The 133926-nt window shown below is 35.2% G+C and overlaps 4 protein-coding genes, 2 long non-coding RNA genes and 1 pseudogene across 7 annotated transcripts; 4 read left to right on the top strand and 3 right to left on the bottom strand.

Annotated features, from left to right (window-relative positions):
- The first annotated feature begins 13841 nt into the window (after nt 1–13841).
- On the top strand, nt 13842–16253 carry LOC123545323 (uncharacterized). Of its 2 annotated transcripts, none has more exons than XR_008369173.1 (3): nt 13842–14248; nt 15568–15704; nt 16031–16253. It is a non-coding gene; the product is annotated as an uncharacterized LOC123545323 (long non-coding RNA). The 2 variants fall into 2 exon arrangements; XR_008369164.1 differs by having other exon boundaries at nt 13844–14290.
- A 12071-nt stretch (nt 16254–28324) lies between these two features.
- LOC128546002 (guanylate-binding protein 4-like) lies at nt 28325–34673 on the bottom strand. The gene is made up of 5 exons (XM_053537672.1): nt 34185–34673; nt 32830–33113; nt 31606–31821; nt 31290–31374; nt 28325–30432 (listed from the first exon to the last, which is right to left on the bottom strand). Exons 1-5 carry the CDS (start codon nt 34303–34305, stop codon nt 29945–29947), a joined length of 1194 nt encoding a protein of 397 aa, XP_053393647.1. The 5' UTR covers nt 34306–34673; the 3' UTR covers nt 28325–29944.
- A 589-nt stretch (nt 34674–35262) lies between these two features.
- Nucleotides 35263–45276, bottom strand: LOC128545956 (guanylate-binding protein 1-like). Its single transcript, XM_053533755.1, has 5 exons — nt 45146–45276; nt 42670–42711; nt 42333–42541; nt 41553–41680; nt 35263–35710 (listed from the first exon to the last, which is right to left on the bottom strand). The coding sequence occupies exons 1-5, from the start codon at nt 45223–45225 to the stop codon at nt 35576–35578; spliced, it is 594 nt and encodes a 197-aa protein (XP_053389730.1). The 5' UTR covers nt 45226–45276; the 3' UTR covers nt 35263–35575.
- Nucleotides 45277–49938: 4662 nt separating this feature from the next.
- On the top strand, nt 49939–59700 carry LOC128555399 (uncharacterized). The gene is made up of 5 exons (XR_008370034.1): nt 49939–50134; nt 51169–51270; nt 53487–53537; nt 59336–59392; nt 59677–59700. It is a non-coding gene; the product is annotated as an uncharacterized LOC128555399 (long non-coding RNA).
- A 5-nt stretch (nt 59701–59705) lies between these two features.
- Nucleotides 59706–69552, top strand: LOC128547982 (guanylate-binding protein 5-like). The gene is made up of 4 exons (XM_053522105.1): nt 59706–59712; nt 59802–59861; nt 60156–60298; nt 69469–69552. The coding sequence occupies exons 1-4, from the start codon at nt 59706–59708 to the stop codon at nt 69550–69552; spliced, it is 294 nt and encodes a 97-aa protein (XP_053378080.1).
- Nucleotides 69553–77937: 8385 nt separating this feature from the next.
- Nucleotides 77938–96114, bottom strand: LOC123524539 (uncharacterized). The gene is made up of 6 exons (XM_053537648.1): nt 96034–96114; nt 90970–91207; nt 90014–90233; nt 89151–89285; nt 83227–83318; nt 77938–82919 (listed from the first exon to the last, which is right to left on the bottom strand). The coding sequence occupies exons 2-6, from the start codon at nt 91201–91203 to the stop codon at nt 82371–82373; spliced, it is 1230 nt and encodes a 409-aa protein (XP_053393623.1). The 5' UTR covers nt 91204–91207; nt 96034–96114; the 3' UTR covers nt 77938–82370.
- Nucleotides 96096–130828, top strand: LOC128555394 (DNA replication licensing factor mcm5-A-like; annotated as a pseudogene).
- Nucleotides 130829–133926: the final 3098 nt, after the last annotated feature.

Below are 133926 nucleotides of genomic sequence, written 5' to 3'. Positions count from 1 at the left end.
AACAACTTCACACTGGCTTGAAAAAAAAGGTTATCCAAGTTAGTTTGGAAGAAAAATAGTCTTATTTGAAGTGTTGCATAATCTTGTCACAAAAATACTTAGTTTTTCATGTTTCTTCATATTAATAGATGTTGATAAATTTAAACATACATTGTCTATACCTTCAGAAATTATCTATATACTTTCTCCTCTCGGTTTGAAATGTTGGACAAACAAAAATATAATGAACTATCTTTATCTCTACTATAAATATACGGTCATGTGCCGGTATATTTTGCCATCGCCCCAGTTCAATCGGAAAGCGATGATTTCTTTTTAAAAATAGACAAAACTTTTTAAATGAATAAAGAGGTAGTTTATCTATATATGGACTTCTTGGGAAGTTACTTTTAATATGTTTGTAGACATATGATTCTGACGTACTGTTGATTTCAGATCTCCAGTTTTGTATGTGTATATCTCTTCGCTCGCTTTTGGTACGTTGCTTTTATAAGCCATTTACTTCACTTAAAACTTTGTATATACCAGACTCCAGAGAAACCAGTCCAAAATAGACATTGCTTTACATTTTCTAACCATAGTGACTTCACTATATTTTCGGATTTTAATTCTCTTAAAACAATATATACTTTTGATGAAAGTTTTGTTGCGTCAATAAGTCTGGCCCAGTATATATATAGCGGAAAAAAAGATGAATCAAGATGCCTTGAACTTTTTTACATATTTAATTATACTAATCCAAGTAAATTGTATGAAATAATGTAACTCAACCGGTTTCACCCGTTTACGGGATCTTCAGGAGTAATACTGTACTGTTGACGTTAGCAACGTCGCTTGGTAACGACGTCGTTTTATTGTAAAAAGGGGGACGTTACTCTTTGAAGTTTTTCAAGGGACGTCACTTTGTAATTATTAATGTGTTATTTTGCATTTAGTTCTGGACAAAAAGTATTAATTAATATTGGTTCTTTTCTCCTTCTTTTAAATCTGTCTGTTTCTTGTAATTTATAAATTGGCATTATTTTAAATTTTTGAAGTAAATCTTTTGAGCATTCTGCAATGTGGCGACTGAGTGGTAGAAGAGCGTTTTCCGGATTCTTTATATGTTGATTATGAAGAGTTACTCGATTTCGTAAATTAGACGTTTCTCCAATATAGTCTTTTGAACATCCGGAACATTTCATTGCATATATGATATTTTGTATTTCGCACGTACCGGAAAATTTTATATGAAAATGTCGGCCATTTCTGAAGTGGTATTTATCTCCTTCTATCAGAAATTTACACAGCCCACATTTTTTCTTTCCACCTTGCTTTATTTCTGATTTCCTTGCCGATTCTGTAAATGATGCTCTTGTTAATAGTTTCTTCAAGTTGGCTTGTTGTCTCTTGCTTTTAATGATTTTATTTTGCGAAATAATTTCTTTCATTGTAGTATCGTTATATAATATTGGTAGATTTTCTCTTATTATGTTAAAAAATTCCAAATTTTCGGATTGTGTGTTGATACATAAGGTATTATATTTTCATCTTGTTTTTCTTTGGTCTTTCTCAATTCTTCTTGATCAATTGATAATGCCCTCTGTATTCCATTTTCAATTAGTTTTAGAGGATATCTTTGAGATGTCAGGAATTCTTTCAATTCCATTAATCATAAATGTAAAGTGTCCTTCTTTGAAATAATTGTACATAAGCGTCTTGCGAGAGAAAATGAAATATTCTGCTTTGTATGTTTAGGATGATACGAATTGAACAATAAATACTGTTTACTGTCTGTTGGTTTATAATATATATCTGTTTCAATTTCCGTTCCTTTTAGTTTGACTAAAATATCTAGAAAAGGCAGTTCATATGTACTGATTTGCATGGTGAACTTTAAATCTTCATGGAGTTTATTTAGTATTATGTTGAAGATATGTGATGGAATATGCAGTACATTATCCTTTTTAGAAAATATGCTTATTATACTTTTTGACAGCTTTCCGGGCTCGCGCGGCTCTCATCGCTCATCTTTCTTTTGTCTGTAATTCTAAACAATGACTATTCCATTATACAAACATGCAACATTTGTTTTGTCATACTTTTCAGCATGAATTCCATTTCAATGACAGTATTTATTAATTCAACATTAATTTATTTGTGCGCCATGCAGCAAAATAATATCTCTGATCGCTGACAGAAATCACTCTTGAGTAGAATAAAGAAACTTTAGCTTATTTTTTTGTAAAAAAGAGGTGAACCGTTTTTTTTCTTTTTCCATAGTAATGCTTAATCATTCATTCGACGAACATTAATGGGTAAATATACTTGACTGTTACGGTTAGGATAATTTTGTACGAGGCTATTGGTACTGCAATTACGAAATTAGCGAGACGAATATTTTCCTAAATCGTGTACAGATCCGTAAAAGAATTAAACTACATAGCGAATGATCTCATTTTGCATACTCTTATGTCAGCTAAAACGCTTATATTATTTTTGCAAAAAAAATATTTTGCTTCAGGGACTTTCTAAAGTTGGTTTAAGGAGGTAGGTTACCTTGTTACCAGGGTAAATTCAAATTAGTTGAACCGCAGCATTTTTTTGTATTTCGTGTAATATGAAGTTTTAACTGCTACAATCTCAATTTCGTTTGTCTCTGTCTCTTCAAGTTCAGTTTTTATCCAGGTTTGAAGAACATGACCCTCCGAAGGTATTTCATAATGAAAGAGGAAGGAAAATACGGATATTTAACACTTTTCGGTGTATTTTAGTTTCATTGATATCCGTAAAAGTCTGCATAATTGATAATTGTACTAGTATGCACGTTAGCTTTCTAATATAAGCTTAAAATGTATATGTCGCGGGGCTCGTGTTTCCATGGTAACGCATTTTCTCTCGTTTTTAAACAACTTTGTATAAAAATACGGGTTTTCGACGGCTTCAGTGCCATTCTGTTAATGATTAACATGGAATATTTTGGTAATATTATCAGCAAAATACCAAGCACTTTACATGGTGCCCTATTTTTCTCAAAGTTTAAAGTAACCATGGCAACAGAGATGTTTAAAATAGCTTATATCTTGCTTTTTGTAGTAATTTCTTATAATAAAATATTGAATAAGATTATCTTTCTAGTTAATGTAGCTTTAAAACATCTTATTTCTAACGTAAGTTATATTTTCGTGTTATTTGCATTTATTCAAACAAATTTCACAGCTTAGAATACTTATAGCAGTACCCCTCGTCTGGCATTTTTCATGGAAAAATCGTTCAGCATGTTGTTATTATTCTCATGGATATTATTGAAATGAAAATAAAAAGCCGAAGCTGTGTTTCTTAAATAGACCAGTGTAAACGCTATTGAATTTCACATTTAGATATATAGGTCACGGGCTTCGTTCCCATGGTAACATCAATTTAATTAAAGAAACCACAATTTTCTACTGAAATTTGAACAATTTTAGATCTTAATTTGAGTATATAAGTAACAAATTATCAACGGAACCTGAAAAATAGGTGTTACAAATCAAACTGCTAGATTTTTTATTTGAAAATGGCCGTAACAAGTAACCTTTCACCCAACTATATTCCAAATAACATTGGTTACCATCGTCCATTTTCTTACATTCCTCATAACATTTCAATATAACTACACAAAAGAAGCAAAATATTGATTATTATTCAGAGCAATAGACTCATAAAAATATTTCAGCAAATAATGGTTATTTGAAAATAGATGAAATAAAGTAAATGCACAGAATTACGTACTTTCAAGATAAATGCTATTAATTTTGCGCGGTAACAGACACGTAACGTCATGACGTCAATGACGTCATTTTAAAGCAACATTGTTTTGAAGCGTTTCTGCGGCAATTTATTCATTATTTCTGCATTATTAAGCCATAAAGCATCAGATCGAAGACAGGTTCATGATTTGTTTTCAGAAGAATGGATATACAAACACATTTAGTTTGTCGTAAACGTCGTCGTAATTCGTCACTTTAGCTTCCGGTTGGACATGCGCACATACAAATATGAAGGTAACCTACCTCCTTAAGTGGTAATTCATATTACAACGTCTGTGTGAAATAAATTATTTTGAGTCCTTTAGGTTTTGGATATCCTTAATTGTTGGGACCTTTGTCCCCTATTTTGTGAGCCCATCGAATTTCTAATCCTATCGGGTTTGTCCGTTGTATGGTCGGTCGTTTTCGGCTTTTGTCTTTATCAAACTGAATTTTTCGAAATACATTTCCCTTATTAACATAATTATATTATTTAAAATCATAATGTTTGTGAACAGCAATTGTTAAAAAATGTAGTTTACGGTTGATGAATTTACAAAAATCAACTTACTTACTTTTCCTATAATGAAATTATAAAAAGAAAAAAACTTCTTCTAGGAATTTAAACTAAATATAGTGTTGTACATGTTTAATATTTATGGCGTACTTTATCAGTTTCAACAGGTTCAAAATAAACGTTTTAACATGCCTCTTCAAAACTTTCAATAACAGTACAAACAGATTATACTAGATTAGGATAAAACAATAATTTAAACTGTTATATATTAGATTTTAGGAAATAAGTTAGATTTTAGGAAAGAGTAACGCTGAAAATTCATTTCTTTCTGGCATAGAATGCAACTAATCGAAAAAGTAGCAGAATCGGTTTGACTGAGTCTGTTATGAGAGATAATGAAATGATCAACGCCCCCTAGCACTCGCTTTTTCAGAATTCTATAATAGCAAACTAGAATGGACTCTGCGGAACCAAAGGGCCAGAAAATATAAGCACAGTTTCAGCGATGATTTAGGTATTTAAGGTATTAGATCACAAATAGAGAACCTCCTTTTTGAAGAGTATTCAATTCCTACCATAAAAACAAAGAAAAATATCATAAACCTACTTTTAATGCAATTCTTAGGGGTGCGTAGGTTCAAGCCCTAGTGGGACCAAATTTTTTTCTTATTTTCCTTTTTTTCTAGTAAGTTTTTACTTCTTTCAAGACTTATTATTGACTTCTTGTACAAAAAATGGAAATAGATGAATCTTATAAGCGATTTCTTGGTGTTAAAAGTGAAATTACTACTCAATCAGAAGGGTTAGAGTTACACATCTTAAAAAATATTGAGTTACATGCGGTGAAAGTTCTCTGTTTTGCTTTCACTCTTAGATTATATATTGTGGAAGAAATTTAGGTAGGTTTTACGTCTACCCTAAGGTTATTTTTAAATGCAGTAAGCAAAATTCAAAACAGAAACACAGCATTCGACTTTATTTTTTCAATGCTGTATGCATTCTGTCTCATTAAATCCGTTTACTTGAGGCACCATAGAAAAAATGATATTGACATTTTTATTTTGTGTTTTATAATTGTTTACCAACAGTTTGATGTTTCTTTTATTAAATTTAATTTTAAAATGAGTTCTCTGCAAACGTTTTGGATAGTGGCCACCACTTTGAAATTTGTCTCTACTTGACCTTGAGGAGATACCATAAGTTATACAAAATTTATAAAAAACAGCACGGTAAAAGTTGTTTAAAAATTGCAAAATAGTGCAAAATACAGTTACCTTTCAGAATATACCAAGCAAAGGCCATTTTGAAAACATTACTACTATTGATCTAATACCTTAACTAACATTTTGCAAAATGTATGCCTATCTATATACGTGGTAACATATATCTTCTTGACCCCTTTCGAGAAAATATTACAGCAGAAAAATTTCTAGTGTACCTTGGTGTTGCATGATATGTTTGCTACCAACTAAATACGTTCTGAAACGGCCCCTTCTTCAATGGCAGGGTAAAACTTAGCCAATATTAAGCGAAATATCGGATGGTAATTCTACTAATCATGACAAAGTATTATTTACCCTGTTCGGCGTGAAAATGTAAAACAAACCAATTTCAATACAAAAATGGTATGTCAAAAGCAGCATATACTCTCATGTTTTACATATCATGTACAAACATTCCCTTGCTATTTTGAATTACACCCTGTTTATACGAATTGGCATGATAGATTCAAATGTACATATAATGTAAACTATTATTTTTTAAACGTACCCGGCCTGTTGATGTATTGCCGCAAAACCTCGCTTTACTTGAAGTTTATCAACATTTATAATTACGTTACATCAAGTTGAGATATTATTTATTGTTGCTATGAAACATTGGAACTGTTGCCCAGTAACATTAGAAAACAAAAGCAGATAAGAGATAAGGAGATTGAGCTAGTAGCATTATTATTTCCTGAAAACTAACGTTTACGTTTATACCAGTATGTTTTATGGTTCAACATAAAAATTAAATGTACTTGTTGGATTTTTGAAGCTACCCGTGTATAATATTTTTTCCTTTACAGCTTTGTTTTTGTTGTGGGCCTACTTTGTAAATGCGTGGTTCTTTGGCTGTTTGTGGTTCCGAAAAATCTACCTTTACCTTTTATCTTATGTGTATTGTCTTAATTTGAGCTTTTGAAAGCAATATCCATTCATAGCTTATAGCATACGATTGTCGAAAGCGTTATATCTCGGACAGCGGCACAAATAATGGATATAAACTCGAACATTCTTTAAATCTTTTTCATTTTAATTGTTCATGGGCTATCATTGGTAGAACGTGGAGAAAGCAATTTAAGTTGGGGTAAAAAGAGGTCATCATTATGTTATTGTAATTTTACTGATACAAACATAACTATATATTGAAATTTAATGGAATAAAAATGTAAGTGTCATACTAAGACACTATAAATGCATGTAAATGAAGTACAAAATTTACTGCATTTACAAATAAAAGCTAGTCAACTAAATTAGCCTGTCCGCTTAGATCAACAAGGAGAGTGTATATTGTGTTCATTCTCGGTTTCATTCTTGTAAAGAAATTGGATGTTACTTGCGGGAAACAGGTTTGTACTGGTACAAAATTCAGTAACAATGGATAGGTACACTGCCAGACAATACTTAACTGAAATACTGTTGAAAAACGGTAAACCAAAACACAAACAAACAAAGCCAGCAAATCAAGTAAACATTACCTTGTTTTATTCCAGTTATATCTCTGTATATTGCCACTTATGATCAGCATGCACACGACAAGGTCTATACGACAGGGTTTATATTGTCGCGGCGAAAATGATTGTCAGCTGCTTCTAGGAAACGCCAACACTACCTGTTTAAGTTGAAAATCATTTGCATTATAAGGCTAACGATCGATTTTACTCAGACAGTAAGAAAATGATTTACTTGTGAGTTTTCAACTTCTCGTATCAGTACTAACGTGTTTTGAAAATAATCTTTTTTGATTGTTTATAGGGCAAAACCTGTTTGCGTACAAATGAAGGTTTATCACGTTTTAGTGTTTGCACAAAATAAAATACCGTTTACCATTTATTGTAAATTTATACTGATGGTTTTAAAAACGCTTTCTTTTTTGTTTGATTAAAAAATTTCCTATCTTTGATTACACAAGAAATATGTTTACCAATGTTACTCAGCTTTGGTTGGCAAGTTGATTACATAAGAAATACATTTTTCCTTGATAAAATTATCAACTTTACAAAATAGTTCGAATATTGCTGTGTAAGTCTAAATTTGTATTGCATTTCTGGCACTTTTCGGTAGATATGCCAGAAAATAGACTGCATTTAGTGATTCAAAGTCATATCAAACACTTACATTATTATGCCGCTCCGCTTTCGAAGAAGGAGGGGCATATTGTTTTTCTGATATCGGTCAATCTGTCGGTCGGTCCGTCGGTTGGTCAGTAGACCAGTCGGTTTCCAGGGAGGTTGGTCATGACCAGCAGATGAACCCTATTGATCTTGAGATTAGTAGGTCAAAGGTCAAGGTCGTAATTCCATACTTTAGTATGCACTTGCTTAGGTAAAACAACTAGCGATATTTTAAACCAGACATAGTTACTATTTTGATTTAGTACTGCTTAAAATGAAAGTATGAAAAACTAATCTAAGATTATTACTTGATAATTGCTACATACTCATCTCACAACTTTTCAAATTTTCTTGTTCACCATTTTCTACAACTTCAAAGTTTAGTAAAAGAGCTTACTTCAATGTAATGTATTTAAGATCGTATATTCAATGCCTGCTATTATTGTATTTGATTCATCTGTAAGGAGAGGAACTATTTTAGTTATTTTTATCATTCCAATCCTTTTTCTTTTGGGTGTAGTCTTGTCAATTGTCACGCATAAAGGTACATTACGAAATAAATATGTTTAAACTAAAGGTCAAGGTCACAGTTAACCGGAACAGTTAAACGGTTTCCGGATGATAACTTGAGAACGCTTGGGCATAGGATCACACCACTTAATAGGGAGGTTGATGAAGGGGGTTTATTGTTTTGCAGATGAAGGTCGTCCGATCAGTGTGACTGTCAGTCGGTTCCAAATGATAACTCAAGAACGCTTGGGCCTAGGGTCATAAAAATTTATAGGGAGACTGGTAAACCCCAGCAGATAACTCCTATTGATTTTGAGATCAGAACGTCAAAGGTCGAGGAGTGACTCGTAACCGTTAAACGGTTTCCGGACGATAACTTGAAAACGCTTGGACCTAGGATCACGAAACTTAATGGGAAGGTTGATGAAGGGGGTATTTTGTTTTACTGATGTCGATCTGTCTGTCTTTGGTGGGTCGGTCATAAACCAATCGGTTTCCGGATGATAACTTTGGAACGCTTAGGCCTAGGAAGGAAGTTGGTCATGACCACCAAATGACTCCTACTGATTTTAAAATTTGTATGTCAAAGGTCGAGGTCACAGTGACCCGGAACAGCTAAACAGTTTCCGGACGATGACTTGAAAAATAAAACAGATTCCAGATAATAACTCAAGAATGCTTTGGCCCAGAATATCCAATATCGATCATTGTACTATCAATAACTTCTATGCAAAATGCTAATTCGTTAGGACAGATAGAAAATATACATAGTGTATCATTGGTATTTTTCGATAAAATATGAGTTTTATTTTTGATCCACATGCCAAAAATGCCGACATGTCAACTCGTGGTGCGAGATGATCAGGGGAAATTATTTCTTGACCTCAACAAAACATCTCTTGTACACACAAATGTAAAATTAACTCACGGATATTCCCAACAGGTCTTCTTAAGACCATTTCCAAATTACTCCACATATGGGTTGGTGCACTAACAGCTTTTGTTGTTCTGGGTACAATTCAAAAGAGAGAAACTAGGGAAAAGTATAAACTTCACAGGTCGCTCAACACGACAAAAACGAAAATGTTGCAGGCTCGGTTTGATTGAGCCTGTTCATGGATGGTACTGGAAATGTATGCTACCGTCCACGCCCTCTAGCCCCGGGTTGAGCAGAACTCATCATTTACACATGCTTAAAGTACAAAAAGCAATTTAGAGACATCCGCAGATGTATTCAAACGGCGGTGAACATGAAACCTTCAATGATACACGTGTTGAGGCGTGTAATTCCAAGAAGAGCGGCTTTTGATCCCCAGATAAAGTAAAGGTTTTGCCCTAAACGAGAGACAATGGGCAGAACTAAACAAACTGGAATTTAGGAAGGGGATCTGAGGTTATGGAGCCTGCATATCACAGGGACTGTCAATTGACAAAATTAAAAAGCAGGCAATATATCCAAGGGGTGATTAAACAATACCCAAGGCAATAAAAGCGGGAGTATTGGAACCACCCAGGCCGAAATGAGAAACTAAACAATACCAATAACACGACATAAAAGTCTTGCTGAACGATCTGAGAAGATCGAAATATAACAGCCCTGATGTTAAGTTTTATTACTGAAGCTAATTCACAGTTGCTGCCATCCAATTTCCTTAAAATATCTACAAGATGAAAATGTCGTCCTAATAATAAGGTTAGAAAACACTAAACACTTTGCAATAAAACAAATTCCAGACAATAACTCATTTGGCCTAGGATTATCTAATTTGATAGGCATGTTTGACATCACCAACAGATATGAGCCATATTGATTTTGAGGTAAGTAGGTCAAAGTGCAAGTGACCCAGAACAGTTTAACTTTTCTTGCCAAAAAACTAGAAAATGCTTTGGTCTAAAATCACATTTGGTACAGAGGTCACTAATGACTGGTAAATGACCAAAAATTATTGATATGAGGTCAGGACGTCAAATATCCATTGCACAGTGACGAAATAATTTCTGTTCCTTGTGCAGTTACTGAATGCATCATGGAGGCATTTAGTGATCGAAGAGCTCTTGTTATTATAAGTTTAATCAAACGATGAAAATCAATCCGCAAGTGCATTACAGAGTTCTAACATTTTAGGTAGCCATGTCGTCTGCTTAGATATTCTCCTCACATTCGAGCAATCTACGGAAGTTTCCGATCTTGCTCGAATCTCCATTTTAAAAGTTATAGTGATTGTATAAAAGACAAAAAAAGTAAGCAAACTCATAACAAGGTATTTCTTTTGATTTTTGCACAGTTGAGTCGAGCAATAATTTTTCTTTGAAACATCACCAGAGCAGCAAAAACGATTATTTCTTCCGTTTCACGTATTTTGTACAATAATGCAACGAAGATGATATTTTTCCCAAATTTAGACTCAATGGAAAACATGGGATGCAATCTGAATAGTCACAAGAGAAAATGAAAGCAAAAACTTAAAGTTATATCATTTAGAGGAAAAATTTAAACAACTATTGCCACCGATGCGAAACCGATATTTCGAACCATGAAACAGATATAACAAATAAATCGAATTTATCCTTCTTTAATTAATGTGTCAAAAACAAACTCTGAAAATACCTACTAGTATTTTGTGGAAAAATAAAAGTTGGATATGTTGATTCAGTTAGACATTATGCAAGAATGCTCCGTGGCATCGCTTTCATTTATGTCAACATGTACTGAATTGAGTATTTAGTTGGTCTCTGGTACTTTTTTAAGAAATTGCTTTTACTCTAACCTGTGCTGTCTATATGTGAAGTGGCGAGACGTTCGTATGAATTTATACATTGGATAGTCGGGATCGAGGGTTCTGTTCTTCTTAAGTGCAAATGAGTTAGAGAACCATATAGTCATGAGGGGCACAGTTGCTTTTTCATCTGTAATGATTTGAATTGGACTGCTGATGTTCGCACTGGTCGTCATTTACCTGAAAATACGCCAAATTACAGTAACACATCTAGGTGACATGTATACGGAAAGTATGGCATTATTCGGACGGAGGATGCGAAAGGAAACAATGTCTAAACTAAGTAAATGTTGTTATTTATAACGCATGTAATATGCTCATCTATTTGCATAGACAATAAGACAGTTGTTACGTTATTTAGAGATATTGGCGAACAGCGACTGAAATAAACTAATGACGCAGACACAACAACAGTGTTCGCTCATCTGTGTCTTGGTCTTCTAGTGGTACAAACGATTCGCAAATATTGCCAGAAGGCAGCGAAGGTCGAGGGTGAAAATTCGATAACGCCAATCTATGACGTTCTCGATAGATAAAGACAACTAATCACGGTGCGCACCCTGTATGAAATGCTTGGCATAAGAGTTCATACTTATCCAGTATTCTAACATAACAACTTATTAGTACTAAGTTATTGTTGATCAGAATTAATAAAACAGATTTACATATATAGATTAATGTAACAGAGATGAAAGAATCTCAAGAAAATCACTATTAAAACAAGCTAGGGAGAGGAGAAAGTCTACGTTATTTTTGAACAGCCCTCGTACCAGAATATTTTAGTAATGTCTTCTTCATACTGTTTTTGTACCATTCTGTCTCGGCTATTCCGGATATTCTGAAAATACGGGCTAGCTTAAAACTGATCAGGTTTTTCTAAAGTAACGGAACATATTTATTTTTCTTTTATTAGAAAATACCTAGCGGAAAGAATTTCCGGATGGAAAAGAAAAACACTTACATCAGCATTCTTGTCAGAAGGTGCCTGCCATATTTAAAAATAATTCAGTATAAATCTTACAAATTGTTTAAATTATTCTGATTCATAAAGGAACATGGCCGCCAAAGGACATAATCATGTGTCTCCCATATGTCTAGAATGTCTCATAATATGTCCTAATAATTTGTTTTTCTATACTGCCTATATATTATGATTGTATTTTTTTTTTTGTCAATATTGAAGATATGCAATGGTTCCTCAACGTCGTGCTTCTAAATGACATCCCTTTTTCACTAACTGCAACGTTAACTGATTTGATCTGGCTACAAAAGATGTTGCTGTAGAGGGTCTTTTGAAGTACAGAGTATACAAGCATCATTTACCTTCAATAACACTTCATTAAAAATGTATAAAGTGAGAAATACAACAGAAGAATGCACAAATGGAAAAGGAAAGTTCAGGTAGTATTTAGTGAAAAGGACATCGTTATAAGTATATTCGATAGAGTAGAAGTACACTTGTTGGAACTATTGAATATCTTCAAAATTGGAAGTTGAATATAAACATGCTACATATCAAGTGAAACGTAATGCTGTTCTGCTTAAGCCGGTACTAGGGGGCGTGAGGGGTAATACTCTTTGAATTTCCCCTCACGAACAGGCTCAGTCAAACTGAATATGCTATATTTTTGCTCGACGACTGCATTCTTTGATTCTATGTGTAGTATCTATACTTGATAACCCTAAATGATTTCATATTAGATATAAATTTGTAACAGGAAATATAGGCAAACAAAATTGCATCACATAGTATTGAACAATCTGTATATAGTGGGCAACTGTCATCTGAAACAATTTAAAGAAATACTAAAGTGGCCAGGAAAGTCTAATTTTCATATTAATACATGATGAGTTTGTATTTGTATGTTTTAGATTGATATTCAAATATTGTCTTTTGGCTAGATTCTGAGGTATCTGTAGTTGATAAAACTGAAGACTTTTTAATATTAGAATTAGGACTCGTACTTAACATGTATGTTAAACATATTATCTCCCCAGTCTATTGCCGCTGACTGTTCAAATCAATGCCTCACTCACTATAAGTGTCTGCTTTGCTTCAGTTTGTTCGTTTTATTTCTATATATTTTGTTTTATATCTATCTGGCATACATATAAACATGCACTGTTTTAGGAGCTACGTTTCTTTGAGTTTCTTTTAGATTTTGATTTTATTTCTGTAGTTGAAATATATTGCTTGATCAGCAATATAATCATGCTCTCTTAAATCTTTTGAAGTTCCTCATAAACCTTCTGAAGAAAGTTTTGGTTACTGAAGCCCATGCAAGTTTATGATAAGCAAATACTTTCGACACTTTTATTGGCTAATACAACTTTTAACTACTGGGGTTTTATAGTACTAATCAATATCAGTGTAAATAAGGGCATGCCTTAAAACAAAAACATTTCTCACTAATAATTTGGGCATAGCTATTGAATGCGTATGCTAGATTTAGCACGTTCACGCTACCTGCTACCTGTGTGTACCAGCTGACGTTACGATTGATGCTACATTTAGACGTTAATGTCACGACGTTATCACTACCGTAGTCAATGTATTACCTTTTATACGCATTACATGTTCTCGACCAATTGAGCAAAAATGTATTCTTGTTTCCACAAAAGACCTTACAGTCCTTGGCAGTTCACTGAATTTCTCATATTCAATATAGGGGTCTCCACAGCCGAGCGGGTAGGGTTAATGACTTCAAAGTATTAAACTCTCACCGATGAGGGTTCGGGTTTACACCGGTGCATTAAATTCTTCATGTGAGGAAGCTATCCAGCTGGCTTACGGCAAGTCGGTGGTTCTGCGCAGGTACCCGCCCATGATGACATAATGCACGGAGGGGGTCAGCCGGGGTTTCCTCCTCCATCAAAGCTGGAAAATCGCCATATGACATAACATTGATCAGTTGTGACGTTAAAACCAACAAAAACAAACAACTCGTACTCATTACCTTGGAGCCGTCCGCAACTAGTAACCTATTCAACGCTTCCCCAACCTTACACCAAATAATCAAGTCTTCATTTAAAATTTACTATGCTTGATTTAGCGCCTAAATGTACGCAAAGTAAACTTATTTTCTGACCGAAATGTTTCATTCCTATATATTGTGCGTCGCAGAAAATTCTTTGGTAATCTTGTCCGTTTGTTAGTCTGTTTTCAGTTTTAATAACGTTTTCTTTGACCTGGGATATTTACTCTTCTTTTAAAGGTTATCTGAGGAAGGCATAAGTTTGATGGCCAAAGAAAAGAAAATATGTTGGAGACAAAGGAACACAGAAAGTTAACAGATAGCCGGTATGCAACCTTCCACAATTCTGAACTACAGTTACCGGAAAAGTATGATTATTTTTCAAAAGGTGTTCACATGGAAAATAATCCTTTATTAGTATCTTGTTGTTTTATTTTACATATGTCACATGTATTTTACAAGTTTGATTGATCTTAATGAAATGCACTACAGTTTCACAGTTACAGCTTTAATATTTAAGACCAGTATCTCTGATTTTATAATCACCAATGAGACTGATTGTCGACATTAACGGCAAGACAACTTGTAGTCATGACACTCTAGCGGAATTCAGCAACATCGAGAAAACTCTATATATCTTGTCGGAAATTTGAGAACAGGAGAGTTTTTTTTTGTTGAATAAACTTCAAAGCAGAAGCAGGTTGTGTATTCCGAGAAACTTCAAAATGTCCGATTGATGCTAATATCTAAAAACAGTTAAAGTATTAAAGTAATATTCAAACTAATATTATTAGATTATTTTGAAAAAAGAAAACTTACTGATCATGTAGTCTATTGGATGGATATAAACGCGTTTATTATTTTATATTAGAGAAATAATTAGTAATTAAGAATTTGTATTAATTTTATTACTGACAGTTTATTTCAGACCGATAGGGATGTTCAACAATATAAAATAAAGTTGATACTGGTTTGCTAAAAATAAGAAATTATAAAATACAAAGCGTCGACAGCAATGTCTGTAAATCATTTAAATGATAAACTCTGTAAAAAAATCGTCTTGAAGCATACAACGCAACCAAGCAGAAACTAACTAAATCAGTTTGAAATGAGTCCGTCTATTAGCAGAAATGAAAGGTGAAGCATTATTCATGCCCACTAACACTGGCTTTAGTGGAATTTTATTATAATAAAATGGATGTCCTCTATGATAAGGACTGAAAAATGTAATAAATCAGAGTGCAAGTACGAGGAGACAAATTTCAGCCACCACACGGCGCTCAGAGATTGCTGCTGGATAGTCATAAATAAATGTCACTTTATTTCATTTTGGAGTAGGATGTAAAGATAAGCTGAATTCCAAGTATTTTACAGCACACTTTCACTTCGCGACAAACGCGATGATGACTTTTAAAATTATACCAACAACTTGAGTATATTTAGGACTATAAGGAAAGAAAACTTGAGAGGTTTGAAAGTAGTGATCAACTTGTGCGGTGTTTTTATAATGAACCTCAAAACAACAAAAGTTTCGACCTGTTCAACGCAATTTCTTAATTTCTTAATCTAAAGTTGTATGTGCGAATATTTTTCATTCATCCAAAGCTCAACAAATGTTTACATTTCTGTTTAATTTGTCTTTCAGACTGAGATATCAGACGACCATCGGCTTTTTATTTTATCTACCCAACTTAGCAGCACAATGGTTTACAGCACAATTGGACATTTCGACAGGCCGGCTATTGAAAACTTTAGGAATCCTTTTGATATCATTTATTATGGGTATAAAACATGACATTTTTTCTCTATAACTTTGATATAAAAATATGTATATTACATTCATAATAAACTCTGACGTTCTGCAAGCTTTTAGCTTCATCACATTTATGAATTCTGCCCATTCAGGACCCTTTAGTACACGGTCACTGCGTTTGCCATACTCCCTGAATGGGAAGATATGCTCACACTTGTACTTTATAAGTTTAAATGCATCCTTAACATACTTAAAGATTTCAAAGCGACATTAAGACATCAATTAGTGTAATAGGTGAGACAACAGATGATTCAGTATTAGATTTTTTATTTCTAAATTTCGTTTTTGCTTTTAGAGATTTCACTCTGACCATTGAGGAAAACACTGCAGGTTTTCACACAGAAGGCAAGCTAATGCTGACGCGTGGCAAGACGGGCACCATCCTCAATTTCAGTGAGCCAAGACAACTTATAAGAATATATTTCAAGAGAAGGCGATGTTTTATCTTCAGGAAACCTGCAAAACAAAACCGTATTTTCAAGCTGATGAAAGTACCAAGAGACTGATTTGAAACCAGAGTTCCTATTTGAGCCAGCCAAAACAATTGAAGTAAACATTGATTGTAAATATGTGTGTTCATTATTAATAAATAATAAATTGATATTCACAAGTGTATCAATATTTTTTAAGTTTGAGCTATCACAACTAAACAACTAAAGATGAGTCAGTCTTCTGGTCTATGTGTCTGTCTTGCAACAACTGGGATTAAAAATTGTACCGGATTTATGGCTTTTTCTCCAGATACGCAGGCAGATATTATAACTGCATTTAATAATACATCACGCTATCTGGATGATATTCTTAATATGGATAATCCGTTGTTTGGTCAATTGGTGGGTACTATTTATCCTAGGGAGCTTCAGTTAATTAAAACTAACAATTCAGATACTGATGCTTCGTTTTTAGATTTACATCTCTCTATTTATGACAATATTATACATACCAAAATTGATGACAAGAGGGATGATTTTAACTTTAGTATTGTAAAGTTTCCCCATTTGGATGGGGATGTACCTCAGGCTACATCTTATGGGGTATATATTTCTCAATTAATTCGGTTTGCCAGAGCGTGTAGTCATGTCAAGCATTTCAATGAACGTAATCTATATATTACAAGTAAACTTCTTCAGCAAGGCTACCGTTATTACAAATTGCGTAAATATTTTGCTAAATTTTACTATCGTAATTCTGATTTAGTTTTAAAATTCAATAGTAATTTAAAGACACTTCTGCGAGAAGGTATTTCTAAACCCGTTTTTATGGGCATGTGGTTTACAAACTTCGTAAGATCTTGGGTCATGGTAATTTTCCAAATGTATTTGGTAAAATTATAAAACGTTTTATTAAAAGAGGTTACGACCCAACTGTTTTGAGACATACCGTATGTTTAGTGTTCAACCCGTTTACAGTTGGACACTACGCTTCCCTCTTTAATTGTGTCTGATGGAAGATTTGGAGGACTCTATGATAAGCAGTTTTTAAATCCTACCAGGACTGAACTGTTTTGATATCTGTCTTCTGGCCTGTTTCGTCGGGCCCTTAAGGGTGTTTCTCTTGTTCCTCTTTCTTCTGAGCATTTTTGTGTTTTACATGCCATGCCTTTTTGTTTCTGTTACGTGTGTTAGAGATTCACCTGGAGGGGATTACTTTTATTTACACTGTCCCGTGTCTTTGGAACATGGTAGGGGTAAGAGTGAGGTTGTGTGCGCACCATAAACCGGTTTAAGCTCCCAAATGGTATTTTTGCCACAGACCGTTCCAAGGCGGTGCCCCACTGTGTTCCTTTGTTCGTTTTGTCCTCTTGTGTAGGCTTTGTGTATGTGTGTGTGTTTCTTTGTTTGTTCGTTTTGTCCTCGTGTGTTGGCTTTGTGTATAGCACGTGTATGTGTGTGTGTGTTTGTGGTGTGCACGTCTGCGTGCTGTAGGTTTCGTTTTGGGGAGGCTGCAATTTTGGTATGTGGCATTCCCTGTTTGATATTTGTCTTTGTTTTTATATAAACAGAATGTGATGCATCAGTTAAAAATGGTTTTGAAGAAATAAAATAGGTAAGGGATTTAATTTTAGCACCTTCTGTTTAAATATTATTATTGCAACTCATCTTACAGAAAATGTATTAATAATAAAGAGCAAAATACAGTTGCTGGATAAGCATGCAATTGAAACTTCAATAAATGAATTGTGTCGTTTCCATATTCATTGAATATCCGCAGTGTTCATTATTACATAGATGTCTTTTGTCGAATGATTTTGTCAGACCGCATATCAAATACTTACTACAGACGGAGTATTTACTGTGAAATTATAAATATTCGTGGGGGACTAATTTTCGTGGATTTCGTGGCTGAGTCAATCCACGAAATTTAATCCCAACGAACAAGTAAAATTCCCATACATTTTATGTTCAGAAGTTGAAATCCACGGATTTATATCCCTACGAAATTGCTGTTTTGACCAAAACAACGAAATTTAAAATCAATTTTAAAAATGGAGGGAAAAATGTCTTGAAAAAAAAAATGTTTTCCTTTAAATTGAAATTTATCTATATAGTAATGTTTCATCTGAACTAAAAATGGATAAAATATCACTAATATGGACAGATAACCATTTGGTATTGACAAATATGCAACGTTTACCCCTAAAATACACATTTCTCAAGATACATACTAAAAAGGGACGTAATCAGATATTTACTGTATGTTTAATTTTAAAACTGAGTGTGAAAACATGTTTCTTATGAAGAAAGCATGAAAGTTTGTAATCAATTACTATAAAGTATACTGAATCAGATATGGATTACATATACAATTAGTTAGCTTGAATTAACCAAACAAGAGGTCCCGTCTATTATACCTTTTATCTATTTCAATTAAATATCTAGAGCAATTTCCAAAATGTTAATTCATGACCTTAATCAGTTCAGACCATCGACACATAATTTACTCAATTTAATATATCTTGTACACATTCAATATATATGGCTCAGGCAAAATGATATGAGGTCATTAAAGGGGAAATTGTTAAAAAAAATTCATTTAGAGGGCAAATTGATTTATTTCAATCGTTAAAATCATATTACTGATTTAACATAAATAAAGAAAGTGAATTTATGTATATTATGTATAAGATATCAAAAAGCCAAAAAATATTCACGTTTTGAGGTCCAGGAGTCAACCTTAATAGCTGTATTTATTAGGGCAATAGATTACTATTAAAAAGAGAGGCCCACTCAATTTTTGTATGTTTTTATAGGGAACATCAAAATTAACCCTTTAATCTTGTCTGTTACATAACAGTTTATGATATAATCATGTTTTCAAATCAAATCACTCACCCAAAGACCCATAGAATAAAAGAAATTGATATTTGCATCCTTTCAATAGATAGCTAAGAACTGTAATAGGTTTTCCAATATTTCTAGCTTGACAAATTTACATTCCCTATACACGACTGTGTTAATTCACTGGCATTTAATTGCTTCTATGAAGTGTACATAGTAATGAAACTCGAGTGTCACTGCGGGTCCATCCAACAGAATTAAGCAATGGAAGGGGCACAAATAAGGTGTACAGACGACCAGCAAATAACCTACATACATGTAGAGCGAAATCTATCTCGGGGTATTCTGCAATAAACCACTCGCGTGCAATGACGTCATCCGAACAAGGTGCGTAGCACGGTCATACAAAGTAGTCACCATTTTTTTAACACTACTAGTATGTTGTGTTAGAATCGAAATAATTAGTTCCCAAGTGATCGTAGAATAACCCGATTTTTCGTTCTTATGCGTAACATTATATCACTCAGGCCTACGGCCTTCGTGATATATTCTTATGCATGAGAACTCAAAACTCGGGTTATTCTATGATAAACCACGTTTGGGAACTTATTGTTCTTAATTGATAGGAAACTGGCGCGAAAAAAGTCATGGTAGTCGCAAAATGGCGGATCCAAAGATCCAAAGACTCCTCCTTTTTTGCTCTGTATAACTATTTACCTGAAATCACATAACAGATCTATCCTTGACATTAAGGAAGCATTTTTGTAATGATATGATAGAAAGATAGATTCATCATTGAAACTTAGGTCATACACCTCCAATACAATTTTGGGTGTCATTTATAGCCGATTTTGCAATTTGTGTGTTTGCCTGAAATATGTGACCCTCAATTTTCTTTTGATTTTTTTTCAGCACTGACAATTTTCTCAACGACCCTTACTGTTACCTATTACTGTGTGCTGTAGCCATTTGAAATGTGTCAATTCTGTCTAGAATAAAAAAGGCCAGCTGTTGCCAGCTGTTTAGTATAAACAGCTTATACCTTAATGTCTCTCCCCAAACATGGACCTTATAAATAAATTGTTCTGTGGATATATTAGAAATGTGAACATCAGATAGTTTAGATGTTTCCAAGTTGTCTATTTCCTTACGGAACTAGAATTTTACCTGGCTCCATTCACTGACTTACAGCTTGATGCTTTTATTTATAACACGACCATGTATTGTTCCAAAAGTGTTAAGTCACACCATGTGGTGCACTAAATGGTATGCGATGAAGCAGTGTAATAAATAAAGGTACTATTCATGCTTATGCCTGCAAACGCAAATAATACATGCAAGAATATAATGCTCAACGATACATCCAGCACTTTATATGCATTTACGAGAAAGCTGTACATAGCATGCATTTGTTTGCAGCAGGTGCTTCAAAACAAATCCAAAAAGGGATAATGTTACGAACACAGACAAGGAGGCACTCTGGTATTTTCTATAGTAAAACAGTTTGCTAGTTGTAAGCTGTAGGTCAAACAGTTTTTGTACATGCTGACTAATTCCGTAGTAAGCCATCTTTTTGGCATAAAACCAAGGACATAAATTCAATAGGAAAAGACCCACCAAAAAACGTAGCCACCTATACAACACTTTAAGCTAACATTCTTTATAATGCATTATCTGGTTGTGTACTGTCTCAATACGTTTGCAGGCATAGGATATCTTTATTTACAGTTATTCCTCGTTAAAAAATTTGAGAAGCGCACATGACATGAAGCAAAACATCAGAAACGAAAATTAGAACGGAAATGGCGTGAAAGTAAGCTCACAATCGATCACCAAATTTACCGAACACAGTGTGCTGAAGTGAATAAGATGCTAAAACAAGCTCGTGTTGAATACTATACAGGCAAAATTGACTCATGTGGCAGTGATCATAAGAGTTTATCAAAGATTACCAAAAATCTTCTTGGCGATACAAATCAGGTGATTTTACCATCACAATCATCTCCACAGCATCTCGCACAAGATTTCAGTGACTTCTTTATTGGAAAGATCGAAACAATCAGAAACGATATAGCATCGCAAACACAATCTGTATCTGATTTAGATGACATAGAAACTGAATACACAGGTGTCAATTATGTAGAGTTTACTCAAGCCTCAGAAGACGAAGTGAAATCAATTATCAAAAAGTCAGCGAACAAATCATGCGAACTAGATCCTATCCCAACATGGTTATTAAAAGAATGTCTTGACGAACTAACACCAGTGATAACAACAATTATGAATGCATCTCTAGATGCTGCGTATGTGCCCAAAGCGTTCAAACATTCACGAATAAGACCTCTTCTAAAAAAGCCAAGCCTAGATTCTAATGTCCTAAAAAACTATAGACCTGTGTCAAACTTGCCGTTTCTGTCTAAAATCTTAGAAAAAGTGGTAGATGTTCGAATTGAAAATCATCTGAGAACAACGAACTTCATGAAGTTAATCAATCTGCTTATAAAAAATCCACTCAACCGAAACCGCCCTATTAAAAGTTCAAAATGACATTCTTCAATCGTTGGATAAGAACAATGTGACTATTCTTGTGATGCTTGATCTCTCTGCAGCATTTGACACTATTGACCACGGGAAGTTGATTCATCGCCTTGAACGTCACTTTGGTGTTACAGGCAAGCCACTCGCATGGATGATGTCATACCTTAGTGACCGCTACCAGACCGTATGCATAGATGGCGAGCTATCACAACCAGTGCTAATGAAGTACAGTGTACCCCAAGGGTCTGTCCTGGGGCCAAAGAACTACACAATGTACACAAAACCAGTCGGAGCTATCTGCAGAAAGCACGGACTGAACAATCATTTCTATGCGGACGATTCGCAGTTATATCAATCCTTCAAACCAATAAATAAAATGTCTATTGAAGAGACCATCATCGCGTTGAAAGTTGTTTAAAGGATATAGTAAGTTGGATGAATACTAACATGTTGAAACTCAATGCTGAAAAACAGAATTAATCATATTTTCATCTGAACACAAGACACAATCTGTTTCTAACATATCTGTGAAAGTGGACGGCTCTGAAATCAAACAATCAGGCAGTGTCAGGAACCTCGGTGCTTTCCTGGATTCGAACATGAGGATGGAGCAACATGTGAATAGTGTGTGTAGAAATTCCTATGCACAGTTGCGGCAAATTAGTCACATCAGACAATATATAACCGCAAACGCAACCAAATCTCTAATCAACTCTCTTGTTACATCACGTTTGGATTATTGCAACTCTCTTCTATATGGAATTCCAAAACGGTCAATGAACAAACTGCAATATGTCCAAAACACGGCAGCTAGAATCGTAACCAGAACATCCAGATACGACCATATAACGCCTGTTCTGCGTGAACTCCATTGGCTTCCTGTGCAATGTAGGGTAGAATACAAAATTATAACACATACATATAAGGCACTCAAAGATCAATCACCAGCTTATGTAGCGAACATGCTAGAATATATATACACCATCCAGAAATCTGAGATCGCAGAATAATGCATTAAAACTAGTGGTGCCCAAATGTCGAACAATACGATTTGGTGACAGGAGCTTTCAGACAGCTGCTGCGAGGTTATGGAATGCCCTCCCAATCTGGCATAAGAGAGTGCAAGACCGTGCAAAGTTTCAAAAAAGCGCTAAAGACGCATTATTTCATACAATTCTTTGGCAACTAACATCTCACTGATTACCTGATTTATAATGAAGGTACTTTGCCGGCCAATTAATTACTTTAATTAAGAACTCCAGTGTGACAGAATAATATTGGCGGTGTTTTTTTTTTTTTTTTTTTTTTTTTTTTTTTTTCTGTGGGATGTATCGTGGATGTTCTCCGGACCGTTTAGGTAGGGATTGGCCCAATCATCCGGGACGGTTTGCATGCTGTGATGCATTTCGCAGACATCATACCGTTTAATTCTGTCTGTTCAAAATGTAAGATATCTTCTGTTCTATTCTGCTCTGACCTGTGTCTTTGATAGGTCAGTTAATGTTTTATGATATTGTATTTTGTTTTATGTTTTGATCTGCCTACCTTCCAATTTAAAATGCTTGGTATCTTATTACCGTAATGTAATTTTAATTTCTTCTATAATAGTTCAATTCCCATTTTTTATTGAACATTATATAAATGTTTTTATGTAAAGCACTTTTGAACGTATTTTTATATGAAAAGAGTGCTATATAAATGTGGTATATAATAATAATAATGACAACTGTTTGTTTGTTTGTTTTGGGTTTAACGCCGTTCTTCAACAGTATTTCAGTCATGTAACGGCGGGCAGTTAACCTAACCAGTGTTCCTGGATTCTGTACCAGTACAAACCTGTTCTCCGCAAGTAACTGCCAACTTCCCCACATGAAACAGAGGTGGAGGACTAATGATTGCAGACACAATGTCGTTTATCAAATAGTCACGGAGAACATACGCCCCGCCTGAGGATCGAACTTACGACCCCGTGATCCGTAGACCAACGCTCTTACCTACTGAGCTAAGCGGGCGGGCACATGACAACTGGAATGATAGAATGTTCTATCATGCAAGGAAATATCGAAATGAAGCCAGACAAAAAAATTTTTTAGCAATTAGACGTATTAAAAACAACCCCCTAAGAGATGTTCACGCATGTAACAAAGAACATTGTATCAAGCAGGTTGTAGACAGGCATTTATAGCATACATTCACATTGCTAATAATGTCGACTGGAAATGGAAAATATATGGTACTTGGTTTTAATTATGTTATACATTTCATAATTAGCTGCTGTAAGTTGGAGGAAGCTCATCAATGTAACTAGAAAAATACATACAAAAGCAGTTATAAATGTATCAAACAAATGCTTTTTTGAAGACCTTTGTGCTAGAGAAATAAAACCTGGCAAACCTATTACAATTTTAGTCAAATTTTTAAAAGGTTGTCACGCCTAAAATTAAACGTTGTTTGTTAAGGGTAACCTGATCATAACCTTACCTGTCAGCTTTTGTAAATTCACGACAAATTCTTGAGTCATTATCCTAAAAAGCATTTATTCTATTGCGCTGCTGAATGGTACTGCTATCATTATTTTGAACAACGAGCAGATATCAGCTATAATTTTAACTAGGACGGCCTGCAACAGTTATTTTACCCGTGGTTAATGAGCTCCATCGGCTATACAGAGATGCAAAGTATTATGCTCAACTCTTACCCACACATTCAATGGTCTGCATTATCATTTCTTTATTAGATATATGCTATTGTATAGGTCGATATGGAACTTAAGATGAAGTATAAAAATACACTGTTTCATTATTTGTCCAAAAGGCTTATGTAAGATAACTGTAGCTCAGTTATTTTACGAAGACATTGTTTATAAACTTTCTTTAGGTCTGTATTATATTTTGATCTTTAGCAAATTTTTACATGTAACTATTTGAGTATTTTGGGTGTCTGCAGTAAATCACTGCACTTGAGAAACGTTAATTTCTGATGTTGACGAGCACGTGGAATCATTAAACAACAGTTTGATATCACTCGTTGACCAGCACGCCCCTTGACTTACTAAAACAAATGTGCTTAGACCGACTTGCCCATGGTATAATGAAGAACTACACGAAGCCAAACATTTGAAACGAAAACTTGAACGCAAATGGAGAAAATCAAATCTGACAGTGGATTGTGGGATATACAGAAATCACTGTGCTTCTGTGAATAAACAGCTGAAACAGACACGTGTAAATTCTATTCTGAAAAAAAATAGAGTCCTGCGGACAAGATCAGAAAACTTTATTCAAAGTGACAAAGAATCATCTTGGTAGAGACAAGGAGGCCGTGCTGCCACATTTTCTTCTCCAAGAACTACGCAACATTAGCGATTTCTTCTCGATAGATAGATGGAATAAGAAGTAAAATTAGGTTCAGAAACGATTAAACTGGTGTTACCACCGAGGGAAATTCGAACACGCAAATAGATAACTTTGTTGAATTCACTTAGCTCACAGGATGAATGAAAAAGTTTTTTCAAAATCTGCAAGTAAATGGGTGTGGCTAGGTCCATTTTCCAACATGGCTTTGAAACGATGCTTGAAGAACTGCTATCATCTCTCCTATTAAAAAATTTATTTGTGGAGAAAGCATATGTACCAAAATCCTTCAAAAGTTCGTTGATCAGACCATCATCAAAAAGTCAGATCTAGATGCAAAGGGTTCTGAAGAACTACAGACCTTATTCTAATTTACCGTACGTGTCTAAGATACTTAAAAAGGTAGTTGATGCTCGTTTGGAAAGCACTTGCCCTTGAACAGTCCTCCACGAAACACCAGTCTGCAAACAGAAAATTCCACTCCACTGAGACTGCTTACTGAAAGTTCAAAATGACATTCTCAATTTCCCTTGACCAAAATGATGTAACAATGCTAGTGATGCTTGACCTTTCGATACCATCGACCACAAGACACTATTGCATCGCCTCCATGACCACTTTGGTACCGCAGGGAAACCACTTGAATGGATAACTTCATATCTGAGCGACCGCTGCCAACAGTGACCATAGATAGTGAATTGTCAAAAACCAGTGCAAATGACATACAGTGCCCCACAGGGGTCCGTTCTCGAACTAAATTTTTCACAATGTACACTAAACCAGTTGGTACAATATTGCAAGAAACATGGACTAAAACATCATTTTACGCCGACGATGGGCAACTTTATTTCTTTCAAACCAACAAACCGGTCTCTCAAAAGGATGCTTTACGCTGTGTTAAAAAACTGTCTCGTAAGAAATGGGTATCTTGGAATAACAGCAACATTTGAAAATCATGCCGATAAAACTGAATGCATTGTATTATAACCCCAAAGAAACGAAAAACATATTGAATGGGTTACTGTGAAAATTGGAGAAGAGAACATTAAACCATCAAATGTGTAAGGAAATTTTTGGTGCTTTTCTGGACTCAAAATGAGCATGGAAAAACTATTTACTCAGTTTGAAGATTAGGGTACGGACAGCTACGTCAAATAGGCCACATCAGGAAATATCTAAAAACAATTTTGCTACAAAATCTCTAGTAAATTCACCGTCACTTCACGCCTTGAATATTGCAATGCGCTCTTGTATGGTGTTCCGAAGGTGTTGCTGAATAGACTTTAAAGTCTTTAGAACACTGCAGCTCGAATTATAACGAGAATATCGCGTTATGATCACATTACCCCGTATTAAAAGAACTGCATTGGATCCCAGTTACTTATAGATTTGGGACTTTAAGATTCTAGTTCAAAACATACAAAACATTGTATGACCTCACCGTCTAAGTTAAGACTTGCTTGATTCTATCAGCCAGCAAGAAATTTGAGATCCAAGAACAACTCAGAACAACTAGTTGTTCCAAAAAGCAAACTGTGAGGAAATGGGATCGTAGTTTTTCATCAGCTGCACCGAAGTTATGGAATGCTCTTCCGGCTACTATTGGAGACGCTAAAATTTTGGGATGCTTTCAAAGATTCCTTGAAAACCACTTTTTTTTAAAGGGTCTATTGAAACTGACTTTGCACTGCAAAACAAGTTTTGGGCAAGGGAAAATTTATTTCCTACTGTTTATTGTTCTTTAAAATATCTAGTACAATTTAAAATGTAGAGTAAAACCTGATTCAGGCTAAATACCTTTTATTGTTGATATATTTTTTGTGTTGTATTGTATGTCCATATCATTCTGTGTTTGTACAGCGCTTTTGAAAGTTTATTTTATAGATGAAAAGAGCGCTATAAAAATCTAGTAAATAATAATAATAATAATAATAAACATAAACCTATGGCTCTGTGGAAGGGTTCAGTGGGAGAGGCCGTCTAGTGTTAAAGGTGTTGCCAGATCAATAGGAAGCCCCTCGTCCTGGTTGAGCGATGGCCGCCTTTGCTTGATGTTGATAGCCTCTTTGACACTCCTTTTGATGTGATGGTCCTCAAATGTTATGACCTGCGTGTTCTCTGGTTTGAAATGGTGTCCAGTCTATTGACAGTGTCCATATATGGCCGAGTTTGATCTAGCCATATGCTCTTTCATGCGAATGTCTAATGCTCTGCAAGTTTCGCCCGCATAGGCTTGTTCACAATTTTCACATTTTGAGTAGTACGAGGGGCGTTCAATATGTAATGTTACCCCGTATGTAGTTCCGTAACCGCTGGTTATTTTTAGATGCGGTTTTCGGCACATTATAGATCTATTTATTGGGAACACAGTGCTATATAAATAATAAAAATCGGCAGGTTCAAAGTAAAAATATAATCATTTGAGTGAGGTGTACTCAGGTATACTTGACCACAATTATAATTTAGGTTTCCCTGGGCATCCAGAGTCTCAAAAAAAAGAATAACTTGTAAAATCACAAAATTCTATCATTTTTCTACGAGATACTGCAATTTGTGACGAGACTGCATTTGTTTTAAACTATTTATTGCATTTTTAATTTTACAACACAACTAAAAAATCTTAACTCGAGGATTATTCCATCTGGAATGGGTGTTGAGAGCGATTAATCGAAGTTGTAAGAACTAGTTTTGCAATCGAGAATTAAGATACTAGTATCAACTTAAGATGCAAGAATTTTTTAAATGATGATTATCACCCCTGGCAAAATTACAGAGGGTTATTGTACTCAACTTACCATTTTTCGAGTAAAAATATACACACTCAATTTAATGGTGTTATAAACTTTTTATTTTAGTTTTCAAATGTTTTTTTGAGAAGATCATGATTTGTTTTATCTCTTTAAACTGAAAATTGAACTATTGTTCTAGTTGTTGAATAGTAGAATCAAGGAATTGCATATCGCAATCTCAATATTTTGGATATAAAATTGTCCAGTATACCCAAGTAAACCTCACTCAAATGATTATATTTTTAGTTGAATCTACCGATTTTAATGTGCCGAAAACCGCATCTAAAAATAACAAGCGGTTACGGAACTACATACGGAGTAACATTACATATTGAACGCCCCTCGTATATAACACAACATTGTTTCATTTTACCTCCGGTTTACAGCTCCCTCCTCCGGTCACGTGACCTTCTATCGCCACGTGATGCAAATTAGTACGCTATCGCTGAGGGAGGAAGGAAGTGAGAGATAATGCCGAAATATACGATTAAAAAAAGTTAGTTTTCTTCTGTGTTTATGGATCATTATTCTAAAAATGTCAATTCAGAAGAAGAGATCAACATTCATACTTGAATTTATTATGTTTGATAGCAGACCCCAATTGATCAAATGTTTTACAAATTCGATTAACATAACTGTTGATGATCACAATTAGATATTTTGGTGGATCTCTTGATGAAACATAGAACTTTAAAGATCATGTTAATCACAAATGTTTGAGAATATTTCACATTAATGATAAAACCCTTGTTTACTTCTTCACTATGTTGGCATACATCTTTACGCTGTTAGCATAGTTGAAAATAACCGTACGGTAAATCTTTTTATTAAATAAAAATCAAATGTAGAAAAAATTTGTCAAAACGTTAGTATAATAAATTACTGAAAACGCAGTAAAAAGTTCAATTTTTCAAATCAAATTCATTTCTTGTTATTTTTTATATTACTGACCAATCAGAACTAACTAAACGTTACCTTTTTGCAAGTACACGAGTACCTTTTTCCGGTTATTTAAATCAGTGGTCTCTGATCAAGAATATCAGCACCATCGTATAGTGAAACGACGTCACAAACATGGTGTTACGTGTTTGTCTCTACAGTATTACTTTGAAATAATAAATCAGTCCATTGGATGTGATGAGATATTCAGTATACATGATTGCTTGCAAAATAATCAAAAGTAGTACATATCCCGATATCGCCTCCAGATTATGTACACATGTTTAAATTGATTTAATAACTTTATTTACATTTCTTGTATGAACACTGCATTAAAAGCAATACAATGCAATGATTATTTGACACGAACTGTTCCATACATATACCTAGAAAATTATATAAAATTCACACAGGACAATATGTCATTTAATAATGTTACAATGTATTATAAATTCAAAAGAAATATGCTAAGAATATGCTCATTTGAAATAACAATTTCGGCCAAACCCCCAAAAAAGTATAACAGTAACTACCAGCATGCACACATTCACATGATTCTTTCATACAACTTATTCTTAAGTCGTTTTTATTATATGTGCATTGTCACTGTTTTTACATGTTTTAAGCATATTTTAAAATAATCAAATAGAAATATGTCTTGTTTTCTTACAGTGAAAACTACTGTATGTAGTAAGACTTTTGCTGGAAACTACGCTAGAATGCGGAAGAATATAAATTGTGATAAATTTGAAACTGCTATAGTAAGAACAAAAACTTAAGAATGCACATGTCTTCATATTCAAATGTTATAGAACATTTACATTGTAAATGAGTAAAGAACTCACTGAATGAAGAAGAAGTAAATCGTTGATTTTTGGTAACAATTTAAAACTTAAAGTCAGAAAACACGATACAAGCATAGCAGGTGAAGAGTTTCACATATATTTTGTCTAATTCATTTGGTAATATTCTGACTAGTGTTATAAATGAGGTTGAGAAATTAACTGATAATCACTTAAACATTAACGATTTTACATTTGATGAGCTTATTAGGTATGTTATGCAAACTTGTGTGTTTGACCTAACTTCAATGTAGAACTTCCAGGTTCCAGCGATCATATTGCATCTGGTGTTCACCATTCACGGAAAGATAGTTCGAAATTATATTGTACGTTATCAAAAGTCGCGGACATGTTTACAACAGGTGTCAAATATTGAATACCGTTCCGCGTAAAATTTTCCAATTATATTGCTGTCAAATTATCATGTTTATTATAATACTGTTTCTGCACATTGTCATAGTTTTACCCAATCACTGGATTTTACAAGGCTTCTTTCCGTCTGGTTTCCTTGCCGTCTTTCCCCCGGGTTGATCAGTGGTACTCTTTTTATCGACAGACCTCTGATCCTGTTGCCTCTCATATTCCTGGTCCTCATCGTCAGGTGGATGTCTTTCTTGCAATGGCGATTTGTCGTTTTCAGCAGCTTCCAAATCTATGGATGCTTTTTCCAACAATTTTCTCCAATATTCTGTCTCTTGTTTAAGTTTATTATAATATGGATCATTGGGCGATAGTTCCTGTGCGATGCGCTCCGACTCTTGTATTTTTAGTGTCAACATTTCCCGATACTGTTCCCCGATGCTTTTAAGACCGTTGGCTTGGACCACCATAAGACTGTCTTTTACGTCTTTCATAAGTGTTTCGTCTTCTTTTAGATTTCGTTCCGTTTCTTTTTGGGTGTAATCTTCATTAATAACACTTCCACGCCTGAACCTTTGGGGTATGCTTGATTGATTTCCTGTGCAAAAAGTATATGCGTCAGATAGATGAAATCAAGTGTCATTAATATTATATGCAAGTTACTCGGATATTTCATTAAAGTTATTTTCGTACATTATCGAAAGACTCTTGTAAATCTATGTACAGAAATGACTGAAAAATTGTTACTATGCTAAAAAGACTTTATCTATTTAACTGCTCTAACCCAATTTTTAAAATTCACAACAAACACATAAATGCCTAGAATTGAAATACGAGCGGAGTTTTTACAAGGCAAGGAAACACAAAGTATCTTCTTTATTTTATCATACCTCGAGAAGAATTTTTAAATTTGGTTTGATATTTGCCCATAAATCTGTAAATGGTAATTATATCCACCTTTGCATCCTTGTATAAATGTTTTTTGCTCATTTTATAAAAACACTTATTTCATGTGTGTATTTTGTGACTTTTTAAAAACAGGTACTGGCTTTATGATTCAATTAATAAGCTGCGTTGACTTTTAGGATGATCTTTTTTTAAAACACAGTTACAGGCAATTATACCACATCCCGAGAAATTCACAGGTACGCAATTACAGCTCTGTTGACTGATGTGATCGTGATAAGGTTCCTTGCTCAAGGACACACCTCAACAGGAGTGACCAGGACTTGAACCCAGGTCCTTTATCTCCATAGGAAAGTGTCTTACCCCTCTTGGATAATATTTCCATGCAATGTTTAAGAACTAAACATCAATTTTATTGACCACTTTGTGAAAACAAACTGAAGTTTGGAAAACTTTAATTCTGTACTGACAAAGAATCTGCAGTTAAAGGAGTGATATTTCCATTTAACATAAATAAACTGAGTAGTTCTTAAAAACAAAGACAAAAACCTTCTTGAGATTTCAAGACCATCTGATAAACACTTTCCTCTTCTTCTTCTTTGTTGTCAAGATAGTTTTGAAGGGTTTCTCGTGCCTGAAATCAATTTTAGCGACAAATTGAAATATGTAGGTTTTATATTAATGAGAAGTTAAATATAATGGTATTTCTAAAATATCTTTTACTATAGCTGTTTATTTAAGAAGTATAACACTTTGCAAATAGACATATATATGCCGTCGTGTAAAACAAGGGCAAAACTGTTAAACATTAAAGCGATAATAAACCTCTTATTTTACGTGGTTAATGTACTTCAAGGACTTTCACCTTGGAGCCAAGGTATTGCTCATTTTTCTTGTACTGCTTGATTATCCAATCAATATCAGCTATATATTCATCATATCCAGAGGGATGGCAGTATGTAAGATTATTGATCTTTTTACGAATCCTTAAGTCCAGGGATCTCAGTTTCTCTTGGCAAAGTGATTTTGAGTTCTTGTCAACAGTTGCTTTAAAACTGTTGAGATTTTGCTCGAAAACAGTCTGAAAGGAAACAAAAAAAAAATGACAACGAAACATCTTTCGATCGGGCATCTATGACTTGGGCACCCAGACTCACTCGTGCATTTAAGTTTCCTCGAGCACCTGGGCTTACTGGAGAACTCAGGTTCTATCGAACACTCAAGTTCACTAGAGCACCCATGCTCACCGGCACACCCAGGTTCACTCTAGCATCTAGTTTCACTCGAGCACCCATGTTCACTCGAGCATTCAGACTCACTCGAGCACCCAGGTTCACTAAAGCACCCAGGTTCACTCGAACATCAAGACTCACTCGAGCACCAAGACTAAGTCGAGCACCATGGCTTAAATTTTTCTGAAGTTTTTGATAACTTTGGGATTGAATGATCATTTATGATTTTTTTTTCTCCAGTTGTATGAGCACTTCTTCTTAGATTTTGTCAACTAAAGAATGCCTGTAATTCATGTGTTCAAGGTCACCTGCAAAAAATATATTTAAGATCTGCTGTTATTTTTTATATCCCTTTATCCATTTATTAGGGATGATCTGTATTCAGTTTTAAACAAATGTTACAGATGTCGTCTCGTTGCGGTATGTACCGTAATACGAGGATGATTCAATAAATTCTGCCACTGATGGTCTTCAATGGTACGTAACAGCACGTGAGTTCCAGGTTCTTGATAAGGGATGTTTACTCAACATACCTGTCAAATATTGATCTATTGAATCATCCTCGTACGAACCGGTATATCTTCGTCTGTTATCTTAAGTATAAGGCAATGTAAGGAAATATTTAATTTGAAATATCATTGGAACCATAATCTGCAAATCATATTTCTTTTATGATAATCTGTGCAGGTGGCGGTATGTAACTGAAAACCTTTAGACATGACGTCATTTTCTAGACAGAAACAACTGATATTTCTGTGCTTTTAACCGTGTATACCGAAAAACCAAACCAAAACCAGTATGCCTAAAATTTTTAAGACATATATTTTATAATGACAAAGATGTTTTCTAAATCCTACCAGAACTTGCTTTTCGAAAATGCTTATATCATCAAACACTGCTTCCTTTTGAAGTATGACCATAGCACTTTTCATACTTTCTTTGTGAAATGTTGCAAGCCCTGTATCATCTGGTGTGCTGTGCTGAGATATCATTTTCTTCATCTTTTCCTCATATTCTTTACTTGCATTTTTAATGGCCCGCATGTTTTCCGCTTCTGCCATGTGTTCAATTGCTTGAAGGATGCAGGGCGAATCATGGTCGTTAATTGAGTTGACGTATGTCACCAGAAGGCTAACCAACACTTTAAAAGCAAAACAATGATGTAAGATTTTCAACATGACGAGTTTTATTATAATTCACGCACATTTGTTGTCTTTCCGTTATTTTCTGCCGATACCTCTCAAAAATACAGTCATATTAAAACAGAAATTAACACGTTTTTAATATGTACAGGTGAATTTGGATCGCTGTGTCATTATTTGATTAGGATATATCTTCTCTTATCAACAGTATTACCATGATAATTAGTCGGTCGTCTATCGAACCAACTGTTCAAGTAAACATTTATTTCTAACAAGTAACTTAAAATTTCTCCACATGAATTAGAGGCAGAGAACAACTGATTTTGGCCACTTTATCTATTGCAGCTGCATCTGCTTGTGACATTAAAGCTAGTGGTGCTTTGTCCGTGACATTAAAACTAGTCGTGCTTTCTCATGACATTAAAACTACCGGTGATTTGCTCGTGACATACAAATAGTGGTACTTGACTTCTGACATAGACACTACTGGTACTTTTATACTGACCTTAAAACTACTGATTCGTTGCTCGTGATATTTAAACTAATAATGCCTTGTTAGTGGCAATAAACTACTGGTGCTTTGCTCCTGATACTACAACTAGTAGCTTTGCTCCGGCCATTGAAACTAGTGATCGTTTGCTCCTGACATTAAAACAAGTGGTGATTTTGCTCGCGGCATTAAAACTAGGGGCACATTGCTCCTGACGTTAAAACTACTAGTGCTTTGCTCGTGTCATTAAAACTAGGTTGCTTTGTTCGTGACTTTCAAACTGGCAGAGCGTTCCTTGTGACTTTAAAACTAATAGTACTTTGCTCCTCGCATAAAATCTAGTGATGCTGTGCTTCTGACATTAAAAGTAGAAGAGCATTTCTCTTCTCATGACATTAAAACCAGTAAATCTTTTCTTGTAACATCAATATCCTTAGAGATTTGCTCGCAACATTCAAATCACTTCACGGGACATTGAAACTACAGGTCAATTGCTCGTTTAACTAGACAAGTTATTATGTTTTTATCCGTTGTAGTAGAGAACGGAAATGGCAAAAATATCTTTGGAAGTTTCACTTACTTCGTCCATTGATTCCTTTTCCAGATTTCAAAGCTTTTGGCTCTCGGGTGTAAACATAATCTCGAAATTGGTTTAGGGTGACTTGAAATGCATCTTTTAGCTTTTCTTCAGGAATTGACATAAGGTTTGACAGTTGGTCTCTTTTTACCGGTTTTCTGAAAACAAAGCATCGCCTTGTCTTGAAATATCTTCTTATAAGCCTCCTTGGTGTATTGAAGTTTCGAATACTGTCGGTAGTTCCGTTTTCAAGGTTGAGATTATTCTCAAGAAAAACGTCCGGTGTTGTCTTTAGTTCGAGAGTAAAGTCCCTCAGTGTAAGTATGAATGTTGGGAAGAAGAAATCAAGAATAGAATCGTCCTCTTCTGTTCCTGCGACCTTCACTGATTCCTTTATCTTTGTTAGAAATCTTGTATATAGTTAAGGAAGTGAAATCTATCAGTTTAATAGCACATTAAGTGAACATTTTAACGCGACACAATTTATTTTTCCTTTCAAACAAAAAGGACAAAAGCTGTGTTATTTATATCAAATTCACTGGTATTACGTTACATTACAATTTTCACAGTGTTGGATGTCGTCAAGGATATAGATTATAATCCTTATATATCGTGTTAAATCGAAATGGTATTTCCAAAACAGTAATTATGGAGAGGACTTCAATAAGCCTACTGGCTTCCAGTCCAATCCAGAATTTATGTATGTAAATAATCATTTGAAATGTACATATTGGGAAATAAAATATGTTTAAACCAAAACAGTAATTTACTCGTTAATAAAATCATTGTTTGATATTCATATGCATACAATTCCAGGCGGACGAAATCCCCACTCTGATTTTGTTGAATGAAAACTTTACAAATAAACCATGGTCAGAAATGAAATAATACCACATCTAGGAGGAAAATTATCAACTCTAACCCGAAGAAAGTGAAAATGTTGATACGATAGCTGTGTCTGTGTAGGAAGGGGAGGGGTGCAGGAAGTGTCCGCATGAGTCATATTAAACAGGAAGTATTTATTCTGTACTGGGTGATTTTTTTTCCGTATTCCAAATTATTCCTTTGCATCTGAACTCTAAACAATGATTTTATTGAACTACAAATCACATTTTGGGATACGTGATATCTTAAATGTAATACAACAATCGAATAAAATGATAATTGTACGGGAGACAAAAGAAAACTCATATTCGTTAAAGGACGTATAAATATATTAGCATTGATATTCAAGCTAGTAAACAAAAACTAATATTATAATAACAGCTTCTAATTATCATTATCATAATTTTATATGAATAATAATCATATTATTAGTAAAATGTTTTAAATATATGCATCTTATGTAGATTATAAACATGTACATTTAGAAGTCAAAGCATGCGTTTTTATATTCATCTACCTAACATGAAAGGATTCTTGAACTTATCAATCGCCATTCTGTCAAAGTTCCCTCCTGTATTGTAAACCATTGTACTGCTTAAGAGGGTTGCTAATATAAACAATGACTGGTCATCCGATATGTCTACCTATAATAAAATTAAGAAAAATATAAACAATGACCGGCCATCTTATATTTATTTATTTTGATGGGTTTTACGTCGCACCGACACAATTTTAGGTCATATGGCAACTTTCCAGCTTTGATGGTGGAGGAAGACCTAAGGTGCCCCTCCGTGCATTATTTCATCACGAGCAGGCACCTGGGTAGAACCACCGACTTTCCGTAAGCCACGTAGTTTTCTCACATGAAGAATTCAACGCCCAGAGTGAGGCTCGAACCCACATCAATGACGGGCAAATGATTTAAAGACAGCGACCTTAACCACTCGGCCACGGAGGCCACTTTTATATGTCTACCTTTGATATACACAATGACCGGCCATCCGATATGTTTACATTTGATATAAACAATAATCGGTCATCTGATACGTATACCTGTAATATAAACAACTACAGGCTATAAAGTATGTCTACCATTGATATTAACAATGACCTGACATCCGATGAGTCTTCCTTTGATATAAACAATGACCTGTCATCTGAGATCTACCTTTGATAATTAACAATGATCACTGATATAAACAATGACTGGCAATTCAAAATGTCTACATTTGATATAAACAAATACCGGCAATGCAATATGTCTACCTATGATAAAAACAATGACTGGCCATCTGATATGTCCACCTTTGATATAAACAATGACCTGCCTTCCGATATTGCAACCTTTGATACAAACACGGACCTGCCAACTGATATGTTTACCATTGATAGAAACAATGACCGGCCACGACCGGATATACCTCTCTTTGAACAAACACTGGCAATCCGAAATGTTTATCTTTGATATAAACAAAGACCTGCAATCCGATATGTATGTCTTTGATTAAAACAATGACCGGCCGCATATATATATATATTTGATATAAACAATGACCGGCCATATGAAATATCTACCTTTGATACAAACACTGACCGGTCATCTGGTCTACCTTTGATAGAAGCAATGACCGGCCATGAACGGTCATCTGATATGACTACCTTTGAACAATCGACGACAATCCGAAATGTTTAGTGTTGATATAAACAATGACCTGCCATCCGAAATGTCTACCTTTAATATAAGCATCATCAACGATCTGAAATGTACATCTTTGATATAAACAATGACCAGCCATCCGAAATTTCTACCTTGATACAAACACTGACTGGACATTTGATATGTTTACCATTGATACAAACACTGACCGGCCATCTGATACGTCTACCTTTGATATAAACAATGATCTGCTTTCCGAAATGTTTACCTTTGATATAAACAATAACCGGCCATTTGATATGTTTCAATTAACATGTGTTAAACAACTACAGGCCATGATGTATATCTACATTTGATATAAACAGAGACCGGCCATCTGTCATGTCTACCTTTGACATAAAAATCGACCTGCCTTCCGATACGTATACTTTTGATATAAACAATGACCGATCATCAAAAATGTCTACCTTTGATATAAACAATCACCGGGCTTTTGATTTGTCTATCTTTGATATAAAAAATGACCTGACCTGACTTTCAATATGTCTACCTTTGATATATAAAATGACCATCCACCTAAAATGCCTACCTTAGATTTAAACAATAAACGGCCATCTGAAATGTCTACCTTTGATATAAACAATGACCGGCCATCCGATATGTGTACCTTTGATTTAAATAATGACCGACCATCCGATATGTCTACTTGTGATAAAAACAATGACCGAGCATCCAATATGTCTACCTTTAATATTAACAATGACCGGTCATCCGATATGTCTACCTTTGGTATAAACAATGACCGGCCATCCGATATGTCTACTTGTGACAAAAACAGTTACCGGCCATCCAATATGTCTACCTTTAATATAATCAATGACCGGCCATCCGATATGTCTACCTTTGGTATAAACAATGACTTATGATAACCTTCGATATAAATATTGACTGGAATTTCATATAGCTACCTCTAATATAAACAATGACTTGCCATCCGAGAATGACCGGCCATTCGATATGTCTACCTGTAATCAAAACAATTACCGGCCATCCAGTATGTCTATCTTTAACATAAACAATGACAAGCCATCCGAAATTTCTACCTTTGATATATACAATGACAATCCACCTAAAATGCCTACCTTATATTTAAACAATTTGGCCATCTAATATGTCTAACTTTGATAAAACATTGTCAGGCCATCCGATATGACTACATTTGATGTAATAATGGCCGGCTATCCGATATGTCTACTTGTGATAAAAACAATTACCGGCCATCCGATATGTCTACCTTTGATATAAACAATGACCTGCCATCCGACAGTGATCAGTCATCCGATATGTCTATCAGTGATCAAAACAATTTCCGGCCATCCAGTATGTCTATCTTTAACATGAACAGTGGTCGATCATCCGATAAGTCTACCTTTGATATAAACAATGACAAGCCATCCGAAATTTCTACCTTTGATATATTCAATGACAATCCACCTAAAATGCCTACATTAGATTTAAACAATGAACGGCCATTTGATATGTCTACCTTTGATAAACACAATGACCGACCATCCGATATGTCTACCTTTGATATAAACAACGACCAAACTTCCAATTCGTCTACCTTTGATATAAAAAATTACCGGCCTTCCGATATGTCTACCTTTGATGTAAATAATGACCGGCCATCTGATGTCTACCTATGATATAAACAATGACCGGCCATCTGAAATGTCTTCTTTTGAAGTATACAATGACCGTCCATCTCAATCGTCTACCTTTGATACAGTCAACGACCTGCCATCCGAAATGTCTGTCTTTGATATATACAATGACTAGCCACCTATAATGCATATCTTAGATTTAAAGAATGAACGGCTTTCTGATATGTCTACCTTTGATAAAAAGAATGACCGGCCATCCGATATCTCTACCTTTGATATAAACAACAACCAGCCTTCCAATTCGTCTGCCTTTGATGTAAACAATGACCGGCCTTCCGATATGTCTACCTTTGATATAAACAATGACAGGCCAGCCGAAATGTCTACCTTTGATATGAACAATCACCAGCCATCTGAGGTGTATGCATTTGATATTAACAATGATCTACCATCTGATATCTCTACCTTTGATATAAACAATGAGCTACGAACTGATATGTCTGCCTTTGATGTAACCAATAGCCGCCCATAACCAGTCATCTTATATATCTGCCTTTGATATAAACTATCACCGGCAATCCGAAATGTCACCTTTGATATAAACAATGACCTGCCATTCGATATGTCTACCTTTGATATAAGCAATGACCGACCATCTTAAATGTCTACCTTTGATATAAATAATGACCGGCCATCCGATATGTCTCCTTTTGATATAAAAATTGACCGGCCATCCGATATGTCTACTTTTGATATAAACAATGACCTGCTATCTAATATGTCTACCTTTGATGTAAACTATGACCTGTCTTCCGACCGGCCATCACCTGCCATCTGGTATGTCATCCTTAGATATAAACAATGACGGGCAATCCGAAATGTCTACCTTTGATATGAGCAATCACCGGCCATCCGAAATATCTACCTTTCATATAAACAATGACCGGCAATCCGATATAGCTGCCATGAATATGAACAATGACATGCCTACTGATACTTCTACCTTTGATATAAACAATGACCGGCCGTCCGAAATGTCTATCTTTGATTTAATCAATGAACAGCCACCCGAAATATCTACCTTTGATATAAACAATGAACGGCTACCCGAAATGGCTACATTTGATATAGACAATGACCTGCCATCTGCTATGTCTACCTGACGTCCTTTCAATATGTCTACCTTTGATAGAACAATAACCGGTCATCCGAAATGTCTACCTTTGATATAAACAAAGACCGGCCTTCCGATATATCTACCTTTGATATAAACAATGACCACCCTTCCGATATGTCTACCTTTGATATAATTATGACCGGTCATCATCGGCCATCTGATATGTCTACCTTTGTTATAAACAATGACCAGCCATCCGATTTTTCTACCTTTGACAAAAACAGTGACCGGCCATCCGATATGTCTGCTTTGATATAAACAATGACCGGCCATCACCGGGCATCTGATATGTCTATCTGTGATATAAACAGTGATCGGTTATCCAAAATGTCTATCTTTCATATATACAATGACCTGCCCTCTAATATGTCTATGTTTGAAATAAACAATGACCGCCATCTGATATGTCTACCTGTGATATAACAAGGACCGGTCATCCAATATGTCTGCCTTTGATATAAACAATAACCTGCCGTCACCGGCCATCTGATATATCTACCTGTGATATAAAGAATGACCGCTTATCCGAAACGTCTATCTTTGATCTAAACAATCGCAAGCCATTTGATATGTCTAGAGTTGATATAAACAATGACCGGTCATCCGAACTGTCTACCTTTGATATAAACAATGACTGGCCATTTGATATGTCCACCTTTGAAATAAACAGTGACCTGCCATCCGATATGTCTACCTTTTATATAAAAGTGTTCTGAATTTTAATATGCCATAGAGGCTATAATACAGTTTTTCATTTTACTGAATACAAAGGACTAGCCGTTTTGCGCTTGATCGTGTAAGCCACGTTGTAAACAGATTATAGGATAGTATTAGTTGCCATATCAGGCGAGACCAAAAAGCATTGTAAAGATTTTGTCTTGCTGACTACCCTTTACTCTCATATTTTGTAAATTAACAAAGCTACTTACAGTGCAGACTAGAATCCTGCAATCACAATTTGTTTGGTTTAAGACAGCATGATTATTTTCATAGTTGATTAAAACCAGCCATAAAATGCACCATGAACTGTATTTTGACTTAATAACAACACACAGAAGCTCATTTATACAGGTTATGAAATGGATTTGATCAGAAACACAAAAAAAATAATTATTGTTCCATCCTTATGAAAATCATCAGATTTCACGATGCAACTGAAATGTCTTGAATCTTCGGCTTTCATCCTATTTCCTGTTAATTCCTTTATCATGCATGTAGAATAAATGATCCTACAACAGTACGTTGAATAACAACTATATTATTTCCTTTGCTTGACCATGTATCCCATAAAGCTATTAGCTATTATTCTTCTATTTCTGCTTCTAAGGGCTATCTTCAGGAGCCTAAACTAGGTCCGAGAATATAACCGGCAAGAAAACACTAAAATCATTCTCGGAAACGGTTTCTACAGCTGGATCTAATAATATGACTTGATTCAATTACGCCAGCGGTGCGGCAGCCATTTTGTTTTCATCAAAATTCATATAAAAATATTACTAGCATAATATGGAATATATTTTGTCTGGATGTGAAGTCTATTAATTATTTACTAAATCATTGAGCTTCGGATGTGGTCTAAGCAAAAATTTGATTGTATTTACAATCTACTCTACTTTTCGGAATAAACCCGCCCGCCCGCCTTGCTCAATAGGGAGATCGAAGAGTCGTGAGTTCGATCCGTGGGCGAGGCATTGTCTCAGTGTCGGTTTGATAAAAAACATTGTGTCTGAAATCATTCGTCATCCATTTCTGATTTATGTGGGGAAGTTGGCAGTTACTTGCGAAGAACAATTTCGACTGGTAGAGAATCCAAGAACACTGGTCAGCTTAACTGTCCACCGTTACATGAAATACTATTTAAAACGGTGATAAACCAAAAACAAAAAAGGAAGGTTTGCAGGAATTAACCATTGGAATAAAGACAAACGAGTTTTGTGGTCCGATGGTCAAGTGGTGTCACGCTTGACGGTGAATCCAGAATGTGGTACCTTCTTTGGGTCGTCGATGCCTTCTGTGTCAAGGAGAACAAGAACCTGGTCTTCTTGTGTAGGATGTTGTCGACACATTACCCAGATACCTTTGGTTACTGCTGTTGGAGAATGACCCATTTCGAAACCTGAATCAGTAAATCGGCTACGTATATTTTCAATTTGATCCAAAGAAACCATTTAATGGAGAATGCGGTAGCAAAGGAAATACAGTATCAAGTCTTAAATATAGTCAGTATGACGTTATTGGCCTAAGTTTTTGTCATCACCTGCCTAAACGTATTGTACATGTATGACACCCTGACTAGTATTATGCCACTATAGACACGAGATTTTATAGTTATCTGTTTACACGTATTGTAAATTCATGATGTTCAAACTAGTAATGTTGTTTAAAGTTCAGTTTACATCTAGTTTATTCTATGAGTATAATTGTATCTGAACGGGTTTACATTAAAGATCTGCCTAACTGGTATATGATAAAATTATTAAATGAATCTAGGCATTACATACTTGATTGTAAAAGTCTTTTGGATCAAAGAAAATAAACCCATATATTGAAACTGTATTTTTATTCATAATTCACCAATTAGAATAGAGTTTATGTCATCTTGTGACGTATATCTCTAAAATACCGAGGCGAACGAAATCCATTATATAGTGTTTGGTATCACAATTAGATATTAACGAATCATAACTACATTTTAAGCAATCTGTTTTTTCTTATTTTCATTGTCATACCAATATTACTTTGATTATTTTATTGTGTTAGTGCCGTACCTGGTTCGCCCGGTTTGATTCCTGCCAGTTTATTCAAGAGGAAAGATTTCCCAGTTCTAAGCGTTCCAACAACAGACACAATGTTGAGAGTTTTTCCAATTTTGTTTATTTCTTTCAGAGTTTCAGGGAAGCTCTGTACCTTTCCATTAGTTGTTTCCGTAAGCCTCATGGGTTTTTGAAATACTGGAGAATCTAAAATATCATCTTGTCTGAAAGATCATAATCAAAAACAGTTACATGTAAATCTTTTTTCATAAAGACATATTTAGCACTAAAGTGAAGTAAAAATGCTAACGTATTTTAATACATATGTAGACTTGAAAGATGTTGGCCTTACCTTCCTGTTCCTGGTGAGGTTGGAGGGTTGTCTATCTTCTTCCTGAAAATATAAAATGAATACAACTTTATTTTTCATTTGCGTTTTAGCACACATACAGTCATCGTTCGCTTTATGGATATAATCCGTGTTCAGTACGTGGTAATTCCTGGGAATCCATTTCTTTTTCTGTCCGTCCATCACCCGTCCATAAATGGTTCGAATACTCCTTATCTTCTACATTTCTGAATCAATCTAAATCAATATCTCACAGTTTATATAGCCTTAAAGACAATGTAAAATGTATGGTACTTTATTTATCAAAAATACTATATTGAATTATGTTTTCATCTGTAACCAGCCAACAGTATTTGGACAGAATGTGTTTGCCAGTATGATTTTGTTTAAATTCGATTACTGGCAAAAATGTACGAGTAAACTAGACGTTTTGTGCCCTTGTCTTTTCATGCCCCTTGCTAATTTCATTTCTTAAAACGTTCTTGTAATGTATTTTTATACAAGCCGTGCAAACCTAAAAGATATCGGAACACTTATAGTAATGTACATTTCCTATTTACATCCATTCTTATTGTGTATAGAGAGAGGGATTGCATGTACCTATAAGATCTCGTTTAGTTGTAAATTTTAGTTAAATTTGAAAAAGCATGGCAGTCCACCTGATGTTAGAAAAGGTTTCAACTGGAAATGATTCAGGTGACAAATAAGTTTTTCAAGGGTAGCGAAGGAACAGGAGCTTGTCGTCGTATATAACTGTAAGTTAAAAGAAATTGTTTCGCCATCAACGAGAAGATAGATATACAATCTAAATTATAAATGATTTGCTTTTCAATAACAGAAATATTCCTAGCGCATTCCCGGCCACAAAAGAGAGTAGTTACCAGTCTCAGTTCTTAATAAGAGTAAATAACAACATTCTGACGTGTCTGTCTGAACATAGTACTAAAGCAATGATTTAAATGTAACAAGGATGGATAGGATATATTATTACATACTCGTTTCTATTTTTCGTTAAGTTACACTGGTACCGGAAACGTCAATATTATTCCATACACTGACGCCTGAATTTCATATCGGGTGCGTGACGTAATTCAGTGTGTGTTGTTGCACTATTTGTCTACTTAGTTCAGTATTGTCAATTCTATTCAAGCTATTGAACATATTTATGATATTTACATTATATTTTGACGTGTAGATGTGTATGTAATAAAAAGGTTATTATCTTTGCATCGGGAAATATACACTCGTTCTTCAGCGGAAGAATATTGCGCTCCTTTAAGTCGCGCAATATTTTCGCTGACGAACTCGTGCATATTTCCCGATACAAAGCTAAAAACCTATAATTATTACATACTCGTTTCTATTCCCCGTTAAGTTACACTGGTACCGGAAACGACAATATTTTTCCATACACTGACGCCTGAATTTCATATCGGGTGCGTGACGTAATTCAGTGTGTGTTGTTGCACTATTTTTTTTCTATTTAGTTCAGTATTGTCAATACTATTCAGAATATTGAACATATTTATGATATTTACATTATATTTATAAGTGTAGATGCGTATGTAATAAAAAGTTTATTATCTTTGCATCGGGAAATATGCACTTGTTCTTCAGCGGAAGAATATTACGCTCCTAAAGTCGCGCAATATTTCCGCTGAAGAACTCGTGCATATTTCCCGATACAAAGCTAATAACCAATAAGTATACATCAATATCAATTTACCTCTTAAACGTTTTACAAATATAATACAATACTAAGCTATATTCATCAACATTAAATACTTAGACTCAGACCGGTCAATAATCCGTTTGCAGAAACCTTTTATTTCAAAACAAATTTGTACCATTTAAAGAGGGGGTCCCAGTTAGGTGTCTGCGAAAAATGTTTTTTGAATTTCTATATATTTTATAACAATATACCTACATGTATTAAGTTTCATTCACAAGTGTTACTGTTATCAGTTTTGACTTACTTTTATAGAAATACACATTTAAAGTGGGTGGGGTAATTTGACATGTAACCAGCCAGGAACACAATGCCAGCCAGGAACACAAAGACAATTTAAAACGCAACATGTTGTGTAAATGTCCATTGCATAGTTATTTTATCACGTAAGTTCCAGGTAAAAAGTTTGAACCATTTTTAAAAACGCGGCGGAAATTGTGTTCCTGGCTGGTTACATGTCAAATTACCCCACCCACTTTAAATGTAAATTTCTATAAAAGTAAGTCAAAACTGATAATAGTAACACTAGTGAATGAAACTTTATACATGTAGGTATATTGCCATAAAAAATAAAGAAAATCAAAACACATTTTGCGCATACACCTAAATGGGACCCCCGCCCCCTTTGCTTAACTGATCTTAGATGCTGGATAAGATTCATTTTAATAGTAAACTTTAAAATTAAATCTAAAAGCTGGTAGCTTGAGCCGTTTACAGTATCTCAAATCAAGCTACTACTATGATATTTACTTCATTTTTGGAGAGCATTGTCCTGGATGGTTGAACATCAAAAGTCGTTCTGGCGATAATTTCTTCGGTTCGTTTTCCATGCTGTCATGTACGTATAACACTTCAGTATTTAAACTGCAAGACAATGAATGGCAGATATAGTTACATGTAATTACAAAGGAATGTGGTATCACCTATTATAGTATAAATATTTCAAAAAAAACGTGCATCATAAAATGTGATCAAAGTTCAATATCCTTAACAGATATGAAAACATTTGACAGAAATTAAGAGATAAGCTTGCTTACACAAACTTGCTACTAAAGTGTGCCACAATTTTTACAGTTGTTTAATAATAAGCGCTCTTAAATTGTGAATTATGTAAAAATGTCCCTTGCAAACAAGCAAAATAATATATTTTGAAAACTCGGTTTGATTAAGAACACACTAAAAGCGTGAATTCTTGGCATCTTTCTTTTTATCTTAAATAAACTCATCATCGTCTATTAAAGTACATAAATGACTTTAAAGGTACAAATATAAAACCTTTATATGATGAAACTTACAAGTTTTAACAGTCTATATTTGACATGTGTTTACAAAAAGCATAGGCAAGCTATAAATTAAGTAACATTGTTTCTCGATAGTTTGCATTTGATTTCCTCAGTTTGATTAGTTATAAAGTAGCCATCCAAGGGTCTTCAGGGAGAGTTCCCTTGAGCTACATTGCTTTGGTGTATTCGAAAGTTTATGGGTTATCTTCACCAGGTAAATATAACGGATTTTGACTGGCTGTCTTGGTCAAGAAGACTTATTATTTGTAAGTTAATATCATAATGATTAGCTAGACGGTCAACCTATCAATACATGGAATTGAAGAGTGAAGTAGTCTGATTCGTTGGCAGAAAAAAAGAAAGTTCATGCTTTGATATAGGAGGTGCCTACGGATAAAAATCATACAATACGTTTTCTCTTTCTCAGAACAGAAATTTACAACTTGGTGAAGTGTGCAGTTAGCCTTTTTAAGAGTTGTCTTTAAAAGAGCATCGCAGTTTTAAAATTAATTAACCTATTCTTGAAAAATATCACTTTAATTTTAGTGAGCAAATTTATAATAGACTTTGGTAGTGTATGGGACTCCCACACAGCATACAAACGTTTTGTATATTTTAGTACCGATGAGACAGTTGAATCTGTTTGAAGATAATAATAGAGATTTACATATTTTGTTATCTCAACAGAATCGTGATGCATAAAGTCTTATTGAAATAAAATCATGTAAAGCTTTGGTATGCTACATATCAAGATTTTTCTTTTGAAATATGGCAGAAAACCATGTTATATTGAGAGACCCTTTTATTGCTTGGTGTAGCCTTCATAAATTCTATAGAAGCATAGAATGCATAGAATGCTGATATGCTTGTATAATATTTTATCGATATCGCTGCCTTTTGCAGCCGGTATTGTCTCGCTATAGCTGCTGTTACAACCTTTCGTTATACTTTCACATGCTGGTCAGTAGCGATGTTATAAACGTCTGCTAGACAACTTATAAAAAGTTTGTGCCTATGCTTCGCTGAAGTCAGGCGATCCCGTCGGCGCATATCAAATTTGAAAGTTACCTTAAGTTATTTTCTGTCCCTGATCACCCTTTCTTAAAACGTAATGTCGTCTTCCATTTTAGACTGAGATTTTCTTTTCTAGAGTTTAAAATTTTCTAAAACTGACCGCTATCTACCTCAGCTGTCTTAAAGATATCTACATGCAATACTGGATGCACATGCCATTAAAAGGGTCATGGAATTGGTCTTAATTATTCCAAACGTTTTAAACAGAGTTGTAACAGGTCACCATTAAAATTCACCCTTTACTTCTTACTATTTAATGGGATTTTCATGACCATAGTTTTAATGCCATACATTAAAACTGACTTTGATGGCCATGAAAAGCTGCTTAAAATAAACCATTAGAATAAGTTAACAGGCTCCTTAAAACTCTATGAAAAATTTTAATTGGCATGAAATTAATGTGCCTTTAAAAAAGTACCCCTTAATTCCACATTAATTAGTAAGAACTAATGAGGCCATTAATTTTTTATACTCTGTTAATGGCCATTTATTATCAAAATATTTATTAATGGTCTCATTAAATACGTCAGATTCAATTTTAATGGGTTCATAATATTTTAATTGTATATCAAATTAAGGGCCATGAAACTTTGCCCTCAGAATTAAACATGTTAAGATACTTTTAATATTTGCCGTATTGATTTAAACTACGTATTATTACACATGTAATAGTATCTAGACATATATGTACTGTTTTGTAAAATGCGAGAAGAATATTTGTTTCTTCTTTTTTCTCTTATTATTTTGTAATGTAAACACATGTAACAGCCTTCAAACAGCGTTCAAACATTTGTTATATTGTATCCTTATTCTGTCATATATTCATATGAAATGAGAAAATAAATGGATGTTGTATTGTATTGAGTTGTACTGAGAAGGGTTTACAGGTACCGGTTTGATAGATCAAGTGACCATGTGGGTAATTTTACCTATTCAACATTATAATATTGATAAACATTCTGACCAAGTTTTTATTGGTACAGACATTAGGCATCAGGTGTATTCAAAAAGAAACTGTTGATGACAATGTCAGCGCACAATGGGCAATCTCAATTTAGCTCTACTTCAGTACTTTGTGCTCACGTGCATGTACTTAAACAGCTAAGAGCAAATGTTTGAGGGATTGCATCACAAGTAGCTTCTCCCATCTCCAATCAAGCGTACCACACTCTTTGATTCATTGAAACGAAGAAGCGATTGATCTGCCCATGCCCCAAATAAATTTAAATCAGACTGTAAATCTTCACAATTATGTGTACTGTTCACTTCTCTATAAACCTTAGTTTCTACTCAAGGATTAAAAAATTTGAAAATCTGAACTAGTCTGAACACATTTTATCAAGTAAATTCCTTACCCCCCCCCCCCCCCCCCCCCCCCCCCCACACATTTTCTTATACAAATGCTGATTATTCGGACAAGAAAAACAAAGAACAGAAAAAGTGGCATGCATCAATACGTATTTACCCTTACCAAAATATTGTAGATTGATATCTGTGATAAATATTGTGTAATCGCGCTGTATTCCTTCTCTTCATCAAATTTCACGAAGTGATTGCATCTTCTCAAGGTATTTCGACAAGTTTTGAGTTCATTATGGCTTTAAAATAAAGGTAAAAAGTTTCTTGTTTAACGTGGGTAGTCGACGAAAGTACCAACCTGGAAAGGAGGAACAACTTACTTCCAGTCCAACCCACGGCAGGTGTTATATTTACCTCCTCTGCCTCCAGTCTAGGCCGATACTGCTAGAAACAGAACCAATTTAAGTAAATCACCCAGTCGGGATATCAAAAGAAATCGGGAATCGAACTCGGATCGCTTGCGTGGTAGTGAGACCTTCTAAAGTGGCTTAAAACATTTTGAAAGAATGGGTGTTTAGCACTGCCTTTCATCCTTTCGTTTTATCCGTGAAAGATAGATGTGCATGAGCAATACCGTCTTTGACTAAAGCGCATGTTTTGGAGATTAGCAAAGTCATTGCAAGAAAACAATAATGACTGTTTGATTCAAGTATACATTGCAATCATTTAGAGTCAATATATACTTATATTTCTCAGTTGATAGTAAATTTGTAAATTAAATATGAACAATAGGGTAATACATGTACACTAAACTTACTTTTAAATAATTGTATGATTTTAGGTGACTTATAGGCCCATTGGGCCGGGTGCTGTACTATTTTTGTATGTATGTATTGTAATACTTACGCCCATGTCACGTTAATAAAACATTTTCTTACTTACTTACTTACTTACCTACCTACCTACCTACCTACCTACTTACTTACTTACTTACTTACTTACTTGTACAGACATAAAACAGGTGGTGTGTGCCCAGAGACAAATTGATGTGTCATTAAGATTAATCTTCAAAAGGCAAATGTAATCAATAACTGTTCCTATTAATTTTGTCATATGACACATAACTGTACTATTTAAAGCAGACAAGAGAAGTACAAAATTTCAATCAGGAATATAATAGCTAGCACTATATTTGTTTTTATTACAATCATTCATGAATCACCATTTGCAGAATACATCTTATGTAAATATATATATATGGCCTAGGTGATAACTGTCTGAATATCAACATTGATAATCATAATCATCTATTTCACTGAGATGGGAAACACTTAAATATAGAGACGTTTCATGTCAAAAATTCAAGGACATCATATTTACAGTTTGATAAAAAGAACACAAATGCACTCTCAATAAAGTTCATCAATAAGTGTATCAAATCTGTTTTCGTGAGAAATAACTATCCTTCTACTTCTATGAAATTACATTTGTCAGTGCATGTTGACTCTTAAACTTCATTTCATTAGACTATTCAAGTTACTGTAAGATATTCGAATGGCTTTTCACAATTTCCATGGTGAACAACTTACGTACTTTGGCCAGACTCCCTTTTCGCATAACGATCATTTCTTGTAGACAGATACATACCTCACCGACTTTAAGAAGACTGAGATTTTGCTCAGCCCTATTAAGTAGTATTCAATTGAGGTGACCCTCGGGAAGTCCGTATAGCTATCCGAATGATGTGGACTTGCCTGATATTACCTTTTTTCATTAATTGTTCAACACAAACAATTGTAATACATTATTGCAAACCTTCGTTATCAGCTTGAGTTAACGCGGTGATTTCGTCGTATAAAATTATGTCAAGGATAACTTTGGAACAAACAACTATATCTACACATGTATGAAGAACTACATTCTGGACAGTTTACAAATTCGAAAATTTATACACCATATTACATTGCATTACATTATGCATCAAAAGATATAGGATTTTCAATGAATCCTGCACCTATAATGCTACAAATCGTTGGATACGCTAATCGCACAAATGCAGGAAAAACTGTTCAGATGTGATTAAGTAAGATTTTCATTCCTTAAACTGATATATTTTACATAAAAACGATTTTCATTCATTGAATAGTAATATTATATTACTCAATGACATGTGTAGCAGTGTGTATATAATATATATAATTAATCTATAATATTGATTATCCGATTAGCTCAGTTGGTAGATCATCTGACTTGCAAGCAGAAGGTCGCAGGTTCGAGTCCTGTATCGGGCTGCACATTTTTCCGCTCCTATTACATTGGTGCCGTTAGTGTGGTGACTAGCCTTGGAATCCTAGAGCTAGGGTGAAGCAATGGCTGGGTTAGTCAAGAATCCGAGTTTGTCTTTGAAAAAAAAAGAGAGAGGAATGTAGCAGTGTGTATATAATGAATATAATTAGTCTATGATATCGAATGTCCGATTAGCTCAGTTGGTAGAGCATCTGACTTGCAAGGAGAAGGTCGCAGGTTCGAGTCTTCTATTGGGCTACACATTTTCCGCTCTTATTACACATGGTTGGTGGTTCACAAATAGCTAAACATTGAAGCAAATGTTGAATTAATAATCACTGTTGACATCAATGTAGCTCTAGTTGATGCTAAATTTATGACATGGTATATGGCTTTCTAAACAAATTTATGTTACAATATAATGACATGAAATATTGCTTATTCTAACATGATTCGATTCGATTGTCAGTTAAACAAAGAAAGAATTCAGGCTCTGTATATTCTGTGATGACGCGCAGGCCAGTAACAAAGCATTATAACGTCAATTACGACGTCAAATTGTCGCATGACATGCGGTCTTTACTACTCAGATAAATGAAGCCACATTCATTTTTTACCCAAACATTCAATGAAAATGTAAGAATGAAAACAACCAAAGCCCTCTTGTGGCTTGTCGTCGAATTTAACACGGTTCTTTGTTCTGATGCTTAGATATTAAACCGCTCGGGCTTACGTCCCCGTGGTTCAGTATCTGTGTATCTGAACTATGAACCGTGATGAATTAGACGACAAACCATTCGAAGGCCTTGATTATTTGTTAAATAATTACAGACAAATAAAGATGAGCGAAGAAATCCCACCGCAGCAGCGCTTGCCAGGGAAGCTGTCAGCAAGTAGGCTAAACACATTTAATAATTTGCCTATTCCATCACGGTAAGTTTGAAAATATGCTCAACCTTTAAAATGTGACATTGAAAAATTGGGATATAATATTGTTCAGTCACAAAAGGAATGATTGCATTATGATGTCAAAATTAACCTGTGAAGTGCTACACGATAAACTTTTATTTCAAGGTATCAAAGAACTCAAGCGTCTTAAAAAGTTATAAACTAAAAAGCTTTTGACAAATCATTTTATTATGGTGTGCTGTTTATAACTTTGAAATATATTTTTCAACATTCAAATCTATGTTCACAAAAGATCATAAATGGTTCAGATGTTAAAGTAGAAAAAAAGGTTTGTTTGTACTAGATTTTAACTTGATTATGTCGAAAGTAGCGAATATGGAACGCCGTCATATGTCGGGAGATTTCATGTTATCATGTCAGAGTGTGGTCTTATGTTAAAAAGCTATGATATCATGTCAAAGTAAAATGTTAACTTGTTCAAATAGTGTCTTATTATGTTAAAAACTAAGTTAATATGTCAAAGTACAGTGTGGTTTATAGAGCGTGTTATTATGTTATAAAAGCTAGACAAGATCAAATGATAATTTGACAAGATAACATAGCTTTGTGATGTAAAGAGACACGGTTTTGACAAGTTAACACCACATTGTGACATAATAAAATGACTTGTTAACATAATAAGATACTATTTGGACAAGTTAACATCAACCTTTGACATGATAACATAGCATGTTATCATAAAAAGACACAGTTTTGACAAGTGAACACTACATTAACACAAGATAACATAGCTTTTTAACATAATAGCACGCTCGTTAGATAAGATCACATGGTATTTTGACATAATAACATAGCATTTAACATAATAACACAACACTTTAAGATTACATGCCTAGTTAACATAATAAGACACTATCTGGACAAGTTAACATCGTACTTTGACATAATACCACAACTTATTGACATAATAAAACACTGTTTTGACAAGTTATCACCACAATGTGACAAGATAACATAGCTTTTTAACATAATAGCACACTCGGTAGACAAGATCACACTGTACTTTGACATGATAACATAAAATTTTAACATAATAACACGCTGTGTAGACAAGATCAAATGGTACTTTGACATAATAACATAGCGCTTAACATAATAAGAAACTGGCTTGACAAGTTAACACCACATTTTGACATGATCAATTGCACTTTGGCATGATAACTAGTGATGTTCCGATTGTCGCCGACAATCGATTGTCGATCATTTAATGAGCCAAAGGTGCCGACATCGATTATGAACTTGCATAATCGATTATTTGACGCTTATGTCAGTTTAAAGCCTATTCGGGAATTACATATCTTTTTGGTGGTATTTCCTCTTTAGGTTCATTTCTTTTCCACTCTTCAAACGAAGGCAAAGGATACTGCATTCTATTAAATAATAATTCAACAATCAAAGCTATATTCCCCCATCCAGGACGACTATACCGCCAGTGTGGAAGCAGTTTGGATTCTACAAGATATGTAAAGTTGCAGCAGTGAAAGATAATTTAAAAAATAGGGAGTGTCGTTTGCCGATTATACCGTAAAGACCGCAAATAATAGTTCCCCACCCACCTTCGTAATTATGGTTTCCCTGTTTGATATTTGTCTTCGTTTTTTATTTACTTTATAATTTCATATAAGCATTGTGCTCTAAATATTTTTGATATACAGCTGTACTGCTGGTAGATGTGTAATTTTATAAACAAGAAACAGTATAAATAGAAAATTAGAAATAACAAATTAGAGGGCATTGAAGTTTGGACCATAATAAAAATGTACACTAAGACAAAAAGCATTTTTATTGAGGGTTATAGGTCTGACAGCAGGTCAGTTTCTCAGGGACTCCTGATAGTTCTACATACGTTAAATAGTGCAAATCATATAAATATTCCACTTATTAATTAGCCACAATGATATCTGCATACAAGGGCTAAAATTTCACACACAAATTGCATAACTACTGCTAAATAAATGCTATAATATAGTTAGTCAAGTGAGTTAATAAGTTAGAGAAGGTTCAGTGCCAAAGTCCGATTATTTTCCGATTAATCGCTCGGAAGGCCTTCCGATTATATCCGATTAATCGATTATCATTATGCTGTCCGATTATCATCACTAATGATAACATATCCCTTAAGTAATTATAACAGAAATAATTATAATTAATTTGGCATTATTTATTATCATTATTTACAGCGCGCCAGTTGGGAAAAAGAAAATTCCAGACAAACCAACGACTTCATTTCCGTACGTCTTTTACACTTTGACAAATATGAACAAATAACAATTGTTAGAGTCATTAATTAGATCCTTTAGCGTATTGAAGTGTTATCCATAGTTGATTTAAATATGTTTAAAGTTCTCAGCAATAATAATTTTGATACCTTATGTGCTTGTATTCATATATTCGACTTGTTTTCAAGCGCGAGCTATTCTATTCACCAGGCGCTGCATTGTATGATTGAAACTTCACACAACGTTTTCAAATTATCCAGCCTATTTACATAACCATGTTAGATAGCGCCTAATTTTTAAATTAATGCAATTAATGGACCTTTTTCGACATTTTGGTTGAAGTTGCTTTTCCTGTAAACACGAAAGCAAGTTGGTGGGGTTTGGTCTTCGCGGTCGAGTGGTAAAGGTGGTTGACTTCAAATCATTTACCATTTGAAACTTCGCTGGGGTCGTGAATCCTTTGTGTGTTTACTGAATGTCGGTGGTTCAATCAAGATGCTTGCCCGTGTCTGAAACGTTGCACTTGGGGTCTTTCTCAAAACATGTACTAAAAAAATTATGAATAGTGCTAAATATGTAGATTTTTATAGCAATTAAGGAGGAACCACACTATAACTTTTTTTCAGAGCCCACGTTATTGAGTGGTACCAACAAAAACTGGAAGATATTTCTGATTTAGATCTGTGTATATTTTTACGTTTAATGTATCAGTGACGTTTCCATGACGTCGCAAACATGACCACTTCGCGCACTTTTGACGTCATATATACGGGGACAAAATCTGCCTTGAAATTATTGTACCGGCAATATTTTTTAACGTAAACCCATAAATTATACATGAAATGAAAGCTGACATGAAACTCCAGACGATGATTTAATCGGAATTGCTCTACGTTTTCGCGTAATAAAATGAGAGCGAAAAAACGACTTTTCTTTTTACTTTAATTTTCCACAAAAAATAACTTCGCTCAGCATTTAAAAAAATCCATCCGTAATTTTTTTACCAAAATTGAATATGTTTTACACTAATACGTCCTGTAAATATGTAGTAAAAAACAGAAACTTTTACCGTGCCGTTTTGTGGCTATAAGAACTTTTTAAGCATCACTACAGTAACATTTTTCGACGCTGAAAAAAAATGACGTGAATGTGAAGATATGGCCCTTAAGGTTAGGCAAAAAAAGTTTGTTTCTGGTAACATGCTAAACAAATATGGTAGGTAGCTAAAGTGCCACCACTTTTATTTACACATTTACAATTAACTATAATAGATTTTTATTTAAGATGATTTAATCGAATTGCTCTATGTTTCGCTAATAAAAATGAGAGCCAAAAACGAGCTTTCTTTTACTTAAAATTTCCACAAAAATAGCTTCGCTCTGCATTGAAAAAATATCCATTCGTAATTTTTTTGTTAAAACTGAATATGTTTTACATTAGTATGTTTTCTGAATAACCGTCAAAATTAAGAAAGTTCTGCGGTGTCGTTTTTAGGTAGTTCGCTGTTATGCTTTGATACTAGGTCAACAAGTTTACGTTTTCTCGACGTCACCGTTTCAAAATGTTTTTGAATAATTGACAAGTTACGCAACGTTCAGACAAACGTGAAATTGCATTAGTTATCCCATTATTTAGAAATTGTGGTAGCTTTTATGGAATGTGTAATCACACAGACGGTAACACTATCATTAGTTAACATACTGCCAGATCCGAATATCTACCGTTCATACCCGAAATACGGAAATATTATGTTTCTGCGAGGATAAGTACTAATTAAAGAATAGGCTGAGACTATGGCATTCGGTTATAGTGATAAGAATAATTATCACATCAGTGGAAACACTAGTGTAAATTTCCTTTCAGTGACCTCATTATCTACGTGGTCATATTCGAAGTTATGCAAGATATAAACATGTATTATTTGAAACTCTTCCAACATATACAAAATTATTGCTAATACATTTTCCGCAAAGAGAGTTATAGACCAGAGCCTATTTAACAACGCAAATAGTTTAACATATTTTATATACTTTGTATAAAGCGTTACCATATTTATGTAGTAATTTTACAGAAATGACCGAATTTGTCTATAATAGCATAAAATATTACACATTTGTTCAGAGCAAATTGGCCGATCGCGATCACGTGCTTGGTGTGGTCAAAAAGACATGTAGACTCAGATAATAGCGCGTAGTTCTGCATGGATTTCTCGACGCATATTTTACGATTTTTATCGCTTCTTTATTACTAGGTATACGATATATTACTCTAGATATCTTAATGAAAGTTACATTCATTTGTAGAACTATTCAAGAACTATTTCATAAAGGTATAGCGCAAGGCTCAAACCCGACCCCAAGGGTCGTCCGGGCTCGAACATGGGTGCCAGTATGTCAAAAAGCAAAAACATTACGAAAATACACTTTATTTTTCTGAAAAAATAGTTTACATCAACTAAGGCTCTTAAGTAACACGTTTTGGCGAAAATCAATTATTTCTATGGAAATAAATAGTTTTAGGTAAGTTTTGTCCGTCTGTACGATCTGCAGACTTGCTATAGGGACCGTATAACGTTAATCTTGGTCGCATTTTTTTCGAAAAATTCATCAATTTCTTTTATTATAAAAAGCGTTAAGAGTAAGATATCAAACTGAAATTTCTTTTTTAAAAAGTAGTTGGAAATATTGTCTAATCGAATATGAAAACAATTGTCTCCCCGATGAGCATGCCGTTGGGAACATTTGCTGAAATTTGCCATTATTTGACTTAAAATATTTGCCGTAAAATAAGGAAAAAATGCTATAAAATATTTACTTTGCGAAATAACTGCAAATTAAAACTTGTTTTGTCAGAAAATGACAAAATTTGAAAGTTTTTTGACAAAAAGACAACATCTTTCGTCCGTCTGTACGTAATTTAGGATAAAAGCTGTATTTCCGTACTTTTCCGTACGGTAAAAGGCAGTGTTTTTTATAGCTTCACCTAAATTGTAGAATGTTCCAAACACAAGATATTTTAATGAAAAACTTTTATGAATTATATCTAAACATTGTCTAAGCAGATATGTAATTTGTATATTTTTTGTCGCCGAAGGTTTCGTCGGAGACCGTCTCAAAATGTATCATTTTTTTTCTGAAAATATGCATACTTCTTCATATATTAAATAGAGGGGCTGGCCTTGTCAGAGGAGTCATATCTTCATAACCTGATGTCAGATTTTAATAAATGATACCTTGTTGCAAAGGTAAACAAGTACCTAGAGAAAACAGGCCACGTTAGGTTCGAACCCGGTCGACTAGGGGTCAAGGTCATAGGTCAAATTCCGGTAATATTCTCAAAATATGAACTTTTCAGAGCAGTCCAAAGCAGTCCTGAAAGCTCAAGCACTACCTTCACTGAGTCCAATGACACCATTGGAGCAATTCTCACGGCTCCCCGGGGCGGGCCAGCTTAGTCTTGGCCAGCACCCTACTGCAAATAACAAGTTTGGTCATTTTCTGATACCTGTCCTGAGCTCTGATGGCATCATATGGACTTGTAAGTAGCTTTAAATGTAAAGCTAAGACATCTACAAACATATTCATATATGGTATAGGTAGGTACCTGGGGTGTAGAACTCGAACAAGGGTCAAAATCTAACATAGTGTCATTATCACTGAAATTCAGTATGAATTTAATACAATACCGTTCCTCCATGTATACCTCCCCTGACACATATGGCTCACCAAGGTTTTCGAACATGGTCTTAATTCGTAGCCAGGACCCATACCTAGTCGACCATATATTAAAAGGGTACAAGTTTATGTCAAAAGGGACCCAGCTGGGTTGAAAACCTTCCAGTTATGGTCAAAAAAGCCATTTCAAATATACTTCGTTGCCGTGACATGGCCTTATACCTAATAATAAATAAATTACAGTCAATTGTAACTGTGTAAATAAAACTGGCGCACTTTACTTCACATTCACGTCATTTTTTTCAGCGTCGAAAAATGTTACTGTAGTGATGCTTAAAAAGTTCACAAAACGGCACGGTAAAACTTTCTGTTTTTTGCTATATATTTACAGGACGTATTAGTGTAAAACATATTTTATTTTGGTAAAAAAAATACGGGTGGATATTTTTTAACGCTGAGCGAAGCTATTTTTGTGGAAAATTTAAGAAAAACAAAACTCGTTTTTTGGCTCTCATTTTATTAAATCATCATTAAATAAAAATCTTTTATAGTTGATTGTATAACTGTGTAAATAAAAACTGGCGGCACTTTAGCTACATACCCTATTTGATTAGCATGTTACCAGAAACAAACTTTTTTTGCCTAACTTTAAGGGCCATATCTTCACATTCACGTCATTTTTTTTTCAGCGTCAAAAAATGTTACTGTAGTGATGCTTAAAAAGTTCTTATAGCCACAAAACGGCACGGTAAAACTTTCTGCTTTTTACTACATATTTACAGTACGTATTAGTGTAAAACATATTCAATTTTGGTAAAAAAAATTACGGATGGATTTTTTTAATGCTGTGCGAAGCTATTTTTTTGTGGAAAATTAAAGTAAAAAGAAAACTCGTTTTTTGGCTCTCATTTTATTACGCGAAAACGTAGAGCAATTTCCGATTAAATCATCGTCTGGAGTTTCATGTCAGCTTTCATTTCATGTATAATTTATGGGTTTACGTTAAAAATATTGCCGGTACAATATTTCAAGGCAGATTTTGTCCCCGTATATATGACGTCAAAAGTGCGCGAAGTGGTCATGTTTGCGACGTCATGGAGACGTCACTGATGCATTAAACGTAAAAATATACACAGATCTAAATCAGAAATATCTTCCAGTTTTTGTTGGTACCACTCAATAACGTGGACTCTGAAAAAAAGTTATAGTGTGGTTCCTCCTTAAAGGGCCGTGACTTAGTATTAAAATCATTCAACCGTAAAACCCGTACAATAGGCGTCACTAAATTTGCTACTTAACATTTCTATGAAGTTTCAATCAATTCAACCAACAGTGTTGTAGCAGTCCGTCAAAGAGTTATAACATTGCAAAATCTGAACGTAACTTACCAATGATATACTCAAGTAGACTTATTCTAATAACTGTTGTGACGTTTCATTTAAATCTGGACGGAAGATTGAACAAGAGTCTCTACATAGACTTTATGATTCTCAAGCCAAAATGAAAAACAAATCATTCATCCATGAAACCGGCAATATTTTCATAATAAGAATTGAAACTCACCCCTATGAAATTTCTATCAAATCCTACCAGTAGCATAGAACATATATAGTATTTTTAAATTGTAATTAGAAATGACATTTTAAACCCCGTTACTTCGAAAAGTGTCATCCAAAAGGAATGTGCCACTAACAAACATAACTAGGTTTCCAGCCCATTATCCCTGTGAAGTTTCATTTAAATCTGGACAGAAGTAGGGACAAGAATCTCTACATATAGTTTTTATATAATAATGAAATGATCATAACTGATGAAATACTCATTCAGCCTAACTCCCTTTAAAGACAGACTTAGTACTGATCATTCTTTTGAAGTTTCATACCAATCCCACTAAAAGTAAAAGAGAAGTAATCCGGACAAACTTATTCTGTTATAGATTGAAGGGACCCTAATTCCGCAAACGTTATCTACTCTTCATACCAATTGAACCTATGAACTTTCAATGAAATCTAACCAGGTATTTTTGAGAAGTGCGTGCAGGTTAGTTCCAACAAAAGTTAAAATAACACTTGGTTGAATTATTTGCAATTTTTAAATTTGGCTTTTTTTTTCTCCGTTTTTAAACATTATTTACAGGAAACCAGATTTTCCGGCAAAAAGACTCACACAACCAGTGTCAAAAGAAACAACCCTGTACGTATTTCCAATTTAGTAAATAAATATAAAAGGAACACTCCTATATTTAATCAATGTCATTAACAATCAGAGCAAGGTTATAAATCACTTTCGTAGATACTGATGCCATGTTTTTTTCTCTTTTTCTCCTTTTTCTATTGGTAAATGGAATGAATGAATACATCTTGTAGCTACTCTTGGTTTGCATGTAGTGTTATATATAAGGTTGTTTATTCAGTGCATTTTATGCTACATAGATACCTTTTTTCTAAGATCTACAAATTATTTTACTTTTACCTTAGGCCTGACAACCCAATATTTTATTCCACCAATGAACTGTATCAAATGTTGATGGCAAAGCGACATGCGACCAGTTAACCTTAACCAAACTGAGAGAAATAAGAAACCACGAACCCTAGTTTCGTAGTTGGAACACTGAGAACTGGAAAGTCCTTCATCTTAAATAAACTGGGCAGCTATGGTTCAGGTACATGCCATATCAATGGTTTTGCACTCTTACTAACATGTAATTCGCAAACATGCCGTCATAAGAATGACATTTAATAAGTAAAAGAATGAGAATTGTAACATATCCTGTTGCATATTTTTGCCGTCGTTTTCTTTATTGAAATATGAAAAACAACAAATACCGAAGTTATTCAAATAAAGCATTTCGAAGAGCGCAATTAATGCTGTTGTATTTCCTGATGATATTTTATTTTAAAAATGTAAAAATATGTGTGCAATTATGATCCTTAATATTAGTGTATTCTTTCTTCAGCCGGTGCCAATTCTTGGTTTGAGACAGGTCACACAACGACAGCTGTGACAAAAGGTATATGGGTAATGTGTCGGCCACACCCTACACAGGAAGACCAAGTTCTTGTTTTACTAGATACAGAAGGGATTGATGATCCTGATAAGGTATGCTACTGGTCAAGGTAATAAAGCAATCATTGTAAAAAGTTACAAGGTATTTTATGTTACAAAACAATCATACTAAAATGTTATCAGGTATTTCAGGTAAAACAGCAATCATGCTAAAAGGTTATAATAATATATGTACCTTACATGCATGTATACATACTCTGGTAAACGAATATGTGTGATGGGGGTGGGGTGTATTTTAAATGAAATTTGTAAACATAAGTCTGATTTGTTTTAACGATACTTCCTTTACTGATTTCTCTATCTAATTGCAATGTTAAAGACCCACAACGACCTAGTGACCTACTTTTTTCTCCCACATGAACTTCGTGCAAATCATTGTGATAATACTGGTATAATACAGCTATTCTACATGATGACAGGTAGACAATTTAGGCCCTCCCTGAATTAATGTATTTTTAGAACTTCATCAGCAAACTTATTCAGTCATTCTCTTTTAGTGTAGTTTTTTAACCATAGAATAATAACATTCTTACACTGTAGAAACAAAGTGTGGTCTAAACTTACCTTAAGGTATAAGACACCTAATAGTAATGTTTAAAAATTGCATTTGCTTGGTATATTCTTTCAGTTGACCGTGCTTCACACTGTGTTGCAAATTTTTAAAAACTTTTACCGTGCCGATTTTTATAAATTTTGTATTATTTATGGTATTTCCCAAAGATCAAGTAGAGACAAATTTCAAAGTGATGACCACTGCCAAAAACGTTTGCAGAGAATTCATTATATCATTATTTTTTTAAAAAAGATAAATCAAACTATTGGTTAAAAATTATAAAACTTAAAATAAAACTGTCAACAACTTTTTTCGAGGTTGCCTCAAGTAAACGGAATTAATGGGACAGAATTGTAACTCCAACATTGAAAAATTAAGGTCGAATCCTGCGGGTCTGTTTAAATTTGCTCACTTAAATTCAGAAATAACCTTGGAGCGTGTAAAACGTACCACTTTTTTCCACAAATTAACTAAAAAAAAAAGGAAAAATAGAAACTTTAACCGCATGAAACCGTTTTTTAAAAAGTCTAACCACTCCTTTTTTTTCAGGGGTAAATTCACTTGAACAGCAAGAAACCTTATCAAATGTTTTTTTCCTTTTTTTTACAATAAATCAATGATAAGCTTAAAGAAGTGAAAACTTATAGAAAAAAGGAAAATAAGGGAAAAAATTGGTCCCATGGGGCCCCTGAAAATTTAGTCAAAAAAGTTTTTGGGAGGGAAATTTAATACCTTTAAAAAAGGGGCTCTATAAGGGCCCAAACCTTTACATCAAAAACTGTCAACACCGCATTTAACTTTAAAAAATTTTTTAGACTTAAACACATTTTCTTTGGGCCCTTTTATTTCACTGTCATATTGAAACTAGGGACTTTTATTTCTCTTTTTTTATCAAAGCATTTATAATTACCCTCAGGAAATACAAAAAAATACCACTGCGAAAAAAGGGGCAAAATACGGGAGTGAGGGTCCCGTAAATTTCGAAAATACGGGGCGATAGGGAAGTTTTTACAAATATACGGACCAATATACACCCGATCGGAACATTAGTAAGGGGAAGCCCGTATATTTTGTCATTTATATAGGGGACCCCGTATACCCGAATAACAAAATGTAATTTTTCCCCCGTATATATGAAATAACGAATTTTCCTAAAAAACCCTAGAAATGGTGTTTTTTTCGTGTCCTGCTTTAACAAATTTCTTTTTCAATATTCAAAGGGGTTTTGAATTTTTTTCCCCGTAAATTTCCGTATTTTAATAAGGGAAACACGATACACCGATTTTCCAAATAACGATATAGGGATCCCGTTTTTTGTCATATACGGCTTTGATTGCACAATATAGGGGGGCAATACGGACTTGTATTTTCTAAAATCGGCTTTGGGTTTTTTTCCGTATACGATAAACGTAGTATGGGATCCCGTATTTTTGTCAAATAGGGACGTGATTGCATCTAATATACGGGGCAAAAGGGATTTTGTATTTTCTAATTTTGGGGTTGGGTTTTTTTTCCTTTAAGCAGATATACAAGAAACGGATCCCTACTTTTGCATATACGGGCTATACGAAACTGTACTTTTTGATATACGTGCTAGGGAACAGTCCCGTTATGCATGGTATACGCAATAACGGACCCGTCTTGGCTATAGGGGGAAAAATACGAAACTGTATTTTTTATTATAGGGCTAGGGACTAGCCCCTAATGCATGGTATACGCAATAACGGACCCCTACTTGGGTCAATACGGAAGTATTTTGCACGATTACGGGAATACAACCTGTATTTTTGAAAGGGGCCAGGTTTTTTCCCCCCCTAATCAAATACAGAGTAACAATTCCATATTTGGCACATTTAGACGAATTTGGTTTTCGAAACCGGGGAATTCACGACCAGTATTCAAAAGATACATTTCCCAATTTTCCCCGTATAGCATGAATAAAATACAAATCCCGATTTTTTTTTTATGAAACGTTTTTGTATAGGGCAAACTGAAAGATGACAAAATAAATTTCGGTGATACCTACAGCAAAATACGGTAGTTAAAAAAAGCAAGACAAAGACATGGTAGAAAAAAAATCATATTGTTTTTTTAATTGGAGACTTTTCAAATTTAAACTAACATGTTATTAAAACTCAAATACTTTTAAATCAGTTTTTCAAAGGGTTATAAATCATTTTCATTTTTGCCAAATGAAAAAACAGAATTAAAATGTAGTAATCAATAACACAACTTTTCTTTAATTATTATATTTCATTTCTGATAAAAAACTAGAAAAATTCGCACATTTAATTTCTGCGCGGTTGACTCAAAAAACAGTTGAGTATCACTTCTTTCTATTGCTGACAGTTTTCGTTTTTCCCATAATGCGATTACCGCTATGGGCTTTTCGATTGCCGTCTTCTAAAAAGAGCAAAACCCCCCTCCTAATGTCGGAAGAGTACTTTAAAAAGACGATGTTGGTTCTGTCTGGAACACGATATGAAGCAGGTTACAAAGATGAACCACAGGGAAATATTCAGTTTCCGATTAAATAAGTATAAGCAAAAATCTTTGTTAGAATGTCACGAGAACGAATGGCTCATCCAGGCTTCTGTCTGCATCTTTTGATCAACTATAGAAACTTCACACATAAGAAATTTTCTCAACGTAAAAATAAATATCGCCCTTTTCTGATTCCAGTAAACAACTCTGTGTCAACCGGGAATAAAAAAATGCACGCATTAAAAGTTATAAAAACCGACCATAAATACAGGATACGATAATTATATCTTTTAAAAAGTGTAAAAATTATACGAATAAAATGGCATGTGGTCGCGCCGGGAAACAAACCCTGACCGCACGGCAAAAAAAGTTTTCCCACTGCGTTCCCAAAATTAAACGCAAGGGGGGTTTATTTTAAAATGCGCGTTAAAAACAATTTTTATCGTAAAAATTAGTTAAAACTCAAATTCTCAGTGTTTCCGCAACATTATATCTGTCAGTATACGTAGCATAATTATACACCATTAATATCCATTATCTAAAAAAAAAAAACCCGTGCCATGAGAAAACCAACATATGGGTTACACCAGCATGGACGAGAGCACCGCGCACCGTGCGTCTGGCGGGCCCATCGTTCGTTTTCAAAGCCTTTTGGAATTAGAAAAACTGTTAGCGAACAGCAGGCCCCTGACAAACTGCGCGGATGCGCATTTGGGTCTCGACCTGCTGGTCGAAAACAAGCTATTTGGGTTTTCTCAGGGAAACGGCTCAATTAAATATTTTTTCTGTTCTTGTCGGACGATCTTGGGGCCAGTCCCTTTTTTTTTAGTTTTCTTTTTAAAACATTGCGTTTTTTCTTAAATTTATTTTAAAACCCCAAAGTTTGCATACATTTAAACCAAAAATAAAAAATTTAATTGTGAAAATTTTAAAACACCTTAAAAATTTCCATTGTGTATTACATTTTCCTAAGGATAAAAATATCCGGTCAGTGTTGTTTCAAGCTGGGTCTAAAAATATGAAAACCCCCTTTACACAAGTGAAGGTCTTTAAATTTTTGTTTTAGGGTTAACCTGTTAAATACATCATTTTGCGCCCTGCGGAAAAAAAAAAAGATTTTTGTGGTCATATTTGAAGATTTACACTGAAAAGGCGTAAAAAAAAGAACTGAAAAAATACCAGTAAATCGAAATACGTCAATTTTAAATTTGTTAAAACAAAATGGTCCGTTAAAAAACGATTTAAAAAAACAGACTAAGCTGACAATTACTTATTGTTTGTACTGTATGGCCCTGAAATAAATGTTTTTTTAAGATGATAATTTAACGTTTTTAAATTGTTAATACCATTTTCAATTACTAAATTTTACAAAAAATTTTGACAATAATAAAGATTAATACATATTCGACTTTTTCCGATTTCACTTTAAATTAATTTAAACTTCATTCAAGTACATCGTTAAAAACCTTTTCCCTGTAAATGCACCAGATAAAAAAAAAATAAACCAAAGTTTAGTTATCGATTCACCCCCCCCCCACCCCCGGTTAAAACAAAACACTTTGTAGGGAAATACAAATTGGGATTATTTGTTCTCCCGTTTTATGGGTTTTAAAATGTTACAAAAATTGGAATGCAAAGATCTATATAGAAATGTTTTTTTAGGTCACTAAAAATTCTTATAACTTTCAGATTAATAATAAAATTTCTACTGATAAAAATTGTTATTATTCCCAAACCTTTTTTTTAATAATACTTTAAAAAAAAAATACGCATGACAACCCTTACATACTTACAAAGTCTTAGAAAAAATTATCTGAAATATTAATTTCTTCATACGACATGATATTTAGCAAGAAAACATTTTCCTCTAGACAAGGCAAGAGATTTTGAAATTTTTTTTTGCAAAATCCCACCCAAGAAAAACGTTATTTGTCAGATTAACGGACCCTTTTCAAAAAAAAAATTGTAATAATTATTAACTTTTAAGCTTTTTTTTGGGAAACCGTTTTTAATCGAATGAAAGAACGTGCGTGCCGCCTTACATTCTTAAAGCAGCCTCGGCTACCTTTGCTCTACGAAAAAAAACTTTTTTTTCTGAGTTGTTTTTTTTCCCCTTTTAACTTTAAACTCGTTTAAAACCCCCAAGGATTCACAAAAATTTTTGCACGATATTTTTTTATTTAAACACTGAAAAATCAAAAATTTTTGGGGACGACATCCTTGTAGACTACGGATGAAAGAATGAATGAAAAAATAGTTAAATGATTGTTTGAAAAATGATCAATCGAAAGAATGAAAGAATGAACTACAAAAAGGGTATTCTAATTTCTTTTTTTTATTTTGAATTTTCAAAATAAACTGCCTTTTTGACCTTTAATTTGTTAAAGCAATAATAAGCAACCCTGTTTCCCATTAAATTGAAAAATAACTCATGGCTGGTTTGTCACAAAAAAAATCAGTTTAAAAAAGATTAAAACATATAAATCAAATAATACTTACTCGTGACTTCCTTTCCCCTCAAAAAAGCCCAAAACAGATTACGCGGCTGCACTTGAGCCAGATGTTGTCCTTCGGATATAGAACGCGCGAAGCGTGACGAAACGTGTTCTCAACTGTTGGATACCTAATATCTGTAGAAATTTTAAAAATCCCCCAAATTAATTTTTTCCCAATTTTTGTTTTTTGGCATTCATCGAGTTTCGAATTTCAAAATTGCAGTAGAAAAAAGTTTAAAAATTTCAGACTGGGTTTCCAGGCTTTGGGACAGGCTATCTATCTATATATTAATAGCAACAATTATTAACAATTAAAGTTGCGTAAAACTGTTTTTGGGGAAATTAATGACATTTTTTTCGTTAGAGGGTAAATCATGTAAATGCTTAATTTATTTATTTAATAAAAACATCATTAATCTTTGCCAAATTTTTCGAGCGTTTTTTGTTAATTTTAAGCAATATTTGTATTTTATACAGTCAATCATGTCACGCCACCACGTTACCCCGGTTAACATTGCTTTTAAAATAAAATAAGTGGTTTTCGCTACCTTTTTATCTTTAAAATTTTTATTTTTCTCTAAAGATTTTTTTTTTATACGCTTGTGACTGGTAATGTGCCCTTTTTTTTGCCGAATATTTAAATAAGACATTTTACAAAGGGGGAATAGATAAAATTTTTTTAAATGGGCCCTAAATATCACGGTGCGTTTACAAAAAAGTGGAAAGTTTTTTCAAAAAAATTTTGGGGAAAAGGGAGGCCAAAAAAACCCAAAACCACTACCGATATTTGGAGCTAAACGCTTTGCCCCCACTACCGCACAAGCGATAGTAAAAAACAAAAATTATATAGAAAAATTTGTATCGCATTTTTGTTTGGACATTGAAAAAAATTTAAGGAAAAATACGAAATATTTACATTGCTAGGTCAAATAAAGGACCCTACATCCACGAGAAATAAAAAAAGTCTGCCCATGTTACACAGTGGAATAGAGGGACATAGAAACATTTTCTTTTTCACGCACACTTTAGCACCACATTCGCACATGTTAGATACCCGGCGAAAGTGTTTTATTAACACTGCGCATGTAATAACTAACTTACTAAAACTTCGCATGTGAAGCTATCACGTTTGCAGTTTTTACTGACACGGCGAACGTGAAAAAAATTCCAACGAAACTAAACGAGAATCACCTTTTTTCAAAACCAAAAAACACTTACTTTGTAATTACGCTAACTTAAATAACACTTCCTTATGAAAGACATCCTTTAGAAAAATTGCAGAACTTTCACGCTTTTTCATTGATCACTAAAAGTGCGCACGGTTTTGTTATCATATGGCACATGGAGATAACGTGCTGTCACTTGCGCACGGAAGTTACACCCGCACACGGGAATTACCACAACGCAGTGGGAGCTAACACTGCGCACAGAAAAAGAAAATATTTCATATAAAACGTTTGTTCGAATCTTTGGACCAAAACTTTTAACGAAATTTTTTGTTGTAAAAATATTTAAAGATTTCAAAGTAAAGACAATACATGTCTTATATACTTTTTTTAGTACAAAATATAAATGGAATTCCTCTTTTTTTCTATAAAAATTTGCATTGAAAGCACAAGCGTTTAAAATGTGCAGAAAAAACAGTTAATTTTTACTTTCATTAGATTTACAATGGCGATGACAAAGGTTATTTTTCACTACAAATAAATAGGGATGAATTGATTAATCCTTTCTTTTCCAATCGGCTATTTAGAAAAATGTTAAAATAAATGGAACCGCTAGATGAAATGATGGGTTTATTCATGTTTATTTTTAAATTTATACCTTTTTTGGTCCGGAAGCTTTTTTGCAGTCTAATTTGTATTAAACATTTTTTTTCTTTCAAAATGGCATTCATTTACAAACACTACAAGTTCGAAAAATGCGAAACGTTTTACCTTTTAAAATTTCCGGGAAAAATAATTTTCACACACATATTGTTGCATCCCTATTTTTTAAAAATAAGTTATTTAAACCCCGTATTTCCGCATATACGGGGAAAAAAAACGGAGTTTATACAAAAAAAACGGGCATATCTCCCGTATTTTTCGAAATATACAAATTTTTTAAATCCCTAATTTCCGGGGATATACGGGGAAAAATACGGAGTTTTACGAAAAATACGGGAAATTTAAACCCTATTTCAAAAATAAACTATACAACCCTATTCCAGAAATACGGGGAAAAAACGGGTTGTATACAAAGAATAACGGGGAAAATAAACCCGTATTTTTAAAAAAACAAAATTTTTTAAATCCCGTTTTTGGGATATACGGGAAAAATAACGGGGTTGTACACCAAGCATATACGGGACATTACGTGCCGTATTTTTGAAATTACAAATTATTTAAATCCCGTATTTCCGGGGTATACGGGGAAAAAAAACGGATTTTTATACGAAAAAACGGGAAAATTTAAAACCCTGATTTTCGAAATTACAAACATACATATCCCCTAACCCAAAAAAACGGGGGAAAATACGGGTTTTTTAGAAACAAACGGGAAAAACGTCCCCATTTTCGTAATACGGGTTTATTGGACCGACACCCCGACATATACGGGAAATACGGTTTGATACATCCAAAAAACCCTTTTTAAATTTCCCTATTTTAAAAAAAACGGGTATCGTAATAAAACCGATTTTATATATACGGAACCGTATTTTATTAGTATAAAAAGGGGCTTTTAAAAAATACAAGCCCCTACACGCCCGTTTTTGTTTTCCCGTATTTCTTCCCGTATAGGGGGGAATATACGGTTCCGTACACCCCGAAATAACCCTTTTTTTTGCATTACATTTTTTTTTGTGGCCGTCTTTAAACATGCATGGGTCATAGGGGGTTTAGTTTTACATGACTAATGAATTAAAATTTTCCCAACACTACATTCATTCAATAAATTTTTTTAAAATCAACGAATTTTTCTGGCCTCATGTATGTCGCTAATGCGTTTTTTGTCAATTTAAATTTAATTACCCAAAAGGAAAAACCAAAAAAACAGTTATTTTTTTTTCCATGACGGGACCCCACATTATTAAACATGATTTGCATGACAAATAGAGATTTTCAAGTATCTAGTTACAAACTGACAGTAACATATATAAAACTAAGAAGTATGCACAGTATTAAAAAGAGTTTACACCACACTTTTTACCTACAGTGTAAGGCAGCTATTTTTCTAACTTTATAAAGCTATATTGCAAAGAAATTGTCTTAATAAGTTTGCAGATGAAATTGTGAAAACACTTTAATTCAGGAGGAGCCTAAATTGTCCACCCGCCATGTTGTACAATAGCTGCATTAAACAAGTAAAACCAGAATGATTTGCACGAAGCTCATGTCAGAGGATAAAGTAGATTACTAGGTTGTAAAAGGTATTTAGAACGACGAAGGGGCGTCGTTTCTGGTCATAACCGTTTTAGTATTAAGCCAGATCGACAATACTATCAAGCTCATTTATACGTTTCATTCTTTCCTCTGGCGCTGACAGTTTTTTTTAGTTACGAGATGAAATGCCGAAATTTGAAAAGTTATTCTATAATGATTAAATGAGATTTGCAGTAGCATCTGTTTATTAAAATTTCCCACTTTGTTTATGCACAACATTATACAAACTTTCATTGTAAAATCTAGGTCGATATTGAAGACGATAAAAACCTTTTGTACTTGCCACGCTTTTATCCAGCACAATGTTTACAATACAAGAGGGAACTTTGACAGAGCGGCGCAATTGATAAATTTAGTACCCTTTTTGTCTTTTTAATTACAACGTGAATTGGTGAAAAGGGCTGTGAAATTCTAATGTCTTTTTATTTCTGCAATTCTCCTTGTTATATTTTGAGTTAATTTCAAATCATTTCCTAAAACAACTATGTATCTACATTCATGTTTACTTCCCATAATGCAATAATGCTGATACTTTTTTTCATGACACTTGCTTGTATAATACCTACATCGACATTCTACTGCTTGGTAAATGCAAACTAATTATATCTTAATAGTTTTTTTTATCTTAACCATAAATTAGAGCCGGCACTAAATAATACGGATGTTTAGTCAAATACATGGTTTTAGCGTAAAGTGATAGAAACAATAGCACTCTGGTATGATTCTGATAGTTTGTTTTCTTTTCGAATGTTTTGGAACAGTGTTTCAGCTAACCTATTTCTTGGAATCTGTACCAGTACTAACTCTTTCTAAACCGAAGTAATTTGAAAACTTTACGCGAATCAAAGGTGGAGGTCGATGCTTCCAAACTCGATACCTTTTATCAAATCGTTTCGGTGCATAATGCCTCGCCGAGGATTTAAAGCCCTGTGGTCAGTAGAATTTAACGTTGGAAGGTTAACCTAAACAGTGTTCTTTGACCTGTACAAGTACTTACATATTCTGCGCAAGTAACTGATAACATAATACAACAGAAGTGGAGATTTAGTGATTTCAAACTCAATATTCTTTTATCAAATCGATACGAAGCATTATGCCACGCCGAGGACTCACACACTTTGGTCAGTAATCTGCGCTCTCCCTACTGTGCTTAGCCAAAAGGGCTGATTATCTTTAAAATTTTTACTGTTTTGTTTTATGAGTTTTAAGCTATAATGAAATAGACACTTTACTAATGGAAAAAATGCCATGTGTCATTTTCAACAGCCAAATTTTGTCTCCAGTTTTCAACATTTTCTCTCCCTTCTTCATATGCATTTCGTTGTACATAGCTTGCTGGGATATTGTGCATATCATAAAAACCCCTTTTAATATCAAAATCTGTGTTTGAAATTGTTTTGTTGAGTACATGAAGTAACGTAAACATTCTATTTTTTTAATTTAATTGTTGATATAAGGTACCAGAATTCGATTTAAGACATACGAACGGTTCCTTTGGTAAAATTTGGGTTTTACATCGGATCATTATTTCTGGTTGAATTAGCCGCTGTTGTAGTCAAATTGGGGCATCGCCTTAACCAAGTGTATTTCGGCAAATGACTAAGAAAAACTATTTGAATAAATACTGAATTACAACCAAATTGTTAATTTTCTTTGACCGCATACAGATTTTTAAACATAATCAAGACGTCAATAAAAGTGAGCGGCTCAGAAGAAGACGATTCTATCTTAGATTTCTTTTTCCCGAACTTCGTTCTCACACTAAGGGATGTTACCTTGAACATAATTTTGAGGCCCGATGATACCATCTAGAAAAATGCGTTAAAGCTTAAAACGACGCAAAAAGGGCGGAAGTATCAGTGAAGATACCTTAAAAGAACATAATCCCCCCAAGAATTCTTATCCGAAGATATTTAAAAAACAGAAAATGTTTCCTGTTTAGGAAACCATAAAGAGTAATCTCCTGAAAAAACTGATGACGCTACCAGAGAATACATTGAAGCCAGAATTTCAGGAAACACTGAACGAGTTCAGAAAGTACATATTTTCGTGTGAGCCAATAATGAACAATAATGTGAAACTTGAATTAAGTGTTAATTCAAGCATTCAAACTTAATAAAAACAAAATGTTGTAAAAGAACTTTAAAAATTTGTTATGATGCAGATATTGTTTCAATAATAATCATCGCCGCATAACAAACTTAATATAAATTCTGAAGAAATATCATTAATATTCTGTTTTGTTTTATGTTGCAGATGTGTTTTGCCCTTTAAAGATACTTACTTTAAACTCATTATTGTTTGTATTCTCCCATTATTTGTTAAGTATTCTAAGAGCTATTTGTTATTAACATGGCATTTATTTATTGCTGTATTTACAGTGTTGAGTTTCCCAAATTTGCTGAATTATGTCCTTTCCATACAAGCGGAGAGTCTCCATGTTTTGGCAAGCGCAATGATTTCAATGTCGGCAGTGGAAAATACACATGTAGTCCAAAGAGCTTCGGGAAATATAATAAACGTGAAAAGCAAAGACGTCTTGCTTCCCCCTTCCCCCGAGCGAAAAAGGTCTTATTAATTATCACAAAGGGCGTATGAAAAATCCTTGAGGTTTTTAAGTCTGGACTAATTATTACGATGAACAAATCTATCAAAAACAGGCAATGGTAAATAAAATTCTTAAGACTTTTAGCACTTTATAAGATAAACATCATAAGATAATTAAAATTGAGAGCATGTATTTTACTCTGATGCTGTCCATCGTGCAATATGAATAAAAGATAACGATATACGTGACGTTGCCTTACCTTCCTGTAAATAAGTAATATTCTCTATACCGTTCCATTGTTATATCACATTTAGTTCTTTGACAGTAATATTGTTATGTTCTCGTTCAATTTGACTTTTATAATTTTAGGTTTGCTTCAAAACCATTTGAAAAATTCAAGAATATTGTCAAAAAGATTTAGAAGCAAAATGTTTTGGATACACTGGGGAGGCTGGATACAATGAAAATACAAGTGAAAATAAAGAATCGCAAGTACTGCACCCCAACAGGGGATGATGATTATATGAAAGACATAGACTCGTTTTACCAGCAGTTCAATAGAAAAGTCGGTTACATGGGATCGTGGTAAGCTATATCTCTGAAGTTTCGTTTTAGCATTTAGTGCATTGAAGCAAATTTCTGTCCGACTCTGTTTTAAAAAATTTATCATACTTTTCCAGTAAGTTGAATAATACCTGCTTTTACGTATTGTCCCTTTTTGGCAGTTTCAGTGATAATCCAGTTTGTTTTTGTTCAGCCCATTGTTTTTCTTGTTGAGGAAATCCCCTTTTTTTTAAATGGGGACATTACCGGCCGTTTTGCATGGAATTGAACTCTGGTTTCATTGACGATTCCCCTTTTTTCTGCCGACAGCACATCCGCGGATGTCTTTTGTACTTTTAACATTGGAAAAAGTTGACTCTGCTCCATCTGGGGCTAGAGGGCTTGAACGGGAGCATGCATTTCCACTACCGTTCATGAACAGCTAAATCAAACCGAACCTGCAACATTTTCACTTTTTTAGTGCTTGTGCTTCCACTTCAATGTATAGAATTATGTTTGGGATATTATCCACATCTGAAAAGTCTTTACATAAGAAATGCCATACTCCCCTGTGCTACACTAGATTGCTGTTGGGAAGGCTTCTCGGTCATTTAAGCAATAGAAAGCATCCACGCAAATCACAACAGAGCTTGAGTGATTAGATTTAATGTGCAAACCCTGAGAACACATTTATTGAACTGATACATATTTTTATTTTTTTTTTAAAGGCGAAACGTTCTTCAAGAGTTTCTTGATAAAAAGGTAAAAGAAGAGGGAAATTGTGTATAAATGGTTCTAGAGGCACTAATGGGCAAGGTAAGAGTTTATATCTGTCATAAGATATCAGAATATTCAGCAAAAAAAGGCTACTTTTAAAGAATTCTGAACACAGGCAAATGACCGGAAATATTTTACATTGTTTCATTAATATAAAATAAACATGAATCTAATCCGTCTCCGATTTTATGCATGCTGCGGTAGGGTATATCTTCAAAAGATATCTTATAAAAACGCCTATTAGTTATAATGATTATGTAACGCTTCAGCTAATTGGTAGTACAATGACTGTTTGGCTATTTGTGAAAACACCTGCTCCGCAAATAGAATACTTGTCTGACTGAGCCCTCTTTTCAAGAATAGACATTTCATGGTTGTTGAAGCCGTAAGCCTATAAAAGAAGTGGAATAGATTTATTGTAAACAACCCTTTAAATGAGTTTTGTAAGCGAGTTCACTGAATCTATCATTTACTTATTTGCAGAAGGGCCAGCAAGGAGAAAGATAAGCGCCTGAGTTTGTTCAGAGAAGAAGACGATAACATTTTAAAGGAGGAAGAAGAGGTTGAAAAAGGAATTCGAGCTGATATTGGACTGTTACAAGTCCAATGGCCTAAAGAACATCGGAACACAATACCTTGGCATGCTGAAGACGAAAATTGAAGAAGTAGACAGAGTGAAGAAAGAGCTCAGCAAAGAAACTCATACTATCATAAATTATGTAAAGAAACGGCACACTGGAAAGACATTTTTGAGAAGGCTACATTTAATTTGTCCCCCTATAGGAAGCACTAAAACCAGTAACTGTATCAAAAGGTACAACTTATAATGGGCCTTTGGAAGATTTTAATAGGGCCACTTTGGAAGAAAGCGCTGGAAAAAAATGAATCCATAGACGAAGATGATGTCAATCACAAGTTCTTTTGATGGGGAGGATTTTAAACCTGCAAATGGAGACAGTTGACGGGTTTTTCCTAACAGGGTTTCGCCAGATGGGGAAAGTCTATGAAACCAGTTTTTTCGCGACCCGGCCCTGTTGGAGAACAAAGAAAAACGGATAAAAAGTAATATCATATAATAGCTATTATACGGACAATTCTGCTTGGGTAGACGAGCATGATTGAACCCTTTTTTTTTGAAATTAAGATTTTCCGATGATGATGAGTACACGTGGCTAATGGAAAATTATTAGAACGGTTGTGTTATAATACAAAAAACATGCACTGCGTAATAAATTTCATTTCAGATGCTTTTAAATTGTAATGTTATAATCAAGCGATTTCATATTGGTCTTGTTATTTTTCAAAGGGTTGTCGTTATGGCCCAGGGCCGTAGCCAAGGGACAAATAACTAGGCAAATATGAAATCAAATTGATTAATGACAATTTTGTTATTCAACTTTCAATATTGGCGATAACACCATTAGAACTCTTTGAATTACCTTTAACAGTTTTCATTTCATATCAAAAATTTGGTACAGATTTATTTTTGAAGTATAATCATTTTAGCCAGTAAAACAGAATGGGTTGTATGTGGGTACGTGTTAATAACTTTGAGATATATTATGATGCCTCGACATAATCAAAAATAACTGGAATTTACCTTTTTAATTTTTCTCGAGTGAGCATCTATAATCTGTTTATTTGAACTGTGATAGAAAGTGCTTAAAATGTCATTTCTTTGTATGCTGCAGACAACAAAACATAATTGTTTTGCATATCCCGGGTATGTTGATCAAGATAATACAACCAACTAATCGCATACTTATACCCCAAATCCGCGTTGTATTTTTATTCGCCGGTTCGCAACAAATTATTCATCCACTTCCAGCACATGAATCGCTATTTTTTGCACAAAAGTCCATATTGTGGGAAATAAGTCTCACCCTTTTTTAAATTAACTGATTTTCGCATATTTTCTCAATATTTTCCTTGAACATTGTCAGAATTTTTTACAGGAACACTTGTTTGTACACAATACCAAATAATCCGAAAGCATCGTTGTAATTTACAAAGACGTACACGACATCGTAGGTCCTTTCATGAACAAGTTAGATGATATGTTTGTGAGAAATGAAAAATATTAATTTGAACCAATCAAAATGCTTGAATTTCGTATTTGGCCCTGTTTTCTTTGTATTGGTCCTGCTTTTTCTCATATTGGTTCAGTAATGTTTTTGTTTCGTTTTTAACTTTTCTGATTCAATGTTGGCGCAAAAATCTAATGTAGTGTGTAAATTTTAAAAATTGAATAAAAATACACAGTACAAATGAATATTGTTGAAGATTAAACATCTCCTAAAAGATGATTGGACTAAATTTCTAGTAAAACAAACTAGACAGAAACACTATAAAATCAGATAACAAATTTGTGAGTGAATTCTGCAGAAAAGTAATGCTTCGGCTTTATTTTGGCAGTAACACTATCATACAAGAATTCACCAAACACAAATATCATATCAATAAAGTGCAAAAAAAAAAAAAAAAAAAACGTAGTGAAAAATCATTTATAAGTATTCAACAGAACAGTCGCAACATATTACACATGTATTAGATGGATTCTTTGATACCAAAGGGCCAGAAAATATAACAACACTGAGTCCACAGAACAGGGAGACATTTTACAGTCGCCATACGGCACTTACAGATTGCCGTTGTGATACTTTATAAATCCATAAGAAAAGCCTTTTAAAGCATAACATGAACCGAGCAAAATGATAGCAGACTCGGTGTGATTGAGTCTGTTACTTGAATACGTCACTTGAATATTGCTGTTGTGATAGTTAATAAAAAAAGCAAGAAAATTCTTTTTAAACATAAAATGCAATTAAGCGAAATAATAGCAGACTCGGTTTGATTGAATATGTTTATGAGATGTAACATTTGGAGAGTAAAGGACCTCTCACAACCCGCTAGCATCGTATAAAGCGGAACTCTATTATACAGGTATTGAATGAACTCTATAATCCCAATACTTTTTACAGCCGCTGCACGGCTTGCTGTTGTGATGCTTTATAAAATCAAGTTGTATACCGTTTTTTTAAGGAAAGAGATTATTATTTGTGCTGAAGTGAAATCGTAGTGTATTTTATTAGGAATAGGCATCAATACGACTTTGGTATATGAATAATACATAGACCGTGTCAAACTAACAGCAGACGAAACGAACAAACAAATGGAAACGGTCATTAGCAAAAACATTGTTCATGTTGCATGAACTCCGAAAAAATATCTAATTTCTTAATTGACCATCTTTAAAATGAATAATCAAATAGACTTGAGAATTTAGCCAACTGGCAATATTTGAATATATCCTAAAACACATGAAAGACAAATCAGAATTTACTCATATGAAGATCAGACTTTCCTGATCACTTTATTATTTCTTTAAAAAATGTGTGTATTTACAATTTTCCGTTCGGCCCTCGATTAGTGTAGAATTATTTGGAAATCGAGTTGGCATTTTCTGATTCAATATTATGTAATAAAATACAGCTGAAGCCTGTGCTAGGGGACGTGATTCCATTACCTCCCATGTACAGCTCCAGTCAAACAGGTGAGCGACCTAGGGCCATCTTGGCTTTCTTGCTTAAATCTTTAAAACCTTCCATGAATATTTATCATATTTATTTACATGCAGTTGTTCCCTCCTCCACCTCGCTTCTCCGTCTAATGACCCTCCACCTACCCGATCATGCAGCATCTTTTCTCTCACACCACCATTTTCCCCCCTTTTTTATTTTTCCCTCGTTACCATATCATATCACCGTGTGAAGTTTGGTACCTCAACCGGTCACCACCCATCCCCGCACCCCTCCCCGAAAAAATATTTATTGGTTTTAAACATTCCATTTTTTTTCAACCCTTCCATGAAAGTTATCAACATGTGAAGTGTAACCCCACCCACCCTCCACCCCGCCACCACCCACGTTTCAAATTTCTTACTTGATTGTGCTCTCTCATGGACATCATTCTGTTCTTTTAAGATCAAATGTACATATTAAACAGCACATTTGGTGCCAAACTGCTCAAATACAATATTTCGTTCTAGTTACACTTCAAATAACTTCAAATAATTCTAAAAGCTAAGCATATTACAGTTTAACATTTTCCATTCAAAATAATTGCATTATAATCAGGATCAACCTAACATATATTATTATGTACACTTAAAACATTCATTTTCTGTTACTAAATTGATCCTTACAAATGAAATTATTTGCTTCTTGTAACTCCTTAAAATTTTGCCGGAATATTTCTTTGCCATTCCTCACCACAAACCATTGGGCGGGGGATACCAACGTCGAATTTGCTTGTTTAATAAAAGGAGTCATGTATAAGCCAAAGGGTAAAGGGTAAACTAATGACTGGAGTCAGGAATGGTATATTGCAGTATGACACATTTATATTTGTATATCTGTACTTATAAGTAGCATGATTGGATGCAGCCAAATGTAAACAAAAATGCCCCTTTTCTGAAAATAACATTTTGGCTTGGGCAAATTTGGTTTATTGTCTGTTTACATTAAAAGGATATTTTGCATTTTTTAAATAAAATGGTGGTATGTTAAAATCCGGATTTATGTTTGGGTGAGGCAACCAGTTAAAGACATTTTCTGATAAATGCAAAAAGGTGAAAGAAAGATATCAAGAGAATTATGCATGCATTTTAATTTTCTGATGCAAACCCAAAGTCAGAAAAGCCCAAAGATATTTTGTGATCTGCCTGTGCTGTCCGTCCGTCTGTCTTTCATACTTTGTGTCTGAAGCAGACAAAATAATACAAGGTAATGATTCAAACGTCATGACAAAACTGATTTCAGAGACAACAATCATTTTAACTCCAAGCTGTATTGTTAAGTGAACAAAATGCTTTCAAGGTGTTTGATTTTTATCCAGTTTCAAACAAGAGTGGCAGACTGTCACAAAATATGCCCGTCATCGAACTTGGCCTAATTCAAGGGCCATAACCAAGACGGCTGGTTATCTAACTTGGCCGAGATATTATGCTCACAAACATTGTCAACAAGTTTGGTGAAGAACGGATGAAAACTGTTCGACTTAGAGAGCGAACAAGGCTAAATTTGCAGATTTTGAGTAATTCAAGGGCCATAATCCAAAAGTGCCTAAGGGGATTTGGCTGGTTATCGAACTTGACTGAGATATTATGCCCACAAACATTATCTGCGAGTTTGTGAAAGATCGGATGAAAACTGTTTTGACTTAGGGAGCGGACAAGGCTAAATTTGCAGATTTTGAATAATTCAAGGGCCATAATCCAAAAGTGCCTGGGGGGGGGGGATTTGGCTGGTTATAGAACTTGGCTGAGATATTATGCCCACAAACATTATCTGCGAGTTTGTGGAACATTTGCGGACAAGGCTAAATTCGAAGTTTTTGGAGTAATTCAAGGGCCATTATCCAAGAGTGCCTGAGGCGATTTGGCTGGTTATCGAACTTGGCTGAGATATTATACCCATAAACATTGTCACCAAGTTTGGTGAAGATCGGATGAAAACTGTTTGACTTAGAGGGCGGAGAAGGCTAAATTTGCAGATTTAGAGTAATTCAAGGGCCATAACTCAAGACTGCCTGAGGCGATTTTGCTGGTTATCGAACTTGGCTGAGATATTATGCCCACAACATTGTCACCAAGTTTGGTGAAGATCGGATGAAAACTGTTTGACTAAGAGGGCGGACAAGGCTAAATTTGCAGATTTCGAGTAATTCAAGGGCCATAACTCAAGACTGCCTGGGGCGATTTTGCTGGTTATCAAACTAGGCCGAGATATTATGCCCACAAACATTGTCACCAAGTTTAGTGTAGATTGGATGAAAACTTTTTGACTTAGAGAGCGGACATGCTGTTGGACGCCGCCCGCCCACCACGGTTGTTCACATAATACGCCCCACTCTTTCAGAGACGGGCGTATAATAAAAATGAAAAATTAATCGAAGAATGTACTAGCCTAACACAACTCTGTATTTATGATCCTAGTAGATCAATACCATATTAGGCCAGCAAACTTAAAAAATTGCGTAACAATAATAATTCACAATCCTACCTTCATACCTGTAAGTAGTAGTGCAAATACTTCAACGGACATCTTTAAAACATTTGTCTCTTTTTTTCAAATGTTTTGTTAAAAGTAGTTTTTTGTTTGGTAACTAATTTCCAATTCATTCTCAGTGACTTACATGAGCATCAACACCTTGGACAAAATTCACTAAATATAAGCAAATGAAAAGTTCTGTATGGGTATATGGATGGATTATTGTATAAAATATCACAGTCTATTATTTTGTATACATATTACAAACCATTAACAGATACCTGCCTATTGAAACAAGAGCTGTCAGTGGAGAGCGCGCTCGACTATTCTCAGTGCTTGATAGTATAATATAAGCAATGAATAAAACCTTAACATTACAATAAGCATATTCTAAGTCGAAAAGGGGCCATAATTCAGTCAAAATGCTTGATAGAGTTGCCTCCTCCTTTTTACAGACTGGGGTCATGATGGTAAACAAGTATGCAAAATATGAAAGCAATATCTCAATGGACTTTGAAAATATTTGGGGTGGTACGCAAACTTCAACATTTATTCTAAGTCGAAAAGAGGCCATAATTCAGTCAAAATGCTTGATAGAGTTGCCTCCTCCTTTTTACAGACTGGGGTCATGTTGGTAACCAAGTATGCAAAATATGAAAGCAATATCTCAATGGACTTTGAAAATATTTGGGGTGGTACGCAAACTTTAACATTTGTGTGATGCTCACGCTCACGCCGACGCGAGTAGGATAGCTCCCCTTTTCTTCGAAATGTCGAGCTAAAAAACAAGATAAGGTCTTCCAAATTTCAATCTTAACAAGTTATACTTCCTGTAATAACAAAGACATCTAAAAAACCAACTCACAAATACATGTGAAAAACATGAATTTCAAATGATATACTATCTACTAACATAATGAACTATCTCACAAAACATATAAAATTTAAAACTTAACCATCAGCACAGGCGAGGCAATAAACACATAAAAATGTGAATGCTCCAAGTACATGGATGTCAGGACTTTAAATTACTTTGATTTAACCCGGAAATATATGACTCACTCTACAAACAATCTTTATTTCTGGTAAGGGAACTAAATCATGTGGTACACAAATGCCAAAAAGGTTTTTCACCTTAAGAACATCTTTTAACTTTTCAAATACGTGTATTGTGTATGTGCTGAATAAACAAAATCTTTTTGTATTTAGTACATGAGAAACTATTTAAAGCAAGACATTGTTTACAATGACTGGTACCAAGTAAAGGTATCATCTAGGAAAGTTTGTCAAAAAATGTAAGTTAACCAGAATATACTTTTTAAGTATTGAAATGCTCTCAATCTAGTAATGTTATCTAAAAGCACAGTGTAACAGTCCATTGTTTTATTTTCTTATAACTACTAATAATGTCACATACATCTGTATTATAAGCATATATAGGTTTAAAATGAAATTTTGCTGAAATAATGTACAAAATATTTGTCGAAACAAAATGCTTTTTACTGAAAACTATCAGTTTAGTGATACATACCCCCAGAAAAAAACTTCAAAATACAGAATGCTCATCATTTTATTACCTCTTAAATAAATCTCAACTAACACTATTTGAAACAAGAGCTGTCACAGGAGACAGCGTGCTCCACTATTTCAATGCAGGATAGTGAAACTAGGCACATGTGAGGAAGCTGGAGCTGTCATTGAAGTGTTTAATTACTCCAATGTGGATGAATATATTGGACAAAAGCTTAAGTCTGTGTCAAATGTAACAGTCTTTGTCTAACAGGGATAGGGAAGTGTATCAAAACATTAAATAAGTATAATTCTGCAAAAGTAATGTACCAGGACATTGTGTAATACCATTTGGCTAATAATGTGGAGTAACTATTTGAAGTTTTAATCAAATAAGTGAGATAGAACAGACGTGCATCTTGAACCTGAAATTCTAGTAAAAAGGGGGTATAACTCAGCACTTTGGTGCCAGCATCATGAACATTGTGTCATATGATGTTGGTGACCGTGCGGTACCACTGTTTTAAGTTTGAATAAAATCCATTTAGTAACAACAGAAATATAGTGATAAAGCATCAAAATTAAACTGAGATTCTGAGTAAAAAGGGACATAAGTCACTAAATATTTGTGCCAAAATTATGGACCTTGTGTCATATGATGAGGACGACAATGTGGAAGAACTATTTTAAGTTTATTAAGTAATAACACAGATAAAGTTAAAGGTGCACCAACATTAAACTGAAATTCTAAGTAAAAAAGGGGGATAATTCATGAAATATTGGTATGAGATTTATGGCCCTTATGCCAGATGATGTTGGTGATGATGAGGAATAACTATTTTAAGTTTAAAGCAAATCCATCAAGTAATTACAGAGGTAAGCAGAAAAAAGAGAAAGTGCATAAAAACTTTAACCAAGGTGGAGATGTGGAAAGACACCGATGCTGACGCCGGGGTGAGTAGGATAGCTCTCCATATACTTTATATAGTTGAGCTCAAAATAAGCTAATTTTACCCCTCTTTTTTCAACTCAAATTTTACTCTTTTCTGGGAGATCTTTGAATAACAACAAATTAAGATCATGTGCACTCCAGTTGCAAACTGGTCCTTATTTAACACATTTATTCAGACAGTTCATTCTTAAGAAATTTGAAAACTGATTGTGATGGCTATAATATTTTCTACCTATTCTCACTTTAACATGTGATCCATACCAAATTATAGACACTTTGGTGATTGTGTAAGTAAAGGTTTGCGGTGTCATTCAATATAGTAATTAAGCAAGAATGGACCCATAAACAATGGTGTTTTAATAATTTAGAGTGCTAACATTTTTACATATACTACTGCAGACATTAGGATTTCTCGTAAAAGGACATATTTGTTTCAGCACACTTTTTCAACTTTTTTCTTGCTTGTTACTGCTGATTACTATCTATTCGTGACTACACATGTTTGCAATAACAAAATATATTTCCATAACTATAACAAGTGTTCAATGTGTAATACTAAACTTAGTAAACATGAATGCAACTCATTTTTGTGAAAACAGTCACTTAACTAACACACATTTATTATATATAATATGAAACTAAACATTTAAGAATGTAATTTTCCCCTGAAAAGTAGCTTCAAATGCATGAAATACCCTTCTTCCAATATTAAGCCAATGTCACCAAGAGGAAATTCAAAGTTGCCTTGGTCTATCTATAAGGCAGCAAGCTATTTCCTCTCCAGGACAGATGCATTGATTGGCTGTAGAAACTGAGATATAAATTCTACATCAGACATTGTCTGATACTGTACACTGTCCATGTTGCTATATTCAAAATGGTCGCCATGGAAATTGGCACTTGTGATCAATACTTCTGCTTCATTTCCTTTGATACAACCTATAAATTTTGCATGAAATCTTTTAAGCGGGTAGATGATATTGGAAAATATTTTGTATTCTATAAACATTTGGTCCTTTGCATCATATTTTTCTAATGCATTCTGCTTTACTTCAAATATATCTCTGGTATAGTCGCACTTCTGTCGTACGTAAAATGCATCTAGATCTGCTTCCAAACGATGTTCAAGTATGATGTTGCAGACGTCAACAAGCCGGGAAGCATCCAGGAATGGTGTTACTATGTAGATTTTACGATCAGGATCACTAAACCAATGGTGAAGTACAGATTTCCAGAGTTTGTAGATGAAAGTGGCGCCATCCCGCACACAACCTGTGCGTATATTGTCAAGCTGTTCTTGTAACGTATCTCCTGACCACTGTAGCAAAAATAATGTATAATTTTATTAGCAATATAACCCATTGCACAAGATTATGAACTTAAAACAGTAACTCTGACATAGGCTAGTAGGTAACACTGATGTATAAAGGTATAAAGAGTATTCATGAACTTGAGTAGGAAGTAGGCAAGAGAGAAAAAAGATTCAAGTAATTTTTTTAGTTACCATATTGCTATAAAGCAGAAAATAGGTATGACTAAGGTAAGTAAAGAACAATTTCCACTGAAAAAAAACTGAATTAAGAAAACATGAAATTTGTTCATTAAAACGAGTGAGTTCTACATACAACATCAAGAGACATAAGTTTGAGCTCTTCAGCAAGCTGGTTTGCCACCGTGTCCTGTGCCACCTTCAGTCTCTCAGCCAAACCAGTAGTATCTATAACAACAGGGAATGCAAGGCTAATAGACTGTTATTGAGTAAAAGAAGTATTTCTACAGAACAACACATGATACAGGCATTTTAAGAACAAGACTTCAGAATATTATTAGTTTAAAGTAATGTATAGTACTACAAGATATAATTTCTAGGTAAGACATGAGTAGTATCACCATAGAAACTGAGAATATAAGGCGATCTGTAACACCAATGGATGCTCCCCAAAATTACTGCAGCTAAAGTCATAAAGGTTATGTTAAGGACAAATGTGGTTGGCAATAGTTATGGTTCTTTAACACTGCACTCCCTTTCACTGACCTCTATAAAAATTTAAAAATTTAAAATAAGAAGTCAATACCTTACATAGTACTCGACTTATGTCCCAGACAAGGTTTTCAAACAAGAGGGCCAAGATGGCCCTAGGTTACTCACCTGAGAAACACACCATAACAGTGTAAACATGTTGGACCTAGTGATTTCATGGAAAAAAAATATTTTGACCAATTATCATTAGATATTGGAGCAAAAATCTTGAGTATAAACAAATATTTTCTTTGATTTGACCTAATGACCTAGTTTTTGACCCCAGATTATCTATATTCGAACCTGACATAGATTTCATCAAGGTTATCATTCTGACCAAAATTCATGAAGATCAATTGGAAAATACCGCCTCTATCGCATACACAAGGTTTTTCTTTAATTTGACTTAGTGGCCTAGTTTTTGACCCGCGATGACCCATTTTCGAACTCGGCCTAGATTTCATCAAGGCAATAATTCTGACTTAATTTCAGAAAGATCAATTGAAAAATATAGCCTCTATCGCATAAACGAGGTTTTTCTTTGATATGACCTAGTGACCTAGTTTTTGACCCCAGATGGCCCATTTTCAAACTCTGCCTAGATTTCATCAAGATAATTATTCTGACCAAAATTCATGAAGATCAATTGAAAAATGAAGCCTCTATCGCATACACAAGGTTTTTCTTTGATTTGACCTAGTGATCAAGTTTTTGACCCTAGATGACCCATTTTTGAACTTGGCCTAGATTTCATCAAGGTAATCATTCTGACAAAATTTCATGAAGATCAGTTGAAAAATACAGCCTCTATCGCATACACAAGCTAAATCTTGATAGACGACAGACAAGATGACAGACAGACTCCGGACATCGAGAGATCACAAAAACTCACCTGAGCATTGCTCAGGTGAGCTAAAAAGGGAGATAATTCAAAAATCGGAACAGATAGCGATATGGTTCCTTGTCACTGCACTACCTCTCAAAGAGATCTATCATTGTGTAAAGAAAATCTTCGTACAGTCAATACTTTTTAACGACTCTCCAGACAAGAGGTGTCAAAAAAGGGAGATAACTAAACAAGACCTGTCCGTAAGACAGCGCGATCCTCTATTCGGCAATTTGACGGTAACATGAAAATAATTCCAAGTATAACAACTTGGTGACCTTGACCTTGGGTATAATGTGCCCAGCCCCAGTACATACTTTGTTTGTATGCTGGACAATGTTTATGTGAAGTTACAGTAAGATATAAGCAATAGTAACAAAGATATGACAGAAAAACAAAGGTTGCCAAAAAAATTTAACCTCAAAAATAGCTAACATACCGTAATTCTGTCAAAAATACAATCAGAGGGATTCTAACCACCGCAGATGATGATTATAAAGAAATATTTTAATTTCAAGTCATTATCTTTTAAAGTACCAAAGACATGTCTATAAACAAAGCTTTAAAAAAAATTTAACATGAAAATAATTCCAAGTGTAACACTTTGGTGACCTTGACCTTGAGTGTAATGGGTTCAGCTCCTGCATATACTTTGTTTGCATGCTGAACAATGTTAATGTGAAGTTACAGTAAGATATAAGCAATTGTAACAGAGAAATGCCAAAAAAATTTAACCAAGAAAGCTCACGCTGACGCCAACATCGGGGCGAGTAGAATAGCACCCTTATTCTCTGAATAGTGGAGCTAAAAATGGGACCACCTAGAGTTATAGTTCCTTGTCACTGAACTCCCTTCGGAGAGCATAAAAATTAAAGAAACAACATTGTGAATTACTGTTTCAGAGCACTTTAAAATGGCCCTTTCTTTAAACTAATTCTAAGTCCTTTAGACAATACCCTACTGTTAATGTCACTGTGTTCTCAAATTTGAACACTTCAAAAAACAAACTTTAGACAAAAACAATACACTCAATAGTGAACAAGAAACTGCAGTAAAAAACGATGACAGCTATAGGTAGTTGCCTAAATTACAATTTTGCCCAGCTAGTTATCCTATATAGTTTGATGTGGCTGCGAGTAAGCCGTGGAGGACATGCTCTGTTGTTGATCTGACATCTTCCCTAACCTATCCAACCAAAGTATAATAGCCTTATTGAAACTAGTACTACACTGCAACAACTTCACGTTCAATGACAAACATTTCCTTCAAGTCAGGGGAACAGCGATGGGCACAAAAGTTGCACCATCACTTGCAAATCTTTTCATGGGCGAAATAGAAACAAAAATGCTGCGTGCAGCACCATACAAACCACATACCTTTCTCAGATTTATAGACGATATCTGTATGATATGGACAGGAACAGAAGTCGAACTACATCGATTCTTCGAGCACTGCAACAACTTTCACAAAACCATCAAATTCACGATGGAATTTTCGGACAAAAGCATCACTTTCTTAGATACCATAACAAAATGCAGCACAGACAGCAAGATTATACTGTAAACCAACTGACAAACACTGTTATTTAGAATACAGCTCAAATCACCCAGCCAGCATTAAAAAATCCAGCCCCTACAGCCAAATGCTGAGAATCAAAAGAATATGCACGCTGGACGCAGATTTTCAGAAACACACAAAAAACATTATAGCTTTCTTTTCAAAACGAGGATACCCACAACAACTAGTAAATGACTGCTTGAATAAAGTACTCCCCAAGAACAGAAAAGACCTACTACAACCCAAAAACACCATAAAAAGGGAACAGAAAATCCCCATAGTACTAGATTTTGACAAAGACAATAGCTTTATAAAACAAGAGGACCATGATGGTCCTGAATCGCTCACCTCTTCCCACATGATCCAGTTTTGAGTATGACGTCGTTTTTTCTATTATTTGACATAGTGACCTAGTTTTTGAGCTCATGTGACCCAGTTTTGAACTTGACCTAGATATTATAAAGATAAAAATTCTGACCAATTTTCATGAAGATCCATTGAAAATATGGTCTCTAGAGAGGTCACAAGGTTTTTCTATTATTTGACCTATTGACCTAGTTTTTTAAGGCACGTGACCGGTTTCAAACTTGACCTAGATATCATCAAGGTGAACATTCTGACCAATTTTCATGAAGATCCATTCAAGGGTATGGCCTCTAGAGAGGTCACAAGGTTTTTCTATTTCAAGACCTATGACTAGTTTTTGATCGCAGTTGACCCAGTTTCAAACTTGACCTAGATATCATCAAGATAAACATTCAGACCAACTTTCTACAGATCCATGAAAAATATGGCCTTTAGAGAGGTCACAACGTTTTTTCATTATTTGACCTACTGACCTACTTTTTGAAGGCACGTGACCCACTTTCGAACTTGACTTAGATATCATCAAGGTGAACATTCTGACCAATTTTTATGAATATCCATCCACAAGTATGGCCTCTAGAGAGGTCACAAGGTTTTTCTATTTTTAGACCTACTGACCTAGTTTTTGACCGCACATGACCCTGTTTCGAATTTGACCTAGATATCATCAAGATGAACATTCAGACCAACTTTCATGAAGATCCATTGAAAAATATGGCCTTTAAAGAGGTCACAAGGTTTTTCTATTATTTGACCCACTTTCAAATTTGACCTAGATATCATCAAGATGAACATTCAGACCAACTTTCATACAGATCCCATGGAAAATATGGCCTCTACTTAGGTCACAAGGTTTCTCTATTATTTGACCTACTGACCTGGTTTTTGATGGCACGTGACCCACTTTCGAACTTGACTTAGATATCATCAAGGTGAACATTCTGACAAATTTTCATGAAGATTTCATGAAATTATGGCCTCTAGAGAGGTCACAAGGTTTTTCTATTTTTAGACCTACTGACTAGTTTTTAACCGCACGTGACCCAGTTTCGAACTTGACCTAGATATCATCAAGATGACCATTCAGACCAACTTTCACACAGATCCCATGAAAATATGGCCTTTAGAGAGGTCACAAGGTTTTTCTATTATTTGACCTACTGACCTAGTTTTTGATGGCACGTGACCCAGTTTCGAACTTGACCTAGATATCATCAAGGTGAACGTTCTGACCAATTTTCATGAAGATCTTGTGAAATATATGGCCTCTAGAAAGGTCACAAGGATTTTCTATTTTTAGACCTACTGACCTAGTTTTTGATGGCACGTGACCCAGTTTCGAACTTGACCTAGAAATCATCAAGATGAACATTCAGACCAACTTTCATACAGATCCCATGAAAAATATGGCCTTTAAAGAGGTCACAAGGTTTTTCTATTATTTGACCTACTGACCTAGTTTTTGAAGGCACGTGACCCAGTTTCGAACTTGACCTAGATATCATCAAGGTGAACGTTCTGACCAACTTTCATGAAGATCTTGTGAAATATATGGCCTCTAGAGAGGTCACAAGGTTTTTCTATTGTTAGACCTACTGACCTAGTTTTTGACCGCACGTGACCCAATTTTCATGAAGATCCATTGAAAATTATGGCCTCTAGAGAGGTCACAAGGTTTTTCTATTTTTAGACCTACTGACCTAGTTTTTGACGGCGCGTGACCCAGTTTCGAACTTGACCTAGATATCATCAAGATGAACATTCTGACCAACTTTCATAAAGATCCCATGAAAAATGTGACCTCTAGAGTGGTCACAAGCAAAAGTTTACGGACGGACGCACGGACGACGGACGACGGACACCGCGCGATCACAAAAGCTCACCTTGTCACTTTGTGACAGGTGAGCTAACAAAGGATTCTACGCTACTGGCCAATCCTGAGCCAGACACTCCCTAACATCTTCAGTGACAAACCTGTATTTGCACACCGCTTAGGCCGCTGAATTAGCCAGTCTAGTATGTGCAACATTCGCAAACAGATTGCCATCCACCACAGGACGTATGCAATTAAACTTTGTAGAAGACTGCCCAACCCTAAACTGCCAATTTTGCGCAGATATGTTAAAATCGAAACAATTTAAAAGTACATTCACCAAACTGTGCAAACTCCGAGGATATTGTATTACAAAAAACGTTGTATACCTACTCACGTGCACACACTGCAACAAACAATATGTCGGTGAAACTAAACGCGAATTTCAAATTAGAATAAAAGAGCATCTAAGAGACATTTGTCTGAACAAAGACACACCAGTCGCCAAACATTTTAACATGGTAAACCACAACGTCGAACATGTACAATATCAAATCATTGAAATCATATGTTCAGATCCAAACACAGAACAAAGTACAAATATAAGACGCAATAGAGAATTTTATTGGATCCACCAGCTCCACACTCTTCACCCAGTAGGGATCAATATTTCTGGATAGAATGGGAATACTCAGCCATTTCACTTATAGTTATCCTATATAGTTGAGAATATAGTAAGTGAAACTTGCTTCAGGTACCACATGGTGTATTACAGTAAACGATATTTCTAATTACAAGTACATTACACATTTAAACTTTCCATTGTAGTCTACATGCACTTTCAACATCACTTCAAACATTACCAAAGCACCAACCCACATATAGAATAGATTTATTTAACACATACCTGTTTGTGAGACTACAGTACTTTGTGTGTCATATTTCTCCACCTCTGCATTGACTGTATCTAGAACTGTATCCAGAGTATCAGCAACCTGTATAGCATGATCTTCCCTCTCTTTTATTTCTTTATCTTCTAATGCTTTAAAGGAATAAATGGTATTCCATAACTTTTCTATACCTATTTTTCTCTTCAAATCAAAGATGCATTGCACTTAGTGAACCTACAACATACTTCCATATAAGATACAAAAGCTATACATAGCTTATGTTTGAAATATTATATGCTTACCAACAATAAATTAATATTGATTCAATTTGAAGAAATATCACTTCCATATTGGATGATTCATAACTGAGAGCAATTCCAATGCTTATAAAGAAAAGTAATTGAGCAATATATCCGTCATGAGTTTCAGTGCTGATAAGCGCTACATACTATTTTATTGTAAATTCAACCCTACAGCTGATCACAGACATAGGTCATGCCTGTCTGTTATGTTGCTTTTTTTCATCAAGAAAATATACATAGAGCAAAACAGGTTATTCAATATTGTTCGGTACAATACTGGACATATTTAGATTCTTGCCCAGCTAGAAAAAAATTATATCAGACTCGTGTCTCAGTTCATCTCGTAAGATTTTTCATCTGGGTATATCTACAAATATATCTCAGTCACAGACAGAACAGTTTGAATTAAACTAGATATATTCCTTCAATCTGGTCATCCAGCTGAAAAATTAGTAAAACTGGTAATCACTAATGTTTTTACTATACCACAGAAGTATTTCATGCTCTTAACAGACAATGTCAAACTTTTAATCCTGTAAATAAAAATGAATAGAATCATAAAGATTTCAACACCATACCTTTTTTAACCCTGTCGTCTTCCGTCAACTGCTTCCAACTTTCAGTATATTGTGAATAAGCTGTGCTTATTCGCTGAGGGTCCTTGATAGGGGCATCATAAGCCAAGATTATAGTTGGAAACACATTCACAAACCACTCTAGGACAAAATGTCCCTGGATCATCAGTGTGCCAGTGCTGTTAAATGTTGTGAGAGTTACACTGTCAACTTTCAAGATTACCTGCATGTAAAATAAACTGATCTGAAGTTCACAAGTTACTGTATCGCCAACTGTTTGTACTTTTATTGTGGTCAAGGGACTATATAATTATATGCATAGATTATCACCAGCCTAATACCAGGCTGAGAGAAAGTTATAATGCTATGTAAATCCCATTTATTATATACTTTACACTTATCAAATGGCAATGAAGGTCCTGAAGTGGTTATTAGCACAACTAAAATAAAATGCAGGAGTGCATACCCTGAGTGCCAATACAGGTTTAGGAGTTCTAATAACCATGTGATATTTATATAATGCAGCAGCTTCATCATTTTTGCAGAAATGAAACAAACGCTGATGAATATCACAGTGGAAAGGTAGGTAATCAGTTATAATTGACACTGAAGTTACAACTTAATACTGCCATGTTTCAGTATATATAAATATATCATTTTATTCCATTCAGTACTTTATCTACAGATGGATATTTGTGAGGAACCAAGTACAGACGGGAAGAAAACAATCCAGAAACTATTCAAGCTTGAGTTATTCCTGAGCTCTGCACTTCCTCTTATTGCCAACAATTATTTTATCAATTTCATTTAAGAGTGTGATGGACAGATACATAAAAAGCATTTCTTTATGTCCATTCCCGAGCAGCAAGGTTAAAATTTATTATTTTTGCAGGAAAGTATCAATAAAAGCCATTATAACAGGAACTTATATGTAAAGCATTGATCATACAAAGTTTTACCTTGTTACTTCCATTCTTATCATAGAGTTGTTTGTACGGATACTTTGGCATTGGATAGTTATTCTGATGTCTCAAAACACGCAACCAAAACATTGCCAGTGCTATAGAGCCATGCTTCGACTGGTGTTTCACTGTGATTGTGTTGCTCTTTGAAACATCCAGATACACTTGTTCTTGTATCTTTGAATATACAAACTCCTTGATTGACCTCTCGATTGCAGTTTCATTCTCCATTTTTCTGCAAACGAAGCAAAAAGAATCTTTAAACTTCAGGACAAGCTAGTCTCAGTAAGAAACATCAAATGCTGAATCACATATTCTGTTTTATCACATGTTTGACGTTGCGGGAATGAAATAAAGCCATTACATAAAATTGATAATACACTAGTGTAATGAAGCTGTTTAAAGTATAGGAGGTGTTGGTCAAATTGACTTGCTCATAATAGTTAAAGAATGTAGAATTTTTCATGTTCTGACAGAAAAATCTAACATGTGATAAAACGAATATTACATTTGTGTTCCCATACTGAATCTAATAAACTTGTTGAATAAAATTGATAAAATGCTCGACAGAGCCTCATATTTAATTATTTTATTTAACTTGTTTAATAAATTCAATATGATTAGACACTCTTGTAATATCTCTATTTAGCTCAAAAAATAACATTAATTAGAAGACGACAAATTTTCAGACAGGAGGATGAATTTTTTTTTTTATGTGCAAATTTTGCAAAAACTAGATATACTGTTCAGAGAAGATGCCTCAGGTATGCGTAAGTTTCAAAGACAAAATAATGGTTACTGATAACCTAACATAAGCCAACCAATAAATACCAACTTAGCACATTACACCCAAATGACATAAACCTCTAAGGTAAAACTATGTACAGACACCAAACCTCCATTCAAAGTCAACCAAGAGGGTCATTATTCTCTACACACACATGCACAAATCAGAATTCAATGCAATATATGTTAATGCATGCTATGGCATACAGTCTGGAAAGCATTTTAGTGTCTTGGTTTCTGTGACCCTGACCTTTGACTAGTAACCCCACCCCCCCACTCACCCCACCCCCACCTCAAAAAAAAAAAATTAATCAATCAATCAACAGTCATCCTCCTGAAGTGGTGCTAAATCATAAGTAAAATTTGAAAGCTGTAGCTCATATACTTTGTGACTTAGAGCCCAGAAACAAAAAAAAAAAAAAAACAAAAACAGAAATTAAGTCAGGTCCCACTGACCTTCTACTTTATGTCACTGACAAAAAAATCTATAGGGATCTTCCTCTAGTGATACTTTGTCACTGTATTAAATTTGTGAGCCACAGCTGTTATTTTCAGTCTCCATGTCACTGCGACCTTGACCTTTGACCCATTGATTAGAATACTATTATTATTATACCAGATTTATATCGCGCCCTTTTCATGATCAATTTCACGTTCAAAGACGCTTTACATAGTTCAAATGCAGCCACACAGAGTGCATACTTTATCCTCTACTAGTACAGACACAGAGCGATCTGACCAGAGGGACAAAGTGAAACAAAGCCCCCACGACAGTGAGATCAGAAATCAGATACAGGCTTGTCCGGCTTACTTAGCCTAGCTTGTTGCGAATAGACAGCCTGGTTCTTTAACGTGCCCAGTGTATAGCACTGATACACGCAAGGATTGCCTGGGTTCCTGACCAGTACACCTCTAGTTAGGTGGGAAACACTGAAAAGCGTTTCTGAAAATTCCCGAGTAGCTGCCGAGGATTGAACCCCCGACCTCAAGATTGGAAGGCCAGTGTGCAAACCACCGAGCTATCCGTCCACCTCCAGAATACGCATTTGTCAAAGTCATTCTAAAAGTATGTAAAACGTTTATATTGAACTGTTTTAAAACTACATTGCCTGCAGGAAGTACCGTATTTATTCTAATAATCACCTGGGTGTTTATTGGAATCACAATCAGGTCGGAAGTGGGACATGGGCGATTATTAGAGGCGCCTGGTTTCAGTGGAGTCATATCATGAGGTGGGACGACCGCCGCTGCCAAATCAGTCGGCATAAACAAGACAGGTAGAAAAAAATCTTTTTTTTCCACCTTGGTACATGTATATACATTCATGAAGTAACATTTTCTATCACTTGTTTGTTTCCTTTCATGACACAAATAGTCATAGTCATAAATACCTTGTATCAAATTCCCTATACAAACTTAACAAGAGGATCATGATGGTCCTGAATCGCTCACCTGTCCCCACATGACCCAGTTTTGAACTGAGTAGGACGTCGTTTTTTCTATTATTTGACATAGTGACCTAGTTTTTGAGCTCATGTGACCAAGTTTTGAATCTGACCTAGATATCATCAAGATAAAAATTCTGACCAATTTTCATGAAGACCCATTGAAAATATGGCCTCTAGAGAGGTCACAAGGTTTTTTATTATTTGACCTACTGACCTAGTTATTGACGGCACATGGCCCAGTTTCGAATTTGACCTAGATATCATCAAGGTGACCAATTTTCATGAAAATCCATTCAAAAGTATGGCCTCTAGAGAGGTCACAAGGTTTTTCTATTTTTAGACCTACTGACCTAGTTTTTGACCGCAGCTGACCCAGTTTCAAACTTGACCTAGATATCATCAATATGAACATTCAGACCATCTTCCATACAGATCCCATGAAAAATATGGCCTCTAGAGAGGTCACAAGGTTTTTTTATTATTTGACCTACTGGCCTAGTTATTGATGGCACGTGACCCAGTTTCGAACTTGACCTAGATATCATCAAGGTGAACATTCTGACCAATTTTCATGAAGATCCATTCAAAAGTATGGCTTCTAGAGCTAGATATCATCAAGATAAACACTCAGACCAACTTTCATACAGATCCCATGAAAAATACAGCCTCTAGAGAGGTCACAAGATTTTTTTATTATTTGACCTACTGACCTAGTTATTGATGGCACGTGACCCAGTTTCAAATCTGACCTAGATATCATCAAGGTGAACATTCTGACCAATTTTCATGAAGATTCATTCAAAAGTATGGCCTCTAGAGAGGTCACAAGGTTTTTCTATTTTTAGACCTACTGACCTAGTTTTTGACCGCACATGACCCAGTTTCAAACTTGACCTAGATATTATGATTTGACCTACTGACCTAGTTTTTGACGGCACGTGACCCAGTTTCGAACTTGACTTAGATATCATCAAGGTGAACATTCTGACCAATTTTCATGAAGATCTTGTGAAAAATATGGCCTCTAGAGAGGTCACAAGGTTTTTCTATTTTTAGACCTACTGACCTGGTTTTTGACCGCACGTGACCCAGTTTCGAATTCGACCTAGATATCATAAAGGTGAACATTCTGACCAATTTTCATGAAGATCTTGTGAAAAATATGGCCTATAGAGAGGTCACAAGGTTTTTCTATTTTTAGACCTACTGACCTAGTTTTTGACTGCACCTGACCCAGTTTCGAACTTGACCAAGATATCATCAAGTTGAACATTCTGACCAATTTTCATAAAGACCCCATGAAAAATGTGACCTCTAGAGAGGTCCCAAGCAAACATTTACGGATGGACTAACGTACTAACGGACGGACGATGGACGCTGCGCTATCACAAAAGCTCACCTTGTCACTTTGTGACAGGTGAGCTAAAAATGTACCAATATTTCTTGAATATGGGAGGTGGGCGTTTATTAGAAGGCCTGGTATTTCTGAAATTCGTCCCAAAAATGGCCGAATGTTTACAGATTTTTTGGGGATGGGCCCTTAATAGAGGATTATTAGAATAAATATGGTATATCAACATTTGACAAGTTCTGACAGTTGCTGTGCACCTGGAAAAAGGTATGTCAAATATCTGATAATTGCATGATTTAAAAGACAAATTCTGAGGGGAAGATGCCTTTAAACAGCTCCTGTTATGGAAGGAAAAAACACAGAATAATGAGCATTCTGCAGCTGAGGAGAGCACTGAGTATTGCTTTTGGCAACAAGTTTACTCTATTTGAAGTCTGAACTCGTAAACAGGTGAAAAGTATATTTAATATTATAATTACAAGAAACGGGGAAAGTGACAACTTTAAAGCATACTAACCCAACTTTACTAAGACTTCTGCTTTTAGTCTTTAGAAGACTCTTGATTAATTTTAAGTTAGAGTATCTTAACTTACAAATGTATTTTTCCACTTACTAAAGCAGAAGATACCACCAGCTCATAGGTTTCCCCTAAAACTGTTATATTTTCCCTTAAAGAAAATGGAAAAAACATGTTTTGTACAACACACGCTTACTAGTAGTGTTATGGAGGACAGAGCCTTGTTTCTGCCCAAAACGGTTGATAAATTGCAAGTTGAAATTTTTTGTACTAGCAAAAATTTGCAAGTGAAAAAAAATTGTTAAATTCTAACCTATTTGTCATGCTGTTATAATTTAATATCTAATTAATGTCTGTTGATATAATATCTTAAACAATGAGCATGATAATATTTAGTCTTAACTATTATATACCTTAGGCAAAAAAGAAATGCTACTAAAACATCCTTCAAGCAGATATGGATGCTAATCTGTACAACCGACAAGCTAATGAGAAAAATAATTGACACGATATTCGTGCTGATAAGAAACTTCCAAATAAAATTGAAGTCAGTCAATAATAATGTTTATTTCATATTAGCTTTCAAAACAGCCAGTAAATAAAGATTTCCAAAGTGTTAAGATAAGATTTTTTTAAAGTCGGTAAGATATCAAACAAGTACAACATAATTAAGCTTATGTGAGCTTTTGAACCGACTACATAGTGTAAGGTCTAAAAGATTAAATACAGAATTAATTTGAAATTTAGTAAATAATTTCTGTACTGTAGACTATAGTAGATCTAGCCGAAATTTAGTACACTTGCCAAAAAAATAAATTGATATCACGGTAAATTTTCATTTTGAAACTTGGTGTTTATTTAACAGACAATATTCTATTTATATTTATTATTGTATAAACTGTAAATCTATAATGAAAACGTATAAATGTGCTAAAAATGCACGGTTTTACTTTACGCACTTCGTTAGCAACTTTTGTTTATTTACACCGGTTACCTCCCAATTGAAGAGCACTTAACGATTTCCTTCCCCGCGAAAGATTTCCCGCCGTAAATAAACCACGTGAACAAACAAACAAAAAAAGCAAAATGGACACAGGCTTTGATGATCCAGGAATCTTTTTCAGTGACAACTTCGGTTCCGAAGATCAAAATAACGAAGATCAAATCAACAGAACGCAAGTGAAAAAACGCTTCAAGGATTTTATCCGACAGTTTCATGAAGGAAACTTCTCATATCGTTACAGGTTGAACTTCTAGATCTTTAGTGTTTTGTCAGTTATAGTACTGTATAGACATCATCATCATCATTTTCAGTAATCGCCTCACTTTAGAAGAGTATACTTGCGCAGTGTCCCCACTACATTTTTTGGCCAGGGGTGTTTTCACCGGCGGTATCAAGACGTTTCACCTCCTAGACGTTTCTCCCCTAGACTTTTCACCTCCTGGTTGTTTCACCCCTAGTTGTTTCACCCCCTGATTATTTATATTGACGTTCTTGTAGGACTACATTATATGTACCAAAGTACTCATACTACTCAAGAAATTAATGTAGTTTATAACATATTTCTTAGTAACCCTTTAAAAAGCTATTTAGAAAATCAATTTGTGTTAATTTCTAAAATTATCATTTTTATAAACATCTGCCATTTAATAAAAAAATTCTGAAAATCACATTTAAAATAAAGATGTCAAAAAAGAAAAAAAATTGTTTAAAAAAAAACAGTGTCTTATTTTGCACATTGCCTATAGGTGGGTGGGGTTCGATGCCTTCTCATGTTTTATTCTCGAAAAATACTTCAAAATAAGAGCTCCTTTTGCAACAGTTGTCATATTTTTCTTAAATGTAGACTTTTTATTGGCTTTTTATTAAGATTGCACTAAAAAATCTCGTCAGAAATGACAGAAATATCCGAAAATCACGGTCGCGAAAACGTGACAAATTCGGAAAACGTAAGTTGGAATTAAATATTTGATAAAATACCTATGTTTTATTGCTTTTCTATCATCATAGCTATTCAATACTTACAATTTCTGCTTGTCTAAAGCATTTTTATTTGTTTTTGCCCAAACCAACCCTCGGCAATCATAGAAAATTTGTCTAACGGCCGACTGCTCATAAAATCGTATCAAGTGTACAAAATGATGATTATAATTATCCAGTTCGTTATTCAATAATCTTATTATCGCCAATTAACTGCCTGATCAAATAAAATAATTGCAAATTAGCTCCCTCCCTTTCAATAACGGATGTTGTGTCTAAACAGATTATTGATTTTTCACACCTTTTGGTTCGTAAAACTGGCAATATTCGTAGTTTTGCAGACAGATATAGCTTCGGGCCATTTTCGCCAATTAGAAAATTTCGGAGCCACATTTAATTTTTTGTCGCAAATGGCTCAAGTGGCGATTGACAGCGTGACCCCTGTGGTAAGGTATATTATGGTGTCATCTGCAAACATTCTTGCATTACATTTGACGGAATCTGGTAAGTCATTGATATATACCAGGAAGAGACAAGGCCCAAGAACAGACCCCTGGGGAACTCCAGACAGTAGAGGTGCGCGGTATTACCGGTATACCAGTAACCGTGGTATCATCTTCCCGTGGTACGAAACAGCGGTACCATCGGGGAATACCGGTCTTTTATCAACATTATCCCTACTTCTGTTTATTTTTAATTTACACTATCTATGTAGCCTTCCGTAACAACAATTGACACCATGCATGATTTTCTGATTTATATCTCTGGAATTTTCGTGCTACTATTATTAGTTTCCAAAAATAACCACCCAATGCGATTGAACATGTATGACCGATCGTGTTTTCCCCAATCAAAACCTTCGAAAACCTCCAGATTATTCCGTATAGATGAATGACGTCATGGGCGCACTTGCTTTTACTTTGAGTCTGGTAAATTCGTCGAGTCCCGGCTTCTTGTTTAAATGATGATAGTTTAAAATATCCCAGTATGTATTTGCACATATTAAAAAAGAAATAAATAGTATGGAAAATGTTGAGTCTAAATTTATTATTTTTTGCTTGAAAACGATTTGATGAAGCCTTCATAAACGTTACTGGTTTATCAAACGGGTGCACGAATCGAACTTCAAACAAGCGCGACCTGTATACATGTGACCCAGTGCTTTCCTAGAGACAATATGGCGTCTTCCGACGAATACACGCTAGTAAAAATACTAAGGGTCATTAATCTAACTAGTCATTAGTCAAGTTAATATTCCAGATTATTTTTTTCTTTAATTTTAGTCAAGTAACTAGTCTTTGTTGTTGCTCATAATAAATAAAGTATTTCTGAGAGTTTTTCAATATTTTTATTACCACTACCATAGCTGTAAGTCTTACGATAAATATGGTGGTATACCGTGGTATATACCGCAGTAATTAGGAAAAAACCGTGGTATACCGTGGTATTTTGTTCAAGGCGGTACCCAGCCCTACCAGACAGTACAGGAAGTTCACTGGAAAAATGACCATCAACAGTGACTTTCTGGGAGCGGTTGGACAGGAAAGATTTGACCCATTTGGTAATTTGTGGGTTGACACTAAGGCTCTGTAGTTTATAAATTAGTCTAATGTGATCGACCTTGTCAAACGCCTTGGAGAAGTCCATGACAATAACATCTGTTTGTTGACCCTGTTCAGTGTTATTGTAAAGTTCCTGAGTGAAATTAATGAGCTGAGTCTCACAACTGTGACCTGATCTAAAGCCGTGCTGGAACTGGCTAAGTAGCTTATGCTTGTCAAAATAGGTCATAAGATTGGAAACAACAATGTGTTCAAGGAGTTTGGAAGCAATGCAAGTTAGGGAAATTGGGCAATAGTTACTAGGTTTAGACTTGAGACCTTTTTTAAATACGGGGGCTACGGTGGCTTTTTTCCAATCACTGGGTACTAGGCCAGATTCGAGAGATAACCTGTATATATGGGCAAGTACAGGAGCAATTTCATGGTGGAGTTCTTTTAGGATGCGTTGGGATAATTCATCAGGTCCTGAGGCTTTATGTGGGGATAGGCCATAGAGCAGTTTTTCCACACCTTCAGTGGTGACCTGGATCTTATTCATCATGGAGACTGGGGATGAGAGGACGTTGGAACATATATGCTTCAGACAAAGGGTCTGGGGAGGGGAAAAGACAGATTCAAATTGTTTGTTTAAGATAGTAGCCTTTTGGATGGGGTCTGTTTAGGTAAGACCATCTGATTTGAGGGGGGCAATGCCGACATTTTCTTTTTTGTTGTGCTTGATGAAGCTGTAAAACTTTTTGTTTTTACCAGGTTGTGAGTCATGGTCAAATATGACACTTTCCATATATGATCAGTATTGGGCTCTTATTTGCTTCTGGATAGAAGACTTAAGGGATTTGAATCTTTGTTGGCGGGCTGGGGAGGGAGATTTGTGTAGTTTCTGGTACAGTTTATCACGCTTGTGTATAAGCCTGATAATTCTCGGGGTTAACCATGGCAAGTCGGCACGGGGTTTAGACATTTTTGATGGAATGTGTTTTGACTGGGATTCATTAAGGCAGTCCTTGAATGAATTCCACGCTACTTCCACGCAACTGACAGAATGATAGCATCATACAATCAGTCAAATAGCTGATTCTATTTTTTGTGATGTGTGACAAATCCATTTAAACAAGAATATAATTATATTCTCGATTTTTCTCACTTTTTTTGTTGGTAAACAATTGCTTCACATACTATCCGAACCTACAGGAACAGAAAATTCTCCAAGTTCCCGATATTTCAATGCAAATGAGTGCGCTTTCTTTACCAAAAATTTTGGTGAAATGGCGGAACAACTCCAGTCATCGGAATCGGGTCCTGAATACAGCAGGTTAAGTAAATTAATGCATGGAAAATACCGTATTTCACCTAAGTCTTGGGACACCCTAAATCTTGGGACACCCCTAAAATGTGGAAAAATAATTATTTTTCTTGACCCTAAGTTTTTGGACATGTATTTTCTCAGCATATTTTTTCGTCCCTAAGTGTTGGGACTAAGGTTTGTACTGATTCAAGATGTAACCCAAATACCGTTATTATACATTTTATGGTGTTGTATCGATCAAAATATCAAATAATTATAAGAACCAAAGCCTATTTTTTTTAACATTTTCGTGTCGTGTTTTTACTAGTAAAGTGTTTTTTTTTACCATACCTGTTAAGTGTTGTATTTTTTTTTCTTTTTTGCTGCAGCCAGGAAGTTCATTTTCCGTTATTTGTTTATTTATTTACCACTGACTGGAATTTACCCGCAAATCGTACAGATATCAAAACGCCATGCCGGTAATTTTCCATTCCACGAGCACGTGCGACCTATCGTAATGTCTAACTTACAACGCCGTTACTTTTGTTCATCGACACGTATACAAAAAACGCGCGTCACGCATTCATTTTTTTATTTTATCACTTCAGATTTTCAACACCGATTGAGAAGTAATATAGTTTGGATTCTATAACGATTTTAAAAAGGTATCGACAGAAATGTTGGCAAAATTCTATAAAAACGGTCGATTTTTCATAAAATTACTTGCAAAATTTCAAACAGCGCGATCCTAAATACTTATTTCTTTCTAAAAGTAAATAAATGATACAAACTATGGGCATAAAATTCAGACTTTTGACCAGAAAGTACTAAAAACAGAATAGAAAAATCTTAAATAATGAAAAGGCGGTAGCAATTTAAAAATATGAAGTAAAACGATTTTTGGCAAACAGATTTCTGTTACGTGAACTCGTGAACGTAAATAGAAAATGCGGTTAAAAAACAAAAACATTAATGATGTTGTTGCCTATTTTTAATAAGTTTTGAATGAATCTTTGTACATGTACATGTATTTTTTTGACACGACACTTTATAATAAGAGATTCTTCTCAAACCATTTTGTAATTTCCTTGAGGGCAAATAGGTCACAGAGGTAAGATATCCGCTATTATAGTTTGACACGTTTACCTGTCAGTTTATACGGGATATTGCACATTCGCTTTAACAAATTAAAAAGAAGCTTTTTTTTATTGATTGTTACAACACTTGATCTACTTCTCAGCACTTAAGAACCGAGGCGGTACGATCAAACAGTGATGTGCAACATGGCGCGAAAACATGACGTAATGCCATGAAAATCTCGGAGAAACTATACTGCTTTGATCTCCACTTCTAATGTCATGATACCGACACACTTCTTTTAGCTCTTTGAGGGGGTGTTAATTGATGATGAAAACAAGGCCAATTACTTTGTTTATCAACAGAATAATTACCGATAATCGTTGTTGTTTTTTTTCCCGCTTTCAACACGGGTGGGTGGGGGATGTTACCCGATGACGATTATTGCAGGGATATAAATTAACACTCGCCCAGTCGCCCAGTGCGACCAGATTTGAAGCTGGTCGAGTCAATTTTCCGAAATAGTCGCCCAGCCGGCGAATGACTTTGGATTCTCCAATTAATGTCAATATTCTGGGTTTTCCCGAGACTGTCTTATTAATATGCACTACGTCACTTAAATCGACCAATCAAAATTACCGATGTATACTAAGGCCAATCGGAATACGTGTATCATTTACTCCGTCACTAACAATGGCTGCGCCCATAGAAATACAGCACTAGAAAGTAGAGCCTAGAGGTTTATTGAAGGTTGTTAAAGAGCTTAGAACGGCCGGTCGCGGCGACAAAAGGAAATATTATCAGGATTATTAAAAGACCTAAAGGCCAATGAGGACTTTTAATGAAAAAAATGGTCTGTTAACAGACCACAGCTGCATAGAACATCGACCGCAACATGTAATAATTTCGTGACGGGTTGCGAGTCCTGTAAATCGATAATGTAACAAAATACTAGAATTCAGATGTCCATAAGCGTGCAGCCTCAATCAAAATGCCCATAAACAACCCAAATCCTCTAGTGCTGCAAAAATCATTCAAACTTTAAGTGCGTCTGTGTTTGAGAGGCAGTGTCCAATATTTAGAACATGTCATGCACTGGTTGATTACAACTTTCAGGACTTTTCAGTGTGAGTTTGATGAGTGTTCTGTAATTATATTTAAGAATTGATGTATTTTGGCAGGAAGCAAATTACAAGACTTATGATCAAGTATGTCGATCTAAACCATTGTTAGTATATTTTTCCGCTAATAATAGCTGGGCCCCTAACTTTTAGGCTGGGCCCCTAGAATTTGCCTGTAAGGAGCCCAGTTGGCTAATAGGGTCTGAGTGTTAATTTATATCCCTGTATTGTGTCCATATTTTTGGGACACTTTTCAAAATAATTATTTTTCGGGAAATAAGTCTTGGGACAGTGAAAAAAAAAATTATTTTATGCTGTCCCAAGACTTAGGTAAAATACGGTAGATCTATTATTACCCAAAAATCGATTGCATCTCACACAATCGATTGTTGCTGACCTGGAAAAGTTTACGAGGTTTATTCGATTGTTGGCGACAATCGGGAAATCACTATTAATTAGGCATAATAATATGCACCAATTTATTTTGTTATTTAACAAGGTATAATGATAATCGGCACGGAACTGATTGTTTAATAATCATTTAAGCGACATTAAGTAAAAGAAACTGTTTGTGAAAGTGTCCCATGTATCTTGATCGTAACTACCAAATGTGTGAAAAACATAAATACACTAAGGGTTAATTATCAATTAAAAATATTTTTTTTCCCCAACATATTTAACATTATTTTGTTTAATCTTTATATCTTTTTTTTTCTGCCATTTCCAATCCTCGTGATTTATTTGGTGTTCCTCGGTTATTTACGTTCCGAAAGAAAATGTAACAGATCGGATGAACGTTGTTGTCTGTTAACCATTTAGATCCAAGTTTAAGGTGAATTCTGATGAGGCCTAAAAAAAAAATATGTTTGTTTCCTGTAACCCGACCGACCGTAAGTTTTTACCGCCGACCGCAATTTTTTTATGGGCTAAAATTCGAGATTCTGATTATATCTTTGTTGATTATAGGGATAATTTAGTTGCACCCGACCTCGTCGCACATAGTCACGAACGTTCCTGGTTCTGTCGACATGAAACAACATGGCGAAAAGCCTGTTTGTCGGTAGACTCGAGGTTCCGGGTTTTCACCCGCGAAAATCGAGAAGTTTTCTTTGATTCATATCGAGTTCAAAAGTTCTGCCCCTAGTCAATCAAAAACTCGGTGAATTTCAATACTGTTCGCCGCCACAAGCGGAAGTATGGCAGTAGGCGGAGCGTCATATACTAATTAGCTACTGACTGATGTCAATCACGCCACGCGCCGACTGACACGTGGTTATCTCGTGATTTGTATTTAGTACTTCATTATGAAAGGTGTTTATTGATCAAGGTGTAAACGTTAATTGATAAACAATTTGTAGAAGAGCAGTCTGTTATCATGTTTGTACCACTTGTTCAGGGATCACGCTGTCGGTAGCACTTGAGCCATTTGCGACAAAAGATTAATTGTGGCCCCGAAAATCTCTAATTGGCAAAAACGGCCCGAAGCTATGTCTGTCTGCAAAACTATGAACTTTTCCTGTTACACAATGTTTACTGAACGAAAGGAATCAGTGTAGAAAAAAAACTTGTATGAACAACATCTGTTATTGAAAGGCGGGAGCAAATTTTCAACAATTTTATTTGATTAGTAATTTAATTAATAAAGGCCTCGACCTTAGCGGTGGACCGTTGGACCGACGCAACCAAAATCGGCAGGTCCACTATCAAAAGTTGGGTAGACCGACGGTCAACCAATTTTCAGTCACGTTCTGCAAATAAAATAAAACCCTTAAAAGTGGAAAAATATGGGTGATGGGGGGTGGGGGATCGTACCCATATCGGCGAATTCACAAAACGAAAATTGATTTTGCCTTAGTACGGCATTCTACAGTTATAAGCATTGGCGAGTTAAAGTCAGGATAGCACGAATGGACTACTCCACCGATCGGGTGAGTGGTTTTTACGTGGTAACTTTACCAAATTGAGTAATTACATCAGGCAAAATTACCTGGATTGACTGGAATTTACCCGCGAATCGTAAAAATATCAAAACGTCATGCTGGAAATTTTTCACGTGCGCCCTATCGTAATACTTAATTTACATCGCGGTTACTTTTGACACAAAAAACGCGCGTAGTGCATTCATTTTTTAATATATTCGCTTCAGATATTCAACACCGCTTGAGAACTAATACAGTTTGAATTCTATAACAATTTTAATAAGATATCGACAGGAATGTAGGCAAAATTCTTTTAAAACGATCAAATTTTCATATAATGTTTTGTAAAATTTCAGACAGCGCGATCTTGATTATTTATTCCCTTTTTTTTAAAGTAAATAAACGGTACATACTATGGTAATAAAATTCCGACTTTTGACCAGAAAGTACAAAAAACACAATTAAAAAATCTTAAATAATGAAAAAGCGGCAGCAATTTAAATACATGGAGTAAAACGATTTTTTGGCAAACAGATTTCTGTTAACACGGCAGAATAGGTTACGTGACCTCATGAACGTAAATAGAAATGTGGTTTTAAAATGAGGCAGTATGATGTCGTTGCGATTTTTAATAAGTTTTAAATGAGTCTTCATACATATATTTTTTGACACAACACTTTGTTAGATATTCTTCTCAAACAGTAATGTAAATTTCTTGAGGGCAAATAGGTCAGTATCGTTCACGATCTGACACATTTACATGTCAGTTTATTCGGGATATTGCACATTCGCTTTTTAAAAAATAAAGAAAAAACTTTTTTACTGATTTCTTCTCAACAGTTAAAGGAATCGAGAAAGTACGATCAGACAGTGATGTGTCACATGGCGCGAAAACATGACGTAATGCAATGACAATCTCGTGGAAACTATACCGCTTTGATCTCCACTGCAGATGCCACAATAACCGACACACTTCTTTTAGCTCTTTTAGGGGGTGTTAATTGATGATGAAAACGAGGCCAATTACTTAGTTTATCATCAGAATGATTACCGATAATTGTTGATGTTTTTTTTTTTTTTTTCACTTTCAACACTGGTGCTGATTGTGTCCATATTTTGGGACACTTTCAAAATAATTATTTTCGGGATAACAGATTGCTACAGTCTTCCATTTTTAATTATTTAGAAATAAGTCCTGTTTCTTTGAGTCATATGAAGTTATGACGTCTACAGCATCACAATTTATGAGATAGAATTGGAGGTCCACTAAAGTCTGAGCAGGTCTACTAGATTTTAGCAGTTGGTGAACCTGCTGGCAACTGCTGAAGAAAGTTAAAGTTGAGGCCTGATTAGGCAGTTAATTGGCGATAATAAGGTTACTAAACACTGAAATGTTCTGACACCTACTAAAAAAAAATTAAAAAAAAAAAAAAAATTCCCTACCTACCGACCCCCATTTTTTTCAGCATGTTACAGGAAACAAACATATTTTTTTTTTATGCCTGAAATGTTATTTGTTATTTCATTTTCAACAAGTTTGAAATGTAAATGACCCTGAATCTCCAGAAAAGCGGAGGTCTGTACCCCTAGAAAATCCCTAACGGGCTTGAATAGAGGTACGGTTCCGTACCCCTAGACACTTCCATTATTAAAGTTATTTGTTGTTCATTAAAATAATGTGTAATTTAATTAGAAGTGTTTGACATCACAGGTGGCAGTAATGTACCTAGGATACAGTATGGGCAGGGTTTCAGATTAACTTTTGAACTTGGTAGCAAGCTGGGCTCCTAGACTGAAAATTTGGTAGCCCAGCTATTTGAATGGTATAATTGGGAGAATGAATATTGAATTTATTTTAATAATGACATATTTAAGCCGGACAAACCACCATTGCATGATTTCTATAGGGTCTTTGAAGACAAGGATTTTTATTCGACTTTGACGATGTACTCTCCAACGCCTCTGTGGACATCGACTATTACACTATTGGTACTTTATTTTAAAGTTGTATAAAAAGTAAAGAATTTGAAAATGAATTTTATTTTTTCAAAAACATACAGTAAATTAGTGACGGTCTCTTCAAAGATAACATCATGAACACAACAACCGTTAGGTATCATGTGAAATGTGAATAGGCAGTGAAAGAGCTGTTTATGAACACATCATAGTAACTGGTAATAACCTGTGCAAATAACTTCCTACAAGCACGGCTTTGATGGAGGTTTGCTAACACCTTGAATAAAATGCTACATCTTAACATAAAAACAACTGAAAACTGCATGTTTTACATTGTAAAAACAAGGATGAATATAAAAAAAAAACATGTTACATGGGCGTGGCCATGACATTTGGTGTCAGGGTCCTCTGAAATGCTTTGTACGCATACTTTTTGAAAAAGGACACCAAGATATTCCAACCGTGATTCCCTGGGACGCGTAAAAGTTGTCGCCGATTACACAAAAGAACTAGCCTGTCAGTCAAAGGTGGAGTTTGGGGTGGCTGCTCTGGGCTCTCGACCAATCAGATATTATTGTTTTCCAATCCCCGCATCGTCAATTAAGGTAGTATTGTTTACGTAATAGATTAAATCAACACGCGACAAACATGCCTTCGACTTAATGTGCTAAGTGTTGGCTTTGAAGTAAGATTTTTCTGAAAGAGTATTCACGTGCCTAAAAGATGGGTAATCATTGATAAAGAATTTTTTTTTTTTTCTTTTTAAATATGCCCTTAGAAGCAATGTACATGTCAAAATATGCTCATGATAACCTTTCTAACGGCTCATCGTCACAGTGGCAAAAAAAATTCAAAATTACTTTTTAGCTCACCTGAGCACAAAGTGCTCAGTGGTGAGCTTTTATGATCACCGTGTCCGTCGTCGTTGGCGTCAACATTTGACTGTTAACACTCTAGAGGTCACAATTTTGAGCCAATCTTAATGAAACTTGGTCAGAATGTTACCCTCAATAATATCTTGGATAAGTTCGATATTGGGTCATCTGGGGTCAAAAACTAGGTCACCAGGTCAAATCAAAGGAAAAGCTTGTTAACAGGCCTCGACCTAAACTTTTTTCAGCAGTTGCCAGCAGGTCCACCAACTGCTAAAATCTAGTAGACCTGCTCAGACTTTAGTGGACCTCCAATTCTATCACATAAATTGTGATGTTGTAGACATCATAACTTCATATGACTCAAAGAAACAGGACTTATTTCTAAAATAATTTAAAATGGAAGACTGTAGCAATCTGTTATCCCGAAAAATAATTATTTTGAAAAGTGTCCCAAAATATGTACACAGTAATCATCATCCTCCCGACCCGTGTTGAAAGTGAAAAAAAAAACATCAACATTTATCGGTAATAATTCTGATGATAAACTAAGTAATTGGCCTTGTTTTCATCATCAATTAACACCCCCTCAAACAGCTAAAAGAAGTGTGTCGGTTATTGTGGCATCTGAAGTGGAGATCAAAGCGGTATAGTTTCCCCGAGATTGTCATGGCATTACGTCATGTTTTCGCGCCATGTGACACATCACTGTCTGATCGTACTTTCTCGATTCCTTTAATTGTTGAGAAGAAATCAGTAAAAAAGTTTTTTCTTTAATTTTTTTAAAAGCGAATGTGCAATATCCTGAATAAACTTACATGTAAATGTGTCAAACTGATAGTGGATGTCCTACCTCTGTGACCTATTTGCCCTCAAGAAATTTACATTATTGTTTGAGAAGAATATCTAAGTGTTGTGTCAAAAATACATGTAAAAGAAAACTTACTAAAAACCGCAACGACATCATACTGCTTTATTTCAAAACCACATTTCTATTTACGTTCATGAGGTCACGTAACCTATTCTGCCGCGCTAACAGAAATCTGTTTGCCAAAAATCGTTTTACTCCACGTATTTAAATTGCTGCCGCTTTTTCATTATTTAAGATTTTTTAATTGTGTTTTTTGTACTTTCTAGTCAAAAGTCTGAATTTTATTACTATAGTATGTACCGTTTATTTACTTTAAGAAAGAAATAAATAATCAAGATTGCGCTGTTGGAAATTTTACAAAACATTATATGAAAATTTGATCGTTTTTAAAGAATTTTGCCTACATTCCTGTCGATATCTTATTGTACCCCCTGACAACAAAGTTGTAAGGGGGGGATATACTGGTTTCAGGTTGTCTGTCTGTCTGTCTGTCCGTCTGTCTGTCTGTCCGTAGACGCAATCTTGTGCGCACCATCTCTCCTTATCCCCATGACAGAATTTAATGAAACTTCACACAAGTGATCAGTACCAACAGTAGTTGTGCATGGAGCATGTTAGGTTCTTTTAGAAAAAAATTTTGCAGAGTTATGGGACTTTGTTTTTTTGTTACTATACTATATACATAGACACAATCAGCATGCCCATTCACGCACTGCAGTACGTGAATCACGTACAAAATATCAAATGCACGCATAAAAATCACTTGTTGGGGGTACATGCACGCAGAGATTCGGAACTCCAGTTCAGCTGCCAAATCGCTGTTTATTTCATTGCACACTTGCCAATTGTTTGGTATGGTCTAAAACGCAGATCCGGTCCACGAACGTTATAATTTCGTTTCCATCACCGAATTCTCGGCGTAATTGTCAGCTGTATGGAGGGGTTTGGTAAATGTTTTAGTCGGACGTCACACGGGTCGTGTGCAAAAAAAGAATGGATACGAAACGCAAAAAGGCATTTTAGCTTTAAGAAACTCAGCAAAAGGTTAACAGTATTTTATTTTTTCGATATTTAACTGCAATTTTGATACACATTGCATATCTGTAATAGTTTGGGCATTTATTATTGATGGACGAATTTTACCAGTCTTCAGTTGACTGTATGTTATTTCGGACGAATCGTGTTCCGTTCACGAAATTGGGAATACACGAATCTTGCTGAAAACATATTTATATTTAGTATAATATAGGGAGGGGTCTTTTGATTCAGAATTTCCTATCTTAACTTTGGAAAAACATTTTACATTTTCTAAAATTATCTCATCTGTTATACCCCACCGACGAGAGTTCTGTATATATATATAAAAAAAAAAAAAAAAATAAAACAACGTACTATACAAATTTCAGTAGTTAAATAGAAAATTTTCAGATCTGCGATGTAGTGTACCCCCAAATTTTGAAGTGTACCCCTATTCTGCAAAAGCAGGGGGTACATGTACCCTCAACTTTAAAAATGAGTGGGCATGCTGACAATCTTGTGCACACCATCTCTCCTCATCCCCTTGACACAATTTAATGAAACTTCACACAAGTGATCAGTACCAACAGTAGTTGTGCATGGGGCATGTTAGGTTCTTTAAGAAAAAAAATTTGCAGAGTTATGGGACTTTGTTTTTTTGTTACTATACTATATACATAGACACAATCTTGTGCGCACCATCTCTCCTCATCCCCTTGACACAATTTAATGAAACTTCACACAAGTGATCAGTACCAACAGTAGTTGTGCATGGGGCATGTTAGGTTCTTTTAGAAAACCATTTGCAGAGTTATGGGACTTTGTTTTTTTGTTACTATACTATATACATAGACACAATCTTGTGCACACCATCTCTTCTTATCCCCTTGACACAATTTAATGAAACTTCACACAAGTGATCAGTAACAACAGTAGTTGTGCATGGGGCATGTTAGGTTCTTTCAGCGACAAAAATTGCAGAGTTATGGGACTTTGTTTCTTGTTAACATACTATGTACATACAGTCTGCATATGCAATCTTGTGCGTGCCTAATCTACCAAACCCTTTCACACAATTTAATGAAACTTCACACAAGTGATCAGTACCAACCCTAGTTGTGCATGGTGCATGTTACATTCTTTTAGATAACTATTCTGCATAGTTATGGGACTACTTTTTTTTGTTACTATACTTATACATACAGTCTATATACATACAGTCCACATAATTATGCAGTCTTGTGTGTGTCAGATTGCAATGTACTGTGTCAGTGCATGAGGGGGGTACATTCATCACCTTTAGTGATAGCTCTAGTTAAAATTTGTAATAGAATTCAAACTGTATTAGTTCTCAAGCGGTGTTGAAAATTTGAAGTGATTATATTAAAAAATGAATGCACTACGCGCGTTTTTTGTGTCAAAAGTAACCGCGATGTAAATTAGATATTACGATAGGGCGCACGTGCTTGTGGAATGGAAAATTACCAGCATGACGTTTTGATATTTTTAGGATTCGCGGGTAAATTCCAGTCAATCCAGGTAATTTTGCCTTATGTAATTTCTCAATTTGGTAAAGTTACCACGTAAAAACCACTCGCCTGATCGGTGGAGTAGTCCATTCTTGTTATCCTGACTTTAACTCGCCAATGCTTATAACTGTAGAATGCCGTACTTAAGGCAAAATCAACTTTCGTTTTGTGAATTCGCCGATATGGGTACGATTGTTCCCCTATTTTTCACTTTTAAGGGTTTTATTTTATTTGCAGACCGTGATTGAAAATTGGTTGACCGTCGGTCTACCCAACTTTTGTTAGTTAGTGGACCTGCCGATATTTTGGTTGCGTCGGTCCAACGGTACACCGCTAAGGTCGAGGCCTGGTTAACACTCTAGAGGTCACAATTTTGGCCCAATCTTAATGAAACTTGGTCAGAATGTTACCCTTAATAAAATCTGGGATGAGTTTGATATTGGGTCATCTTGGGTCAAAAACTAGGTCACTGGGTCAAATCAAAGGAAAAGCTTGTTAACACTCTTAGAGGTCACAATTTTGACCCAGTCTTAATGAAACTTGGTCAGAATGTTACCCTCAATAAAATCTTGGACAAGTTCGATATTGGGTCATCTGGGGTTAAAAACTAGGTCACAAGGTCAAATCAAAGAAAAAGCTTGTTAACACTGTAGAGGCCACATTTATGACTGTATCTTCATGAAACTTGGTCAGAATGTTACTCATGATGATCTCAAGCTTTATTGTACCCCCCCACAACAAAGTTGTAAGGGGGTGGTATACTGGTTTCAGGTTGTCTGTCTGTCCGTAGACGCAATCTTGTGCGCACCATCTCTCCTTATCCCCTTGACAGAATTTAATGAAACTTCACACAAGTGATCAGTACCAACAGTAGTTGTGCATGGGGCATGTTAGGTTCTTTTAGAAAAAAAAATTGCAGAGTTATGGGACTTTGTTTTTTTGTTGCTATACTATATACATAGACACAATCTTGTGCGCACCATCTCTCCTCATCCCCTTGACACAATTTAATGAAACATCACACAAGTGATCAGTACCAACAGTAGTTGTGCATGGGGCATGTTAGGTTCTTTCAGCGACAAAAATTGCAGAGTTATGGGACTTTGTTTTTTTTGTTACTATACTATATACATAGACACGACACAATCTTGTGCGCACCATCTCTCCTCATCCCCTTGACACAATTTAATGAAACATCACACACGTGATCAGTACCAACAGTAGTTGTGCATGGGGCATGTTAGGTTCTTTTAGAAAAAAAATTTGCAGAGTTATGGGACTTTGTTTTTTTGTTACTATTCTATATACATAGACACAATCTTGTGCGCACCATCTCTCCTTATCCCCTTGACACAATTTAATGAAACTTACACAAGTGATCAGTAACAACAGTAGTTGTGCATGGGGCATGTTAGGTTCTTTCAGAAAAAAAATTTGCAGAGTTATGGGACTTTGTTTTTTTTGTTACTATACTATATACATAGACACAATCTTGTGCGCACCGTCTCTCCTCATCCCCTTGACACAATTTAATGAAACTTCACACAAGTGATCAGTAACAACAGTAGTTGTGTATGGGGCATGTTAGGTTCTTTCAGCGACATAAATTGCAGAGTTATGGGACTTTGTTTCTTTTTGTTACTATACTGTATACATACAGTCTATATACATACAGTCCACATAATTATGCAATCTTGTGTGCGTCAAATTGCAATGTACTGTGTCAGTGCATGCGGGGGGTACATTCATCACCTTTAGTGATAGCTCTAGTTTTGAATCTGGGTCATGTAGGATAAAAAAACTAGGTCACCAGGTCAAATCAAAGGAAAAGCTTGTTAACACTCTAGAGGCCACATTTATGACCATATCTTAATGAAACTTGGTCAGAATGTTAATCTTAATGATCTATAGGTCATGTTGAAATCTGGGTCAGGTGGGGTCAAAAACTAGGTCAGTGGGTCAAATCAAAGGAAACGCTTGTTAACACTCTAGAGGCCACTTCTATGACTGTATCTTCATGAAACTTAGTCAGAATGTTAATCTTGATGATCTTTAGGTCAATTTGGAATCTGGGTCATACGGGGTCAAAAACTAGGTCACTGGGTCAAATCAAAGGAAAAGTTTGTTAACATTCTAGAGTCCACATTTATGACTGTATATTCATGAAACTTAGTCAGAATGTTACTCATGATGATCTTTAGGTCAAGTTGGAATCTGGGTCATACGGGGTCAAAAACTAGGTCACCAGGTCAAATCAAAGGAAAAGTTAGTTAACACTTTAGAGGCTACATTTATGACCATATCTTAATGAAACTATCTTGATGATCTTTAGGTCAATAGGTCAGGTGAGCGATACAGGGCCTTCATGGCCCTCTTGTTGACATTTTCTTTCTAAGAAAACATGATTGTAATGTATTTAAGTGTATATGGCTCATGGAACCACACTGAATCCTAGGTACGTTACTGCCACCTGTGTTTGACATCATTGACCAGAAGCACACACACAAGGTATTTCAGTGACTGACCTTCAAATGTTATGGTTGCTGATTGCATTATTTGTAGCAGTTTTACTTTAGTTGAAACTTCGCTTTTATTTAGTAACACAGAAGCAAGTAAGGAAGTAATGAGCCAAGGCTTCTTCCCAAATGCCTACTGGAAAGCTGTGTCTGCAATGTTTGCCTACCAATTTCTGTTGCCATGTGATCTGTGTTTCCTTTCTGTTTAACCACAGCACAATTGTTGCTGTAGCACTTGTGCATGTATTTAGTTACAATTGTTTTTGTGTTTCAGAGATGAACTAAAACGTCATTACAATCTTGGAGAGTATTTTTTGGAAGTTGATGTTGAAGATGTGGCAAGTTTTGATGAAACGCTTGCTGAAAAATTATACAAACTGCCCACTGAACATCTACCTCTGGTAATAGGATACACTTAACTTTGGTTACCAAGAGTCAGAGGAGATTGGATATATTATGATGTTTTCCCTTAGTCTGTTTGGTAGATCATTTGGTTTCTGATCTATAATTGAGAATGCTTTGTTTATAGTTGTCAAATTAATGGGATGATTGCCTGTGTTGGTGCGACATTAAACCCAACAAAAAACCTTGAGGACTGAAAAAAACTGATTAGTAATTAAATAATGCCTCAAAATAAGTATTTATAGCTAGAAGTATCTATTTCCTTATTGGATACAGAAACTTTGTTAGAATATTTCCTAGAAACTGTGCTTTCATTTTATGTGAAAACACCGGGCCTCCTCTGCCATTCGCTAATGTAGCCAAATGCTACAAATTCAAAGAACTGGCTACAGATTTTTGATAGTGGCGACAAGAATTTTATACAAATTGGGTCAAATTTCAGAAATTTAGCTTCAATTTTGCAGTTTCTATCAAGAAGTGGCTGCAACTTTCTGAGGCCCAGTGGAGGCCCTGCAAAACATGAGCCCTTTGCTATTGCTTTCTGTATGTTAACTATACCTATATATGTATGCTGTTAAGTTGGCATTAATTTACTATGGTAATTATTTGTAGTTTGAGGATGCAGCAAAGGAAATAGCAGATGAAATAACAAAGCCTAGACCAGAGGGGGATGAGGATGTGCAGGATATACAAATCATGCTCACTTCTAAAGAAAACCCATGTAATATACGAGCTCTCAAGGTAGGTATACAATTATTGCTAAAGAAAAACTTTGCTGCCACAAGACTGCAGTGTGTGCATTCGCTGAATTCCATGAATAAAATTATCTAGTATTGAACTTGTTAGCTCGACTATTCGAAGAATAGTCTAGCTATTCTACTCACCCTGGCGTCGGCGTCGGCGTCACACCTTGGTTAAGTTTTTGCATGCAAGTACATACAGCAATCATTTAAAGGCATATAGCTTTGAAACTTATTTATTCTTTTTCTAGGTCAATTACCAACCTCACTGGGTCAAGTTCCATAACTCTAACATGTATTTTGGGCAGATTATGCCCCCTTTTGGACTTAGAAAAATCTGGTTAAAGTTTTATATGCAAGTTACTATCTCCAAAACTAATGTAGATATTGAATTGAAACTTCACATGTGTCTTCGGGGTTATAAAACTAGTTGATAGCACCAAGTCCCATAACTCTGACCTTCATTTTGGCCAAATTATGCCCCCTTTTGGACTTAAAACTCTTGATATTTAACATTTTTGGTAATCATTTCCTGCTTCTGTGACAATATTTCGAAAATTCTGGTTAAAGTTTTGCGTGCAAGTACATACAGCTATTACTAAAAGGCATATAGATTTGAAACTTATTTTTTCTTTTTCTAGATCAATTACCTACCTCACTGGGTCAAGTCCCATAACTCTGACATGTATTTTGGGCAAATTATGCCCCCTTTTGGACTTAGAAAATCCTGGTTAAAGTTTTACATGCAAGTTACTATCTCCAAAACTACTACAGATATTAAATTGAAACTTCACATGTGTCTTTGGGGTTATAAAACTAGTTGATAGCATCAAGTCCCATAACTCTGATATGCATTTTGGTCAAATTATGTCCCCTTTCGAACTTAAAACTCTTGATATTTAACATTTTTGGTAATCATTTCCTGCTTCTGTGACAATATTTCGAATAGTCGAGCTTGGCTGTCTTACGGACAGCTCTTGTTTTTGGAGGAGTTGTGAAACTAACTGGCAATAGCCAAAATAGTCATGTGTGAAAGACTCCTAATTTGGTTTTAACTTACTGTAAAAGAATTTGTATAGTGATGAGTAAAATTATTTGGTAGCTTTAAAAAAAAAAAAAAAAAAAAAAAAAAAAAAAAAAATTAAAACTGTGCAAGATTGGATGTTATGGGCATTATTTTTTAGGGGTATAACAATACATCAAAATATAGATGCAGAGCTCCAGATAAGATGCGTATTTGCGTAAATACGTTTTGAAATTTACAAAAAACGCATTTAAAATCAAACCTACGCGTACTGATACGCATTGAAAAAACGGGATACGTATTTTACTCGATTTAAGTGCGTAATCCAATTTTATCGTAAATTAAGCACATCCTTTTTGTAATCGAGTACAACAAACAAAAATGGTGTCTCATAAAAGCAAACGCAAACGATATTGTAAAATAATGCCATTTTCTTCTTCAAGTATATTAGTATGTGACAAGAGATGACTCGGACAAGGACAATGCCTATTGCTAAGCACGTGATCTATGATACATAATGGGTAACTGTTGAAAAAGCCGAAGCACCATACATCATTTACATGTTGTTGTTTCTGAAAAAAACATTGACAGTCAAAGTATCACTGGCTGTTGATATATCGCAGTGGTCAGTAACTGAAATTAAGATGTAGTGTAAGATGTAATGTATGCAGTAAACAAAATGTTAAAACTATTTGAATGAAGGCTCAAAAAATATTCAGGAAAACACAGCATTGGTCGACAAAGGCACTTCAACGGAGCACATGAATATCAGAAAATTATACAAACAAACAGTTATTATTATTACCCTTTTAAATGATTTTGAATTCTAAAAAACCATTTAGAATTCTAAAATACCCTTTTGAAAAAACATCTAGGAGTAAAATACCATTTGAAAAAAAAACTAGGGGGTAAAATACCCTTTAACCTAAAATCTTATCTGGAGCTCTGTAGATGCATTGCGATCCCGAGTGGCCCGATAGTATGCATCGATAGAAAAGCAGGGTTTTTTTTAACGACATCTCAATGTGTATTAAAAGCAGTTATAAACAGTGCCGTGTCTTACATTGTGTAATAATGCCAGTTGGTAGTTTTACTGTATAAAACATGGTGGCCGATAACTATTGCAATAGTATCGCAATAGTAACCTGCAATAGAATAGTATTGCAATAGTTTTTCAGCAATATCAATAGTATTGCAATATAGTCAAAATTGGCCTCAATAGTCCCCCATATTATTTTTCAGTCTGATCAAATGGCCAAGCTAGTTAAAATCCCTGGAATTGTTATAGCAGCATCGGCCATCAGGTCAAAGGCCACTCATCTGTCAATACAGTGTCGTAGTTGCCGTAATGTTGTAAACAATATAGCTGTCAAACCTGGTCTGGAGGGGTACAGCCTGCCAAGAAAATGTAACACGTAAGATAATTTGTTCTACTAAATACATGTATAAAGCTTATATTAAAAAAAACAATTTAACTAAGTACTTCCTTTTTCCTGATAAAAGCTAAATTTTACAATGACGAACATGCATCTGCAATAAAGAATACTGTAGAAAAGAGTTGTTGATGGATTTGAAGCTCTTTATTATGCCTACTTGTTTTTTGTAGAGATCAAGCAGGTCGTCCCAAATGTCCAGTAGACCCATTCTTCATTATTCCGGACAAATGTAAATGTGTGGATTTCCAAGTGTTGAAACTGCAAGAAACACCAGAGTCAGTCCCTAATGGTGAAATGCCACGACACATGCAGTTATACTGTGATAGGTAAGATCTAATTTTCCTGGCAAATACTGTAAATTGGGTTTTATTTTTGTTAGCTTAGCTGAGCACTGAGTGCTCAAGATGAGTTACTGATCATCCTGTGAATGTTGTTCCTGTGCCTCATCAACAGCTTAGCTGTTAACACTCTTGAGGTCACAATTAAGGCCCATAAAGTACCAATATCTAAAAATGTATAGGTTTGAAGGTTTAGTGAATAATATATTTGGTCACCTTGCACAGCATTGTCATCAGAATGTGTAGGCTGCTGGAAGTGCCAGTACTTTAAGAAAATGACTTATCAAATCATTAACAAAACCATTAAATTGAAATAATGGAAAAATGGTCAAATTGGTAGTTTGTTCTAGAAGTTCTTATGTTGTTTTTTTTTGGGGGGGGGGGGGGGGGGGGGGGGGGGGGGGGGGGGGTGGGGGTGCATGCATGGCCTGTTGGCAATCTGACTAAAGTACTTGATCTTCTAAACGAAGATCTGAGAACGACCTATTCACATTCGTCTCCTGTATATTTTGGATTTCCATTATTGCTATTTTTATGTTATCCAATCAGACGACTTGTTCGATTGTCAAAGGATAAGAAAAATATGCGGTTATTCCAGGACTCGAACTCGGGACCCCTCGCTTACAAAGCAAGTGGCCTACCGACTGAGCTAACCGGCTATCTGATACATTACGACATAAGAATTGTAAATATCAAAAGTCAATGCTACATGTAGATTTGCAAGATGTTGTAAGCTAGGCTCTGATTGGCTAGTGAAAGAGCCGTCAGAACGAGGCAATGAATAGGTCGTTTTCAGATCCTATGCGTAGCGTAATATAGGAGATGTACTTTAGTCAGATTGGGCCTGTTGGGTAAGTAGTTAGAATGTGTACCTATTGTGTATTTTAGGTATATTTGTGACAAAGTGGTGCCTGGTAATAGAGTTACTGTGATGGGAATTTTCTCCATCAAAAAGACTGGAAAACCAACAAAGGTAAGTTTGAAAACTATTGTCTTGTTATGCAAATGGAAGTTTCATTATTGCGGACATTAGCCAGGGTCATTTCTAAATGCTGCAATTGTCAAATTTTGTTTAAAGTTATTTCTCAGAAATTAACTATGGGATGTAAATGGTCTACAGGGATCTGAAAGATATATTCAGTGGGAGTTCTTGACATGTGGATATTTGGCCATGTGGTTATCGGTTGAAAAATGACTGGAGCTTGAAACAAAGGGAGTTGAATATGTTTATATGATTAAGATACAGTAAATTTGGCATTATTATTGACAAAACAAATGTGTCCAATTCCTATGATATTACATGCCCATCCTCTGCAACTTGTGAATTTTTCTGTTGCATTTGCCCTTTTCTGTCATTACCACTTTTCTATTGGCAAACATTTTTGTATAGTCCAGCATACTGTCCTTAGGTCAACTCTTGGAAATAATGATAAATTATTTTTGGCCATAAAGCATTGTCTTTTTTTCCAAGACAAAAAAGAAACACACACCTTCAATGTTTCTTCAACTTGTTTCTCCGGTTAAGTTTATTATTAATCCCAGCAATTTAAAACAGCTGGTAACAAACTGTGAAGTACTGCAAAATATGACATAAAGCAATACATTTTTGGGCATCAATTTCACTTTTGATCTCTATTTTAAATGTCATGAAACCAACAAACTTCTTTTAGCATTTTTCTTTAGGAGTGGGGGTGGGGTATTATTTGAATATGAAATGGAAATCGCATTGTTTAGTAACATAATTATTTCGATTTCACAAAAATTGTTAAGAGCTTTTGTTGGCTCACCTGAGCCAAAGGCTCATGGTGAGCTTTTGTGACCGCTCAATGTCCGTTGTGTGTCATCCGTCGTGTGCCCATCAACATTTTATAATTGTTCAAAGAAATTAATTCCATGCAGAACTCTGGTTGCCATGGCAACCGAAAGGAAAAACTTAAAAAATCTTCTTGTCCCAAACCGCAAGGCATAGAGCCTTGATATTTCGCATGTGGGGGGGTCTCAAGTTTAAACCGGTTTAAGCTCCCCAGTGGTGTTTTTGCCACTGACTGTTCCAAGGCGGTGCCCCACTGTGTTCCTTTGTTAGTTCGTTTTGTCCTCTTGTGTAGGCTTTGTGTGTGTGTGCGTGTATGTGTGTGTGTTCCTTTGTTTGTTCGTTTTGTCCTCGTGTGTTGGCTTTGTGTGTGCATTTGTGGTGTGAACGTCTGCGTGCTGTAGGTTTCGTTTTGGGGAGGCTGCGATTTTGTTACGTGGCATTCCCTGTTTGATATTTGTCTTTGTTTTTAGCTCACCTGTAGCAAAGTGACAAGGTGAGCTTTTGTGATCACGTGGCGTCCGTCCGTGCGTGCGTGCGTAAACTTTTGCTTGTGACCACTCTAGAGGTCACATTTTTCATGGGATCTTTATGAAAGTTGGTCAGAATGTTCATCTTGATGATAACTAGGTCAAGTTCGAAACTGGGTCACGTGCCATCAAAAACTAGGTCAGTAGGTCTAAAAATAGAAAAACCTTGTGACCTCTCTAGAGGCCATATATTTCACAAGATCTTCATGAAAATTGGTCAGAACGTTCACCTTGATGATATCTAGGTCAAGTTCGAAACTCGATCACGTGCCTTCAAAAACTAGCTCAGTAGGTCAGATAATAGAAAAACCTTGTGACCTCTCTAGAGGCCATATTTTTCAAGAGGTCTTCATTAAAATTGATCAGAATGTTCATCTTGATGATATCTAGGTCAAGTTCGAAACTGGGTCACATGCGGTCAAAAACTAGGTCAGTAGGTCTAAAAATAGAAAAACCTTGTGATGTCTAGAGGCCATACTTCTCAATGGATCTTTATGAAAATTGGTGAGAGTGTTCAGCTTGATGATATCTAGGTCAAGTTCATAACTGGGTCGTGTGCGTTCAAAAACAAGGTCAGTAGGTCGAAAAATAGAAAAACCTTGTGACCTCTCTAGAGGCCATATTTTTCATGAGATCTTCATGAAAATTGGTGAGAATGTTCACTTGATGATATCTAGGTCAAGTTCAAAAGTGTGTCACGTGCCTTCAAAAACTAGGTCATTAGGTCAAATAATAGAAAAACCTTGTGACCTCTCTAGAGGCCATATTTCTCAATGGATCTTCATGAAAATTGGTCAGAATGTTCACCTTGATGATATCTAGGTCAAGTTTGAAACTGGGTCACCTGGGGTCAAAAACTAGGTCAGTAGGTCTGAAAATAGAAAAACTTTGTGACCTCTCTAGAGGCCATATTTTTCATGGGACTTTATGAAAATTAGTCAGAATGTTCACCTTAAATGATATCTAAGTCAAGTTCAAAACTGGGTCACATGCGGTCAATAACTAGGTCAGTAGATCTAAAAATAGAAAAACCTTGTGACCTCTCTAGAGGCCATATTTTTCAAGAGGTCTTCATTAAAATTGATCAGAATGTTCATCTTGATGATATCTAGGTCCAATTTTCGAAACTGGGTCACATGCGGTCAAAAACAAGGTCGTAGGTCTAAAAATAGAAAAACCTTGTGATGTCTTTAGAGGCCTTATTTTCCAATGGATCTTTATAAAAATTTGGGTGAGGTGTTCCGCTTGATTGATATCTAGGTAAAGTTCATAACTGGGTTGTGTGCGTTCAAAAATTTGGTCAGTAGGTTGAAAAATAGAAAAACCTTGTGCCCTCTCTAGAGGCCATATTTTTCATAAGATCTTCATGAAAATTGGTGGGGAATGTTCACTTGGTGATATCTAGGTCATGTTCAAAAGTGTTTTCACGTGCCTTCAAAAACTAGGTCATTTAGGTCAGATAATAGAAAACCTTGTGACCTCTCTAGAGGTCATATTTTTCAATGGATTTCATGAAAATTGGTCAGAATTTTTTTATCTTGATGATATCTGGGGTCACATAAGCTCAAAAACTAGGTCACTATGTCAGATAATAGAAATAACGACGTCATACTCAGTTCAACACTGGGTCATGTGGGGATAGGTGAGCGATTCAGGACCATCATGGTTCTCTTGTTTACATAGACTTATGTAGGAAAAAAACTTCGAAAAATCTTCTTGTCTGAAACTGGAAGGCCTAGGTTTTTGATATTTGGTAGGTTCCCTTTTCCCTAGTGTTTCTCTACCAAAATTGTTCAGATTATGTCCCTGGGGGGGAAAAGAGCCCTGCCCTGGGGGTCCCAAGTTTATCATAAACTTACATAGGAAAAAAAACTAAGATCTTCTTGTCTGAAAGTTACACAGGAAAGAATTACTTCAAAAATTATCAGATCATATTTCCTAGACTGTTTTAAAATAATTATCTGATGATCCCAAGTGATTAGGGATCAATTGACTGTGACCTTGACCTACTGACCTACTTTCTTGTTTTTATGCCCCCGAAGGGAGGCATATTAGTTTTCAACTGTCTGTCCGTTCGTTAGTTCATTCGTTCGTTCGTCACAACAATAACTTTTTGCATGAAGGCACTTTACTCGCGAACCACTGCACCCAGGACCAAACTTCACATGCTGATAGTACTTACTGAGTACACCACCCCTACTGACTTTGGGTTCACCAGGTCAAAGGTCAAGGTCACAGGGGCCAACGTTAACTTTTTGCATGAAGGCACTTTACACGTGAACCACTTCATACAGGACCTCTAAACTTCACATGCTGATAGTACTTAATGAGGACACCACCCTACTGACTTTAGGGTCACCAGGTCAAAGGTCACGGTCACGGGCTAACGTTAACTTTTTGCATGAAGGCACTTTACTCACGAACCACTGCACCCAGGACCTTTAAACTTCACTTGCTGATAGTACTTAATGAGTACAACCCCCCCTATGACTTTGGGGTCACAGGTCAAAGGTTTAAACACAGGGGCAACGTTAACTTTTGCATGAAGGCACTTTACTCGCGAACCACTTCACCCAGGACCTTCAAACTTCACATGCTGATAGTACTTATTAAGTACACAACCCCCATGACTTTTGGGTCACCAGGTCAAAGGTTTAAGGTGTGCAGGGGGATTTGTCACCATTAGTGACAGCTCTTGTTAAAAATACAGCCTTTGAAATTTGGATGACATGTACAGTTTTGCACACCAAAATTTTAAAACTGACTTTCAGTTACCATTAATTTTGACCTACTGACCTACCTTCTTAATATTTTAGCATCAGTTTGCCATTTGAAACATGGGCTCATATTACTCGGGTGAGCGATACAGGGTCATGATGACCCTCTTGTTTTGCATAGGAGCGGAGGGATTGCACAATGATCACGTCCTCACCCTAAATATTTGAGTACAAATATATAAAAAAAAAAAGGGAACAGTGAAAGAAAATATTATGGGAGAAAATGTTTAAGAAAATTTTATTTCATCTATAGCAAGGTGCAAGGGACAAAGTTAATGTTGGTATCAGAGTCCATACTTCAGAGTATTAGGGGTACAGGTCGACACCGAGGGTCAGGGTCGCACATCAGGAACCTCGATAAACCCTGCTGAGGAAGAGGAAATTTCGCAGGTTGGCAAAGAGTCCAAATAAATTTTTGAGACAGTGGCAAAAAATGTGCTCCATCTATCTATGGCAGTCTGGACATTAAAAAGCCATTGCTTGCCCCCTGTTTGGTGGTTCGAGGGAAAAAGGTTTAAAATCATAAAATTTTTTTTGTACCCCCGACAACAAAGTTGTAAGGGGGGGTATATGGTTTCAGGTTGTCTGTCTGGCAGTCTGTCGTAGACGCAATCTTGTGCGCATCATCACTCCTTATCCCCTTGACAGAATTTAATGAAACTTCACACAAGTGATCAGTACCAACAGTAGTTGTGCATGGGCGTGTTAGGTTCTTTTAGAAAAAAAATTTGCAGAGTTATGGGACTTTGTTTTTTTGTTACTATACTATATACATAGACACAATCTTGTGCGCACCATCTCTCCTCATCCCCTTGACACAATTTAATGAAACTTCACACAAGTGATCAGTACCAACAGTAGTTGTGCATGGGGAATGTTAGGTTCTTTTAGAAAAAAAAATTTGCAGAGTTATGGGACTTTGTTCTTTTGTTACTATACTATATACATAGACACAATCTTGTGCGCACCATCGCTCCTCATCCCCTAGACACACTTTAATGAAACTTCAGACAATTGATCAGTAACAACAGTAGTTGTGCATGGGGCATGTTAGGTTCTTTCAGAAAAAAAATTTGCAGAGTTATGGGACTTTGTTTTTTTTGTTACTATACTACATACATAGACACAATCTTGTGCGCACCATCTCTCCTCATCCCCTTGACACAATTTAATGAAACTTCACACAAGTGATCAGTAACAACAGTAGTTGTGCATGGGGCATGTTAGGTTCTTTCAGAAAAAAATTTTGCAGAGTTATGGGACTTTGTTTTTTGTTACTATACTATATACATAGACACAATCTTGTGCGCACCATCTCTCCTCATCCCCTTGACACAATTTAATGAAACTTCACACAAGTAATCAGTAACAACAGTAGTTGTGCATGGAGCATGTTAGGTTCTTTCAGCGACAAAAATTGCAGAGTTATGGGACTTTGTTTCTTGTTAACATACTATGTACATACAGTCTTCATATGCAATCTTGTGCGTGCCTAATCTGCCAAACCCTTGCACACAATTTAATGGAACTTCATACAAGTGATCAGTACAAACCCAAGTTGTGCATGGGGCATGTAACATTCTTTTAGATAAATATTCTGCATAGTTATGGGACTTTGTTTTTTGTTACTATACTGTATACATACAGTCTATAAACATACAGTCCACATAATTATGCAGACTTGTGTGCGTCAAATTGCAATGTACTGTGTCAGTGCATGCGGTGGGGGGGGGGGGGGGGGTACATTCATCACCTTTAGTGATAGCTCTAGTTTAATGTTGTTTTATTTTGCCCCCAAAAAATTTAGGATGGCAATTAGGTTAGCCCTTGACCATCTGTAAACATCGGTAGTTTGCATATCTCAAAAAGTATTTGATCTAGAAATATCAAATATCATAGGAATGTTAATAAGCATGTGAAGTTTGACTTGGTATTTCACTCTGCAAGACCAGAAGACCAGAGAAAGTGACTTTGACTTGGAACACGTTAAAAATGGTTGAAATTTTGCTTTCCATAAAGTAACATATGACAATATGATGTCATCAGTGTCCTCTGGACACAAACTAGTTGTGTTTAGTGAAACACATCCAACTATTATTTGAAAGTATGATGTTTGGAAAACTTTTAAAAATGTTATAATTAAACCCCTTCATCCATTAAAATAATGCGTTGAAAAAGTTGAATTTAAGAGCTATTGTTGAGAGTTGTAGTTGTGTTGAACTACCTTTAATAACGTACATTTCTGGTAATGTATTACAGGATGCCTGATGGTCTAACACGTCGAGGAGATGTAAACTTGCTCATGCTGGGTGATCCTGGCACAGCTAAGTCACAGCTACTGAAGTTTGTTGAGAGATGTTCTCCAATAGCAGTATATACATCTGGTAAAGGAAGCAGTGCCGCAGGTCTCACGGCCTCTGTATCCAGAGATCCACAAACGGTAAAAGTCTTGCAGTAATTCACCCAGCTTGAGTAAGTAAGAGATGATTGAACAAATTAACTTTGGATGAAAGAAAAAAAACATGAAATAATGTTTGGCATTGTTGTTAATAGAGTGGTTTCCTGTCAAGTATAGAGAGCTTTCCAAGCAATATGCAAGACTTGTTTTGCTTAATGATTTCAGAGAAATTTTGTCATGGAAGGCGGAGCTATGGTGTTGGCAGATGGAGGCGTGGTCTGTATTGATGAGTTGACAAGATGAAGAGGATGATCGTGTTGCCATTCACGAGGCCATGGACAGCAAACTATTTCCATTGCAAAGGTAAGAGAATGTATCTTACAAATTTTAACTGAGTAAAGATTTAGATATGGTTGTTTTAATGTTATTTTGATCATTTTTTTACAGTCATTATGATAACCTGTATAAAGATGTATCTATAGAAATCATTCTGCTTACCAGTCTGTGACAAGAACAAATACATCAGACACAGAGGTAGCATTATTTAGTAAAAGCTGCAAAAATGTTGTTTTATAAAAGAGGGATAGAACTTTTTTTAAAAAAATTTGCACTTGCTAATTTAAGTAAGAAATTTCAGCTTGCAAAAAATCATTTACATCACAGTTCCTTTCAGCCATTCTTGATATAAATTTTATGCACATGTAAATACCTAGTAGTTTTTTTGCACTAATGTGTGGCACAATCACACAATTTTGTGTATCAAATATTTTAGATAAAGTACCACAGTGGGATTAAAATCTGCAAACCAGTATACAGGATATATATACACACACACTGTAAAAACACCATCAGCAAATGCGAGTTTACAGCAGATTGGAACTGAAAGTAAAGAAAATGAAAACTTGTCAACATTTCCATATCAGTTCTTTTTCATGCGCAAAATTTTTGAGAGCAATTTCAGAAGTCGCTCGCATTTTCAAAGTGTATTTTGCAAGTATGTGAACTTAAACTTCAAACCCTAATAGTTCTTTTACTTCTATGTTTACAGGCAGGTATTACAACAACATTAAACTCGCGATGTTCAGTGCTGGCTGCGGCTAACAGTGTGTATGGAAGATGGGATGATACAAAAGGGGAAGAGAACATTGACTTTATGCCGACCATTCTCTCAAGATTTGATATGATCTTTATTGTTAAAGATGAACATGATGAGGCAAGAGATACTGTAAGTATACAAAGTCATCATTTAATCCTTGCAGCAAACTTAAGTTTGGCAGATGAACGCAGAAATTCACAGAAAAATACATTTTTAGCTCGACTATTCGAAGAATAGTCTAGCTATTCTACTCACCCTGGCGTCGGCGTCACACCTTAAGTTTTTGCATGCAAGTACATACAGCTATCATTTAAAAGGCATATAGCTCTGAAACTTATTTTTTCTTTTTCTACCTCAATTACCTACCTCACTGGGTCAAGTTCCATAACTCTAACATGTATTTTGAGCAAATTATGCCCCCTTTTGGACTTTGAAAATTCTGGTTAAAGTTTTACTTGCAAGTCACTATCTCCAAAACTAATGCAGATATTGAATTGAAACTTCACATGTGTCTTCGGGGTTATAAAACTAGTTGATAGCATCAAGTCCCATAACTCTGACCTTCAGTTTGGCCAAATTGTGCCCCCTTTGTGACTTAGAAAATTCTGGTTAAAGTTTTGCGTGCAAGTACATACAGCTATTACTAAAAGGCATATAGATTTGAAACTTAATTTTTCTTTTTCTAGATCAATTACCTACCTCACTGGGTCAAGTCCCATAACTCTGACATGTATTTTGGACAAATTATGCCCCCTTTTGGATGTTAAAGTTTACATGCAAGTTACTATCTCCAAAACTAATGCAGATATTGAATTGAAACTTCACATGTGTCTTCGGGATTATAAAACTAGTTGATAGAATCAAGTCCCATAACTCTGACATGTATTTTGGGCAAATTATGCCCCCTTTTGGACTTAGAAAATCCTGGTTAAAGTTTTGCGTGCAAGTACATAAAGCTATTACCAAAAGGCATATAGCTTTGAAACTTATTTATTCTTTTTCTAGGTCAATTACCAACCTCACTGGGTCAAGTTCCATAACTCTAACATGTATTTTGAGCAAATTATGCCCCCTTTTGGACTTAGAAAATTCTGGTTAAAGTTTTACATGCAAGTTACTATCTCAAAAACTAATGCAGATATGGAATTGAAACTTAACGTTTCTTCGGGTTATAAAACTAATTGATAGCATCAAGTCCCATAACTCTGATATGCATTTTGTCAAATTATGTCCCCTTTCAACTTAAAACTCTTTTAATATTTAACATTTGGGTAATAATTTCCTACTTCTGTGACAATATTTCGAATAGACGAGCTTGATTGTCTTATGGACAGCTCTTGTTAATGCAGAAATGATGCAGTGGCCGAGTGGTTTAGGTCGCTATCTTCAAATTTACTTGCACTGAACTGATGTGGGATTAAGCTCACTTTGGGATAGAACGCTTCATGTGAGGAAGCCATCCAGCTGGCTTACAGAAGGTCATTAGTTCTACCTGGTGCCTGCCGTTGATGCTTGTTCGTTTGTTTTGAGTTTAAACGCCGTTTTTCAACAGTATTTTCAGTCATGTAATGGCAGGCAGTTAACCTAACCAGTGTTCCTGGAATCTGTACCAGTACAAACCTGTTCTCCGCAAGTAACTGCCAACTTCCCCACAGAATCAGAGGTGAAGGACTAATGATTTCAGACACAGTGTCGTTTATCAATAGTCCTGGAGAACATACGCCCCGTAACAATACTTGGAGGGGTACCTGGTTCCTGCCTCCAACATAAAAAGCAGGAGAATTGCCATATGACCTATAATAGTATCAGTGTGAGATAAAACCAACCAAAACAGCAGAAATGTTGCATGTATGAACACATAGAACTTGTTTCAGCTTCACTTTGATGATAGAACATTTGAATTGTTAGAAAGTAACCAGTTTAGCCAGCAGTAGAATGTACCTGTCAGGCCTGTGTTAATATTTTTGTACCCCCCACCCCGGACAACAGTTGAAAGGGGGGTATACTGGTTTCAGGTTGTCCGTCTGTCCGTAATCTTGTGCGCACCATCTCTCCTCATCCCCTTGACACAATTTAATGAAACTTCACACAAGTGATCAGTAACAATGCATGGGGCATGTTAGGTTCTTTCTGGGAAAAAATTTGCAGAGTTATGGGACTTTGTTTTTTGTTACTATACTATATACATAGACTCAATCTTGTGAGCACCATCTCTCCTCATCCCCTTGACACAATTTAATGAAACTTCACACAAGTGATCAGTAAAAACAGTAGCTGTGCATGGGGCATATTAGGTTCTTTCAGAAAAAAAATTTGCAGAGTTACGGGACTTTGTTTTTTGTTACATACTATATACATAGACACAATCTTGTGCGCACCATCTCTCCTCATCCCCTTGATAATGCACGAGGGCACCTGGGGTCTTCCTCCACCATCAAAGCTGGAAAGTCGCCATATGACCTATAATTGTGTCGGTGCAACGTTAAACCCAACAAAACAAACAAACAAACAAACAATTTAATGAAACTTCACACAAGTGATCAGTAACAACAGTAGTTGTGCATGAGACATGTTAGGTTTTTCAACAACAAAAATTGCAGAGTTATGGGACTTCGTTTCTTGTTAACATACTATGTACATACAGTCTGCATATGCAATCTTGTGCGCGCCTAATCTTCCGAACCCTTGCACACAATTTAATGAAACTTCACACAAGTGATCAGTACAAACCCTAGTTGTGTATGGTGCATGTTACGTTCTTTTAGATAAATATTCTGCATAGTTATGGCACTTTGTTTTTTGTCTATATACATACAGTCCACATAATTATCAGCATGCCCATTCACACAATGCAGTACGTGAATCACGCACAAAATATCAAATGCACGCATAAAAATCACTTGTTGGGGGTACATGCATGTAGAGATTCGGAACTCCTATGTTCAGCTGCCAAATCGCTGTTTATTTCATCACGCACTTGCCAGTTGTATGGTATGGTCTAAAACGCAGATCTGGTCCAGGGACGTGATAATTGGGTTTCCATCACCAAATTCTCGGCATCAGCCGCATAGAGGGGTTTGGTAAGTGTTTTAGTCAGACATCACACGGGTCGTGTGCAAAAAGGTATGGAAGCGAAATGCAAAAAAGCATTTTAGCTTTTATGAACTCAGCAAAAGGTTAATTAACAGGTTGTTTTTTTCTTCAATATTTAACTGCAGTTTTGATACACATTTCATATCTGTAATAGTTTGGGCATTTATTATTGATCGGCGATTTTTACCAGTCTTCAGTTGACTGTATGTTATTTCGGACGAATCGTGTTCCGTTCACGAAATTGGGAATACATGAACCTTGCTGAAAACTTATTTATATTTAGTATGATATAGGGAGGGGTCCTTTGATTCAGAATTTCCTATCTTAACGTTGGAAAAACATTTTAAATTTTAAGTTATCTCATCTGTTATACCCCACCCACGAGAGTTCTGCTTGAAAAAATACATGCCTATACAAGTTTCAGTAGTTAAATTGAAAAATTTCAGATCTGCCATGTAGTGTACCCCCAAATTTTGAAGTGTACCCCTATCTTGCAAAAGCAGTGGGTACATGTACCCTTAACTTCAAAAATGAGTGGGCATGCTGATTAGTGATGAAACGATGGTCGAGTTAAATCGAATAATCGTCGCCGGCAGCCGCAGGTCGCCGACTATCGATGTTGGAGTTCTGAAATCGATGTCGCTAGCGCTTTTCGCGCAATTGATCCCTTTCCGTTCATTCCATATATCCGTTATTTTCATACATTTCGTTAATTAAACCGCAAGGGACGTCACTCTCCCGCGTTAAAAAATGGCAGAAAAAAGTGTCAATGCGGACACCGAAATATTTCCCTTTCCAGGAAAAGTTCGGTCGACTGTGTCGGCTTATTTTGGCTTCGAAAAAACAAAACAAGGACCACCTATTAAAGAAAACCTCAACATGCAATCTGTTATTTGCAAACTCTGCCAAAAAATCATATGTGAACAAAGATATGTTTTCGTACCCAAACTATTCGAACCCTTCGTAATTCGTATGGACTTTGTGAATTATTAAACAATGATCCCGATGTACCTCTCTGTGTCTGTCAATTTGTCAACCTTATTTTGAAATAGTCTTGAACTGTCTTGTTTTATATTTATCTTATCAAGCCAACGAGATTGAGATTAATTAATCAATTTTATACTTATAGAAATTTATAGTTAAATGTAAAAATGCATTCCCTAAATACATTAAATGTATTCACCATGATCACTTGACACTTGTTATTGGTTTAATTTACTTATCAAGAAAAGTATTTACGAGTACAATTTTAATAAACATCCTTAAAATGAACATGGACCAATACTGGTAAATTGTAGAATGAGAAGACTACTGTATTGTTACATAAAAGTGTTAATGTGCAAGTTTGCAAGTTTACTGAACTAAATTTTTCTTTGCTAGATGTTAAGATAATAGATGTACTTTGTACTTAAAAAGAACTAAGAATCTACCAATTAAAATTATTTTTGAATATTTCTTGGATTCTGTTGTAAACCTTCTTTCTTTAAAGGACTGACAAAACATGCATGAAATTATCTGAAATGTATTGCCTAAGTGGAATCTATAATAAGAGTATAATTATAGGTAAGTCTGAATGCTTTTACTTTCGATTATATAATCGATTGTGAATCGAAATAGCTGTTCAGATTCGATTCGATTATCGATTTTGTTTTGAAACCGATTTTACAACACTAATGCTGATTATGCAATCCTGTGTGCGTCAAAGTGCAGTGTACTGTGTCAGTGCATGCGGGGGGTACATTCATCACCTTTAGTGATAGCTCTAGTTTACATCAGACCAATGTTAGAATGTATCTGTCATGCCAGTGTTAGAATATACCAGTCAGGCTAATGTTAGTATGTATCCGTTACAGAGACTAGCCAAGCATGTAATGAACGTGCATCTGAATGCATTACAAATGACGGAGGAACCAGCTGAAGGTGAAATAGATCTGATGACACTGAAGAAGTACATCAACTATTGTAGAAAGTAAGTTTTCAGTAATGATAGGATACATAGTAGGGGAGTCATTGTCTGCTACAGTACTTTATCAAAATATAACTCAGCTGATTTTAACCATGTGTTTAAAGGTAGAGATTAACTGGGTGCAAATGATTAAATACCCGTTAACTTACCTTGTGCTATTTTCAAGAAAGAAATATTTTTTCTTACATGAAAAGAAGGCTGTGAAGAAACTTACTGTGTAAGATGAAATAACAGCTTAAGTGTTGCAATTTATATTACAGGAAGTGCGGGCCACGTTTATCTCCGGAAGCAGCAGAGAAATTGAAGAATCGCTATGTTCTCATGCGGAACAGTGCCGGGGAATATGAACGAGAAACTGGGAAGAAAGTCAGCATACCCATCACAGTCAGGTATATTGATTGTTTTATGCATAATTCCACTTAACAGTTACTGTATGTGACCTCATGTTTTTATTTCGATGTAAATGAGATGTGGAACCAAAATTTGTAGTCCTGTTTGGCGCCATATAACCTATACTGTGTTGGAGCGCCGTAAAACCCAAATAAATAAATATGTGACACAGTAAAAGCTGCTGTATGAGACCTGTGTAGGTGGTTTTCTAAGTAATGCCACTGTAAGAGCTGCTGTAGATGATATGTAAGTGGTTTTATTAGCTCACCTGTCACATAGTGACAAGGTGAGCTTTTGTGATCACCCTTCGTCCGTCAACAATTTCTTGTCTGCACGATAGTGGTTTCATTTATGATTTTATTTTAACCAGACTTGCACACAGCTTGTGTCGACATAAGATCTCAGTTCCTTTCTTGAACTGGCCAGTTCCCATTATGGGTTCCAGAGTTATGGCCCCTGAAAGGGCCAAAATATGCTATTTTGACCTTGTTCTGCACATAGCAGCATAATTTATAATTTGATTTTTACCAAACTGGCACACAACTGTATCACCATAAGATCTTCGTTCCTTTTTGAACTGGCCAGGTTCCGATATGGGTTCCAGAGTTATGGCCCTGAAAGGGCCAGAATAAGCTATTTTGACTCTGTCTGCACATAGCAGCTTCATTTATGATTTGAATTTAATCAAACTTGCACAAAACTTGTGTTGCCATAAGATCTCAGTTCCTTTATTGAACCGGCCAGATCCCTTAATGGGTTCCAGAGTTATGGCCCCTGAAAGGGCCAAAATTAGCTTTTTTGACTTTGTCTGCACAATAGCAGCTTCATTTATGATTTGATTTTAACCAAACTTGCACACAACTTGTATCACCACAAGATCTTGGTTCTTTTCTTGAACTGGCCAGATTTCGTCATTGGTTCTAGAGTTATGGCCCCTTAAAGGTCCAAAATTGGCTATTTTGGCTTTCACAGCCATATAGAGACTTCATTTATGGTTTTATTTGATACAAACTTCCAAAATACCTTCAACAACAATAAATCTTGGATTCCATGGCAAATCAGATCCAATCATAGGTTCCAGAGTTATTTTATATCTGATTACCTCCCCTGATTGTAATCAAAATGGATTTATATCAGTAATTACTTATAGGACTTATTTGAAATTTCATTATTGTCATTAGTTGCACTGAGCCAATCAGGGTAGATAACTATGGACTGATTTTATGTCAAATTACCTCCCTTTATTTCAAATTAAAATGGGTATAATTATCTCCGTAACTAATGAAGATACTGATCTGAAATTTCATTTATGTCAACAGATTTATTTGGCAGATCCTTCTTTTGTTCACTTACAATAATTTTCTTTTTAATTACTTTTACGTTACTATAAATAGCTTATTTTTAGTAACTTTTTAGCTCATCTGATTTTTTGAAAAAAAATGATGAGTTATTGTCATCACTTGAGCGGTTGTCGGCGTCGGCGTTGCCTGGTTAAGTTTTATGTTTAGGTCAGCTTTTCTCCTAAACTATCAAAGCTATTGCTTTGAAACTTGGAATACTTGTTCACCATCATAAGCTGACCCTGTATAGCAAGAAACATAACTCCATCTTGCTTTTTGCAAGATTTATGGCCCCTTTTGTACTTAGAAAATATCAGATTTCTTGGTTAAGTTTTATGTTTAGGTCAACTTTTCTCCTAAACTATCAAAGCTTTTGCTTTGAAACTTGGAATACTTGTTCACTATCATAAGCAGACCCTGTACATCAAGAAACATAACTCCATCTTGCTTTTTGCAAGAATTATTGCCCCTTTTGGACTTAGAAAATCAGTTTTCTTGGTTAAGTTTTATGTTTAGGTCAGCTTTTATCCTAAACTATCAAAGCTATTCCTTTAAAACTTGCAACACTTGTTCACCATTATAAGCTGACCCTGTACAGCAAGAAACATAACTCCATCCTGCTTTTTGCAAGATTTATGGCCCCTTTTGGACTTAGAAAATATCAGATTTCTTGGTTAAGTTTTATGTTTAGGTCAACTTTTTCTCTTAAACTATCAAAGCTATTGCTTTAAAACTTGCAACTCTTATTCACCATCATAAGCTGACCCTGTACAGCAAGCAACATAACTCCATCCTGCTTTTTTATCCCCCCGCCAAAGGCGAAGGGGATATTAGAAATGCTTTCCGTCCGTGCGTCCGTCCGTCCGTCCGTCCGCAACGATCTTTGTCCGGAGCATAACTCCAAAAGTACTGGAGGGATTTTCTTCAAACTTCATACACTGATAGAACACATTGGGAGGAAGTGCAGTATGCAAGAACAATAACTTTACCTTGCCTATTTTTTGAGTTATTCCCCTTTATCTTATTTTCTTAAAAAAATTTGTCCGGAGCATAACTCCAAAAGTACTGGAGGGATTTTCTTCAAACTTTATACACTGATAGAACACATTGGGAGGAAGTGCAGTGTGTAAGAACAATAACTTTACCTTGCCTATTTTTTGAGTTATTGCCCTTTATCTTTTTTTCTTAAAAATTTTTGTCCGGAGCATAACTCCAAAAGTACTGGAGGGATTTCCTTCAAACTTTATACACTGATAGAACACATTGGGAGGAAGTGCAGTGTGCAAGAACAATAACTCTACCTTGCCTATTTTTTGAGTTATTCCCCTTTATCTTATTTTCTTAAAATTTTTGTTCGGAGCATAACTCCAAAAGTACTGGAGGGATTTTCTTCAAACTTCATACACTGATAGAACACATTGGGAGGAAGTGCAATGTGCAAGAACAATAACTCTACCTTGCCTATTTTTAGCTCACCTGTCACAAAGTGACAAGGTGAGCTTTTGTGATCGCGCGGCGTCCGTCGTCCGTCCGTCCGTGCGTGCGTGCGTCCGTCCGTCCGTAAACTTTTGCTTGTGACCACTCTAGAGGTCACATTTTTCATGGGATCTTTATGAAAATTGGTCAGAATGTTCACCTTGATGATATCTAGGTCAAGTTCGAAACTGGGTCACGTGCCGTCAAAAATTAGGTCAGTAGGTTTTAAATAGAAAAACCTTGTGACCTCTCTAGAGGCCATATATTTCACAAGATCTTCATGAAAATTGGTCAGGATGTTCACCTTGATGATATCTAGGTCAAGTTCGA

This window comes from Mercenaria mercenaria, chromosome 1 (assembly GCF_021730395.1).
Source record: "Mercenaria mercenaria strain notata chromosome 1, MADL_Memer_1, whole genome shotgun sequence".
In the NCBI taxonomy this organism is placed as follows: domain Eukaryota; kingdom Metazoa; phylum Mollusca; class Bivalvia; order Venerida; family Veneridae; genus Mercenaria; species Mercenaria mercenaria.
The sequence above is the reverse complement of the archived record's forward strand: the minus strand, read 5'-3'. Positions and strand labels throughout refer to the sequence as shown.

What these genes read in the sequence shown, in the direction of transcription:
- LOC128546002 (XM_053537672.1), bottom strand. Translation starts at nt 34,305, where the DNA reads ATGTCAATTCCTGAAGAAAAGCTAAAAGATGCATTTCAAGTCACCCTA. An exon ending in AAAAGGAATCAATGGACGAA is followed by an intron (nt 33,114 to 34,184) that starts GTAAGTGAAACT and finishes TTGCTTTTAAAG; the next exon opens with TGTTGGTTAGCCTTCTGGTG. An exon ending in AGCAATACCTTGGCTCCAAG is followed by an intron (nt 31,375 to 31,605) that starts GTGAAAGTCCTT and finishes AATTGATTTCAG; the next exon opens with GCACGAGAAACCCTTCAAAA.
- LOC128545956 (XM_053533755.1), bottom strand. Translation starts at nt 45,225, where the DNA reads ATGGAAAACGAACCGAAGAAATTATCGCCAGAACGACTTTTGATGTTC. An exon ending in ACCTCACCAGGAACAGGAAG is followed by an intron (nt 42,542 to 42,669) that starts GTAAGGCCAACA and finishes ATGATCTTTCAG; the next exon opens with ACAAGATGATATTTTAGATT. An exon ending in GCATCGACGACCCAAAGAAG is followed by an intron (nt 35,711 to 41,552) that starts GTACCACATTCT and finishes ATTTTATTATAG; the next exon opens with GTAGACATATCGGATGACCA.
- LOC128547982 (XM_053522105.1), top strand. An exon ending in ACTGGGCAGCTATGGTTCAG is followed by an intron (nt 59,862 to 60,155) that starts GTACATGCCATA and finishes TTCTTTCTTCAG; the next exon opens with CCGGTGCCAATTCTTGGTTT. An exon ending in GGATTGATGATCCTGATAAG is followed by an intron (nt 60,299 to 69,468) that starts GTATGCTACTGG and finishes TGTAAAATCTAG; the next exon opens with GTCGATATTGAAGACGATAA.
- LOC123524539 (XM_053537648.1), bottom strand. Translation starts at nt 91,203, where the DNA reads ATGGAGAATGAAACTGCAATCGAGAGGTCAATCAAGGAGTTTGTATAT. An exon ending in ATAAGAATGGAAGTAACAAG is followed by an intron (nt 90,234 to 90,969) that starts GTAAAACTTTGT and finishes TTTTACATGCAG; the next exon opens with GTAATCTTGAAAGTTGACAG. An exon ending in AGACGACAGGGTTAAAAAAG is followed by an intron (nt 89,286 to 90,013) that starts GTATGGTGTTGA and finishes ATTCCTTTAAAG; the next exon opens with CATTAGAAGATAAAGAAATA.